The sequence below is a fragment of the Dermacentor albipictus genome, chromosome 7 (assembly GCF_038994185.2).
Source record: "Dermacentor albipictus isolate Rhodes 1998 colony chromosome 7, USDA_Dalb.pri_finalv2, whole genome shotgun sequence".
NCBI classification, from domain to species: domain Eukaryota; kingdom Metazoa; phylum Arthropoda; class Arachnida; order Ixodida; family Ixodidae; genus Dermacentor; species Dermacentor albipictus.
This window is the reverse complement of record NC_091827.1, coordinates 106644392-106788570: the sequence shown is the minus strand read 5'-3', so window position 1 is coordinate 106788570 and position 144179 is coordinate 106644392. Positions and strand designations below refer to the sequence as shown.

The window sequence follows — 144179 nt, the reverse complement described above, 5'->3', positions numbered from 1 at the left end:
GAAAACGACCATCCTGTTACGATGAACACCGTAGTGGGGGACTCCTCATTGATTTTGCCCACCAATGTCTCTTTAACGTGCATGAAAGTCTAAGTGAATGAGCGTATTTTACATTTCGCCACCGTAAAAATGTGGTTGCCGCGGCCAGTTTTGAGAATGTGACCTCTTCGATCTCAGTAGTGCAACACCATAGCGACTAAGCTGCCATGGCGCGCACCATCTGTTGCACTAACAGAGACCTCCCTCACCTAAATAGACTGCACACATGAGTGTGCAAGGAGGTACAGGGAGCTCTCCATGCAATTTTTACACTGTTTCCGAGCTTTGTTTTTACAATTATATTCACTGTTACTTTCAACAGAATGTAGCTTGCACATCAGTTCTGACAACAATGTATCGATGGCATTGTATACTTAAGAATTGGCCTTTCTATGCAACGACAGTCGTGTGGGATAAGGTTGCCATTTCTTGGGTTGAATTCACAAAGCTTTCAGTTGGTAATTTGTCTCTGTCAACAGCCTTCGCTAATGACATGTGCAGCATCACGATTCGCTAGAACTTTCTCTTACGGATACTTCCAGCACACGAGCATTTTGTGAGTACTGTCGCTAGTTTCGAATCGTTCAATGCTATGAAATATATTTTTTTTGTTTTACTGCTGTTGCTTGGAATATGCAGTAAGCCAGTTTTTATGACATGTTTTCAACAGGTTCGAAATAAATTGTAGTCTGCCAGAACCAAGTGTACCACGTTTCTTTCTTGTTTGTCCGTGTCTGCAACGCGCTACGCCTCCTGTTCTTACATGAATCACGAACATTACCAAATAGCGTCATTAGTGAAATGTAGTTAAGCACTTGTCCCCGTAATGTTTATTCGTCCTTGTATGGCCGTGCGCTGCAATGTTCTAGGGATCTGTAGTTTTCGGCATACTTAATACCAATCTGGCCTCGTTTTAATGAATACGCAAACCTTTCGTACAATAAACAAAGTTGGTGTATGCAATTCGTTAAGTATGTACGCCGCTTAAACACTTCAACCTTCGACCAATTTCTGGAGAGTGCGGATGCGGTGTGCTCACAAGTGCGTTCTGCGCCCGTCTATTGGGAATGTGCAGGCAAATGGTTCGATGACAATACGCTTTCGAGAACATGTTTCCAGATGGGCTAGTCTCCGCTAGCAGTGTTTCCCGCTGGGAAATTCACTTAAACTTCTCCGTATTCTCACCGATCCCTCCATATGCCAGCGGAGCCTAAGTCGTGGAGAGGGAAAAGCTAAGGAGGACTCTTTGCTCTTGCATTAGTTAGGACTCAATGGACCCTGCTACGCTCTCGACAAGTGTGCTGGAGGCTGCACACAGCTATGAGAAAAAAAGCTTGCTTATTTCCAGTGGCCTCATGCCATGCTCAACTACACAGGTCAGGGTTGTCATTGCTCATTAGGCATCCACACAGTCAAGTCTCAGTCATCTGATTTCCCGGTCACCTGGAACTGCCAGGAGGAAACGCAGCCGCTTACATGCATGCCCGAGCTCTTCTATACCAGGCGTCTCCTCCTGATGACCTTGAAGGGTGCTGCGACCTAACTGCGTTAGCAGTGTATGCTGAAAATCTCGCATCGTAAAGAACAGCCAGGAAGGACGACCCAACATCACATAAATCCCTCAATAATTTAGAAGAGAACACCCTTACGAGACTACAAACCAATACATACCCAACGCCAGCTAAGTTACACCAGTGGTACCCTACACTATGCTCTCCAATATGCCCAAACTGTGGAGAGGTAGCTAACCTCTAGCACATGGTGTAGGCATGCCAATTTAATCCCATAGTCGACCTCATACCAAACCCCTCACAGGAGCAGTGGGAGGCGATTCTGCTCAGCGATGATCCTGACCGTCAGCACTGGCGGGTGGGGAGGGCCAGCGCAGCAGCACTAACCAGTGGGCTACCGGACTAGGCGGCCCACTCACGAGTTCTATGAATATCCTGCAAATAAAGATTTTTCAATCAATGAATCAACTAGGCTTCATATTTATTGTAGATAATTTCTTTGGGCAAAGTCACTTTTGCTTGACGCAGCGCTGAAGGGATAGCTGTTCTATCTGGTGGATTGTCTAAACAGTTAGCATTTTAAGTGATGAACTTAAGGGGATGCGCAAGTAATAACGTATACAGCGTTTCTAATGAATCTTCTCGCTTTTCTTTTTTTTAGCTATCGGTTATTTGCGCGGACATAGTCTCGCACCTTGTCGCCGGCATCCACCACTCGACGGCACGGATATAGTACTAAATTATTTCAGTACGAGGAAATACGTAATTGTTGCACAATACTGCCTCACTATTAGGAAACATATTCACCTGGAAATATCAGGAGGCTTTGAAGATCGTCTCCTATAGTGCTTAATACGAACGAGCCTTCCATCATAGATTCTTTGTCTTGACACTTGTTGACAACTTCGTCCATTTCTGCTGTTGTTACACTTGTCACTAGCTCCGCCTGAACCAACCTGAATATTTGTTTAATTAGGGTTCTGTAAAAAAAAATGTTATCGATTAGCGCCATGCAAGGCTAGCTTACTCGTAGCTGTGGCAGGACACGCGAAGCAGATGTCACGTGTTTTTAGTAGCTGTGCTCCGAAATACTTATGAGCGAATGTGCACGGTTCAAAAAAATTTTTCCTAAATAAAATTTGACCAATGCGATGATCCTGCAAGCCCTTTACCTTCCTTCAACACGGCGGGCACTAGATGATCGAGTAGCCATTCCAGTCCGTTCGTCAATGAACTAAAATTGGCTACTAAACTTTTTAGTTTCTGGTTTAACCACATACGTTGCAATGGTATAGTACCCGAGAAGAGTGCCGAAAGAGCTAAAGCAAATTATGCTATTTTAAAGGCTTCACTCCTTCTGAAGATATTTGTCGATGAAAATTCACCTTTGCCCGCTTGGGTACCGTCACTTGGTACACAGACGGTGCCGGAATCAATGGCCATGTGACTCTTCGAGGCTCGTTTCATGTCAAACGGTTCACCACCTATACGTGCATCTATACGGGTCTGTTATCTCGCGAAGCTTACGTGTTGGCGACCTACAGTCGCTTGGGGGATGCAGGCACGTGATGGCTCATTGGGTGGCCCAGCAAGCCATCCCCGTGAGCCACTCACTGTACGTTATGAAGCGTCGAGAATAACATGGGCAGCAGTGCTTCCGGAGCAGCTTATGCGCGCTGTTGCCGAATCGGAACAAAATAAGAACATAAGCCATTCCACTCTGTGAAGGTGGACGGCCAGCGAAGCTGTTGAAAACCACGAGTACACCTGCTGAGGGTGGTATGCAATGCTTTGCGGCTTTAGAGTAGTGGTAGTGGTGTTAAGTTATAGTAATGGTAGTAATGTTAATTTTGACAGCACACCGGGGCCCAAAGCTGTGCTGCAATGACATTGAAATCATTTGCTAGGCTCCTTGTTTTATACAGAAAAGTCAAAGGACGTCACAACCAATGTAGAAAGCTGGTGTCACCGTGGCAGCTTGCGCAAGAGTAATCTTCACCGGGAAACATTTGCAGAGACAGCTACGGGCTTCTGATTGGTATCAAGAGCGTCTTATCAATTATGTGGCACGGATGCTTTTTTTAGCCTGTTTTATTTTTATTGAATCGCATGCTGTTCTTTATGTTGTGTGCGTCATTTTCTGTTTCTGTCCCCTCCTTTCTGAAAAGTAGGCAGGTGCTGTGCCCCTTCCCGTGGCAGTTGCCTGACTGCTTCTCGCTTTCCGTTTCCTGTCAAATCTCTCTCTCTCTCTCTCTCTCTCTCTCTATATATATATATATATATATATATATATATATATATATATATATATAGAGAGAGAGACAGAGAGAGAGAGAGAGAGAGAGAGAGGGAGTTAGATAGATAGATAGATAGATAGATAGATAGATAGATAGATAGATAGATAGATAGATAGATAGATAGATAGATAGATAGATAGATAGATAGATAGATAGATAGATAGATATGCATGTCTGTGTGGGCGTTTTCAAAAGAAAACAAAGAATGTGAGCACTATTCACTTCCTATTGTTCAGCGCTTACAGCCTCTGCCTTAAGGGGCTGTGAGCGATTACAGTATTGGCATGCTAACTGGGGCATGGGTCATTGATCATGATAGTTTTCGATGTGCTGTTGTGTATGTTGTATGCGTGATTCGAAAGAATATAAGCACTATTCGCTTCCTATTGCTGAGCGCTTGTAGCCCTTGTCTGGCTGAGCTATGAGCGATTAGTTTTTGGCATGCTTACGGCAGTATAAGCAATTCACGATGACAGTTTTTGTTGGCAGAGAACAAAAATACACCGAACCATATCGTTTCCAGCTTAACTGTGAAAAGGCAGATTTTTGTCGACGAATACAGTGGCAACGGATGGCGTCTATTACCTGAATCGACAAGTTGAACGCAAGCCAAGAAGTGAAAAAGTCGCAAACAATATCAGAGTCTGAAAAAAGAAAGAAAGAAAGAAAGAAAGAAAGAAAGAAAGAAAGAAAGAAAGAAAGAAAGAAAGAAAGAAAGAAAGAAAGAAAGAAAGAAAGAAACGAAAGAGAAATGGACAAGCGCATGCATTGAGCGAGGAGCGTTGAACTACACATCAGTGAAAAAGTTCGAAAAAAAAGATGACGGTGACGGACACGTACAATACGGAAACAGATGCAGTGGAGTGTGAAGAACCGAAGTGAATAAAATGTAGCCAGAGTGCTCATTGGCCCAGAAGCGTTCTGCTACGAAGCAGAAGTGAAGAAATTTCTGTACACACATCAACTAAAGCTCCGCTTACCATCGATCCCCACACATGCGTCAGATCCATCATTTCATTTTGTTTTTAATTTTTACAATGTGGCCATGCAATAGCGCTCATAAATGCATAACTCTTACATAAATAAAATAAATGCTCTTGTTTTTCTAACTTCTTCCTCGCGACAACAAACTTCATATGTTACTTGACAACACTATCACTTCTTTTTTATTCAGTGCGAGAAGTCAGCATAAGCTGCGTTACGTCAGAATATTTCTTGAATAGTACGCAAGTTGTGTGTAATTATGAGAGATAAATTGTCACGCAATGAATAATGTTTCATGGAGAGGATCGGCCTGTTCGCTTCAGTAAGCTTCCTCATTCGGTCACTCATTTAAGAAAACAGGTGGAATTGCCTATTCACGCGGGACACAATGTCTTATAAAATAATTTTTATGTTTTCTTTGCCCTGGCTGGCAGAGCGACTAGTTAAGACAATGCATTGTTACCATTGAGTCGACGGTCATCTACGCGGAAAGCGACATGAGCGATGCAGCACTGTTTAAATACCACTGGGCTCGGTGACAGACATCTTTTAACCAGTGAACCATTTGCGCATGCGCGCGCATCACTTCCCGTTCCTTCTCATTTCGTTTTGTTACCGCTTCGCCCTAGCCTCGTGTAGGGTAGCAAGAACATTGTAACCTGGTTAATCTACCTGCCCTACTTTTTCCTTTCTTTCTCGCTGAGTAGAGCTTTACCAATACTGACTTGTCGCCGATGAGGTTGCAGTTGACGGTAGCATTGGCGTTGTCTTCGAAAACCTCGGCGAGGCGGTGGCCTCAATCTTCTATGTCTGTGACGATGCGTTGGAGAGACTTCGACTGCAGCCTATAGGGAAGACGTCAGTTACTTCTCTGAAAATTCGAAACCAAACGCAATATTTCACTTTTTGATTAACCATAAGGTAGAGTGATGCCTCAAATCTGTTTTGTGAATGGTCGCCGATAGGCTAGCTTCATGGACATGATTGCCAAGAAGTTGGGGGTTTGAAGAACATATATTTTTCTATCGAAGCTTTCTTTGCCTTGCAAACATTGGCTTCGCGTCGCTCGGTTTGTCTGTTGGTGGGTCGGTAGTCGGTCGGCCAGCCAGCCAGTTCAGTTGGTCAAGTGATCGGTTGGTTGTTTGGTCTGCCTGTCTGTCTATATGTATGTATGTATGTATGTATGTATGTATGTATGTATGTATGTATGTATGTATGTATGTATGTATGTATGTATGTATGTATGTATGTATGTATGTATGTATGTATGTATGTATGTATGTATGTATGTATGTATGTATGTGTTTGTATGTATGTTTGTATGTATGTATGTATGTATGTATGTATGTATGTATTGACACGCGTACTTATCTTTATCGGGCGACCAGGGGTGCGATCTTGTACGAGTTCCAAAATAGAACGGAGGTGGTCCGTTCCATCGAGCCGCACACAGTTGGTCAGTTTGAACGGTGACGAACGCCATGACGTCAATTGTGAAATGATATCTGCTGTCAATCATTCCATGTTGTCTGCTATCGGACGAACGCAATGGAACGGACCGCCAATTTCGCGACGGAAAGAACGGACCGCCTCCGTTCGAGTTTGGAACGCGTACAAGATCGCACCCCAGGTTTCGCCGCCTAACAAGTGTTATCACACAGCGCGGTACACGCCAGCACGAATCCGAAGTTTCTGGAAAGTTATCGATGCTTCTATTCGGTTGCCTGTTGTCGCCGAACCTTGTGCTATCAGATTTCATCGCGTAACGCGTATGGTGTAGAACTTTGTGGAAGGCACGCGGGTCCCAACGATTAGTCTGGAACATTCGACGACTGTTGTATAAAAGCCGACGCGCTTCACCCGCTGATCAGATTTTCGACGATCGCCGACTGTGTTCGCCGCTATCGTTTTGCTATAAGTGTAGCCTGTTTTGTGGGCACAGGTTCGTCCAATAAAATTTAGTTTTGTCGTTCACAGTGGTGTTACTGTGTTCTTCAATGTCACCACCACGTGACATTTGGTGGAGGTGCTTGTGCGTTCCTGTACCGAACGCCCCGCAAAGCCGCGATCCAAGCCCGAAGCCCGAGGACAAAGCCAATATCGCCCAAGACCAGCGCGCTAGCCGCAGACTGCAAGGACTGCCCCCAGAGCACGGACTTCTACCTGAGTCGACAAAGGAGATCGTGGTCAAAACAACCGCAATGGCTGCCCCAGCGTCCCCCGTTATCCAACAACAACCTCGGGACCCACCGACCTTCCATGGAGCAGCGACTGAAGACCCAGAATCCTGGCTGGAGACCTACGAGCGAATCGCCAGTTTTAACAACTGGGACTCCGACGACAAGCTGCGCCATGTATACTTTGCCTTAGAAGATGCCGCCAGAACGTGGTTTGAGAACGGGGAGTCGACCTTGACGACACGGGACCTCTTCCGCAGCGGTTTCCTGCGCACCTTTACGAGGGTCGTGCGCAAGCAAAGGGCCGAAGCCATGCTGGACGCCCGAGTGCAGCTACCTAACGAGAACATGCCATCTTCATGGAAGAAATGAACCGTCTCTTCCGCCACGCCGACCCGGATATGCCCGAGGAGAAGCAAGTCCGCCTTCTCATGCGTGGTGTGAAGGAAGAACTTTTCGGCGCAATGGTACGAAGCCGACCGAAGACCGTAGAAGAGTTCCTTCGCGAGGCAACCAGCATCGAGAAGACACTCGAAATGCGGAACCGCCAAATCAACCGCCGTACAAGCTCTACCCACTACGCAGGAATTCAATCACTGGCCACAGAACATCTGCGCGAGACCATGGGGGCCAATATGCGCGAAGAACTGCGCAAGGTCTTGCCTTCGTCGCAGCCTCAAGTGGCCTCGATCGCCGACATCGTGAAAGAAGAGGTGCACCGATCCCTTGGAGTTCCTGAAGTGGAACCAGAATCACCGAAGCCGGAAGCAATGACCTACGCCGCCACCATCGCCTTCCGTCAAGGCTCCCCTGCACGACCGCGCCAGGGTCCTGCAACGCCGCCATTCCGTCGTCCGCCGCCACCGCCGCCAGCGCGCCAATACGTTGCCCACCGCACCTACGCGAGGAAGACGGACATTTGGCGGGCCCCCGACCACCACCCACTCTGCTATCACTGCAGAGAAACCGGCCATGTGTACCGCCGATGCCCATACCGCGACTTGGGACTGAGAGGGTTCGCCGTCAACGCGCCGCGTCCACAGCTTGGGGAACGCCCACGTGAAGTCGCCGATTACCTAGCCGCCAGTCAGTGGAACTCTCGACGACCGTCCCGTTCGCCGTCACCAGGCCGCTACCTGTCACCGCAGCGCCGACCATACACTGGTGCAGCTCGGGGCCGCTCTGCGAGCCCATATCCGGAAAACTAAAAGCACCAACCGATGGAGGTGCGGTTGCTGTTCGTCGAGCTGACGAAGATCCTCCGCCGCCGACGAAGTCGACGAAGAAACCATCTCGATGACCTAATGACGACACGCCGCCGTTACTACGAAGTCAGCAAGCCAAGACTACACCGACGAAAGGCGACTTGACGACGCGACATTCCAGCTTCAGTTCAACACGACGCAGCCGTGAGCCCACGCCAAGACCTAACTGCAACGCCAGACAAAGGACCACCGACCTCGACGTGCTTTTCGACGGCCACGCAGTTACCGCCTTAGTGGACACAGGTGGTGATTACTCCGTCATGAGCGGACACATCGCCGCCCAGTTGAAGACTGCATGGGAAGGCCCTCAAATTCGCACCGCTGGAGGACACCTGATTACGCCGACTGGAATCTGCACGGCAAGAATAACCACTAATGACCGGACTTACCCGGCCACCTTCGTTATCCTCCAACAGTGTTCACGAGACGTCATTCTCGGTATGGACTTCCTGAACCAACACGGCGCAATCATCGATCTGAAGTTGAAGTCAATAACGCTTGCGAAAGATAAAGCGATACCGCTGGAGAGCCTTCATAGTGACCACGCCTTCTGTGTGCTCGAAAATCAAGTAAGCATCCCGCCTCGCTCCAGCATTGTTATTTCGGTCGGCACCGAAAGACCCGCTGACGTAGAAGGCGTCATCGAAGGCGACCAACGTCTATTGCTCGACCGTGAAATCTGCGTCGCAAGAGGGATCGCTGGAGTGCACGGAGGAAACACGAAAGTGTTACTGACAAACTTCAGCCAGGAGTTCAAGCACATCAACAAGGGCACGACGATCGCATACATCGAGGAAATTCTGGAAACGAGCAATGCGTTTGTCCTCTCGGATTCTGTCGCATCCACCCCGACGACCGTAGTTCCCGAGCCAGACTTCGACATAAATCCAAGTATCCCCGTGATTAAGCAGCAACAGCTCAGAAGTCTGCTTCGACGATACAAAGACTGCTTTTCGACGTCATCGAAGATTCGACAGACACCAGTCGCAAAGCATCGCATAATAATCGAAGAGTGCGCTCGACCACTCCGCCAGAGCCCTTACCGAGTTTCGACGTGAGAACGCGAAGCTATAAGACAACAAGTCGACGAAATGCTGCGCGACGACATCATCCAACCGTCGAAAAGCCCGTGGGCGTCTCCAGTTGTTTTAGTGAAGAAAAAGGACGGAACCCTACGTTTCTGCGTCGATTATCATCGACTGAACAAAATCAAGGAGAATGACCTATGCCCTCTCCCACGGATATACGACGCATTGGATCGGCTCTGCAATACTACATACTTCTCATCGATGGACCTCAAGTGTGGTTACTGGCAAATAGAAGCCGATCGCGAAAAGACCGCCTTCATCACGGCAGACGGCCTCTATGAGTTCAAGGTAATGCCATTTGGACTGCGCTCGGCGCCTGCAACGTTCCAGCGCGTGATGGACACGGTTTTAGCAGGATTGAAGTGGCAGACCTGTCTCGTTTACTTGGATGACGTCGTTGTATTCGCCGGAAATTTCGACGATCACCTTAGGCGGCTTGCCACAGTACTAGAGGCCATCAAGTCATCAGGGCTCACTCTGAAGCCAGAAAAGTGCCGCTTCGTTTACGATGAGCTTCTGTTCCTAGGCCATGTCATCAGCAAGTCTGGAGTCCGCCCTGAGCCGCAGAAGACAGATGCCATTGCACAGTTCCCGCAGCCCACCGTCAAGAAGGCAGTGCGTAGATTTCTTGGCATGTGTGCCTACTACAGGCAATTTGTCAAGGACTTTTCGCGCATCGCTGAGCCGCTGACGCAGCTAACTAAATGTAAGGTCGAGTTCAAGTGGGAAGCGCCGCAGGACAACGCATTTCAAGAACTAAAATGACGTATGCAGTCGCCGTCCGTACTTGCGCACTTCGACGAGCACGGCGATACCGAAATCCACACTGACGCCAGTTGCCTAGGCCTCGGTGCCGTCCTCGTCCAGAGAAAAGATGGACATAAACACGTGATAGCTTACGCTAGCCGGTCGTTGTCAAAAGCGGAAGGCCATTATTCTACAACCGAAAAGGAATGCCTCGCCATCGTTTGGGCTACAGCGAAATTTCGCCCTTACCTATATGGCAGGCCATTCAAAGTGGTCAGCGACCATCAGGCGTTGTGTTGGCTAGCTAACTTAAAGGACCCCTCAGGATGGCTGGCACGGTGGAGCCTCAGACTGCAAGAATACGACATCACTGTAACATACAAATGTGGACGAAAACACTCAGATTCTGATTACCTATCATGTGCCCCTATTGACCCGCCGCCGCAAGACGACGAGGATGACGACGCCTTCCTTGGAATAATAAGCGCGGAAGACTTCGCTGAATAGCAACGAGGAGACCCGGAGCTAAAAGCCCTAGTCGAGTATTTGGAAGGGCACACCGACGTTGTCCCTAGGGCATTTAAGCGTGGATTGTCTTCGTTCGCGCTACAAAACAACCTGCTCGTGAAGAACTTCTCACAGTCCGCACCAGCTACCTTTTTGTTGTACCGTCAGCGCTGCGTCCAAAAATACTGCACGCCCTACACGACGATCCAACCGTTGGGCACCTCGGATTCTCCCGGATGCTGTCGAGAATACAGGAAAGGTACTACTGGCCGCGTCTGACCGCCGACGTCGCCCAATACGTCAAGACATGCCGAGAGTGTCAGCAAGGCACCACCGACAAGGCCAGCAGGATTACTACAGCCGATCGAACCTCCTCGCCGACCATTCCACCATATTGGGATGGATTTGTTGGGGCCGTTTCCGATGTCAATATCAGGGAATAAGTGGATCGTCGTGGCGACGGACTATCTCACCCGCTTTGCTGAAACTGAAGCTCTACCAAAAGGCAGCGCAGCTGAAGTGGCGAAATTTTTCGTCGAGAACATCCTGCTGCGACATGGTGCCCCAGAAGTCCTCATCACCGACAGAGGAACGGCTTTTACAGCAGAGCTCGTCCAAGCCATTCTGCAGTACAGCCAGACAAGCCACAGGAGGACAACTGCCTACCATCCGTAGACGAATGGTCTTACGGAACGCCTGAACAAGACCCTCGCCGACATGCTAGCAATGTACAGGCTCGTCCACTCATAGAGTGAACACGGCTCACCATGGCCGCGCTCCGCGGGGCGCCAGTGCGTCCGGCGCGGCGGCACATCGAAGCGAAGCGGCGCAGGCGCACACGGACCCGGGGGAGGTGCCTCGCGTCGTCTGCTACAGCTCTGGAGCGCACCGTCGCATGCTTTGCTGTACACTTCGCTAGACCCAGGAGACTGAGTACCCGAGGCGGCATTGCAGGAAGGCGCACTTCACTAACTTTAGCATTTTCCAGCTGGTTCCGTCAAAAGCTTGTGAACAGCCTGCTTAGTCAATATACATAAACAGAAGCAAGCTTCTCATCACATATGTCACTTAGCATGTTTTTCATATGTGATGAGGGTAAAAATTAATAATCATTTTTTCGCGCTCTTTATTAGGCTGGGGCCCTCTTATTTTACTCTCACAGCACTTGGTGTAGTGCATACCGAGAAACCTATTAGGCGCGCTCTTGGTTGGAGTCATCATGAGATGAGCCTAGCGCGCCGTTTCGCGCCTGTCTTGATGCTGGAGCGAATGTGCTTAATTGACTTAAAAAACGACCGAAACCCGCTATAAATTTCGCAGAAAGTTAGAGAGCGATTGCTCAATCACGCATCATCATGTTTGCCATGGATTTTACCGTTAAAGAGGGCAATACTATTACTTCGACAACAACTAAGAAGTGATATCCGCTGCTTCGCACTCTTTTATTGACGCGTTAATGTCGCTGGTAGGAGAGCATGGAGCGCTTTACGCGATGTAGGAAAGTGCTCTCCCCGGCATAGCAACTGATTTGGCGGCGATTTTACTCCCCCTTTTCATCTTTCTGCATCCTTTAAAAAAACTAAATTGATTTTCTGTCACAGCTTGTGTAAAATCACTGAAGCGGTGCCGGTCCTCTGACGGCTACCTGATGCGAGCTGTCGCATTCTCATTTTAAGGAATCGTCGGTCAATTATTTGATTACATTGACTACGTGAACTAAAACATATGGCGCCGACGTTTCTTTTTTGTTGTTTTTTTTTTCTCCTTGGAATCAATGCACGCCGCATGCGAATGCTGTTTCCGTCCGTTTCGAATAGGTAATTAAAGTGGAAAATCTATAATCTACATGTCTGTTTTCTAGTTTAAATTACGCCTTGCCGGGTAATTAAGTCGTTATTTGCTTCTATTTCATTTCAGTACTTCCTCAGAATGGGCCATATGCATATTCGCACTAGCATATAATAATTTGCTAATTGTGCGGTATACGTCCCGAAGCGGCACATGGAGTTACGCCATAGAGGTGGGCATCGGATAAATTTGGAGATTAGGAGGAATTTATTTCTTTTCCTTTGGGGGGGGGTAGGGGGGTGGACTGGGATGAGTGGGTAAAACCCAAATATGAACACGGCACAGGAACCCTTGCCGCGGACAAGCGATGCTGTTGCCGTCGTGGGGAAGTGGCCGGTCCGTGCGTTGGACGAAGGTGGCCACGACATTTAAACCGACGGTCATGAGGCCGGCATGGTGTCGTCTGCCCACAGCATGCCGGTGGTCGGCAAACGGACTCGCCGTTTGTAAACGCTAAGCCCGGACCAAGCCAGATTGCTGTGTTAAGGCCAGTCTACTTTTTAACTGACCATGGGCGTCAGCCCGATCAACCGCTGAGCACCCCCCCCCCTTTTTTTTGCGTAGGTCATGCTACCCCATCCTAGCTTAATATGATGATGCGGTGCAGCCAACGACTACTCAACTGGGTGACTGGCCACTCAGGAGTTACAGATTCTGGGATGACTCGCCAAATCGAAAGACACCAGAGGTGTTTCCATTAAACGCACTTCCGTCGACTTGCATGATGAATTGCATTTTGTTTGGTTGCTGGTTGCCATGGCATTTCGGCGATAAAAACGCTGTAAACGTGCAGGATAATTTCATTTCTCTGGTGTGCTTTGGAAACTAGTCATATCGCGGGTACTGGAAAAAGAACGACGACGCATTGTAGATGTGTGCCTACAAAACTATTCTCAACGCGTTATATCGGAGATGACAAAAAGGCCACTGAAAACTGTAAATAGAATCGTCCAGGCTATTACAAGAAGGATGGAAGAATTGCGGATGCTCCCCGTAAAGCCCGGCAAAGAGTGACCATTGTTGAGGCGGCTTCAGCAAACCCCACCTCCACCATTCAAGAAATTAAGTACAGCCTCAGGCTGGGTGACGTCCCTGACATGACTATCAAGCGTCGCCTCAAGGCCCCAGCCTAATTAAGAACGCGAAAAAAAAGACCGTATTTTTACCCTGATCACATATGAAAAACATGCTAAGTGACATATGTGATGAGAAGCTTGCTTCTGTTTATGTATATTGATTAAGCAGGCTGTTCACAAGCTGTAGACGGAACCAGCTGGAAAATGCTAAAGTTAGTGAAGTGCGTCTTCCTGCAATGCCGCCTCGGGCACTCAGTCACCTCGGTCTTGCGAAGTGTACAGCAAAGCAAGCGGCGGTGCGCTCCAGCGCTGTAGCAGACGACGCGAGGCACCTTCGCCGGGTCCGTGTGCGCCTGCACCGCTTCGCTTCGATGCGCCGCCGCGCCGGACGCACTGGCGCCCCGCGGAGCACTTTCACGGTGAGCCGTGTTCACCCTAAGAGTGGACGAGCCTATACAGGCACCCAAATCTTTAACTGGCGTGTGCGAGCGGCGACTTTTCGGTGTGTCAGCGCCGTGTGACGGGGCGAGGCTGGAAACAGTCTGAAGCTAAGCGCATGCGGACAAAGCCCGCTCAGCTGGGCCAATCGTCTGCTAGGCTGTTTCCAACCTCGCCCCGTCATACGGCGCTGACGGCCGGAAAAGTCCCCGCTCGCGCACGCCAGTTAAAGATTTCGGCGCCTGTACGTCGACGTCGAGCACAAGGCGTGGGACGCGGTCCTGCCGTATGTAACCTTCGCTTACAACACGGCGGTGCTAGAAACAACACAGATCATGCCGTTTAAGCTGGTTTACGGCAGGAACCCGATGTCGACGCTCGACGCCATGCTACCCCACGTCACTGCGCTACGTACTGCATACCACACTGTCCATCGAATAACTACTCCCTATCAGCCCCAGACAAACGGCATGACTGAACGATTCAATCGCACTTTGGGCGATATACTATCAATGTACAATGCGTCCGACCACAGCAACTGGGATCTCGTTTTATCAGATGTGACGTACGCACAGCACACCGCCTCAAAAGCCACGACAGGTTTTTTTTCGCATCCTTCCCCTAATATGACCGTGAACCTTCCTGCACCTTAGAAACAATTATTCCCTACCGACCTGGCCCATCCGCGTGCACGCCACTGTCTGAAGCTTCCACATACTCTGAGGAATGTCGCCAGCTAGCCCGCTCTTTTACTACTGACGATCAATGGCAAGAAAAGTTCCGCCGCGATGACGACCGACCCACCAGCTCATATCAGCCGGACCCTTTAGACTGGCGCTGGATACCTTCCACCAACCCCGCTCTTTCCTCTAGACTCCAAGCCAAGTACCACGCTCCCTACCACGTCGTGCTACAGACGTCCTCTGTGAATTGCCTCGTGGAGCCGCTCACGGTGACCGCTGACTTATGGCGGCGTGGAAGTGAGACGGTACACATGCAGTGACTCAAACCTTACTACGACCCAGTCGTCCCCTCCTCCCCTTGAATAGCCAGGATGACGCCCTCCTTTCCTGGCGAAACTTGTATCGAAGAAGACAGGCGTGTGTTTTAGAGGCATCTTGAGCGCCTTAAGAACACATCTCGCACGCTCGATGAATGACAGTCGGTCAACGGACCTATGGCTAGGGGGGCAGGGGAGGGGAGTATTGTGGAAGTGTCCACCTAGTGAACATAACCATTCCCTCGGCTGCTAAATGTCGATTGGTTGGGAGCACTTGTCTCCTTGTGATGCGTACCCCAGCACAGCCAATCTGAACTTCAGCAGCTAAATAAATGGAAATGTCTACTAAGCGGACACTTACAGAATACCCTCCTGCCGGTGTATCGATCTCGCTTTTTAATTAAACCGCTTTACAATAGTATTACGCCGTCCCCCTTAGCTCACGGTAGTGAGTGGCTCAATCTATATTGCAGCGAAACAAAAGGAAGGCGAAGAAATTACTTACACAGCTGCAGAAAAGTGCAGGCCATCTGGCTGCTCTAAGCCGTGGAAGACTGCCGCGTCCACGAACGACTCGTATCTCAGGCAGTGATATAAAACGGAAACAAATGAGAGAGCTACCGAGGCAGGCTTCATACCTGCAGTGCGACGCAGGTTCGCGAATCAGTGAAGTCGCTTAGAGAAGCAACTCCATTTCTCATGGGTACTATACTTTGAACTCAACTGCTTAGAATAGGCACTTCACTTTCTACGCAGATCATTGCCCAGCCGTTCGGCGTCAGTTGCTCGGAAAAAGGAACATTCGGATTGGCACCATCGCTCACCACACAATATTTTATTTCGTTCGCTTTGCAAACGATACATCATCTAGCATGCGCAAAACTTAGAGGTTGTTTGCTGAGTTCAGTGAGGCAAATTCATCACTTATTCGCAAAAAAATTTTGCGTCATCTCGTCTTGCGTTCAGAACAATAATCAAAAAGGTATATTGTGATATATTTTTTTGCTGAAGTAAGTGAAATTCTCATTACACTGAAACGTCAACCAGGGCTTGGATCATCTAAGGATTCTATTCAAATTAGTTCTTTTCCAAGCTTTACTAGTGGTTAGAACACCAAATGGTCTACCTTATCACATTCACTAGCCGGTAGAGAGTGGTACATGAGAAGGCAGGAATAAAACGGATCGATAAGTGATAAGCAAGAACTTTTCGCAGGACTTATTCGTAACCCGCCGAAGACCATAGCTGAGTTTTCTGCAGACGCATCCACGATCGAGAAAACTCTGGAGATGCGCACCCGGCAATATAACCGCCATGAGCTCACGCCGCAGTGCGCCATCCAAGGACTGGATTCCGAGACCTTCAGGAGACCATCAGGGCCATTGTGCGCGAAGAACTGCGCAAGGTCCTGCCTTCGTCGCAGCCCCAAGTGGCTTCGATCGCCGACATCGTGAAAGAAGAGGTGCACCGATCGCTTGAGGTTCCCGAGCTACAACCACAATTACCGCAGCCCCAGCCAGAAGCGATGATATACGCCGCCGTCGCACGCCTTCAAGATCCCCCTCCGCGACCACGCCAGGGCTCTTCAACGACGATATTCCGTCGTCCGCCGCCGCCACCGCCAGCACGCCCACCCGTCGCCCAGTGCACCTACGTGAGGAAGACGGACATTTGGCGAGCCCCCAACCACCGCCCGCTCTGCTTTCACTGCGGAGAAGACGGCCATGTATATCGCCGATGCCCATACCGGGAGATGGGACTGCGAGGTTTCGCAGTCAACGCTCCGCGCCCGCAGCGAGGTGAAGGACCCTCGCGATATCGCCGACTACACTGTAAAAAATTGCCGTAATTATATGAAGGATTTTTGTCATTATACGGAGAACTGCAGATAAAAATACGGAAAGTATGTCATATTTCAAAAATACGGCAAAATCTGCCGTTAATATACGGAAAGTGCTCTCCGTATTCAGCTTTACGGACATTTTCAGTGTAATAATAGAACAGCTATACACTGTTTTGGACGAAACAGACAGAATTCCGTATTTTTGTTGATCGAACATCCGTATTATTGTGAGAAAATTTAAGCTGTCTGAATGAGCGGTCGTACTAACAAAGTTTCAGCTAACAACATTTTATTGAACACGCAAACTGTACGGATTAAGAAGATGCGTACAAAGTGTGAGAACTAGCCTTTTACCAAAAGCCGCAATAACAGATTGTATAAATACGTATCTTCTATTGCGGTCGCAGTTTGCCGCGCATATGGGCCTTGTAACGCTGATCATATGCGCAAATATATGCGCGTTCTCGCAATGTTCTCAAATTAAGCGCTTTGCAGTTAATAATACAGCATATATGTTTAAGGGAACGAAGAGCCGCGGGAATACGTTCATACGTAAACAAGCTTGCGGCACTCAGGTGCTGGTGCACTGGGAATGACATTGGTGCTCGACACCAAAAATTGTACGCACTATAAATCAGTACCGAAACGCAGGGAGTGGTATAATGATCGTAACTGCGTTTACATTTAGCAACAAATGGTCTCGAAGGAGACTGGCGACCTATAGATCAAACTAGAACGGTCGGATGAAATTTTCTAATGCGGCAAGCATTTAACCCAAGTGTGAAAGGGCATTGCTGAACTGCAATGTAGTTGGTTTAACTCATTCCCATAATATTTACAAAATACCACGTCTCTGACAATAACCGCGCATTCATTGAGACAAATCGACTACGCACAATCTTCACTGTTCATGTGTTAATTCTTGCGGAAAGATGTAATCGCAAACATTTGGCGCTTCATCTTGAAACAAGACCGGTAAGCGCGCTCATTGTTGTACGGCAGACTAAAGAACACGAACATGCACCGACATGTGTGCAAACTACTGGAAGGTGAGTGAAGATGAAGGACCTATTACCGTGCTAGTACTGTGTGCAGTGTCCAAAAGAAGAATAAAAAAGACGGAAAAGAATGCCCAGTGCCGAGATGTAACGATTCAAGCTTTATTACTTTTCGACCTAGAATGTAACACCATTAGTTCCATGTGCTTTATACATGGGTAAATGTTATGACACAACTCATTACGTGCACCAACCAGCCCAAATTATCACTATACTAGAGCTTATGGACGCATCGCAGTGCACTGCTTTGCACTTCATTGCCGCACAGGAGTTTGCTATCCCCAGTAGAGAACGGTTTGGTTGACCTCCCTGCCTTTCTGCTTCTTGCATTCTATCTCCGTTTGTATAAAACGCACTAACTTACGGGACTGAAAGCGTTTTCCTATTTTAGAATTCAATTATTGTCAAGCAATTATTTTGCAGTACCAGTAACTAAAGCCCAAATGCGAAAACGAAACCGATTCTGTTTTGTTCTCCGCGCTCACAGAGTGCGGCACCAGGGGGCAGCGCGCGCTGCGAGGCCGTTCGGAGTGGCGGACGGAGCTGCACATGTGTAGTCTGCCGGAATTTTTCGTGTCGTGTGGTAAAAGTTGTTGATTCGCCATAAATATCTCTTGATTTGTACTCAAGAGTAGAGCAAGACCCCAAGGAAGAGAGATTGACGCATCGGGAGCGAAGAACAGAAACGATGGATGGTTACGCTGCTTGGGTCTCGGCACGTTCGAATTGGCAAAGTTCCGAATTTCTCGCTGTGTGGTGTACGCTTGTGCGCTCGTCATTTGCCGTCATCGCGCGGAGATATTTGCGCTGGATGTCTTTCGCTTCGTGTACAAAACTCGGCACGCTGCGGCATCGAAGAAGTTGTCCTGTGTTTGGGTGCACGTATGCGCTTGGACACGGATAGCCTGCTTGCTCTCAACGGGTGTTCAACTGTCTACGCGCGCTCGTAACTTGCTCGTGAGGTAAGCCCATTTTAATCTCATTTGGTTTGCATAACGTAGGTGTTAAAATGATGCGTGGTAAGCCGGTGTCGCGAACAGAAATATTGTTTCAAAAGACCACTATGCAACGTCTTAGGGCAAAAATGACGCATGAATGGGGAAAGGGATCACCCTATCTTTTCAGATCGATTCCAGTGGTAGCGCGATCGGCTCGATCGCAATTTCCGCGAGGTACTTCTAACCTTTTGCTCACTCAGGTTAAAAGCGTAGAAGAAAACTGCGTTCAGTTGCGCACTTGTATTGACGCTTGTAGTGGCTCGAGAGCATACTGTATCCGATACAAGAACTTCTGTTAGAATACGGAAATAAACGTTCGAGGCAATAGCAGTGGCTCACTACCTGTGATCGTTACTTTCTTGCTTGGGTGCACGTTTTAATTGTGACCAGAAAAAAAGTTATTTGCTCTGCTGTGTTTCCTTGGTGCAACTTTTTTCAGTGCTGCAAGACGTGTTGCTTCGAATGATGTCTGGGCAGTCACGGCATTCGTGTCAATAAGCAAGCAGTAAACGGGGTATCAGTGCGAAAAAATTTCGACATACAAGAGAAGCGAATGGTATCATTATATACTCTTTTATTTTACGAATAATGCAGTTGTGTAATTAAAGCGGAGAGTGGATATGCATGAAAGTCAAATTGTATTGATACTCAGCATAAACAAGGTAACTTGTCATTGCTAATCAATCCTTTTCTTTTACTGAAAGGCATGTTGCTGTTGTTCTGCTCGAGCTGGGAAGAGGTCTGCTGCCTGCAGTGGGTCCATCTCTCTCAAGTTATCGCAGTATTGTAGCTCTCAAAGTGAGTGGATTTTTTTTCTTTTGGCTATTTGCTACCTGAATCATGAACATCTACTTAGATGTGTAGATGATCACTGTCAGTGACATTGGAGTACTGGTGGACAAGCACTCCTTTATGATTGCAACGCATATGACTGAGTGCAGCTGTGGCAGTATGTGAAGGTGTTAATCTATAAGCCAAATTAGGTTCTTTAAGGTAATATGGTAATGTATTTGAGGCACAGACCATGTTCATAAAGAAAAACCTATACTTGCAAGGACTAACGCTTATCAAAATTCGACTCTAGTTTTATCTATTGCCGATTGGAAGTCGCTACCTGCAAACATTGTCTCGCTTACGGAATAATCATCATTTCATGCAGCACTGCTAACCTTTTTACATTGTGTCAACCTGTCCGAACCCACATTTCCTTGAATATTTACTTCAACAGTGTGTTCAAGTGCTTGGCATTGTATAAAATTCATTCCGTTTCATCTTATATGTATCTGTGTAGGCTGTTTACCTAAATCATTATTCGATTGTATCCTTAAACTCGTGTTCTGATGGGTACTGATTGTTTGCATCATATTTTAGGTTCTTATGATTGCTTCGCGCTACTAAACATTGTATAAACTCCATTACCCTTTTCTTTCTTTGTTTCTTTCTTTCTTTCTTTCTTTTGTTTGGTTCTGCTAGATGTTTTTTGTGGTTCCTAATGCCTTCATATATTTACATTGTACATATTTCACTCATGCTTGAACTTTTCCGTCCCCCCCATGTAATTCCCTAACGGGCCCTTAGGGTACTCAAATAAATAAATAAATAAATATATTGGTGACATTGGATTGTGGTCTAGCAGGCAAAATGCTAAACAAGGAGAAGTAATCTTAATTTGCACTTGGTAAGATGTGCAAGCAACTCAGGCTGTTATACATAAAATGGGACATTTCTAGATGTCTTCTACAATGCTGCAGTCATGAATAGCTTCAGAGTTAAGTGATACCACTATAATTTCTGTGTAAAGCATGCAGTGCAGTTTAGCATTGGGGGAGGCTGGCATCAACAGGCGTCTACTTACTGTGAAGTTCAAATGAGGTGTTACTGTTAGGGTGACTATATATAATTTATGGTTTAATTCTAATCTTGTGTGAGGCAGACATAGTTTACCCACTTGGTTAAACAATAGTGATAATATCTGTAACAATGGAATATCTATGTATACAAGTATTACCCATTCATTTATGCCATTTGGACAATGACACAAATGCATGGGTAATACTTGTATACATAGACATTACATCACTATTGTTTAACCAAGTGGTGCCCCTGCATGCTAAATTTTACAGGGCTATTATTAAGTAATGTCAAAATTTGTTGTAACATTAAGGCACCTTTTATATTATTACAGATTACCACCATTGTGTACCATCATAGTGTGATATTTACACTAAATGTATTTGACTTTGCTATAATACCCTGCACTGTGATGCATCATGAATTGTTTTTATAGTTTCTGGCCTCGGAATGCACTTCACGTTATATTCTTGTTTGCAACAAAACTATAATGCAGTTTTCGCTCCTTATATTTTGTGGCACTTGAAACTACGGTGAGCTAAACCACTGGACAGCAATACTAGAATCGCTACTGCGTGTGGAGCTGTCTTCAAACAAACACAAGGAATACATAATTGCTTTTTTAGCGCAAAACAACGGACAAAAGAAAGATGATAGAATAAGGCGCTACTCTCAACTGACATCACTTTATTGCATCCCTCCTTTGTAGACAGCAGAATCTAGAAGAACATGCGCTGTGAACACCATATGCAGGAACCACCAACAGTGATCACAAGAGCACACTCATGTGACAGAATCCGAAAAAAAAACATATTGAGCACTGTACAAGGTTAAAGAAAGCACAATATGTACTGTGACCCCAATGACTGCATGAAGAATGCTTCCGATAACTCTCTGGTGGTGGTATCCCGGCTCTTTTTCAAAGTCATAGTATCACGAAACATTGCGAACATAAGCGATCCATACCAACAGGCACAGGTTCCCATTTGGCTTAACATTGTAAAATATGGAAGTGCAAAGCCATGTTTCATGATACTACAATTTTGAAAAAATGCTGTGGTACCACCGCCCGAGAGTTATCGGAAGCTTTCTTCATACAGTCATTGGGTTAACAGTGCATTAGTGTGCCTTCCTTAGCCTTGTGCAGGGCTCAATATGGATTTTTGGATTCCGTCGCATGAGTGCGCTCTTCTGATCGGTTGTTGGTGGTTCCTGCACATGGTGCTCACTGCGCATGTTCTTCTAGAATCTGCCTTCTACAAAGGAGTGACGCAATAAAGTGATGTCAGTTGAGAGTAGCGCCTTGTGCGGGGGGGGGGGGGTCGTCTTTCTTGTGTCCAGTGTTTTGCGCTTAACAAAGTATTTATGGTTTCGCACCAACTAGCCCGCCAACACATTGTGTTGAACGCAAGGAAATGCGGCTTTGCCTTTTTTGACTGTGTTGCGGGCACTCTGAAGCACTGTCTGTCCAATAACCTTGGTGGCATGTAAGTGCCGTCCACTTCTATGCGTTGCTTTCTTTTTCATTGTGGCATCGCATCACATTATAATCATAATGTGTATGTACTTTTTCTAAGAGACCCATATTCTTATCCTTGTGTTATATTTGCTGTCGCATTATGTATGTGCAAATGAGCAGTGCTCCAAGTTCCATTTTATTGCAAAGTAAACTATTGGTACCTAAACCGTTCTGTATATCAGAAAACCAAAGCCGAACTGCTGAACAGTACCAAGCAGCAGCCTTAGTGCAGTGTCAAGTAGTCCGATTTTATTGGTCATGCACAGGCGCGCAGCGTACCTCTTTATTACTTGCTGAACAATTAAGCTGTGTGAAAACTGAGTATTTATGTTGCTTCAACCACATGGTTTTGGCCATTGCTCCTGCCCTCATCAAATGTGGAAGATTATCATGGCATTTCTTTTTCTAACTCTTTTTCCTTACTGCAGTGGGATTACTGCATGCGTAAGTAGGAAACGGATCACATAGGCAATCAAAAGCCAACAATGTGTAAACTTGTAACATTGGTTGTACAGTTTGATGACCCAGAATAAGTAGAAATACGCCATAAATGATTGACAAATAGCTCTTACTTGCATACAATAGCATACTATTTATGCATACTTGCATAAATAGCATACAGTAAGCATACCGTATGCTCATATGGTGTCGCATCAATTTAAATTTTAGTGTAGCTTTACAGTGTACGCTTCTATTGTTGCATTCTGTCAGAGGGATGGTAATGTTTCGCGTGTGTAGCAACTAGACTGTCTGTATACAGTAGTAAAAATGTGTGAACTGAATTTTTTAATCACTTGATAGAATGTGTAGAACAGTAAAGCCATACAATCAACGCACAGTGATGTGACTTTTTCTGCACATGTTGCAGGTTCAAAAAAGTGTGGCGGAAGCTGTTGCCAAGGTTCCGACGGGAAGAGAAAGCCAGTATAAAAGGGTCCACACCACTGATCTCTACTACAGGGGATGGACAGCACATCGAGCGCCCTCGACTAAAGAAAACCTTGTCCCGGAAGTTGGTGCTTCACAACTTTGCAGCAGCACTTTTTTTGCACGGGTGTGTGGCATTTCTTCCCTTAACATGCCGGCCTGATGTGCCATAAGCTACCCAAGCAGTGTTTCAAGGTGTCAAAAAATTTTTCATTGCAGTGTCTACAGTGTTGCTAACATAAGTGGCGTCCAATGGAAACACTGGTAAATGAGAAAAAACTTGATGTAATAGAACACTATCGTATACGGGTTCAGATTGTCATACAAACGCATAGCATACATGTAGAGACCTCCTAAAATGTGAAAAATTACAAAGAAAAGTTTTTCGGCAGCAGAATTATCTGATCGCACGCACTAGTTAGTCCACCATATACCCTGCTTCCAGGACAAGCGAATGCATGACACCGCATTTCCACTGGCTTCACCTGCATCACGTGCGGTTTGCTGCATCCAGCAAAACAATAGAAATCAGTGGTGCACAATGTTTACTGTCCCCTTTCTCGACGCCTACTGAACACATAGTAAACTGTTTCCAAAGCAGAAAAAGGGAAAGGCTCTGAACACATTGGATATTAAAGTGGCTTCTACTGGGTAACGCAAGTACTGTGGCATAGTAGATTTTCACCAGGCAACCTGGGAGCCCAAAAAGGCTGCTGTTTACTTGCAAATGACCAACATGTTGTGAGCATGTTGAAGTACTTTTTTTATTCTCATCGCTTATGTAGCTAGTGGAGACAGCTTTCACAACTAGAGTAGAAGCCTTGGAAGCATGAAACACATCACAAAACCAGCTTCAATATATGATGTGTCTGCATCACAATTTCATGGCTGCATAAGTGAACCCTCTGGTTAACATGTGAGAGTGTCCATGATGTTTGCCATGCATTATCCACTTTATTTACAGGTCAACCCTCTCTTGAGGTTTAAGCTGATGTTGCGTTTAGAGAAATTATGGCTGAGAGCCAGCTTTTGAGAATGCAGATTGAGCTCGACAGATTAAACGCCAGCACAAGTCGTTGAGGATTTCAGATCAAGAATCTTCAAAGGCCAGTTCATTTAGTGGTGTTAATATTCTGCTCAAAGTTGTTTAGTGTTACGTTCACATGGTGCCCAAGCATTGCGGTAACAACTTCACTTGAAGTACATAGCAAGGGTGTATTCGACGTAAGCTGGGGGCTTTTTTCTGCGTTTTCAAAAACTGGTTTCTTGTTCAGTTTAAATTTTCAAATTTCCTATTGTTTATTAGGTGTTGTGTCCTGTTTCCTTTTCCTGCAGCTTCTTAGTTAAACATCTGAATAGTGAACACAACATGACCTTTTGCTTGATTTTCTTGATTACACGCCCTCGATCCAAAATGATTTCAAAACTGCTTGTACCGTACTGAAAGAATAACTTGAAGCAGCCATAGCGACTAATAACACGCAAGAGATGATTATGAAAATTGTAATATTGTTTTATGATCTACAGGGTGTCTTAACTATCATGCACCAAGATTTAGAAATATGTAAATGCAATGTAACTAGACAGAATGACGGTAATGTTGTTTGCCATCGCTTGGAGATACTCAGATTATTTTTTGCATTCTGCCTAATTACATATTTCTTAATTAGTTAATAAATATCTCAAATAACAAAATGAAAAGTGTCAATGAAAAGTTGTAGAGCAATATGAAAGCCTCCCGGTACACTTCTCTTTTACTGTTACTCATTGTGTGCTACATAAAAGTGTATTTCCAAGGAACAAGCCTGTGAATACAGGTAAAGTGTCTTGAGTGGCCAGTCATGTGTCAATTTTGTGGTGCAAAGCCACGAATACAACTTAAATGGGTTCTTTTAAGAAAACGACTTAGTTCAAAAAATTATCCTTCTTTATGCAGCCTGTGGAGACAAGGTTTTTCAGACATGGCCATGGCCCTCAAGGAAGATGCCGAGGCCACAGGCAGTTCCTCCAGTGACCGTGAAAAGGTCCCCTGGGGCACAACTCTAATTTGGCACCCCTACCTTTCTCCTGCAGCCTTTCTGTCTACTTTGCTAACCAGGTGGGTCAACGATTGCAAAGAGAAAAAAGAATCAATAGCTTCAAATGTAGAACTTGCACAAGCTCAATGCATTTTTGGTGTGAAGTTTTTCCCTTATCATTTATCAAAAAATGGGTAATAAGTATATGATATGGTCTTCATACGGACACCTCTTTCCCATAGAGAATTGTCAGTAAGAAAAGCAGCTTATGAAGGCTTGTATATTAGGATGATGTGGCATAGATAGGATAATGATTGTGAATGTTTCTGGTGAAGGTAGTGGTAGTAGAGTGAATAATCAGTTTATATATAGATTAAAAGACGTTTCGTTCTAATGCCAGAATATTAAATCATCCCAAATAATTCTTGCATTTGATAGTCTGTGCACATTGAGCGGCAGTGCTTCTCGATGCTTGTTTCTTGCTGACATCATTCTTATGCTGCATAATTCACCTCTTTAATTTCCCTATTTCTCCCGTTCAAGCAACTTTACATTCATCATAACAAACCTTGTAGATGAGTTCCAGAAGCTTCCTGACGAGATTAGAGGGCGGCGTGCATCCCAGGCTTAGATATGCATTCAAGAGCCTCATATCTTGGAAATGTTAGAAATACTCCAGCTGAGCAAGTTCTTGGTGTCATACAAGGTCATTTGCGAATACGACTTTGCCTAAATTTAGAAAACAGTCACTATAAAACATGTCAAGCGATATCGCTGACAATACACACACATTCCAACTGAAGTAAATACAAATAAATATAGCACCAAATGCAGAATCATTGGCATGATGCCATTCTTTCAGTGGAATAAAATTGTCCTGCGATGTAAATCTGGAATCCTTTATAATCCAGGCTACTAAATACCTCATGAGGGTTGTGACGTGAAATGCGCATGTATTTATTCCTCGTTTTTTTAACTTTGCGACCCGATAATGCATAAACAGCAGTGAAAGAACTGAGATCACAGTACTTAATACTTTATATTGCTCCAAAAATCCGTTTCTCTGCCGATCGCAGCATTTGACACCAACAATTTTGTGACAAAAAATGCGAGAAGGCACATAACACTTGGGGTGGTGCTTTTTACTTTGATTGTTTGGGAACAAAACCTATACTGTACATGTTATGGCCCTACGTGTCGTTACCTTTGAACAACAAAAAGATAGGGAGTTTGCGTTTTGCAAAACTGCATGCAGGTTTTTACTGTGTGCAAATAAAATTAGAAACCTTCACAGCTGATATTAAATGCATTCTCCACAGCTTTAGGTTATACAGGTGCACTACTTTACACAGAACACACTCTTTTACCTCGTCACTGCCCACACTCTTAGGCAAAGTTACACCCTTTAGAGTGCCCCTTCTGCCACACAGCGATAATTGTCATCTGCCTTGATGCGTTTCCTTTCTTTAACGCTGCGAGCCCTGTACTTTCCAGTAACGAACGGCATGCGTGTTATCAGCATGATAGCATTCCCGACAGGAAACTAGCGGGCGTGGCGTTTTCAAGAAAGGAAACGCATCAAGGCAGATAACGATTATTGTTGTGTGGCAGAAGGGGCACTCCAAAGGGTGTAACTTTGCCTAAGAGTGCAGGTGGTGATTCAGATTCTTCAAAGGTGGTTCATTGTTTGGGATGGCACATCGCGCATCACTTATTTGTAGAATATTGCATTCCAGTTGTGTCATATGAGATAAATCCATTAGAGAGCTTTAAATTGCCCTAAATTTATTACAACTCTGTACTGGTAAACTGGCAGCAGCTTCCAGTGCGTGCGGAAAAACAATTATAACTGCCATATGTAACTGATAGTGCACAGGCATCGGCAGCAGCAATGGTCAGGGTACTCTTGTTTCTTCTTTTCTGGGGTATGCATCCTACACCAGAGAATAGCTTTTTTCGTCTTCCTCTCCTACCACATTCGAACGTGAAATGGGGCGTAATTTGTAGGGAATACTCTTGCATAAACTTCATGAGCATTTCTTCTTGTCTGTGCCACAGATCATTGTTCCTACGACTGTAAAAGCAATCTGTGAATCTTTAATGAACAGTAAGGATAATGAGTGATCGAATAATTTTTAGCAATCCTCAACAAATTTAGTACTCTGCTTTCCACTGTGGTGTTTTTCAAACTCTAATGTTTGCACAAGGTTTGACTGCAGATTGTCATTTTGTGTGAAAGAGTGCACTTCTGCGCATAACACCTCAACGGCAACATTCCGCTGCACAGAATGTCATTAGGTTTCGTATGCATTGGTCACTATCTCACAAACGGGCTGCTCCTTTGTTAGTTGGAATGTAGCATTTATGTAAAGTACATTTGACGTCATAACAATAAGAATTGCGCCCTCTTATCCCCTAATTCTCCTCACTTGATGTCTAGTGTTATAATAGCATGGTTGACACCATGAGAGTCAGTGTGGTGTATAATTATGTTTATGGTGGGTTGGGGGGTGTACAATAACTTAAGCAACTTTTCCAGACGACTTGAATCAGTATTGTGGAATGCGGTTTTTTTCACTCACTGTTGCCAAGTTTCACCTTGGTTGTGGCAACAGGTATAATGTAGATCGCTAGCGCTCCTGCCAACACACATAATGTGCAGGCATCTGTGTTGAAAGAAAGACCAGCTAATGGTTTGCCAGGAGCTAAGGTCCATTTAGATCATTAAATTTTGAGCTTACACCAGTGGAAATAACTGGTGATGAAAGCACACCCAGGAAAACTGCCCATATTTTCTTTCATTGTAATAATGCTGAAGCTTTGAACCGCATTTGAACTGACTTGTTTAAAAAAATGACCCATTCCCTTGTTCAAGTAAGACAAAGGTTCCACAGGAAGAGAGAAACTTGAAGCCGTCAACAGCAGCATGAATATAAACAGCGCTCGGTGTTTTGCAATCTTGCGCTTGGTTATCATATTGTCCATCCCATTTTTTTCTACAGGCTGTTCTTTACTGTTTTATGGTCATGCGCAGTTTAATTTTAATGTTCCTTTTTTATTATTTGGTTAATATATCTTCTCTTCATCTGCTTTCAACAAAATATATATTCATAATGTGCCTTCATTTACAATTTACAGTGATCTTAACCAGATGTATCTTGATACAAAATTTATTTTCCTTAATTCTTGGTTTCCCTTTTCCAAAAGTGCAAGCTGTATATCTTGATACCTATTTTCTCTTCTGGGAAGATTAGGTCTACTGGATTAATGCCTGCTTACATGTGTACATCGTTTTCTATTATGGTCACACCTACTTGTAGCAAGTACTGACAGCAGTACTTACCCACTCATACCCACTCCATCACAATTGCCACTGCTAAGCACACCCTTCCTTCCTGTATTTTAACACTTTGGCTTCTCTTGACCTATTATATACACCAATTTCTTTTCCCCCAATGAGGCTAGGGGCCAGTGAGCTATGCAAAATCCAAAACAACACAGCCAAGGAAAACATTTGCTACCCTAATGACAAGCACCTATGTCGAAATGTTGGCTACAGCAGCATCCCTTGTTCCAACAATGTTGCTCTACTTACATGTTTTTCTAACACTGAAGTTACTGCTTTGTCGTGTTCTGTGATTATACTTTTTTGACGCTTTCTTTAGGATGGATATTCACGAATACTATTTGTTTCTCCTAACAGCAGCAAGTTTATCCTTGCAAGCATTTTGGGTCAAGAACAACTTTCACCAGGAAGAAGGGCAAGACGACTGATTGAAGAAAATAAAGTTGCTTCTGTGATCTAAGAACTTGAGGACTGAAATGTTGCACATTTTTGTACATATGCTATGCAGTGCATTCATATCACAAAGTGCAAAATCTTTTATCTCTGCAGCCATGTCAGTGTGTTTACAAGAAAATTTTCTCAATGGTGACCTGCTGCTTTGGCTATGAGCTGCCTTCATTGCATTTGCATTAAAGGAGATGTACTATCGTGCACAAAAGTACTCTGGAAGTGCGCGCGTTGACCAAATTGCATTTCTGTTCAAGGCCGCTGAAAACAGTGGCTCACGTATACACATTCTGAACGCAAATGGTAGCACGGCTGATCCCAGCAAATAGTGCACCATAAAATTCGGTCGACTCTCGTACGTCCTAGGCAAATTTGTCCTCGATGGCACATTCTCCGAACAATAGATTTGCTCTGCAAGAGGAAATACAGGAAGCACCTGTACTTTAACGGATATAGTACAGATTTAGCATACGGAGTCTTTCGTTTTCTGAATACGGCAAGCACCTGTATTTTAACGGTTTTAGTACAAATTCAGCATACAGTGTGTTCCGTTTTCTGAATACGAGAAGCACCGTACTTTAACGGTTACAGTACAGACTCAGAATACAGAGTCTTCCGTTTTCTAGATACAGAAGCACTCGTATCTTGTATTACGGTCTCTCTTTTACAGTTGTCCGTTCTACGGAAATGACCGTTCTTAATTTACGGAAGAGTGTTCGGTCACAAATTACCAGCAAATTTTCTGTAAAGTAAGGCAAATTTTTTTTTACAGTGTACCTTGTCGCCACTCATTGGAGCTCTCGACGATCGTCGCGTTCGCCATCACCAGGCGGCTACCTCTCGCTGCAGCGCCGACCATGCACTGGCCCAACCCGGGGCTGGTCAGCGAGCCCATATCCGGAAAACTAAAAGCAAGAACTGATGGAGGTGCGGTTGCTGTTCGTCGAACTGACGAAGATCCTCCGCCGCCGAAGAAGACGACGAAGAGACTATATCGACGACCTAATGGCGACACGCTGCCGTCCCGAAGACGTCGGGAAGCGAAGACTACACCGACGAAAGACGGCTTGACGACGCGACGTTCCAGCTTCTGTTCAACGCGACGCAGCCGTGACCCGATGCCAACACCCAACTGCAGCGCCAGACAAAAAACCACCGACCTCGACGTGCTTTTCGACGGCCACACAATCACTGCCTTAGTCAACACAGGGGCCGATTACTCCGTAATGAGTGGACACATCGCCACCCTGTTGAAGAAGGTTAAGACTGCATGGGAGGGCCCCCAAATTCGCACCGCTAGAGGACACCTCATTCCGCCGACTGGAATCTGTACTGCAAGAATAACCATTCATGACCGGACTAAACCTGCGATCTTCGTTATCCTCCAACAGTCTTCACGAGACGTCATTCTCGGTATGGACTTCCTGAACCAACACGGCGCAATCATAGACCTGAAGTCAAAATCGATAACGCTGTCAGAAGATCAAGCGATACCACCAGAGAGCTTTCGTAGTCACCACGCCTTGAGTGTTCTCGAAGATCAAGTGAGCATCCCGCCTCGCTCGAGCAGTTATTTTGGTCGGCACCGAAACACCCGCTGACGTAGAAGGCGTCATCGAAGGCGACCAACGTCTACTACTGACCGTGAAATTTGCGTCGCAAGAGGGATCGCTCGACTGCATGGAGAGAAAACTGAAGTGCTGCTGACAAACTTCAGTGAAGAGTTCAAGCACATCAACAAGGGCACGACGATCGCGTACATCGTGGAAATTCTGGAAACCAGTAATGCGCTTGTCCTCTCGGATTCCGCCGCATCTACGCCGACGACGATGATTGAAGTGGCACAACTGTCTCGTTTATTTGGATGACGGCGTCGTCTTCGCCGGAAATTTCGACGATCACCTCAGGCGGCTTGCGACAGTACTAGAGGCCATCAAGTCGTCAGGGCTTACTCTGAAGCAGGAAAAATGCCGCTTCGCTAACGATGAGTTTCTGTTCCTAGGCCACGTAATTAGCAAATATGGTGTCCGTCCAGACCCGCAAAAGACAGCTGCCATCGCACAGTTCCCGCAACCCATCAACAAGAAGGCAGTGCGTAGATTCCTTGGCATCTGTGCCTACTACAGGAGCTTTGTCAAGGACTGTTCATGCATCGCACGTCTAACTAAATGTGATGTTGAGTTCAAGTGGAAAACGCCGCAGGCAGACGCAGTTGAAGAACTCAAACGCATGCAGTCACCGCCGGTACTTGCACACTTCGACGAGTACGCCGATATGGAAATCCATACTGACGCCAGTAGCCTAGGCCTCGGTGCCGTTCTAGTCCAGAGAAGGAACGGAGTCGAACAGGTGATGTCGATAGCTTACGCTAGCCGCTCGCTGTCAAAAGCGGAAGGCAACTATTCCACGACCGAAAAGGAATGTCTCACCATCGTTTGGGCTAAAGCTAAATTTTGCCCTTATCTTTATGGCAGGTCATTCAAAGTCGTCAGCGACCATCACGCGTTGTGTTGGCTAGCGAATTTAAAGGATCCTTCAGGACGACTGGCGCGGTAGAGCCTGAGACTACAAGAATACGACATCATTGTAACCTGCAAGTCCGGACGAAACCATTCCGATGCCGATTGCCTATCACGCGCACCCATTGACCCGCCAGCGCAAGATGACGAGAATGGCGATGCGTTCCTTGGAATGATAAGCGCGGAAGACTTCGCTGAACAGCAACGGGCAGACCCGGAGCTAAAAGTCCTCATCGAATATTTGGAAGGGCACACCGGCGTTGTCCCCAGGGCATTTAAGCGCGGATTATCTTCCTTCACGCTTCAAAACAATCTACTTGTGAAGAAGAACTTCTTACCAGTCCGCGCCAATTACCTTCTTGCTGTCCCATCAGGACTTCGTCCAGAAATATTGCACGCCCTACATGACGATCCGACCGCTGGACACCTCGGATTTTCCCGGACACTATCGACGATACAAGAAAAGTATTATTGGCCGCGCCTGACCGCCGACATCGCCCGTTATGCCAGAACATGCCGAGACGGTCAGCGACGCAAGACACCGCCGACAAGGGCAGCCGGCTTACTACAGCCAATCGAGCCTCCTTGCCGACCATTCCAGCAGATCGCGATGGACTTGCTTGGACCCTTTCCGACGTCAATAACTGGAAATAAGTGGATCGTCGTGGCGACGGACTACCTCACCCGCTTCGCTGAAACAAAAGCACTGCCGAAAGGTAGTGCAGCAGAAGTGGCGAAATTCTTTGTCTAAGACATCCTGCTGCGACATGGTGCCCCAGAAGTCCTCATCACCGACAGATGAACGGCCTTTACGGCGGAGCTCACCCAAGCCATCCTGAAATAAAGTCAGACAAGGCACAGGAGGACAACGGCCTACCACACGCAGACGAATGGTCTTAGGGAGCGGCTGAATAAGACCCTCGCGGACATGCTAGCGATGTACGTCGACGTCGAACACAAGACCTGGGATGCCGTCCTGCCGTACGTAACATTCGCCTACAACACGGCGGTGCAAGAAACAACACAGATCATGCCGTTGAAGCTGGTCTATGGCAGGGACCCGACGACGACGCTCGACGCCATGCTGCCGCACGTCACTGACGAGCAGAACCTTGACATCGGTACCTACCTCCAGCGCGCCGAAGAAGCCCGACAGCTCGCCCGCCTGCGGATCAAGAACCAGCAGAGGACCGACAGCCGGCGCTACAACCTCCGACGACGCTTCGTCGAGTACCAGGCCGGCGACCGTGTTAGGGTATGGACCCCGATACGCCGTCGAGGACTCAGTGAGAAAACTACTGCGACGCTATTTCGGACCCTACAAGGTCATCCGACGTATTGGCGCTCTGGACTATGAGGTCGTGCCCGACGGCATTTCGCATTCACAGCGGCACCGCGCGCGATCTGAAGTGGCCCACGTGGTGCGCCTTAAACCCTTTTGCGGACGCTCAGGAACTTCCTTTTTCTTTGTTTTCTGTGCTACAAGTGCTTTTGTTTGTTACTTTAGTTTGTTTCCAGCATCGCGTCGATGCTTTTTAAGAGGGGGGTATTGACACGTGTAATTATCTTTATCGGGCTAACACGTTTCGCCGCTTAACAAATGTAATCGCACAGCGCGGGACGCGCCTGCATGTATCCGAAGTTTGTGGAACGTTATCGATGCTTCTACCCCGCTGTCTGTTGCCGCCGAACCTTATATTATCTGATTTCATCGCGTGACGCGAATGGTGTAGAACTTTGTGGAGGGCACGCGGGCCCGAACGATTAGTCTGGAACATTCAACGACTGCTGTTTAAAAGTCGACGCGCTTGACCACCTCATCAGATTTTCGACGATCGCCGACCGTATTCGCCGCTATCGTTGTGCTATAAGTGTAGCCCGTTTTTGTGGGCACAGGTTCGCCCAATTAAAGATAGTTTTGTCTTTCACAGTATTTGCTACTGTGTTCTTCAACGTCACCACCACGTGACAATATAATATGACCTTCACATCCTAACTTCTATACTTCTAACTATCCTTCTAACTTCTATCCTTTACTTCTAAAAGTTTCTGTCATTACATATTACCTTATGAAGCGTTCCTTGTTAAAAGCACAAATGAATCATTAGTAGCTAACAAGCAGTTTCTTCGCATGCACAGTACTTTTCAGGTAGAGCGAATGATCAATGTATAGCCTGAAAAGTACGGCTAGCTAAGCGACGTAGCCTGCTCCACTATAGACAAGATGTCATGTTTTATGTCTGTACTATCCCTGCGGGAGTAACAATTTACCGTGCTTCTGCTCCAGTTTTATGTTTTTTGGGCGCAGTTGACGCTTTCATATATTCGAAGAGTATTCTCAAAATATTCGTATTTACGAGTACTCACTACTCGCTCCGAAGACCGAGTCGTATAGGACAGAATTCTATTCGTTATTCGCCAGGTTCGACTATTCGCACGCCCCTAGAATGAATGCACTATACCACCACGCTTTACGCAGGTTTGAGGGAAGGCACATGGAATTCACACACGGGGCAGCCCTCTTTCTCTAGCCGCTGCGCCATTTATGCGCTACAAATCTCGCATCCCACGATAAATGACCAACAAGTCCATATCGCCACTCTCATTGTACAGGGTCTGTACTTCTATAGAAGGTTAATACGTTATTATGCGAGGCATTGAAATTTTATCATTTCTTGACAACAGCGTAAACGCGCCTTAAGTGCAGATGCTAATTTTATTGGTTGCATTAAAGAAAACAAGCCAGTTAATTCTGTCGGACGGACTCGGCGCACAAAAAAAATTTTTGTTTTATTAGGTTTAATAAAAGCAAACGTTTTGGGACCATGCGTATCCTAAGTACGTTTGGCTGTCCCCAGTCGTTGGAGACAAAAAAAGCGTATTAAATTTTCATAAATATCAGACATGTTAGAGTAAAAATGCGAGTGAAAAAAAAAGCAACGAAGCCACAAATTAACTCACCGCAGCGACCACAGACAACTTCACCTTCGCGTCAATCAATTGCTTACGGCAGTCTTCGGAACTCTACCGGAGGATGTAAATAAGTATGTCAGCTTTTATAGACTCTAAAATTGTTAGGACACGTAGGAGGTAGAGGAGGCTTTGAGTTTCCAGAGAAAATATTTGCGATATTTATTCAAATTTACCGTGCGCCGCGGGATGCAGACTGCATGTGGTGAGCGCAGAAGGGTAGATGCCAATGACACTCATGACATCTGGCGTGCGAGTGTGGTGCAGTTCATAGAAGAACTGAAAACAATGATTTGGCAGGAAGGAGTGCATACGCGGCAAAGCAGTAAATACATTTTAGTGCTGGGTGCCTGCAACATACGCAACGCTGAGCCCTGCGACCGCACCTAACGCAGTGTGACATGGCGGTTCTATTGCTACGCTGCACAGCTTGTTTGTTGCTCCGAACAGAGTAACGTAAACACTTGCGCGGGAAAAAGATTTGGCTGCGACTTCCGTAAGCTAACTCTAGATATGCGAAGCGAAAGCTTTGTTTAGCCTGGTTAAGTGTTCGTTTCCCTTGGTTATCCTTTGGTTTAGCTGTAATTATTGTACTTAAGTAAACAGTCATTGTTAAGGCAGGTATGACGGCTGTGCCTAGGTCGACGGCGAGACATGACTGTGATTAGGCTTAGGTGGACATGCATCGTTCAACGGGTCCGACACCTGTTGTGCGACACGGAAAACGCAAGTGCTTGACATGCAAAGCGAGTCAGCGAACATGCGCAACGTCGAAGCACAAACGCACAGGGCGCGAACGGGGTCGCTGCATTGATCTCGACGGTGTGACGCCTGCTGCTTTGCAGACCCGCTCCCGTGAAGCAGCTCGCCGGGCGATATCCGGGCCTCGCTCTCATCCATGGCCAAAGTCGCACTGTCTAGGCGAGCGCGGCACTCCTCTTAAGCAGAACACACATGGTACGAGTCAGAGCCCAACACGTCGTGCTGTGATGCATGCACCGGCGTGCGGCATACGACCCCTCGGGGCACACGGTACGTACAGGGTCGTTCAAAATATGTGCGAACACGGCGAAGCGTGGCCGCGCTCCGCGGAGCGAAAGCGCATCCGGAGCGGTCGCGCATCGAAACAACGTGGCGCAGGCGCACAAGAGTCTGGAGGCGGTGCTTCGTGTCGTCTGCTTCAGCGCGGAAGCGCACCATGCTCGCTTTGCTGAGAAGCGCAGCTATGTGCTGGCAGCGCCCTGACGCGCCGAGATGGCATTGTCGCATTTTACTGACTGCAGCGAGTTGTTGTTGGTTCCGCATACGGCAACTCAGCAGCGTGTGTTTGCAGTGCAGCGTTCTCGGTTAAATGCAGGCGTTTCAAATTTCTCAGCTCTAGTGCGTATTAGTTTATGCTGTTAAATGCTCAAAAGCGACTCACGCTATGGGAGATGTCGACGTAGTAGAGGGATCTGGATCATTTCGACCCTCGGTGATTCTTACCATGCACGGATATAGCACATTAAATGACCATCTTTCCTTTCGCCTCCATCAAACCAGGGCTGCAGTGGCCGAGATCGAACTTGGTTCCCCCGGCTCCAAGTCAGGCGCTCCCCACAGAGCTGGCGCAGCGAAACATTCTCAGCACTTGGCCGCACTCAGCAGGTAACGGAGCACAGCTTTGTTTTCTGTGCGTTCGTCCTAATTTGAATTAGATGTTTTAAGCAAGAGCTGCTAAACTGTGTGCACGGAGTTGGGTTCAGCCTTGCTCTTCTTGGTCCATGTTCAGCCTAGGGCGGAAGAGCCAGCAGATTGCTTGATACTACTTGGAATTTTACTTTAGGAATGAAAGAAATCACCGAACCTTGTACGATATTTTGAAAAGGTATCAATGTAAATTTGTACAATCGTGTGACTTTTTCTTTCCTCCAGATATCCTTACTTGCACCATTAAGAAGGCTAAACAACAATGTATTTGGTTGTAAGCTCATGCCATAAGTCAAAGGACCCTGATCGTAGCACTGAAATGCCTTATTAGAATTATTTCTTCTCTGTTGCCGCGCCACTAACGTGTTTTTCATGTCTTAGCTGACGCTTTCTGCAAGCATCGCTTTCTTCGAACGTGGTGTGCCATAGCGTAACACCAAGGGAACAGCCGTATGTAACCGCGCGGAAGGGGCCTGATCAGGAACAAATATTTATTGCAGGAAGCACATTTGCTATAGGCTTCCGGTCGAAAAGTCTGTGGTGACGGCGGCAATAAATAGAACGCGGCGCTTGGGATATATGCCAGTTAAACGCTCCTTGCAGCAGGATACTTAGGGCCAGAGTCCTCATAATAAATGGCTCAAGGAATGAAAGCGACAAAATGAAGCGTTTGCCCCTAGGTTGATTGAAGGCTTTAGCTGGAATCACATTCAAGATCGGCACACATGATGCATTGACAGCAGAAAAATCTGAGACGAAATAATTAGCTTTAAAATTTCAATGCCTCTGCGGTCATTGGTGTTGTCTAACATAAAAAGCTTACTTCATTTACTGTTGTGATTGCTCATGGCAGACGACCCACTGATATATAATGCTAGCAGTTTTTTTTTTTGTACCGTTTCACAGTCAAGTTCATCGCGTCGAAAAGAAGTATTCTTTTAGTTCTCCATCACGAGATTGCTTCGTTTTGCGGATTAAAATACCAGGTGCTAATATTTTGCGGGGATGTGAAAAAGTACAAAATGCGAGAACACATAGAAATGGAACTCCCAAATGCCAAGAATTAAGTAAACAATCGAAAGAGAGTGAAATGAATTGCAATTTCAAAGAAGCGCATTACGCATCGTATTACAAAAGCGATGCTCTGTCTTACTTGGCTGAATATCGCTGCATCAAAATGTAAACGATGAAAAACCCTACTCACAACCCAACTCTGCATAGCGAACTGAGGCTCCCACTCGAGCATTGCACCAATTGCCTTTGACTTTCTACTGCCATCTTTCTTTTTCACTTAGCTTACCCTGAACCCTACGCAGTGTCTCCGGAAATATGATTTACTACTTTCGTCATAAGACAGAAAAACATTCTACGTGCCTCACGCTCCCAGAAAAATATGCGCATTCAGTTTGCACACAGTTGCGTTCATAGCGCGTCAAAAGTTTAGATTGTATCCTGCTATAGACGCCGAAGGTGCCGGTGCTCCTCATCGGACATTTTACACAAAGTAGGAATACAGTACGCATTTAAATATCGCCAACATGGCGAAACAAGCAACCATCTATCAGAACCGACAACTGGCGGGAGAACTACAACCCCGCACACCAGGTATCCTTTCATGGACAAAAAAAATTGACATCAAGATAAAGCATCTAATTGAGAACGCAAAACTGATTGTAGGAAATAAAATTCATTATCCACCCAGTCCGTTGAGAGTTTGCTCAGGCGTGGAGTTTTATTTTCTCGTATGTGCTGCTCTTTAACGAGTTCCATGACCAAGGTCAGTAGCAGGTCGGTTCGCCTCCTGCGTTTATGACGGCTTTCATACTGTTTTGGAGGGACTTGTATAGGGATCTACAAAGGCTCGCATTGGACCTCAGCCGCTCCCACTCCTCTTGAACAACAATTCATAGTGCGTCCGCTTAGAGGCCGTGCAGCTGTCGGCCGGTCATAGCACTCTTCATGATGCCCCAAACGTTCTCAATAACATTTAGGTCAGGAGACTGAGCAGGCCATTCTAGCACTGCGATATCGCGGAGCTCAAGAAATGCAGCAACTCTTTTCGATTTGTGTATTGGGGAGTTATCATGCTGCAGAACGAAGTCGCCGTCCGGAAATGGTCCTCCTAGTAGGTACGGGAAGAGCACATCGTCCAGGATTCAGCAGTAGGCCTCTCCATTGAAGCGGCTCTCAAGGCGAACCAGGAGTGCCAGGCCTTCGGCGGTCACAGTGCCGCAAACATTCACAGCGGACCGGCCGCTGGCAGCGACTTGCTGCATGTACTCAGGCATATACCTGCAGAAAACAAAAACAAAAGTTGTTAGCATTGGTAAAAAATGCAGGTGCAACCGGCAAGCTAGAAGGAAAAAAAATATCAATTACTATCTTTTAGGATTGTCTAAAGGTCATTACCGGGTAACCTAACACAATGATACAAAAATTTGCGAACGAGGTCATTCTTTTATGAATTCAATTCTTTTGAGGGATCATCAAATATTCCGAGACTGAGACAAAGCATGATTCCTACGTATGCCACAGTGTAAAAATTGGCTCTCTATCGGCACCTATTTCTTTATGAATGAATGAATGAATTCATATTCATAATGGGGCCTCATAATGGGGCCTCACTGTCGGGGGGCTGCAATTAGAAGGGGGTGCCTCCCAGCCGGCTCTCAGCCCCGGAGACCGCGGAGACAGTCTTGTAGTAAGCTGTCGCCGCCTGACCGATGATGAGTCTTTGCTGAAGCAGGTCCTGGCTCCGGATCAGCTCTTCCCAGCTGGCAAGGTCTGGGATGCTTTGTGATTGAGCCCCAGGAAAATCCGGACACTCCCAAATTAAGTGCTTTTGAGAAGTCATTCTGTGGGAGCTACTGCAGAGCTCAGGCTCCCCAGTGTCTTCATCGTGCAGTATAGAGTACGGAAAGAATCTGCTGACCTGAAGCCTCCTCCAGGCCCTGCACCCCTTTGGAGTGAGTGACCTATTCCGAAGTGAGGTTGTTCTCCTATCCAATCTAGGTGTTTCGGTTTTTTCTTCATACGTCATGAGAGCGTCTTTATTCCCACTCAGGGGCACTTCCAGATCAGCTCGGATGTATCATTCTCGCGCGAGGCTGTGAGCAGCCTCATCCCGCGGAATGCCCTCATGAGAGGGAACCCATATGACGGAGACCTCCCTCTTGAGGGGTATCTTCTTAGTATGTTGGCGGCTTGACTGGAGACCACCCCCTTACAAAAGTTGTGAACAGCTGCCTTACTCTCGGACAAGATGATCTTGGCTTTGGTACTGACGCACGCTAGGGCAATAGTAGCCTCCTTTCCCACTAACGTATTCCTAATATTGATCGATGCTACAGTCACTTTTTCCTCATTTCCATATTTCTTGTTGAACAATATGCTCTGCGCAATTTAAATGTTCGCGCCAGCATATAACATTCGATGTTAATAGATTTCAGCCGTACCTGACACAAACTCCAGTTATTATGGTTGCAGCGTTCGTCACTCATTATAGCTTTGCCGTTATTTTATAAAATTTCTTTATTTTTGTCGAAGTTTAACATGACATTTTGCTCAATGTACACGCTTTGCAAAGCTGCAGTTGTTAGGCCACTGCAAAAATTATTCTAGATACTTGTTAGAACAAGCATATAAACGTTTAAAGCTTAACACTAAATACTAGTGCCTAAAATGATTCTTCATCTTAGGATACAGTGGCTTAAATGATTACAATTACCGGAAGTTTTCAGGCCGCCAGACTCGCTGACGCTGGTCCCATCTGGTCGTGAAAGCATATTGGTCAGTAAAGACGACCTTTCCCCAGTGCTCCTCTGTCCATTTCTCATGATCTCGGGCAAATGGCAGGCGCGTCTCCTTGTTCTTCACGTTCACAAGTGGCTTCTGTGCAGCTATTCTTGACCTGAGGCCAGCCGCGCGCAGGCGACGCTTCACTGTTGCGTTCGACACACCCAGAAGCCCGACAGTGTTCTTAATTTCAGTCGCTCTGGCAGTGGGCTTGTCCACAGCGGCCGCAACGATGTTCATGTCGTCGTCTTCATTGGTGACTTTCGGACGGCCTGTGCGCGGATGATCCTTGGTTCTTCGCTCCTTTCGGTATGCCCGAACGATCCGGTTCACGGTCGAAAGTGGCCGATTTGTTAGCATTGATATCCTCCTCTGAGAGTATGCTTGGAGGCTTAGCGCTACAATTTGCCATCTTTCGCACTCCGAAACACGAGACATCACTTTCTCTACCAAGGTTCGGCGAAAAATGAACACTACTCGACTGTTACACCACTTTTATTACTGAGGCAGCGTAAGAAAAAAGCAAGAAAAGAAATAAGTGACATCACTACATTTATAACTTATAGGTTGACGTTCGTAAGCCGATGAACATAAAGAATGTGCTGTGGATCGTGCTTTCACAAATCATCCGAGAATCACTCACTAGTACAGAGCAGTCGCTTAGCTTGGCACTTATTTGCAGCAGCTTATCAGCCGCGCCAGCGGATAAGAGATTACCGTGCCCAAGCTAGCTCCCTCTGCCAGTTGATACCCTTCCATATTACTGAACAACGCGCTGCAATCAGTAAAATGCGACAGTACCATCTCGGCACGTCTGGGCGCTGCCAGCTCAGAGTTAGGTACGCTTCCCAGCAAAGCAAACACGGTGTGCTTCAGTACTGTAGCAGACGACACGAAGCACCGCCTCCAGACTCCTGTGCGCCTGCGCTACATTGTTTCGATGCGTGACCGCGCCGGGTGCGCTGACGCTCCGCGGAGCGCGGCCACGCTTCGCCGCGTTCGCACATATATTGAACGACCCTGTACATCCAAAAAATCTCAGGAGATACATCATTCTTCCAATTATCGCATATCAGCATGTTGTATGCCCGAACTGAAACCTTTATTAGGCTGCAAAAATTATCATATTTTTTTCATTATTCCAGAATAGCTCATAAAAGCAGTAATGAGTATCTCTACATTTGCACCGGTAGCAACGGAAAATTTAACCTCGTTTTCTGCATATAGTAAATATAGAATCATTAATTTCTGCCACATGTATATGTTATTCGAAAGCTCATGGAAGAGCAAGAAGTGCCAGATGTACATATAATGTGCATTTAATACTTCATGGCATTCGAAAACCTGTTTTTTGCGCCTTTCTTAAAAATTATTTACTATGAGCATTCTATTATCATCTGTTACTGGGAGGTTGATTAAAAATTAGGAAAACAGTGTAAAAAACTTTTTTCAACAAATTTCACTAAAAGGTCGAAGTCCATAGGATGTTACGAATCTTGATACAATGTTGGCAACAGATCTAAAGAAAGCAAAGAAATATTTTCCTACTGGTATGCCAAAAGGAGGATGCCGAGTTGCCGACAAACAACAACGTCTGTTATGTCCTCAAAGGGATTTCGGACGACGCCTTTGCCCTTCGAATCTGCAAAAATTTTTCTGCACTCGGCACCATTAAAAACACTGCCGGTGCTTTGACCAGCATAAAAGCCGGTGCATTGGTCACGCGTTTCTCGGCTTCCCAACATGGCTGCAGCTTGCTCTTGCGAAGGCTACATGACACCGCAGCCGTGAGTTCCGTCAGATAAGCCGATTCCTTACTGTACGCCGCGAAGCTGAGGCCATGACCTCTGACCCAGGTCCCGCCAGTGACTCGAGCTCAATAACGACTCGTCTTGTCCGACCCATTGTCATGGATGAGCATTGAGGATTAACACAAGACAAACTGCATGGTGTTCACTTTCATTCTGTCAAGAGCAGTGATTTCCTAAACGATATGCTGACCCCGCTGCGTGAAGAACCCTTGACTATTGGCCATTATCTCCCTGGTCCTCATTGCATGAAGCTTTGTGTACCTGTTACTGCCATCCGGACAACTTCTTCGCACATTCAACCCAGTTTTACTTCCCCAAACGCCGACGCTCCCACAGAGATAAATAGTAGCTTCCCGTCGCTGCATGGCCACTAGTCACGCTCACTTATTGGCCTTCACCTCACCTCTCATTCACCGCAGATTAGCCAATCGTCTTCGCTCTTTAGCCCTGCACATGCATATCACTCGTTCGCCCTGCGCATGCATATCAGAAAAATTAACAATGCAGCGCCCAGAGCTGTTGCTTCATTGGCTGCTTCCACCACAAGTTCTCATCTGAAGCTTCCGACCATAGAAAAGCATGTTAGACGTTGATGTCAATGGCATAACTATGCCTGCGGTCACCGATACTGGGGCGCATACCTCTGTAATCAGCGTACATCTTCGTCATCACCTGCATAAAGTGTTCACACCTGCTGCCTTCAGCATCATGCGCGTCGCATGATGGAGCGACTCCTGCCTTTATTGGGATGCGCACGACCCCTTTTTGTGTTGCTGGTCATCAAACATCCATCCAAAACATCGTGATTGAGAAACACCCCCGCGACCAAACACTGAGCTAAGATTTTTCGCCTACTCATCCTGCCTTCATTGATTGTCCTGCTGGTGCTCTTCTGCTCGAGCCGCTCTATTTTAGCGATAACTGAGCCGACGTATCAGCACGCTCATGCTCTAGCCATCACGTTCGCTTGGCGCCTCAAGCTGCTGCATGCGTTACTTTGACGACCTCACGCGAAATTCCCTTTGGCGAAAACATCATGTCTCCGCTTGTCGCCATCTTTTAGACCACGATGTCACCCTTGCACACACCCATTTCCTTTTCTTAAAATACAGCCTTCGTAATCCTTCTCACCACCAGCCTGTTGACAAAGGTTATCGCGTAAGACACGTCGCTGGCAATCATTTCCGTGTTTGACCCCCGGCATGATTGCTGCTTTAGATGAAGTTCTGGCCCAGGCAAAAGTTAAATCTATATCGCCTCTTCTATGCTAAATATATGTAGTATTGTACAATAAATGCTGGTGACCGCAATCCTTCATGCCGACATTCATGTCGCATATCTCAATACAACGTCATCCAGAACAAGGTCAACAAGATTACAAAGGACGCTATCAAGCCTTCGTCTAGCCTGTGGGCATTCCCTGTTATTGTCAGGAAAAAAAAGAATCGTCGAAGCTGATCATCGGAATTGAAACCAAGTAATTTCAAAAAGATTGCTTAACCTCTGCCTTGCATCGACGACACCCTCGACTGCCTTCGTTGACCCGAATACCTTTAGCCCACCGGCATTCGTTCGGGCTGCTGGCAGATTTAAGTTAACCTCATGGACCACCAAGAAACTCCCCTTATTACACTATGTGGCCTATACAAACTCAAAGTGATGCAGTTCGGACTGTGTATTGCCCCAGAAATATTCCAATGTATGGTGGACTCTCTAATGGAGGGATATAAGTGGGCAATCTCTCTTGTTATTTAAAAAAATAACATTTTCTACTGAACGACGTTGGACAACCTCCTCACCCTTTTATGAGACATTCTTGTCACTTTCCGTAGAGCCGCTCTTCAGCTGAACTCTGCCATGCACTGTTTCTGGTGACACCAGATAACTAAACTTGGCCATCTTGGAAGTGCTGCCGGTGCTCAACCAGACCCCAACAAGGCGCAAGCAATGTAACTATTTTCCGTTCCATGCTCAGCCAAAGATATCCGGAGATTTCTAGTATTATGTTCCTACTTCATCGCTTTCTTTAGATCTTCGCCGACATAGCTTCCCCTTTCATGAACTCTTGAAGAACGACGATCACTTCATGGGGAGTCCCGCAAAAGCCGCTTCATTTTCGGCCCTCACCATTCTACTTTTGTTTTCGTTGGCACAAAAAAAAAACAGTGCGGCAAGAAACTCGTAATCGCCTATGCCAGACACCTATGCCTTCTTCCACCTCAGCAAAGAAATGTTCCTTTTACTCAGCTGTGACTGTGGCTTTAGTATGGCCTTTCACCGAAATTAGACCCGAATTGTTCGGCCATACTGGTTACAGACCATCATGGTTATTCTTTTTGTGGTTGTGGTTACAGACCATCATGCCCTCTGCTGACTCTCGTCGCCCAAGGAGCCAACTGGACTTCTAGGTTACTGGCTATTAAGGCTCCCAGAAGACAAGTCTTCAACGATATGGTCGTTAAGCAACCCATATTTGAGGACTCTAGATTATCTGTAATCTGCAAGTCCAGACAATTAATTGCCTGAAGATGCAGATTGCTTGTCACGTACCTTATCAATGTTCCCGGCCATATTCGCCCTGAGTCAGGCACCTGCGCACTGTCCATCCTTGCTTTTGTGGCAAGGTTTATTGGACCCGTGGGCCGACAGCCACAAATACAATGGCACCAAGGACAGCTCAGCTGTATCGGCGGACTGGACGCATGACACACTACAAGGCGACAACACTTTCTAGCATGCCGATCTTCGCTTGGCTCCGATCCATGCGATGGTGACGGGACATTCTAGTGCTATTCTTTTTTCTTACAATGGCTCCCTGGCTTAAAAAAGAGCCATCCTTGCCATCTAGTGCCACGACGATACTGTGGGCTCATAATAATGCTGGAGCCTGTCTATATGAATAATTTTATGCCCCCAGCGACGGTGGTCACTTGAGGGCGTCAGTGGTTCGACGATGTAGCTGACTAGTGAAGAGTAGGCAAAATGACGCTTTAAGGACAATTAAATTTAGGAAGTAGCTTGGAAAAGAGGCCAGGACTCGCAGGTTGGACCCAGCGCCCTACAAGGGATTCAGGCAGGAAAATAGGACCAGGTCGGGTGTTGGCTCTTTCACTTTTTAGGGGACGTTTTTTTCCGCGCTGACGCCACTAATTTTGGATCTTAGCCATCGACAGCTTCCCTGGAAAAATGATGAAATAATCTCTAAGACACGGCGAGATCCGGCTACAGCCGGGTGGTGGCGAGGAGGCCCTCTCATCCGTCTCGGAGGGCACGGCCGTGGCGGCGGCGGTTCCCGGCGACCTCGGTTCCAGGAAGCGGGGCCGGCTGCAGGAGATCCTCGACGAGGCCGTTGCGTTCTGCAACCTGCCGGCCAACCGCGTGCCCGTGGAGGCGCGCGTCTTCTTCATGACGCGGCTCCTCGAGGTGGCCGGCCTATGCTCCGAATTGAAAATGGAGATGAAAGCGGAGGCGGCCACGGTGCGCGGCGCGGCCCTCGTATTGCGGGGCCAGCTCATCGAGGCGCGTCGCGAGGCCGCCGAGTTACAGCGGCGCCTGGCCGTCATCGAGGCCGGCCTAGGCGATCCTGTGATGGTGCCGGCTGGCACGGGATCCACCGGTCGTGGTGCCGCCGCGCCTGCGCGCGCGGTCGCTGCGCCCTCGGGCGCCGGCGGCCCGGCGGGCGCGCCCGCGGGCCGCTTGAACTACGCGGCCGCGCTGAGGGCGGGCCTAGCGCCCTCTGTCGGCGCGGTCCGCGCCGGACCCGGTGGTGTTGCGGCGGCGGGCGCCGAGGAGGCGGCGACCGACACGCGGCACAAGCACGTCGCCTTTCTGACGCCGGTGGCGTCGACGCAGACGCCGGCTCGGGACGTGCTCCGCCTTCTCAAAGCGAACGTGGACCCGACTGACAAGGACATCAGGGACGTCACCTTGCGCCACACAAGGTACGGGCTTACCGTCTTCACTGATAACGGGCAGTCAATTAAGAACTTAGAAAAGGCCATAGGCGGTAATTAGATCACTCGCGCACCAATTATCATGCGTGTCGCAGAGAGGCGCAAACCCCACGTGAAGTTTTCGGGAGTCGATCCCGACGTCGGCCCCGACGAGTTTATCAAGTTACTCAACGAACGAAATCAGGGGCTTGAGCTCAATCTTGAGCAGTGTAAGGTCCGCGTGGCGTTTCGCGAAAGGGCGGGCACGCGCGCGTACGTGGCGGAGGTTGACCCGGAGGGCTTCCGAAAGATCACGTCGAGACCGCGCCTGTCGGTCGGCTGGACGTCGGTTCGCGTGAGCGAGGACCTGCACGTCCCGACGTGCACCTACTGCGCGTCATACGGCCACGGGCGCATGACGTGCCCGCACCAGCAGGACCCGACCAAAGCGAAATGCATGAAGTGCGGTGGAAACCATCTGGCCGTCACCTGCAGGGTGAAGATGGGCGACGCTGCCGTATGCTGTTCGGAGTGCGGCAGGGCGGGCCGCAGTGACGGGAACCACCCCACCGGTTTTCCTGACTGCCCGATCCTCGCGGAAAGGGTGGCCCGTCTCCGAGCGCGCACAAATTACGGCGAACCGCAGTAACGAGAGCGCCGAGGGTTGGGGGGGGGGGGGGGTGCGCGCGGGGCGACGCGGCGGCGGACCGGCAAGCGTCGCGGACGCACCCGCTCGAGTGTTGACTCGTCACCGCCGGAAACAACGGTTTTCATGCAACTGAACCTAGACCATGCGAAGCGAGCGCTGGCGGCTGCGACGCGTCGAATGCAAGAACACGGCATATCAATCGCCGCTATTAACGACCCGCCTTGTACGAAGAAAATGAGGCCGCAACTGCCGCCGGACTTCACCTACTTCGGGGTTGAAGAGGAGCCGCTGAGTGCAGTCTCCCTCGCCAGCGAGCGAGGGAGACGCTTGACAAAGTGCGGCCGGCTCAACTTCGTTGCCGAACTGCGCGACCTCCGATGGTTCGCGCGGGCTAGCGGAGCAAACATCGGCTCGCCGCAGGCGCTCGACGCGACGATTAATAAGATGTATGAGGTCATCGACAAAACGCGTCGCAAGCATCTCAGGCCGATCCTCCCGCACAGGCCGGGAAAGAGTTGGTGGACGCCGGACCTGCAGATTGAAAAGAAACGAACGCGGGCCTTGCGACGCCGTTTCCAAAGGTGTCGGGACGACGGGTTGCGGCCGATCCACCGCCAACGTCACAGCGAGGCGCTCGCCAAGTTCCGTCGCAGGATTGAAAACGCGAAGGCGTCGGAGGCGCGCGAGCGGTGTGACGAGTGCAGCCGCAAGTCGCTGTTTTCGGCACCATTCCGGGCGGCCTTCGGCAGGGAAAAAGGACGACCGCCTCTGCCGCCGTTGACAACACCGGACGGCGGCCGGACGGAAAGCGTCCTACAGTCGGCCGCACTGCTCTTACATGCCCTGATAGCCAAAGATGACGCTCGCACGGACCTGCCAGAACACAAAGCGTTACGGGAGCAGAGCGTACGGCCCTGCGAATCACGTGTGCGAGACCGTCCATTCACCGCCGGAGAGCTGGCGGCGACGCTCGCCAAGCTTGTAAACAGCTCGGCCCCAGGTCCGGACGGACTGACGACTGACGTTGTGGTCGCTCTCTGCACGTACCACCAGCGTTTCGTATTAAACATTTTTAATACAGCACTCACCATGGGCTACTTCCCCAAGGCGTGGCGGAAAGGCCGAGGCATTTTCATTGCAAAACCCGGCAAACCCGTAGACTCGCCGCAGAGTTTTTTGCATGACCTCAATCTTTGGAAAGGTGCTGGAGCGCTTGTTGTATGGCCGACTGTATTACTTTCTACTCACGGGGAATTACGTCCACCAAAACCAATTCGGCTTCGTGCACGGTAAGAGTGCAGTCCAGGCACTCACATCTCTGTGCCACTATATCAGCGATTACAGAGCGCGGGGCACGCCGGTCACGCTGATCTCCCTGGATTTCCAGGGAGCATTCGACAGCGTTTGGCACCCCCTCGTTTTAAATTATTTTAAGGAGCGCCAGTGCCCCTGCACTGGCGTCCGAATCTGAAGCTAGTCTGAAGTGTTTTTAATGACGTATTAAAAATGAATAAAAAGAAACCCGAGTGATATTGGAAAAGTAATTTTACTATTCGAAGGGTAATGCCGTCAAGGCCTGGGGCCGAACCGGTCCTACCAATGTGAAGGGCATATTCTATCTCAGGCAAAGTGAACGGTTTATCGTCCCATCTTGCAACAGCCGGGGCGCCTGCAACTGCTCGTAACTCCCTGTACAGAGGTGTGTCCTGATCATAAGCATCGCAGGCGACCTGCGTGCGAAGCAGTAATGCTGCTGAATCCAGCCCGTCTTTCGTCATTGTACCCTCCGGCGTGCGTAGGGGCGGCAACACGATGGGGTGTCTGAGTTTATCAAATGCCGACTTAAACGCGACTCCGAACATGTTTTTCCGCGAACTTTCCGTACAAAAGTTCTTAATTGCATGAGGCTTGGCTACTTCAATTAGTCTTCGATAGGTCACTCGCGCTCTCACAAATGCTAAGCGGAGTTCATTGCGTAGGTACGGCTCTCTAGCCTTTTGATATCTTCTGCGCATTGCGCGAACACGGTTGCGCTCAATGGTTAGTAGGGGCGACCACCATGCGTTCGCCTTTTCGGCACTTGCAAGTTCTTATTGTAATGTTTGTCGTATATTAAATGAAACTTCCTTATGATGTGGCCTGATATGCACCGTTGCACCATTTCGAACCAGGGCTCGTTTATGAGCCAACGTGTTAAACGTAGGCGGCCCGCGAATGTTAACTTTTTTCTAAGCAGGATTGGCGTTCCCTCGAACGAAAATACGATGTGGCGATGCTCTGAAAGCGTCTCCTCTTCTGACACTTGCCACATGTAACCTCTGTTGACCATGTTGGCACTGGCCAAGGTGATGTCGATCCAACTCTCTGTATAATGATTTTCATATGTAGCTGCCGACTCGGGATCATTTAGGATATACAAATTATGTTCACAGGTCATCTGCATCACCGCTGCACCCCGGCTATCGCAGCCGCCACGACCCCAGTTGACATGTTTAGCATTAAAATCGCCCGCTATGATGACGTTGTCTTCCTGAGTGCGTGCTAAACAATCAGACACGGTATCCAAAAATGGGGCGATGACCACGTGCGGCGGCGCGTACAGTCCTATCAATAGAAATGCGATAGAGGGCGTTGACAGTCTCACCGCGACGACATTGGTGCTGGCCATGATGGGAAAGCAATCGAAACCCGACCCGTCCCCGAAAACGACTACGCGGGGACCGTCGGGCGATGTAAAGCGGAGATAGTGCTCCGGAATACCTGCAATCACACCTGCCCTGATGTAGGGATCACAAGCTACGGTAAATGTGATTCCCTGCGTCTGCATGGCCTGGATCAGCACCATAGTCGCCTCCTTGGCATGATCCAAATTGGTCTGAATGAATTTCACAACTTGAAATTCACAAGCTCACAAGCTCACAAAGCTCACAAGGTAATAAATGCTTGTGAGCATTTATTAGCTTCGCCGTGCTGGAATCAGATTATTGAAAGTATGGTTAATTAATCTATGTGCCCCCGTCAATGGCTCTCTCCCACCCTCACCACCCTTTAATCTGCACCCCTCCGCATGTGACTACGCCTCCTGCGCACACCCCACCATTGGACCCACTGCACCCATGTGCACTGCGGACCCTCTGCACTCCTGTGTTGGGTCCGCAGCGCCCCAACCCCAAGGGGGGAACGCTGCGGGCCCCGCCCCAATTAATTGCCATAGTCAGTGCGTGCTTGTAACCTTGCTATTCGCTCTGCCCGCGTCGGGGATCGAATATCGTCGGGTGTCCCGCAGATTTTCTCCCTACCCCTCTACACGCCGCACAGGCCACCTCCGCATCCCCCATGCGCACGTTACAATTTTGTGCCAAGTGGTTGCCGGCACATTCTCGCTCTAGACGATACGTCTTTAACAGGGAAAAGCGGCACGTGTGCCCATACGACGCGCAGAACGTGCACAAAGAGACGTAGAGGTCTTCGACTGCACGCGCTGCGGTCCACCCGACGCAGATTCTGCCCTTTTGCATTATTTCCCGAAAATCTGTCGGTTTCACCTCAATGATATGAGTCATATTGCCTCCTCGCTCATGAAACGATACTAGCACTTTCCTTTGGGCAGTTTCCAACTCTAACCCTGGATTGCGTGCATTAATCGCTTCAATGAGGTTTGTTGAGGAAACCTCAGGGTCTGCGCCTGTAAGCTTGACGTGTGGTTTCCTTTTCTCAGGAATTCGCATGGTCATTGCAGTACGTGTGATCGGGCTCGCAGTCACCGCTGTTTGTAAATGGTCGAGAGTTGTTTTCTCTTTAGCGATTACCGGGACACCTAGACGAGTCTCGCGAAGAGTCGATTCGCCTAGGCCTGCACTGCGAGGGCCTTGAGAAGTCTCATGATGTCTTTTGCGGGAGAATTAGTGGGACTCACCGGTGTCAGGAAGGCCACGTGTCCCTGCATTCATTGTCGTGTCGTCTCCGTGCTTGTCGTAGTCCCATGGACATCTGGAATCCCCGAAGCTTGCCTGGTCCCCGGTGTCCCCGCCGACGTTAGCGGGCAGTCGACTCGATCGGCCGCCGCCGCGGCGTACGAGCGGCCGGGCCCCGATATACCCGCAACGGCCCGGAGGTCCATGGCCTCCTGTCTGGCTTGGGCGGTGTCTGGGGTGTACCGCCCCGGCCGACTACTTCCCCGTTTATTCCTGAAAGCAAAGGCAAAAATAAAGGATGGGGAGAACCTGTCCCTGCAAAAGCATACCAGGCCAATGAAAAATAAATGAAGACGGGTTGGGAATTAATACCCAAAGCGCATGTTTTGTGGAGAAAAGCGAATTGGAAAAATAAAATTGTGGGCTAACGGTAACGCGTATGTGTCCCAAGGTGTCTCAGCGAGGGCAGAAGCCCCCGCACCGGGCATTTAATAAACGTAATTGATGAGGCGGAGTCGTGGTGGCATGGGCATGCCATAAATGAGAAAGTAAAAGAAAAGAAAGGTAAAAGGGTGAATGTACCGGCAGTCTATGTACAAGATGTTCGTCGAGGCCGTCGATCGCCTCCGGCCGCTGTCGGGCACGCCTTCACGGCCCCCGAGAGGGCGCGGGTCACACGGCGGCCCCCTAAAGTCCCTCAATCATTTAAAAGTACCGCCAGGCTTTGATCCAGCCGACAACGCCTGCGATAGGCTGATCGGTGACATGTGACCTTCCTCCGCCCCTTTGCCGCCATGAAAGTTCCTGCGCGCCGGGCGAAGAGCGCGCGTTTCGCCTGTTGTGCTTTGCACATCGCTGCGATAATTTCGTTCCGGGAGGTCCGAAATGCCTTGTTTCTGTGCGGTTGGGTGCCGAAACCGGGCGAAGGATGGCAAGAAGTTATTTTGCATCGCGCACGGCAACCAGAACCTAACCAGACGAAAAGTATGGTTACACAGAATTGCACGGGCGGACTTTGAACCGTCGGTAACAGCACGACTACAAGAGGCAAGTAACATACAACGATACAAAGGTGCCACAGAAAGTATACACGTGCGTGTGTCGAGCGGTGATAGTATTTCACTCGCGTGCATGAACGTTGAGTGCCGAAGTTTGTGGAGATTCGCTGTGAGCGCGCTGAATAGATGGGCATGACCTAGGATGCGAAGGACCGAAATGCCTTGTTGCTGTGCGGATGGGTGCCGAGATCAGACGGAGGACGACAAGAAGTTATTTTTCATCCCGCGCAGCAAACAAAACCTAACCTGGTAATTCTGGTTGCATAGAAATGGACGGAAAGACTGCACGACTATGCGAGGAAAGTAACGTAGAGCGATACGAAGGTGCGAGAGAAAGTACACACCTGTGTGTGCAGAGCTGCAGTATTATTTCATTCGCGCGCATGAATGTTGACAGCCGAAGTTTGTGGAGATTACTGATTTTAGTGCATTACGAGCCCGTTGACTTAGCAAGTGCAGTATGACCTAGCATGCCTCAAATGCGTTTCTGCCCCAAATAGTGGGGCAGAAACGCATTAACTCGCTGACAAATATCCGCATTGCGCTACGTGCGATAAAAAATAAAATTCAGCAGCGAATTCTACTTTTACACTTTCCTGTGTTTGTGCGCGCATTGTTAACTGCGCTTTACAACATGTGCAAAATGTAATTTCCAATATCCAAATCGTATTTTCTGCATTGCATATGTGAATAAATATATTGCTAAGTGCCTGCATTACTCTGTTTTTCAAAACGAATACTGCATACCCACAGCTACTGGCCGTCAAATAATAATACAGAATAATACAGAATGTCAAAGTACATTACATACACCTGCCAGCATGTTCCTTCCAAGTTTCCCTTACACTCGAAGATGTTTCAGTAATCGGCAATGCCATTTTACTGATGAAAAACACACAACTGCAAATGAACGTAAGAAAAACGCCACAAGCCATACGCGGATTGCCAGCAAAACACAGTGCAGCTGGGTCAATCCGTGTGCGTTTCGTATAAGGGCCCTCTAATTCTTACGGGGATTTAGCGGTGCACGGAGGCGAAAAGGGATAAACACAACAATGCGCGTCATGATTCGAGTTTACGCGGCGACGTCGCACGGTTCACGATAACAGTCAACCACATTCACACACGCGCACACACTACGCTCGATGTTCGTGTGCCGCGAGATCAGATCGCGCTGGCAGCCCGAACACGATCGAGGAGACACGCTGATGAAGAGGTGGTAACCTCTTCATCATGACCTCTTTATCCTCTTTATCACATAACCTCTTTATCATGTCACGACAGTTGCACTGGCTCGTAGCATTGAACCACAAGACACAGCAGCCGTCGTGTAATCGCTACACGACAGACACACTCAGCGACAAGAAGGCTGTTGGCGCACTCGTTTCCACAAACACACAGGATGTTGTTTAGTTGCCGTGAGGGTCGCGCGCTTTGAGAATCGCACGTTTGAGCGACGTTATGTCGAAAGTTTTCCGGTCCAAGCGACTGTCAGCCTTCATTTTTACACGACTTCTTCGTTCAATGCAACAGCTATGTGTACGCAGCACATGCAAAAGATTTCACAGAGCATACGGGATTAAGCGTAAGCAATCACCAAGGCTCGCGCGGCGATTGAGCGCAAACGAACGAAATGTAAACACGCGGAATCGAGGCGATCAAGCCCTCATTACGCTCTCTTGAGCTATTTTCTTGGAGCACTTATTTGAAATTAAAGGACTAAATTTAGCAGTTCGGGTCCTTCTTTCGTTTTTTGCCACAGTCAGGCACCAGAAGGTTTTATATCCGCGCGTATGCAGATATTTTTTCACCCCACGAATGCCGTGGCGCCGCGGTTTAGTGTGGGCGCCATCTGCTACAGGAACTTCCTAGGTGGCGCGCGCGGCAGATTGGAAATTATAGTGGGACCTTAGGCGGCCCGGCACTTCCGCTGCCGAGTGCCAGGAACAGCCCCGGCATCGTTGGTGCTCGTCTATGCGACGCGTCGCCGTACTTATGGGAGGATCTGTTCCGCTGGTCGGGGGGGGCGCCGCGGACTTCGGGGGTGTTTCCCGGCGCCACTCTCGACGCGGGGCGATCGCTCCAACGGCCAAGGTACGTCTCCTCGCAGACCGGGGCCTTCCGGACGACGCCTTCGCCACGCGGAAGCGACGGTTCGAGTCCGCCGCTCGGCGGAGTCGTCGCAGGTCCCGGTGGACGCGGCCCCGTGTCTCGCACACGCGAGGAGAGGCGACGGGCGTCCGGGACGCCCCCGACGTCGGTGCTCACGGTCCCTGCACTTCCGGCGGCACACCTACTAGCTGCGACTCGTCCGGCCAGGTTTCAGCGGTCTTCGGGGACGCCTCCCGGCGCAAACAATAAAGCAAAAATAAGAATAGGATAAAGAGGAAAACAAAACAAAGATGAAAGCGCGCCGTTGGGCGCGCATCTCTCGCCAGGGCGGTCCGAGTGGCGGGTACGCCTCCACGGCATGCCAAAGGGTACGCGTCTCTCGCAGACGCCAGTCCGGTGGATGGGAACGCCCGCCCGGTGCGGTGATGAGTGCACGACTTGCACGCGCGCTCGTGCAAGTGTCTGGCCGGCCGGTTCCATCGGGCTCTTGATTTTCGCTCCAAAAACAAGGTATTTCACATTCGGCACTTCAAATTTTAGCAGGGGTTGTTTTTTAAACGTGTAGGGACTCTATTCGGCGCATAAACCGGGCGGGGAGGGGTTTTATTTTCGTTTTTCGAGTGATTCCTTGTTCGGCCGGCCACCGGGCACAAAATGGCCAGGGCTCATACCCTTTGAGCCTGAGCCTGGCCATGCCGAGCTCGCGCAGGGGCAAGACCGCGTCGCCGCCCCGCTCCCCCCCGCGGCCCTCGGCCGCCGGGGGGTCGCCCCGCTCGCGGGGCTCTGATTTTTCAGAGGACGTTCCAAACAACCAGGCCAGCCTGGTTGTTTGGAACGCCTCCCCGCGCTCCCATTCGCTTGGGCAACGGGCCGTCGCCGCGAGAAACGCCCGGCACGCCAAGGGGCAAGAGAAAGGCAGGCAGCCGCAAGACACGCGAGGCGGGCCAAAGAGCGGGCATCTCTTGCCAGGGCAGTCCAAGTGTCGGGCACGCCTCCTCGGCAGGCCAATGGGCGCGCGTCAAATGCAGCCGAGGGGCGCGGAGCCTTCCTCGAAGCAGGTCCGGCCACAGCAGACGCCACACGGCCTCGCCGGCTGCCCTTCGCTCGCTACGGCACACCAGGCACAACCCGACGGCTCGCAACAAGGCCGCCGTGCACGTCGCGCCCTCCCCGGCACAAGGACCGCCGCTCGTTGTCCCGGCAGAGCCGGTAGGGCCCAGAGCCCCGCCCTACTCGGACAGGGGCCGGCTCGTCCAGAGGACAGTGTCACGACCGGTCCCCCGGCAGACGGCCACTCGCACGCGCGCGAAACAACCCGAAGGCGACTAAAAACATATAGCAGAAAGGGCGGCATGTCGCGAAAGTCGCATAGGCGGCCGCGAGCCGCCTCGTACGACGCACGGTGTCCCGCCCCGGCGCATGGCGCGGCCTACCATGCGTCCGGCGCCGTCCCGACCCCGCCTTGTGCGGGCATGCGATCGCTTATTACACCGACCATCTCCCCGAGCAGCGAGCACGCCGTCCGGTCTCTGAGGAGGCGCGGGTAATCTCGCGGCGCGAGAGCGCGCCCGGACGCCTGAAGCCTCTCCATAAGAGACGCCGTTAACGCGCAGCTTGTGAAAAAATGCTGCGCGTCCCGGCAGGTCGCCCCGCAGGGCCAGCGCATGTCCTGCGATATGCGGAAGCGGTGAAAATAATGAGGGAATCTGCCGTGGGGGGTAAGCAGACACGCCAATCGCCGAGGCGGCGGAAAGTCACTCGGTATGTGTGTTATGTCCGGCACCCACTTGTATAAAACTCGGTGTCCGAGTGCTCCCCGCGCCACTGCACGGCCCAGCGCGCTCGCACCGCAGCCGAGAACGCGGCTCTCACGACCCTGAAGGACCGGTGCGACCTTCGGTCCACTCACGAGGTCGCCGCAGTGCTCGCCGCCATGTCCGCAAGCTCATTGCCAAAGATGCCCCGGTGGGCGGGTACGTGCAACAATGACAAGGCGCCCCGTCAGGCAGGATTTTTTTTCGGGGGGCCCTCCATCATCATCGTCGTCGTCATCATCATCATCATCATCATCGCGATCATCATCATCATCACGATCACCACCATCACGATCACCATTATCATCATCACGATCACCATTATCATCATGATTATCATCATCATCACGATCACCATTATCATCATCAGTATCACCACTATCATCATGATCACGATCATCATCATTATCACCGTTATCATCATCACAATCACCATTATCATTATCGTACCATTATCATCATCACGATGGCATCATCATCATTATTATCATCATCGTCACGATCACCATTATCATCATTATCACCATTATCATCATCACGATCGCAATTATCATCATCACGATCACCATTATCATCATTACGATCACCATCATCATCACGATCATCATTATCATCATCATGATCACCATTAGCATCATCATTATCACCATTATCATCATGATTATCACCATTATCATCATCACGATCACAATTATCATCATCACGATCACCATTATCATCATCACGATCACAATTATCATCATCACGATCCCAATTATCATCATCACGAGCACCAATATCATCAGCACGATCACCATTATCATCATCATTATCACCATTATCATCATCACGACACCATTATCATCAGCAGCACCATTATCATCATCATTATCACAATTATCATCATCATCACGACCGTCATCATTATCATCATCACGATCACAATTATCATCATCACGCCCATCACCATTATCATCATCACGATCACAATTATCATCATCATTATCACAATTATCATCATCACGATCAGCATTATCATCATCAGTATCACCACTATCATCATCATCACGATAATCATCGTCATTATCACCACTATCATCATCACGATCACATCATCATCATCCTCACGATCATTGTCATCATCATTACCTTCATCATCATTATCATCATCATGATCATCTCCATTATCATCATCATTATCACCATTATCATCATCATTATCATCATTATCATCATCACGACTACAATTATCATCATCATTGGCACCACTATCATCATTATCGCCATTATCATCATCACGATCACAATTATCATCATCACGATCACCATTATCATCATCACGATCACCATTATCATCATCATAAGCATCATTATCATCATCATTATCACCATTATCATCATCACGACCGCATTATCATCATCAGAAGCACCATTATCATCATCATTATCACCATTATCATCATCATCACGACCGTCATCATTATCATCATCACGATCACCATTATCATCATCACGATTACCATTACCATCATCATTATCACCATTATCATCATCACGATCAGCATTATCATCATCAGTATCACCACTATCATCATCATCGTCATTATCACCATTATCATCATCACGTTCACCATTATTATCATCATTATCGTACCATTATCATCATCACGATCACATCATCATCATTATCATCATCATCACGATCATCGTTATAATCATTACCTTCATCATTATTATCATCATCACGATCATCAACATTATTATCATCATCATCATTATTTTCATCATTATCATCATCATCACGATCATCATTATCATCCTGTTTTATGTCCACTGCAGAACGAAGGCAATTTCCTAATTTCCGCGAATTTCCTAATTTCATCGCACCATATATAGTTTTCTGCCGCCTTCTACTGTGCTTCCCTTCTCTTAGTACCGATTCTGTAACCCTAATGGTCCAACGGTTTTCTAACCGACGCATTACATGACCTGCCCAGCTACATTTTTTCCTCTTGATGTCAATTAGAATATCGGCTATACCCGTTCGCTCTCTGATCCAAACCGCTCTCTTTCGCTCTCTTAACGTTATGCCTAGCAATCTTCGTTCGATCGCTCTTTGCGCGGTCCTTAACTTGCTCTCAAGTCTCTGCCCCATTTGTCAGCACTGGCAAAATGCACTGAGTGCAATCCTTACTTTTCAAAAATAATGGTAAGCTTCCAGTCAGGAGCTGGCAATGTCTGCCGTATGCGATCCAACCTATCTTTATTTTTCTGTGAATTTCATTCTCATGATCAGGGTTCCCTGTGATTAATTGTCCTAGGTAAACGAACTCCTTCACAGTCTCTAGTGGCCGACTGGAGATCCTGATGTCTTGTTCCTTTGCCCGACTATATTTAATTATCTTTGCATTCTGCATATTGATATTCAACCCCACTCTTACACTTTCTCAGTTAGGGTCTCCAATCATTTGTTGTAACTCGTCTGCATTGTTGTTGAATAGAACAATGTCATCGGCAAACCGAAGGTTGCTGAGATATTCAAGCACTGCGTAGAAGTATTAGAAGTAGAAGTAGAAGAAGTATTCAAGCACTGCGTGCTTGAATACTTCTTGCAAGCACGCAGTGAATAGCATTTCAGAAATTGTGTCGCCCTGTCTGACCCCTTTCTCTATAAATCGTTTCATCGGGTGAGGAGGATAGGGCGCGCGGATTGCCTTTCCTCCTCTCTGGCTTGGGCGATCCGGCGCGGCACTGCTTGAAAGTATTGCTGTCGCGTGCTGAGGAACGACTTTGAGATGTTTTAGATGGTACATCGGTAACTACAATAGGCGTAAATATCTTTTGGAGGCGCAAAAATGTGACGCGTTTTATCAGCCGCGGTGTACGCACATAATCAGTCGCGGTGTGTGTATGTGTTGTGAACTATTTTGCTTATATCGATTTTAATTCAACAAAGAAAACCGGTGTCTCTGTATTAGCAGCATGAAATGGTAAATCTGCTCAATATCTGATCGCTTGGGGTAGGGAGTAAAACAAAGCATAAGAGCGCATGCTCGTGCACGGCTAACCTAAGGATACCACGAAACATCTAAGCGGTAGGCGCAATCAAATATTTATGATGCACCGGCATCGTTCTCGCGCACTTCAAGTCTAGTAGGCTTAAAATTACCATATGTCTATGGTAGCCTTCCTGCATGAGGCCGACAGCGCTGCTCAACACAGCGATCACTGCGGTTGGTGAACCAGCACGGTACATATGTAAGCTGTCCGCTTCGGCGTTGCCTTTTTTGCCTGCATACAGCCATAATATATGAGGGATCGCACAAAAAGAATGCGATGCCTATTTTTGAGGACAAAATTTCCGTAATACGTGTGTGTGCGTCGTAGAGAACGGAACGAACACAACCGAAAAAGAAATTCGGTTGTCATCTTCTTTCTCGAAAAAAGAAGAGAAAACGGGGTAACGCCGCAATAGGGCCTCGCATGGTCACGCAGCACAACGTTTATAAATATATAACCACTGATGCGGTATGCTTGGACCATGCGGTATATATAGAACAAAGATATATATAATCCAGCACCTACCACTGCTTAGGATGCTCGCGCAGTTCGTAAACAGTCTCTTTGCTGGACAAGCGTAATTCAGACTAAGGTATGCTGCTATCACTTGCCAAAACTATTTTATTCAGGGGCGGAAACCTCATCCATCGAACCAAGTAGTCACGCAATGTAACCTGCAGCGAACAGTTTGAACGCTTGTCAAAGTATAACATCACAGCTCCTATCGTAGGAGAACGGTACCCACACTCACGCTGTTACGATCGTCGCGTATGTTTCATGGCTCCGAAACCGCAGCTCAGAAATTGAGAATAATACTGCAATAAGGTCACATTAGTGATTGGAACATTCAGAAATACACAAGAGATCTCCGAGGCTGATTGTAGGCACGAATATGCATGAGCGCACACATCGCGCTGCGTGCTCCGTCCACCTCAACGCCAGCAGAAATTCCGGCCATGACGCCTTAAACCACTTCAGCACGTCTCACAGAACCGTTTACCACGTAGAAGATGCACGTCATACTAAACAGACCGCACGACCGCGAAAACAAACGACAGAACCTGCCGCCGAGGGTGTACCTGCCATGCAAAAGACCGCTTTCACCCAAGCCAGTATGGCGCTGCTCATAGGCGGCGCCACTGCATTCACAATATGGCGGCGCCTACGAAAAAACGGTCTATAGGTATCTCCCTGCTTTTCTTGAGTAGAATTATCATAGCTGTAGAACCTCTGTAGATATTCTTACGCGAAGGACGAGTCAGTAAGACGAGAAACTATTTACAGATTATATTTACAACAACGGTTGCAGCGCTGACCGGTTTGATTCACAGCGCGAGCCCAGTTCGTTCTTCCTTTTTTCTGGAGTGATGGCGTCTACGCGCCTCGTTCAAACAAACAAATACGACACACGTGTAGCAATATTTTCCAAGCTATTTACGTACTCTGTACTCCTTGATTACGTAGTGCCTCTATGACTGCTGGTATCTCTACTGAATCAAATGCCTTTTCGTAATCTATATAAGCCACGTAGAGAGGCTTATTGTACTCTGCGGATTTCGCAATAACCAGAGTTATGACATGGATGTGATTCATTGTAAGGCGTCTCTTCCTGAAGCCAGCCTGTTCCCTTGGTTGACAAAATCCAGTGTTGCTCTTATTCTATTGCAGATTATTTTGGTAAATATTTTATATAATACTGGGAGCAAGCTAATGGTCCTATAATTTTTCAATTCTTTAACGTCTCCTTTTTTGTGGATTAGTATAATGTCTGCATTCTTCCAGTTTTCTGGGACCCTTGCACTCGATAGACAATTCGTATAAAGAGCCGCCAGTTTTCCAAGCATTATGTCTCCTCCATCTTTGATTAAGTCGACTGTTATTCCACCTTCTCCTCCCGCTCTTCATCGTTTCATTCCTTGCAGGGCCCTTCTGACCTCATCGCTAGTTATAGGAGAGTTGCTGTCCTCTTCATTACTGTTTCTAAGTGAGGTATCGTGTCTCCCCTGAGTACTGTCAGCTTAGAATTTTTCCGCTGCTTTTACTATATCTTCGAGATTGCTGATGATATCTTTTAGTGTATACATCGTGGTTTACCCCAAGCCAGGTTTCTTTTTTACTGATTTCAGGCTGCGTTCATTTTTTACAGCTTCTTCAGTATTTCTCATCTGTAAACGAAAATAAACCCACCTGGGAGTTTTTAAGAGGTGATGTGCCCTAAAACCTCCCCTCCTCAAATATTTACTCCGATGTATGGGAACAAAACAGCGCCATTCCCTCGTTTCACTCAGCTGGCTAGCTGCGGGAGTATTAAGGCGACATGACGCGATTTTACTCCGCTTCAAAGTCTTATTCTCCCGTGAAACTCCGACAAGGAGTTTTAGAAAACTCCCCTCCGCCGAAAAAAGTTGGTCACGTGGCACTTCCCATGAGGCTGTGCGCCTCGCCAGCGACCGGGCGCGTTCGGCGGAGCCGGCAGTGCTCATGGCTGACGGTTTGTTTACGCCTGTGAAATGTCGTTCCGTGACAGCGTTTCGTCAATTTGTTTCCCGTACCTTCCAGAAAGTGTTATCGGCATGCCTGAAGCTCACTGTATCTCAGCTTCAAGTACATTAGCTGTGATCGCTTTGCTGACAACGATGATTGCAAGAGCAACGTTTTCAAGTGCGGAAAAAGGCTTAGGTATACCTCGAAGCTGCTCACTGGCTCGTGATGTCGGTTCACGTTCTGACTGTGTTTTCGTGCTGCGTGACCCTGGCTTGTGTTCTTCAGTACGTGAAATGCGACTTCTATGTCCTTTTGTGTACATGCTGACAACGTCCAGTGTAGTGTTTGAAAGGACCGCGTAGCAATGGCAACAGCAGCCACTGTTCGAGTGACGACATCCGTGCTAGTCGCGTATGAATGGCGTACCCCAAGTTCGTTGCGGTGCTGTGTTGCCAGTGAGCAAGACCGGAGTGCAAGCAACTGTTTTTGTGTATCTGTGAACGGATATCCTTGCCCGAAGAAAAACGGTAGGACGTAAGTATGCGTACTGAAAATAAAGCTTCTTATTGAGCCATGTGAATCGAATTGTTATCGCGCATATAGGTTTTGGTCACGTCGTTGCTTCCGATATTGCATTAACATTACGCTCTATCCGAGACACTGATTTAGACGCATGCCTGCTGGCTTCGAGTTTAAGGATTCCCTCGACAGATCAGCGATGTAGCTCCTTTTCACAACCGAGAGAGATTGCTTGGACGCAGAGAAAGTAGTGCGGTGTATAAAATGTATGACTGCGCATTTTTCGGTGTTACGTCGGCTGCTGCGGGTCATGCTCACACGTAATAATTTCTTGCTACGCTACCACTAAATCGCAAAAATTTAATTTTGCTATGTAGCACACGCACTTACATTTTTCTTGCTTTCTGTAACTAACGCACTACCTTTTGGCCGCGAACGCCGGCAGTGTGCGAAGCCGCTTCAGCGCTCACAGAATGGCATGATAATTTTGAAAAATTACGTCATTAACTTTCTTTCTCTCACTATTCTGAATTAACAGTTTTGTGTTGATTAAGGTATTCTGTCATTTCAGAGAGGCAGATCTCGTATGAACGAGCATGTGAGTCGTAATTCTGAAAACAGCACAGCTGCTACCTAGGCCGTTTCGAGGCACACAGTATCGTGGCTATATATACTGGCACCGTTGCTTCCAGAGTATCGCGTGTACGTGGGATGGGTTCCGAATTTCTGCATTGAGCGTTTCTCAAATGTTTATGTATGAGATGATATATGTGCTTTCATTGACTTGTTTCGCCGAATTTGACGCAGTCTCGTGTGCATATTTCGAAATTTGACCAGCAGCCTCTACATGTAAACATGTTCGCGCAAACTCACGCGATGCCTCTTTTTACACTCCCGTTGCACCTCGAAAAAACTCCGTCAATCGCAAAGCAAAAAATAAAGAAAAGACCGAAAAAAACTCCCATAATTCCACGCAAGAATTCCGCTCGCACGGAGTAAAAATTCTACTCCGATCATACGGAGCATAATAAACTCCGAACCGGGGGGTCGCTTTCGGACAAGCAGTATACTCCCACCTCGGAGTTATTTCCGTTTACAGTGCATGTTATAGTTTCGAATATCAGTTATCAGGCCTTCTTGATCAGTTTTGACAGTTCCGCGAATTGCGTAACGCTGTGCGGCCGCCAGTCCCACTCAACCGCGTAGAGCGCAGGACTCTTCGATTCTAGATGTACTGCGCTCACCGCGAAAGGTTAAACACCCACATAAGCACAGCAGAGAATTGGCTATGCGAGGCGGTTCGACCGATAACTGTAGAAGCATCATTCAAAGCAAATAAATGTTCTCCACTTTCGGCAGCGTTTTCTCTACTTCCCTTTTAAGTAAAAAGATGTTGATCCATAAATATTCTCATAAACGGTTAACTTTTTTTTATTATTCGACTTTCCTTGCAGTTTGGTTGTTGCCTTGGCTCTCTCCCTTAGTAGGATCGTTTAATTTCTCAACTCCTTGCGATTTTTGTTTCGAGATGTTAATTTTGCACGAAAAGTGCTATACAATTAGGGAAAAACAGACGAGGTAACGGGCGACAGTCATCTTGCTTATGGGTTTAAGGGTTATTGCAGGATTTCATGATGGACGCGCTTTCACATTATTTTATTTCCCACCTTATCTAACCCATATCACGCGTATATGGTTGCGGGCATCTGCCAGCCTAGCGGCGAGCCGTAATTCAAGGAAATAATGAAACAAAGGGAAAAGTTAAGCGCAGTTGGCGTTTTCCCCGGCCGCAACTCGTTCCACGAGAGTACAGGCCAGCTCAGTAACAGCTGCATCCCTTCCCTGGTCCCAGGATCAGCCTAAACAAAGAAGGTTGAACTAACAAAAGCAACAGATATGCGCGTGATGGTTGAATAGATGGTGACAACTGAACGCATCTCGAGTTAATCGCACGGGTGCGGAATCTATGAGAAAACTGTCCTTCACATTACAAGAGATGCCGATAACTACCGCCATCTAAAAGGAGTGAAAAAGGCAGCATAATGCTGACCGATTAATAGCTGCCAAGTCTCAACATTGGCGGCGCTTAGGAATGTGTGAAGAGTGGTGGCGTGGGTGGGGAGGGAGGGGGGGTATGCCACTTGTTTTCGGGGGGGGGGGAGGGGCCGCCCCCCCCTGGGTACGTGCCTGCGCCTCGTCTTTGTAGATGGTATGGCGCGCTCTTCATGCTCGCGATTCGCGTGTCCCTGGTTGTTACGTGGCACATCGCGGCGAGCAGCGACAGGTTGTCCGCGTATATATGCGCCGGAGGCACCCACGCGTGTGTTTCTAGGTAATTCAGTGCCTCCGTCAACGCAACCACCTCGGCGCAGTACGCGCTCGAGGTGACCGTGAGGCGATATTTCCGCACGGCGACAATCGATCCCCGCGGCTTCAAGACCACCACCGCCGCGCCCGCGGACCTTGACGTGTGGGAGCCGTCCGTGTACACATGCGTGCCTGGTTCGGATGACCACGCCCTAGTCGCTGACACTTCGAGCCGCTCAAAGGGGAACCCTCGTGCCTCCGATGGGTGGGCGCCCCAGGAATCATGCGGATACAACGTCTCGTCCGACGCGAAGGTGTGCGCGCCGAACGTGACCGTTCGTCGCATGCGGAACAGTTCGAACTCCGCATTGAGTCTATCGAGCTCCAGCCCGATGGGCGGCTGGTTTGCGAGCACCTGCAGCGCGGCAGTCCGTGTCGTACGATACGCGCCCGTGACCGCCAGCGGCATGGTGCGTTGTACCGTGATCATGCGGGCCTTGAGCCTACAGTCAGGTGACGGCGACCACCATATAGGGGACGCGTATGCCACCGCCGGCAGAAATACCTGTCGGTACAGGCGGCGCCGCATGGTGGAGTCCACGGTCGTGTGCATTCTCATGAAAGTCAGAGACTTGGTGGCAAGCGTCTCTGCCTTCCGCTGCAGGTGCTCCGCGTGCTCGAAGAAAGACAGGCGCCTGTCAACCACCACGCCCAGCAGTTTGACAGACAAACGAAACGGGAGCCCCCTCGTACTGCCCTTCAGCCGGATGGTCGGGCGGCTCTTCTCCACGCCCCCCTTTCCGAAAGAGAAGAGGACGCAGAAGGTTTTATCATTGTTGAGGGCGAGTTTACAATCAGCCGTCCACGCCTAAATGCGACGCATCGCCATCACTCGCGCCCTGTTCTTTCCCGGCACGAGTACTATCGTGTCGTCGGCGTACGCCTGCACCCGCACCCCAGCCGGCATCGGCAACCGAAGCAGCCCGTCCACCACCACGTTCCACAGGAGCGGGGAGATGGGCGACCCCTGTGGACTGCCGAGCGACGTCTCCGCCGAGACCGAACCGGCGTGCGACGCGTATTCGACAGTGCGGCCCTCGAGAAAGGAACCGAGCAGGCCGCCCTTATGAAAATGAACCATGAGTTTCTGTAGAGGACGTGATGTGTTCCTAAGGTGACATCAGACATTCATAAGAAATGCATCGTCTAATGTTTTTTGGCATCACAAGTTCATCAGAGACTCAAATGACAATGCACCTTAGGATTTCTGATGAGAGAAGTGTACAGCTTTTTTGTGTTATTGCTAATGTCAAAGTACATCACATATGAATGTGTACGATGCGAAGTCGTGAAAAATTCTTTGTAATGCGATAGCATTAAATGGCTCATGAGCCGCAAAATCCGGCATTGTCGGCGTGAGCACTCGATGTACAAAGAGGTTACAAACTCTCGACCTTTCATGGGAGTCGAACACACTACCTTTGGCGGCAATTAAGGCTACGAACCCACGACCTTTGGCATTGATTAAGGCACCGTTAATTAAGACAGTTATTGAAGATATGGTTAATTAATGCACTCGAACGCACGTACGACTCTTAGTGGAAGTGGAAGCCTGTTAATTAATATGTTAATTAAAGCTCAGCTGATTATTATGTTGTTAATTAAGACACTCGTATCCACGACCTCTGGTACTTATGAAGGCGCTGTTATTAACGCGCATTTAAGATGCAGTTATTTGAGGCACTCGAACCCACGACTTTTGTTAATGATGACGATGCTAATTAAGGTACAGTTAATTACGATTTAGGAATTAAGTCACTCGAACACATTACCTTGTGTGGAAATCGAACCCGCGACCATTGTTGTTAATGAAGGCGATGGTAATTAAGGTAACGTTAATTAAGATATAGGCAATTAACACCATCGAACCCACGATCCTATGTGTTAATGAAGGCGGTGTTAATTAAGGCACAGTTATGATACAGTTATTTGAGTCACTCGAACCCACGGCCTTTGTTAATGAAGATGGTGCTAATTAAGGTACAGTTAATTAAGATCTAGCAATTAAGTCACTCGCACCCAGTACCTTGGGTGCGAATACAGCCCACGATCTTTGTTTTTAATGAAGGCGATGTTAATTAGGGTACTGTTAATTAATATAGTCAGTTAAGGCACTGGATCCCACGGCGTTTGTTGTTAAAGGTTATGTTAATTAGGCATATTCAATTAATATATAGTTACTGAAAGCACTCGAACCCATGATCTTGTGTAGGAGTTGTGCCCACGAACTTTGTCGTTAATGAAGGCGATGCTAATTAATCTACTGTTAATTAAGATATAGTTGATCAAATCACTCGGACACATGACTATTGGTGGGAGTCGAACCCGTGACCATTGGTGTTAATGATGACGATGTTAAGTAAGGAACCGTTAATTAGGATAGAGTTAATTAAGACACTCGGACCATTGGTCTTTGGTGGAAGTGGTTCCGATTCATCGTTAGGGACAGTCTAAGAGACAAAAATGATGAAAACGATATAACACAGCGTGAGCGCCGAGTACTCAGGAAACGCTTCCGATATATCAGGGCTAGACACAAAACAACGACGTCATTTTCTTTCCTTTTTAAAGAGCACTGTAAGATGGTGTTACCCCGTTATCACATTTGGTAAACAGTGCAATCCTATAGCGTATGCCTTCCTCTAAGCAGTTTGATTTCTCGGATGTGTTACTAGTCTTTAAGTGGCAAACCGACAATTGTGCAGATTGACATGATCATGACATGGAAAACTGCGCGTAAATAATTATGGGGTTTTACGTGCGAAAATCACTTTCTGATTATGAGGCACGCCGTAGTGGAGGACTCTGGAAATTTCGACCACCTGGGGTTCTTTAACGTGCACCTAAATCTAAGTACACGGGTGTTTTCGCATGTCGCCCCCATTGAAATGCGGCCGCCGAGGCCGGGATTCGATCGCGCGACCTCGTGCTCAGCAGCCAAACACCATAGACGACCGCACGCCAAGTTTCATCCTAGACGCCAGCGCTCGTTTCTCCCCTGGCGGCACGATTTCATCTCCAACGGTGGTTTCCGTCGCCGCTTCCCTTCGCGGTCGCGCCCGCGTTCAGTTCGCGCTGCGCGCGAAACGTCTCATGTTTGCGACGGCGCCTCTTCGGATGACCGGAAATTATTATTGTGTTGTTAACTGTCACGACAGCAATGTAAACATGAAAAGGTTGATGCCACCAGTGAAATTCTGCCGATTCACAAGAAAATGGTACGAAAGAAGCAGACGACACACATGATTATGCGCCGAGCGAAGTAAACATCTGGCAAACGAAGCGAGCTCGTTTATTGATCACTCCTGAGTGTATGACGGTTTCTATATGTAACCCACGTGAAATTAATAATTACTCGGTACATAATACTTTTATTCATATAAAAACTTTAAGTTAAACGAGCGCTTGTCCTGTCTTCTTTCTCGTGTTTCGTTTGTGTGTGCGCTGTCTAAGAATGGAAACCACGTCTGTTGTATGCGCTAGCAGTGGCCGAAGTTCACGCGTGCCGAGAAATTGAATATGTGCATGATGCATTGAACATGACCGGAGTTCATTCCCGCTTCACCACCGCACCGATCGATCGGGTTACTGGACGATACACACCCGCGTCTTGGTCGCGCCGGCATTGCTGAAGCAGGAATGATTAATAATACTTTCAACTTCCGTCTCTTGAGTACTGTTAAAAAATGACCAAGCTGTCTACATTGCTGCCTGTATTCCATATTGTAGGGGACGTACTAGTTAAAGTTGTGTGCGCATGTCGTACTTGTGCTATGCAGCGATATATCTTGTTTATTTCCGCACAGTGTCGATAGAAGTCCGTTGTCGCCATCAGAGACAACACGGATTTGTAGCAAACATAATGTGAGAAACTGCAAAAATGACTTTAGCTCGTAGGTGCCGTATGTATGTGCCGCATCGTATGTGCTGACGATTTTTCCGGCGGCACATACGATGTCGTTTCCAATTACCTGCTCAGCGTCCCTTACATGGTTAAGCAGACGCTGCCCTTTCGCCGCATTGCAGCCATAAAAATAATCGTCAAGCGTACCGATCTTCTTAAAGGCAAATATAGCGTGTGCAGTTTGTTTCACACTAGGGGGAAAACTCGGAACGTACTGCGTCGCGATGCGGCAAGCAATGGAGTCGTGCGGCGGCAGCAGCTCGAGCAGGCGCACACGCTTGAGGGGCAGTGTCGTGATCTGCGTCGTCTGCTACGGCGGCGCGCGCTGGCCGCATTTTCGGGAAGCGTGGTACTGTCAGGGGCAGTGCATCGATTTCATCGGTACTGCGGGAACTGAGCTGATATTCTTTACTAAACGTTGTGCGTCGCCACACTCTGATCCTTCATTGGCGATAATGGAGTTCCACAAACTTCCTTTGACAACATGGTTCATTTGTTCTTTCGAAAGGCCGGAGTACTGAGCGTGTGCACGTATATTTCTTCACTGTGTGTGCTACCGTAATGAGCAGCGACAAAACGCACCAAGATGTTCGCGCAACGTGATCAGTCTTTGTTTGACTCGAAAGGAAAACAAAGCGCTCAACAATGGGAGTCGAACACGGTGAAACAAACGGACACGATTAAATGAACGTTTTAGGTTCAGACAATGAGCTGGAAGTGATTTTTCTCGATAATCTTTCGCTACACCAGACAGACCCTGCCCGCCGGTGGGGAATTGGACACGTCACGCTCGGAACTTCAGTTAGTGTCTCGTCATGTCCCCAGCGGCAGCGATGACAGCGCTCATCCTGGAAGGCAGTGAAGTGTAGAATGACTTGATCAGGGATGTGTTCATTCGCTGCACGTCTCAGTCACTGACGATGGTGGATCGAAGCCTCTCCTCGGGCGACTGATAGAGGGGATGTTGCGCCAGCGATACTTTCAACGAGCCCCAGACATTTTAAATGATGTTGGCGCCCGGGGATTGAGGCGGCCGCTCCAAGAGAGTGACTGTGCGCTCTTCTAGCAGTTCTTGCACAGCACGAGCAGTGTGGATCGGCGTCCTATCGCGTTAGAATATATAGTCGCCTTCCAGAAACGGGCCGTCAAGAATGTATGGAATCAGTACGTCGTCTATGACTGCCATGCAGCGATGAACTTACATTCGAGGCGTATCAGTGGGCGTCGCGCAACGCTTAGCAAAGAATACCGGCTCCTTTCACGCAGTAACGATGTGATCAGCGCCCTGCACCTGACAGTAGAACGTTTCTCGACAATGCGGCCAGCGTGCGTCGCCGTAGCAGACGACGCCGTTCAAGATCCCGCCCCTCGAGCATCTGCGCGAGCTGCTGCCGCCGCCTGACTCAAGCGCTCGCCGCATCGCGATGCAATGCGCTTCGAGTTTTCCCCTAAATGTGAGAGAGACTATACACCGCCCTTCGAAAGAAATGTCCACGCGCACACACCGCGCGCGGCGCGAAACGTGCCCAAACACGCGCAGTGCAGGAGGCAATCAAGGCGGCGCGAACGAGAGATGGGAGAGGGGTACCACCGGCTAATAGAATTTTGCTCCGCATGCGGCGCTCTCAACGCCGGCGCAGCAGCGCCGCTCTCGGTGCCGTTCTTGTCTATAGCCACTGACCAACCACGACGGGTAAAAAGAAAAAAAAAGAAAAAAAAAACTGCGCGTAAGCGTCTATTTGCTGGAACGCACTGTAGTACTTGCTTGAAAGCACATCGTACGCCAGCGCACATTTCTGGCATATACCACATAGGACAAATGCACGCTACCGAGACATGTGGGTTTTTCGAGGAATCTTCGTGGATAGCACGATCAACACAGTAGGCACGAGCGACGGGAGTGCAACCCGCGCACATTAAACGCACTAACACGAAAGCAAGATATGGACGACAGGGGCGTAAGCTGCGCCACACGAGCAGTTTTGACGCTTTCCGACTGACACTGTTGCAACTGGCACTAAAACATCGCACACTGCACACATGTGTCCCTCGGAGATCACGTCAACGATGTCTGAGGCCATATAGTTGATGTTAACGACAACAGGAAGTTATTTAAATTGAAGTGACGGCGCAGGTAGCACGGGGAGCAGCGAAATGCGTAATTCACGGGTTTTATGAGAGGTAACCGAAGCGAAAATTGTTCGAATAACGTCACCGCAACGGCTTTCTATAGGGTTAACATTTACAGAACTCGAAGGCCATGCTTTTGCTTTCTGCAGATAGCAGAAGCGATTCAAATCGAAAATGCGTTATAGAATTTCTTTCTATGCCAAACTATAGCGCACAATATAGACTTATCTGCGGTTCTCCTTGTCTTGCGACAGCTATGCGCAATTAGGCAGCCGCACAAATCCTCAGATTATGCTAGCCGAGGCATTGGCCGGCCCCAGCCGACCTGTTGGTGGTGCCACCCACCAATCCTATCCAATTTCCTATCCAATCCAATCCAATAAGCCTGTCGCTCTGTTTACGAGTCGGTCGGGCGTGCGAGCTGCAACGATGTGTTTGTTTGATCGTGTGTTTTTGTGTTTGCTGTAACGTAATATGACTTAGTTCGCGTGCGCATAAGTGCCACAGACAGCTTGTGACTCACTGCAAACTCGCCGTGTACGTGGCGCGCCAGCCAAATGTGGACCAACGATGTTCATTCCGTGGAGTGCGTTCCCTTTGTCTCTGGTTGTCGTGGAAAGTTGGGTGGACGTCATGAAGAAATAATGCGTGTTGATAGCGTGCCACTGCTCCTCCACTATGCACCGGTGTGTCTGCTGGGAGTAACATCGAAGCATCGGCAACTTGGAGGGCGCTTTTCGACCGCGTCGTGCCATTAAAAAGGTGAGTAACCGTGCTTGCTAACTACACACGTGTTGTGTGCGCTTCTCGGTGTGGGCATAGGTTGCCTTGCGAACGTAGGAAAGAGAACTCCCACGACAACAGTGAAACCTATGCCGATGCTTGCTGGGTGTCAGAGTTTAGTTGCGCGAATTTATTGCCTTAATGCGGAATTGAAAATCTTGATAAGCGTTTTCTTCTGATGAGAAAGATTAAGTTCGGAAATAATCGTGTTCATCATGCGCGCTTGTGCGTGAGCTCCCGCATTTCTGCTGAAGTCGCATAATAACGACTCATCTAACTCTTGATCGATTCTCACTGCAATGACGTTTCCTCGCTTATAAATGATTCGACGTTGTAGATAATATCTGCTTACAAAGTTTTCGATTTAGGAGTAGTATTACGAGAAAAAAAATGTAAGCAATCACAGCGTGCTACTGGTACAGGTTTGTTTTGAAGGGGCGTTGCCATAACTTTGACGTAACTAAAGATTACAAGGGATAGTCACTTAAAGTCTATAAAGAAACTCTAGAATCGTTATGTAAACAAACATTCTTGTAATGCGCTGCTGCTGCGTGTAAAATTTTGCCTTGTTGAAGGGGTCCCCGTTATCGTGACATTCATCAGTGACTTCGACTTTGTGCTCTGTTGCCACCCTGCACCAGTGCAGGCATTGTTTTCGTGACTGTTTTTACATGCTCCTTGCATGTGTTCACGATGTGATGGTCTTATTCTGCCACAGCTATAAGTTAACACAGAATTCGCTTTGTAGTGGTTAAGCCGTGACCCACAACAGTGTCCACATAACCCGTGGCCATGGCTGCAGCAGCATGGCATGTAATCTGGATGGACATGTCAGATATGCTTTAAGTGTACGTGTTCACAAAAGTGGGCTTCGGTATCATTAGTGGATAAGTGTATCGACATATTACTTAATGAATCTTGCTAGATAGGCTAAATATTTATGCAAGTTTATTCCACTTGCTGCTTATTTGTGTTTGTAGACATTATGCACACATAATCTTGTTCTGTTAAAACTACACCTCGCATGTCCTGACGTTTAGTATTGTTCTCGCATCAATTGCTTGGCTGCAAGTCCATTTTATTTTGCGCATTACGCAATATGTTTCATTTTTATTTTGGTTTTATTTGTTTCGAACTGTTTATGCGGTAGCATATACTTCCCTGTTTTCCTTTCGGCTGATGATACACACATGTGCTGTTTTTGTCCATGTAAGAATTGGAAGTGTAGTGTGCCATATATGTCACAGGTCTAAGCACGCAGTGTGCATACCATTGTTTAACATTGATATTTACAATTATGTCTGTTTTGTTCTCAGAATAACTGTCACTGGCAAATACACCATTGATGAACTCGAATTTCTTGAAATGAAATAGGAAAGCCAGTATTCATTGTGCTGCAGTTACTTAAGTAGTGAGGTCTTTTCTGGTAGGCTTTCTATTTTTCTCTCCCTTTCTTCGTATTCTTTTCTTTGCAAGCTGCCCCTATTTATGCTGGTAGGCATTGTAGCAGTTGTGAGTGTGTCTACTGCAGCAATGTCACAGCTAGGTTGCACACACTACAGGATACCAACAGATACCCATCACTGTTTTTGTGCATTTCTGAGAACCATCTGTGTCCACTCGGCAAAACTTGTAGTGTCTATTTGAATTTGCCAATCAGTTCATGTAACTTTTCAGCACAAAATTTACGCAGCGAGGGAAGGGAGACCACGCAACATGACCTTGGCTAACAACTGACTGTTTAAGTAGTTGGAAGGGCTAACAAAAATAGCACTCGTTGTGCACTTGTGTTGTGCACCAGTTAATTTGAGGGATGGCAGAAGTTGTAATACAAAGGCATAAAATCATGATAAATGGTGTTTGCATAAAAAGAAGTAAGTGAATCGGCACAAACTAGTTTCTATCCCTTGTAATCTACAAAGGATGCCTTTCTTCATGCATTGATAATGGGGGCTGCCTGACACTTATTGTTATTTATGTGGTGTGCCTGACTGATTTCTCTTGCCAATTTTCATCCATGGGTGAAAACAGATTAACAATCCTAATGCGGCCTGAAGCCCCATTGCGGATATGTGTGGCCAAGTCGGACGAGCATACTGGTCTTCTGAGTGAAATATTTTATTTATTTATTTATTTATTTATAACAGAACCCACAGCGCCAGTGTGGCATTACAGTGGGGGGAGGGGGGGTCATATAGTATATACAACAAACAGTACAAGTCATTTCATAATAAATGCAAAAATAATTTACAGCACAACATATACATCCCGAGAAACACAACTTCAGTCAATAACAGAATATATCTTAATGAAGAAAAAGAAAGATACATCTTCAGACAGCATTGGTCTTTACAGCACAACTTCATTCATCAAAAGAACATGTTAGGACAAGGAAGAAAAAAATGCATCGTTAGACAGAATTGTTACAGATTCCTGCGGTAACCTGTTCCAGTTCGAAATCGTCCTGGGGAAAAAAGACATTCTTAGCATTTCGGTTTTGCATTTTATTTCTCTTACCTTATTCACATGATCTAGACGTAAAGATACATAATCAGGCCTAAGTATGTACTTATCGCGTTCAATACCAGTTCTAGAATGAAATATGTTATGAAAGAACTTTAACCTGAGTGATTTTCTTCGTTCCTCTAATAGTTCCCAGCCAAGATTCTCTTTCGCACGTGATACGCTGAAATGCCTAGAGTAATTACGGAACACAAAACCAGCCGCTAAATTTTGCACTCGTTCTAACTTTTGTATGTCACCCTTTAGCCAAGGGTCCCATACAGTGCAAGCATAATCGAGGACCGATCTAACATTCGTATGGTACAGGAGTTGCTTAGTTTCCGTAGGAAAATGTTTTGCATTTCGTCGCAAGAAACCTAGTACCCTACACGCCTTGGCTGAAGCGTATTCAATATGTCGGTGCCATGACAGATTGGAGGTAAAAAAAACACCAAGATATTTGAACTCGGATACAGATGACAGCTGTTGAGTGCTTATTTTGTATTTATATTGATGAGGAATACGTTTTCTTGTAAAAGACAGGTGAACAGTTTTCTGCAAATTTATACGCATGCCCCAATTTTTGCTCCAATCTGTAACGTTGTTCAGGTCCTCTTGTAAGGCAAGACAATCATTTTCATTATGAATAACTCTATACAACACACAATCATCTGCGAATAAACGTATAGAAGATGAAATATCAACACATATGTCATTCATGTAGATTAAAAATAGGAGAGGGCCCAGGACGGATCCCTGTGGCACTCCTGATGTTACCTCAATGTCATCCGAGTGTTGGCTGTCTAAAACTACTTTCTGGTGCCTTGAGCTTAAATATTCCTTAATCCACGCAATAACTGATGTGTTTAAATTATACCATGATAACTTCTCTATTAATAAATCGTGGGGAACAACATCAAAAGCTTTCTCAAAATCGAGAAAAACTGAATCAACAGAGCAGCCGTTATCTAATGCACTTGCTATATCATGTGTTAGTTCTGTTAGTTGGGTAACGCAGGAAAAACCTGTACGAAATCCGTGTTGCTGAGGACTTAGAAGGGAGTATCTGTTTAAGTGGTTTATAATGCTAGTAAAAAGGATATGTTCGAACACTTTGCAAACAATATATGTCAAAGATATGGGCCGATAATTGAATACACCGTTACGGGGTCCAGACTTGTGCACAGGGACAACATTTGCAGATTTCCAATCATCAGGTAAGTCACTTTCTCGTATTGATTTATCAAAAATAACGCGAAGATATTTTGAGACAGAGTGAGCACACGAGGATAGTAAGGCAACAGGTAAGCCATCAGGACCGCAAGCCTTACCAACGTCCAGCCGCTTTAGTACCAGTTCAATTCCCCTCTGATCAATCAAAATGTCTTCCATTGGTTCACCACCCCTTTTGCCAAAATTCGTATTCATTTTGCTGCTGTTTCCACGTGCAGAGAACACCGACGCAAAGAATGAGTTGAAGCATTTTGCTTTAGCCAGATGTTCGTGAACAACGATGCCAGCATCGTCTAAGGGGGGAATTGATAAGTCGTCCTTTCTATTCATTTTGATAAGCTTCCAGAATACTTTAGGCTGGTTTTTAATTCGCGAGGGGAAAGAGCCGAAAAACTTTTCCTTGGCCTGTTTCACTGCAATTTTCATTTCTTTTGTAAGGTGATGCAATTTAACTTTTCTTGTGGCCGACTGGTTCATTTTGAAGCTAGCGTAAGCATTCTGCCTTCGCTTGGCGATTTTGCGTACTTCCTTCGTATACCATGGCTTACTTTTGCCACGCCGTGATGTCATCAACCACGATGGAACGTATCGTTCCCGCAATTCAAAGATTTTGCTTTTAAATATGCGCCACAGTTCATGCACGTCATTAGATTCTGATAAGGTTTCAAAGACATCGAAATATGCGTCTAGTGCTCGACATATGTCAAGTGTACGGGCTTTTTTGTAAGCATATATGCGTCGCTGGCCGCAGTTAACAATTTTGGCGTATGTGAGGTGCATGTTACAAACGACAGCGTTATGATCCCCTATTCCAGGTACTATTATTGTAGAGTCCACTACCGTGGGAAGGTTAGTGAATAGCAAATCTAATATATTATTTCCTCGAGTAGGCTCTAGCACCATTTGAGATAATGCGAAGGAGTGGCATATCCTTATTATTTCTTTACTCGACGCATTTCCTAAGTTACCTGTAATGCTTTGTCGGGACCAATCAATTTCAGGTAAGTTAAAGTCACCACCTACGAATAAGACATCGGCGTCTATTGTCTCCATGGTATCAGACAGGTCACTCAGTACTTTAACCGGGCTTCCAGGTGGGCGATAAAACGAACACAATGCAAGAGATTTCCCGTTCTGTAACCTAAGTTGAACCCATACTGACTCATTTTGGCCAACATCAACGTCCAGCTTCCGGGAGTCGACTGCCTCATGAATTAATATAAAAACGCCTCCTCCACGACGACCGCGATCCTTCCTATAACAGACGTAGCCTTCGGGAAATACTTCGGTATCACCTATATCGCCGTCCAGCCACGACTCGGTTCCAATTACTGCAGTTGGCTTCGCAATTTCCAGAAGGCTGAAAAAGTCGTCGGTTTTGTTGCGAATACTTCTGCAGTTTACTACAAGTATTGTGAAAGCAGAGTACTGTGGCCGTGCCTGTCAAGCAGACCGTACAACCTGCTTGAGCGACTCATCATATACATACTTCGTCTTGTTTAAGTAAAGTGTGTCGTACTTTAGGTTTACCTTATCGCCTTCTGTTCGGTGCTCCTTCGCGTACTCCCACAGCTGTTTCCTTTTTTTCCGCACACCTTCCGAAAAATCTTCCGATATGCTAATTTTTGTTGCCTTCAACTTTTTTGCATTTGCCATTACAGCTTGCTTGTCTTTGAACGTGGTAAATTTGACGATTATTGGTCGGTTTTTTCCGGACTGGTACCTTCCAAGGCGGTGGGCTCTTTCAATGTTTACAGCGTCACATTCCAATGTAGACCGACAGATTTCCAAAACGCGTTTTTTCAGAAACTTGATACTTTTCATGTTCTTCGTTGTCTTCGACCCCATAGAAAAGCAAGTTGTTCCTTCTGCTCCGGTTCTCGAGATCATCTACCTTGTTAACAAGGGATTCCAGCTTGGCTTCTTGCAGTTCACTAATTTCTTTGCAATCCCTGACAGTATTCTGCAGTTCCTCTAGCTTAGTTATTTGCGATTCGAGTTTAGTCATGCGCGCGGTGAGGTCACACATTGCCTTTTTATTATCAGCTTGATATTGTTCAATAGCGTTTAGCTTACTCTTTATCTCTTTCTGTCCATTCAAAAGCTGCTTTAGAATGTCGTCTCCGGGACCTGGGTTTCTTTCAACGTCGCCGCATAAGAGCAATAACAAAAGATAAAATGCGCACCGCCGTAAAATAGAGAAACGGTGACGCCTACGGAAAAATTTTCTTTGTACATTCGAGTTTGAACTGACACTTGCAAAAAGTACAGGGGGTGAAACCGGCAGCGCAAGATTGGGATGAGTGCAACATACATCATCGTAACTAACCTGCACGAAGAACAAGAAGTTCGTGAGCGACGCAGTCATGGCCGCGCCGGTTTCACGCCCCGAAGGCGAACTGAAGAACAGCTGCTCATATAGGCAGTAGTCGTCCTCGATGTTGGACCATGGTTGTCTAACTGGCAGCGGGCAACGACCAAAAGAGGCGACGGTACATCTCATAGGTACATATTTAGGCACCAGCCAGTCTTCGCTATATACATTTGACCACATGTGAAAGGAATACAGTACAGTGCCTCTGACATGTACTGGCCAAATTTGGTGCCACCTTTAACTAAGCAACCCTCGCTTGCCTCCTTCCCTTTCTCGATTCAATTTTCAATTCAATCAGTTCATGTAACTTTTCAGGACAAAATTTGCGCAGCGAGGGATGGGAGACCACACAACATGACTGTTGTGCATATGCTGCCTAATTTATTTTTGCTGGAAATATATGTGCATTGCAGTCCACAAGTGAATTGACAAAGGCACCCAGGTATTGGAGGCTTGCTTAGCTAAAGATACCCAAAATTTGTTTCGTATTTCTGAGGGGCAATGTAGGCTATTCTTTTGATCACGTGTATATTTGGTCCAATGTACATTGGGCACGCTGAGTAGCCGGTGCGTCAGCATGCGCCTAGGAGAGCACCATAATTCACTCAAAGGACCAGTGTGCTCCACCCATTTGACTATGCATTGACACGACAAGCTGTGCACGAGATTTAGATTGTTTATCTGTTTCGTTCGCCTATGGCAACCGATTGATACAACAAAATCAGTGAGGAATACCACATCCAAAAATGGGACGTGTGTCAGTCAACGCTCATTATGATTGCATGACAAAGAATACTCAATAATGACGTGGGATAGCAACCACCATGCTTAATTATTACATTATTTTTATGCAAGCTTTATCATGCTTCTACGCATTTGTTTTTCAACTTGTGCCCTCCCTCTGAAAGCAGCGCTCAGGTTTAAATGATAAAAAACACCAGACATGGTGGGGTGTATTTCTTGAATGGGATGTATGCCGTCATTCAGGAGGCCAACACATGCATGCCATAGTAGGCTTGGAATGTATGAGAACTGTGCCCGTAGCTGATGCAAATATTCTGTAACGACTGGCACTTGGATGTCTCTGGGATGCATTGGGTTGCCCGTGCACAAACACTCCTACGCTCATTTCCAAGCCAAGTAATTAGTGAGATTTTCTCATTCACGCTAGCAATCCACAGACACTGCTGTCCTTTGTCAAGTGGAAACCGATATAGCTGAAGTAGTTCACGAAATATACACACGCCACAGCTGATCCACGTTGCACATTTTTAAAGCCAAGAGCAATTTCTGCTTACTGTAGTTACTGCTCCACCCATAGGCCACACAGTGGTTCCTCAACAACTTTGTGTGAACCGACCCCACATAAATTTTTCGCAGAACTAACTATAACATCTCCAGATCGTTCAGCAGCAAGTGATATAGCGCGTATTTCTGTGGTTGATTGCCAAGTTTTGTTAATTTTCTGTCCTTTCTACCATGCAGGGTACACGTGCACTTACTTCAAGATGACGACACTCCACCTCAAGAACAGCCTCTCCTCAGTGATAAGTAGCGAGATTAAATGAAAGGAAAATATCACATCCGTAACCAGACTGATACTGTGTTTTCCTTCCATTTAACCTCCTTCTGCATTTAAGGAAGCATTGATATGCCCAATAAATGTTTTTGTTAAATATATTTCTTTGAGTAATGTCTAACATGCAGCATATGTAAGGCCCATGTACATGTCAAAAGTGCTGCATCTTCGCTGGACATACATACATGCATACAGGCTGCATATATCAAGCACCAAAGACAGTCACGCACAGGTAACATATTTAAATAAGGTCTGACTGCCATTGGGACACATGAGAAAATGTTACCACACGTGGTGGCCAATTTTGTTATAGGAGTAATATGAGCACCAGCAGTCTAATGTATAAGCTCATTAGAGATTCATTAGGAAGACGTGAGAAAGTCACAAGAAAACTGCTTTGGAGCGCACATTAGGAACACATTTCATGCTCACAAGAAAAACACTCGTCAAGAATTCTACAGAAAGGCGATGGCCAATATGTTTTAGAATGGAATTAGGAATACATCAGAAAATTCCAAAGAAACTCATCAGAAAGTCTAATGGCTTTGATGTCAAAACTCGGATGACTTTCTTGTGAAACTCATCTCATATTTTCATAAGGGGACACCGCATCTAATGAGTGCTCTACAGAATTATTTTCAGGTATTTACCATACCGGCCACATGGGTTCAAACAGCCAATCAAGGGACAAGGAGATCCTTTCACTATCATCATCATCTCCTTCCCAGACATCCAAGGACATTTTGCAACTCGATCTTCACTATTCACTTTCCTTTTCACTTGAAGACCTAATAAACGCTCTACGCGAGGACCTTGTGCCCTCGCAGATCACGTCTTGGGATACTAACGGTTACTGTGCCCACACTTTATTTTTCCAATTGGCTATTTATAGGCTCAAAATTGCGCTTTGGATCTTTTCTGAACCCTTTTCATTTATTTTAGATTGGTTTAAGCCTGTTATTGCATTAGTAGGAACGGGCTCTTCCCTCTATTTCTTTAGTTTCTTTTATGTCATATGAGGGAGCAGACTTCGAAAAGGGGCGGTACACCCGCCACATGATAACTCGATAGCGCCAAGGCAAGCTCGGCGCAACAAACGAGGCGGAAACTTAAGTCCTGGATATTTTTCTTGTTTGAAGGGGCAGAGGTCAACGCGAGGATGGGTTCCAAAAAGGATTTTTATATGGCGTTTTATTAGAGTGCGTGACCGGACTGAGGTTGAAAAGTACTGCCGCGTCCAGTTCGCCGTATATAGCTCACGAGAGGCCAGCAGAAATAAAGTTTATTGGGGCCAGCTGGCCGCGTGTCGAGCCGAATTAATTTGTGTGGGCGGGCAGCGGGCATGCCGGCGTGTCCACGCCGCGCGCTTGCCCGGCGGACTTCACACGGAATCCGGAACAACAACTAGACACTCAACTGCATCATTACGCAACGAGTCCGTTCTTGTACGTTTTGCGTAGCCTAGCCTAAGTCCTTACCTTCAGCAGCCGGTTCTAACCAGCCTGATGCGCGTCCCGCGGGGGCGGCTCTTCGCACTATTCGCGGTGCCGCAGGACTATGTAGCGGCCTCCCGGTCCTCCTTGAATAGCGTGCCGGTTTCGATGCATCGCACAAAGTCTGATCCGTATTAGCTACCTCCTCAGCCCACAGTAGGCACGCGCCTCATGCACTTGGATCACTTAACCATGTGTCACCCTAGAGGTACTTTGCTTCTTTCCCTTATTCTTTTTTTTTTATTCTATCGTCAAACAACCGTTGGATGCCGCGGGTTTCTGTCCCCCTTTAGTAGGCTGTGGATGGGAAGGGCAGCTGCTGTTCCCCCGGCACACACATAGGCGGGGTTTACAGCAGCTCCCTAGCTCGATGTCTACCATGACTAAGCTAATCGACACCTAACATTCTTTCGGGAAACAAACCAGAAACGGCGCAAATCGGTACAGTTCCTGCACCCTGCTTCCTAGACGGTACATGTGGGGATGGGAGGGGCAGTCATCCGCACCGAAAGGGACGCCCATAACCCAGTGGCCCAGTGAAATTGTATCTATTGTCGACAACAAACTGTTTCGTAAGGCTTTAGCTAACATTGTATAATTAGGAATTATTAACATGTTATTTCATTTACTTGCCGTACTTACAGGCGACTAAGGACGACACTGGTTAACATTGTACTAACAGGAATGACCAAGTTGCTACTTTGTTTACATTGTCTGTCGTACTTACAAATATTGTGCAAGATATTACATAGTATTGTATAATTAGTAATTACTAACACACTGCATTGTTTATTTTCCGCACTTTATTGTTATACTTCCCGTTTTCCCACTCCCCTCTGTAATGCCTTCGGGCCTTGAGGGTACCATAAATAAATAAATAAATAAATAAATAAATAAATAAATAAATAAATAAATAAATAAATAAATAAATAAATAAATAAATTCGGGGCGGTACACTCGCCACATGGTAATTCATGGTAATTCAATAGCGCCAGCGCAAGCTCAGCCCAACAAACTAGGCGGAAACTTCAGTCCTGGGTATTTTTCTTGTTTGAAGGGGCAGAGCTAAACGCGAGGACGGGTTCCAAAAAGGATTGTTGTATGGCATTTTATAAGAGTGCGTGACCCGACTAAGGCGTCAAAAGCGCTGCCACGTCCAGTTCACCGTATATGACTCACTAGAGGCCAACAGAAATAAATATTACTGGGGCGGTACACGCGCTACATGATAACTCGATAGCGCCAGGGCAAGCTCAGCGCAACGAGGCGGAAAATTCAGTCCAGGATATTTTTCTTGTGGGAAGGGGCAGAGGTAAACGCGAGCACGGGTTCCACAAAGGACTTTCGTATGACGTTTTATTAGAGTGCGTGACCGCACTGAGGTATGAAAAGCGCTGCCGCGTCCAGTTCGCCGTATATGGCTAACTAGAGACCAACAGAAATAAATCTTACTGGGGCGGTACTACCGCCATATGATAATGGAATAGTGCCAGTGCAAGCTCAGACCAACAAACACAGTGGAAATTTAGTGCTGGATATTTTTCTTGCTTGAAGTGGCAGAGGTAAACGCGAAGGCGGGTTCCAAAAAGGATTTTTGTATGGCGTTTTATTAGAGTGCATGACCGGACTAAGGTCTCAAAAGCGCTGCCGCAGGGACAGGTCGGTGTGCTCTGCAATCCAAATCGTGCACAGTAGTACGGGAACCTCCGTGCGCTGTTAATAGAGCGGTCAATTGGCGCGACGGCGGAAAAAAGCGCGGGATGCAGAACGTCGCGGGGACCCACTTGTATAGCTCGGTATCCTTGTGGTCAGTCGACCAACGAGCGTTCCAATGCGCCGTCGTCTCCTTGTGGAACGAGGCACGCATGACGCGAAACGTGAACTGCGTGCTTCTTACAACGCCTCTTGATGCCGCGGCATTCGCCGCCATATCTGCCAGTGCATTTCCATACACGCCCTTGTGGGCGGGAACGTGATGAATAATAAAAGGGGCGCTTTTCTCCAGTCATTGTAGCTGCTGTTTAATGGCTTGAATTCTGGAGTCGTTGGTGGTAGGGCGCTCGAGTGCCGTGAACAGTGACAGGCTGTCGGAATAAATGCGGAACGGTGGCGCGAGATCGTGCAAGAGGATATAGTTGAGCGCCTCCTGAAAGGCGAGCACTTCTGCACAATATGCGCTTGACGCGACGCTCAGGCGGTACTGCCGCACTGCGACTATCCGCTCTCGCGGCGTCAGCACTACCAACGCGGCTCCGGCCGACCGAGACGTAAACGAACCGTCTGTGTAGATCTGAGTGCCCGGGCGTCTGGCGGCGCGCGCCGCCTCGTGTACTTGTAAGCGCTCGAAGCCGAAGCTTCCTCGCGCCTCCGACGGGTGTTCGCGCCAACAATCTCGCGGGAACAAGACTTCGGCCGCTGCGTAGCTTGAACGCCCAAAAGTAACGGATCGTCGCCGTTGGAATAGGTCAAACTCGGCGTTGAGGCGATCAAGTTCGAGCTCCAGTGGTGGTTGATCGAGTAGAACCTGCAGCGCCTCCGTGCGCGTGGTGCGGTACGCCCCGGTGAGCGCCAGCAGGAGCGTGCGCTGCACCGTCTTTATGCGCGCTCGAAGTCGACAGTCGCGTTGCGCACTCCACCACACGGGCGAAGCATACGCGATGGCCGGCAGCAGGACCTGGCGATAGAGTTGCCTGCGGATCTTAACATCGAGGGTCGCGTGCATGCGGACGAAAGTGATGGACTTCATAGCGAGCGTCACGGCCTTTCGTTGTAGATGTTCCGCGTGGTCAAAGAACGATAATCTTCTGTCGATCATAACGCCGAGAATTTTGACGGAATTCTTGAATGTAAGGCCCTTCTTACTGTCATCGATCTTGATGTTCGGTTTACTTTTTTCCATGCCCCCCCTGCTGAATGAGAAAAGAACGCATTCAGTTTGTCATGGTTAAGGCGGACCTTGGTGGTGGTAGTCCATGCCTTCATTGTGGTCAGGGCGGCCGTGGCTCTCGCCATGGTGTCCAGGCGGTTTTTCCCCGGGATCAGTACCACGGTGTCGTCCACGTATGCTTGAATGCGGACTCCCTCCGGCGTTTCCAAGCGCAGCAGGCCATCAACAACAACATTCCAAAGCAGGGGGGACAGAGGCGACCCCTGGGGACTGCCTAATGTCGCGTCCGTCACGACGACTCCCGAGTCGCAGTGGAATTCGACCGTGCGGTCGCCGAGGAATGTCCGCAGTAGGGCCACCAGATTGCTGGGGCACTGGCGCTCCCTAAATTAATTTAAGATGAGGGGGTGCCACACGCTGTCAAATGCCCCCTGGAAATCCAGGGAGATCAGCGTGACTGGCGTGCCCCGCGCTCTGTAATCGCCGATGTAGTGGCACAGAGATGTTATAGCGCCTGGACTGCACTTCTACCGTGCGTGAAGCCGAATTGGTTTGGGTGCACGTAATTCCCCCTGAGAAGAAAGTAATATAGTCGTCCGTACAGCAAGCGCTCCAGCACCTTTCCGAGGATTGAAGTCATGCAGATGGGGCGGTAAGCCTGCGGCGAGTCTAGTGGTTTGCCGGGTTGTGCGATGAATATGCCCCTGCCTTTCCGCCACATCTTGTGGAAGTAGCCCAGGGTAAGTGCTCTATTAAAAATGTTTAATACAAAACGCTGGTGGGACATGCAGAGGGAGACCACCACGTCAGTCGTCAAGCCGTCCGGACCCGGGGCCGAGCTGTTTACAAGCTTGGCGAGCGTCGCTGAAAGCTCTCCGGCGGTGAATTGACGTTCTCGCACGCGTGATTCGCAGGGCCGCGCGCTCTGCTCGCGTATCGCTTTGTGTGCTGGCAGGTCCGTGCGAGCGTCATCTTTGGCTATCAGGGCAGTGCGGCCGACTGTAGGACGCTTTCCGTACGGCCGCCGTCAGGTGTTGTCAACGGCGGTAAATGCAGTCGTCCTTTGCCCTTGCCGAAGGCCGCCCGGAACGGTGCCGAAAACAGCGACTTGCGGCTGCAGTCGTCGCACCTCTCGCGCGCGCCCGACGCCTTCGCGTTTTCAATCCTGCGACGGAACTTGGCGAGCGCCTCGCAGTAACGGTGGACGCCGAGACGCGCTCGCCGAGTCAGCACGGATCCACATCTGCTCCTCGAAGTTTTCACCCTATCAACGGAACCTTCTTCGATAGGACTCCAAACTTGTGCTAGGAAGACGTCTCAAGGTACCCACCTTCCGGTGAGACGAACTTTTCAACGTTTCTCCGCAATTAATGGAAGAACATGGCAGGCTTAGCCGGCCGCCGGCCACTAAGCCTAGTCCTTGGCTGGACTAGACTTGGCTGGACGCCACCTCGTCACCACCGACGCCACGCGCGTTCGTGGGCTTCTGAAGCATGGAAATCGAGCAAGCAGCGGCGTCCGCTTCGACACTCGGCCACTGGCGCACCGTAGGGACAACGCCGCGTCAGCAACAAGCCACCACTGTGATTGTTAAATTCACAGCATGCCTGAACCTTGCTGCAATCGATGTCGGTACTCTCGGCAACGCTATCCGCTCGGCGGCAGGACTCAACACAGTGGCACGCAGCGACACGTACTTCAAAATCCGCACCACACATAACCTGGTGGCCGTTGACACCTATCGTCGATCTGCTGCCGACAAGCTCGCGGAACTCAAGAGCATCACTATCAAAGATGCAGCTTACGAGACAAACACCTACGTGGCCGCTGATCCTATGAACGCACGCGGCGTCATACATGGAATACCCACCTCGGTCTCCGACGGAGACCTGCAGAGTATTGTGGAAGTGGAACAAGCGAAACTCCTGACCATCCGCCGAATAGGCACGTCCAACACCGTGATGGTGATGGTGGAAGGCCCACGTTTACCCAGATTTGCCCTTATTAATCGCGTTGTCCAGCGCCTCTACCCATTTCGACACAGAAGTTCGCTGTGCTCGCACTGCTTCACGCTCGGTCACGCCACCGACGTATGCCCAAATCGTTCGACGTATTGCATGTGCCATCAATGCAGTAGAACATTTCCCAGTGCGCAAAGCATACCTCCCCATGATTGCTTCCCCTACTGCCATAATTGCGGCGGTGAACATTCGCCGACTTCGAAAGACTGCCCAGCAAGAAAAGAAGCGGACCGCGCGGCGCGTTCGCGGGCATCCAAGCACCGTCACCGACGGATACGCAACACGAAGCCCTTCCAGTATACATCAGATTTCCCTGCATTGCCACCGGGGACACACCATCCCCGTCAACAGGACACAAGAGTCACTGTAAGTGACAAGACCCCAGACACCCCCATCGCTACTTCCAACCGGTTTTCCGTGCTTGGCCAGACCAGTCGCAGCCGGAGTCGCAGTCGCAGCCGCAGCCGCGACCGCAGTCGCAGCCACAGTCGCGGCCGCAACTGCAGTCGAAGTCGCAGTGCCAACCAAACCATCCCAAAAAAACCTCCAAATGGAAGCCCGCCGTCTAAGGCCGCCAAGCGATCTACCACTCCGGAGCCGAAACGTCCCAGAAATGACAAGAGCCAACCAGCCACTGATAACGGTGAGCCAGTCCGTCCAAACCTACCTACTAATTCCTCACAATCCTCACCTAACACTTCACAGTCAACCCGTTCTATTTTACGGACTCCAGTCCTTCATTACTCGTACTCTCAAGCTCTTCAGCGCCCTGTGACACCATCTACAACACCATCGCACATGCCGGACCAAACAAGCATGCAGCGCCTTGAATGAGTGGTCCAGGTTTTAACGACTAAACTAGACGGCCTCGCGAATGAAGTTGCAGTGATTCGCACGGTACAGGCTGAAATGCAATATCTAAAACAAGAAATTGCACGCACTGATGTCATCGTTCAACAGCTAGTAGCCAACGCGCAAATATTCGCGCGTGCACAGACATCCACGCAGTCCAAGGTCGATGAGCCCTCCGGATCGGCAAATCTGTAATATGGCAGGCCCTAATTGACCTTTATTAATATGGCAATGGAATTGCAGGAGCCTTCGAAGGAAGAAGGCTCTCTTACAACAATTCATCTGCCGAGAAGTGCAGAAACCAGACATAATTTTAATTCAAGAAGCTTGCGGACTTATATCATTACCGGGATATGAACACTTTACCCAAGGAAGTATTACTAAACGAGACAAAAGAGCTCCACAGGGTGTGACCGTTCCCATTACCACTGTAACATACGTGGCCAAACATATTCCAGCTATACAAATCGATACTGATTCCATAAACAATTCGACTCAGGAGCACGTTACTGTCCAATGTCGCTTCGGCAGCCGTGACGTTCTAATTATGAATGCATACTGGGTCCCAAGGCTCGACTGTCCTTCTCTGAAATGGTTGGACACGTACACAAAGCTACACAAGAAGAAAGATATCATTATAGCTGGGGATTTCAATACACATAACATATCATGGGGCTACCAGCGCACAACTAAAGCAGGGCGCCGCCTCGAAAGAAAAATGCAAGATAACAAGTATACGTTTCTTAATGACACAACCGAGCCCACGCGCCAAGGAAACAGTGTCGAACGTGACTCTAACCCCGACTTAAGCTGGTACCGCGGAATCGGGAATGTAACTTAGGCGAATCTTCACGAAAGCCTTGGAAGTGACCATTACATCATTGAAGTTACTCTAAGCATTCCTCGCTCTAAGGCTCCCCTTGCTAACGCAGCTTCTAGAACACAACTTACTGACTGGCACCGATTCCGATCAGACCTAGACAGTGCCGACGAACAGCCGGACCTACATTCATGGGTGAAGTATATTAGCGAGACGAGGAAAAAATACACCAAAATGATTGCGCGTACTGCTGAAAACCCACACATAGACTCTCATCTGCTTAACTTATGGGATAAAAGACACAGGATAGTGCAGAATTGGAAGAAACATAAACAGAATCATAGCCTTCGCAAACTTATTGAGCAAATTACAGTAGAACCACAAGAATACGCGCAAAAACTTTGCACCGAGAACTGGCTAGAAACATGTGACAAGCTCAACGGCCGCCTACATGCTGCGAGAGTGTGGAATATCTTAAGATCGCTTTTGGGCCAAGGAAAACCACGACACACCATGGACACGATAATGATGAGCTCTGGCCAGACACGCGAAGAAATAACTGATGAAATTCGTGAGACGTTCTATCCCTTGGACCAAAATGCAGAACAACTTCCGGATTACCCAACTGAGTCACTGGAAGAGAGTACAACAGGCATAAACAGCCTGTTTACTTTAGCTGAGCTACATACGGCTCTATCTTCGCTGAAACAAAACACAACGCCTGGCAAAGATGGGATTACTTATAGTACACTTCGTAACTTACCCTCTTCTCAGTTAGAACAACTTTTAGAATACATCAACAATATTTGGGAATCCGGAATCCTTCCAAAGGAATGGAAAACGGCAATAATAATACCAATCCCGAAACCCGGCAAACCGGCCAACTGTATCACAAACCTACGTCCTATATCTTTAACGTCGTGTGTAAGCAAACTGATGGAACGCATGGCCCTTAACCGGCTCAACTGGCACTTAGAAAACAGCAGTGCTTTTCCTTACACAATGACAGGCTTTAGATCACATGTTAGCACTCAGGATACCATGCTTCGTATCTCAGAAGATGTGTATCAAAGTCACAGTCTCGTACAAACCAGAGTAATCGCAGGTGTAGATATACACAAGGCGTTCGACCACGTGAAACACTCCGCTATCCTCAAGAACCTCTTGACCTTACGAACCGGCGCCCGCCTCTACAATTATATTAAAGATTTTCTTACCGGTCGCTCTATACAAATTCAAATCAATGGAGAGCTGTCAGCGCCATACCCTCTTAGTATAGGAGTCCCTCAAGGCTCAATCCTATCACCCACCCTCTTCAATATTGCTTTGCTCGATCTGCCTGCCCGGCTCTCTTCCATCGCACTACTCGAACACAATATTTATGCAGACGATATTACTATATGGTGTTGCAAGGGGTCCCTAGGTGAACAGGAGCACACCATCCAGTCAGGCTTAGATACCATTCACGAATACGTTAACGGTATTGGGCTTAAGTGTTCTCCAACAAAATCTGAGTACATAGTAGTAACTAATCAAATAGGCCGCCGCGCCGAAGAGCAGCGCCAAAGCATCAGCCTCCATATCGAACACAATGAAATACCGCGCCGATCTAACATCAAAATACTGGGCTTCATCCTTCAGGATGACGTAGAGCTGAAGTATGGTTGGAAAAAACGATCCGACAACTAAACCAGATATACCACATGTTATCTAGAGTAACACGTAAACACAGAGGACTAAAGGAGCAAGAACTTCGAAGGATTATTGAAACGCTTGTCTACTCCCGTGCGCTCTACCAACTTCCATATCAATCTCTCACTAAGACCCAGCACTCCAAATTAGAAACAGCGCTCCGCAAATATACGAGATTAGCATTAGGAGTACCCCGATTCGCCGCAAACGACCTTGTGGCCGCCACTGGGCTTTTCAACACACTTGATGAACGCATTACAATTTGCAGACAAGCGCAAATTCAAAGGCTTCAAACATCCCCACAAGGGCGCAAACTGCTCGAACATCAAGGATACCAGACAGGTGCCCTACCGCCTTTTCCACCGTTGTATTCACCACCATGGGACTCACTACCCAGATTCACGGTCCTACCCATACCACAACATATGCAGCCGCACAAACACGAAGCTCGCCGCTCCCAGTTAGTCAAACGAATAAATAGGGAAAACCCACTACCAGACACTACGTATTATTATACGGACTTATACGGACGCTAGTCACTCGGAGGGTAGATGTCTAACTGCAGTAGTCGGCCCTGACTACGAGCATGTTAACGCACACATTGGAGTCCCCGACCCATCCGACGCAGAGGCTCTTGCTATTCTCGAAGCAGTCACCCGGCCTCATCATCCTACCCAACGCATCTTAATTCGCACCGATAGCCAAGATGCATGCCGCATGTTTCGCGACAACTTGCTACCTGAGCATATACCCAGCCTACTTCAATGTCACTTGGATGCACACCCTTTGCTCTGTGTTACCTTGCAGTGGATACCTGGACACCAAGGCATGGGGGGGAACTCCCGAGCTCATGAGCTCACCCGCGTAGTTAGTTTTCCGGGTCCCCCGTGCCTATGGCCATCCGAATTTAACCCAAGGGAACACAGAAAGACTTTGCACAAGGAGCGCACATCACTTTTAAAGCAACTTCGCGCGAATTCTGTCACCTTTATTACTCCCCCTGCTAACCTCTCGCGAGAGGACAGCGCTATTCTCCGAAGACTTCAAACAAACTCAATAGTGACTTCTCTTTTCCGTCACTATATTCAAGGCCTACCTGGGCCACCGAAATGCCCGAACTGCATGGAATATCCGTCCCTAGAGCATTGTCTATGGCATTGCCCTCACACTCAACCCAAACTGCAGTCAGCCCTCTACATCATTCCCACTAACATCAAGCCACGGTCATGGACGGACTGGCTCACTCCACCACCCCATGCAACGAACATTCTCCTGCCGGTGCTTATCCAGCACGTCAGAGACGTGTTGGGTGAGGACTGGTAGCTGACCGACCAGGGCTGAGCGCCGGACGCTGGCGTAAAAATAAACGTTTTCTCTATCTCTCGCAGTAACGTTGGCGGTGGATCGTCCGCAACGCGTCGGCCCGACACCTTTGGAAACGGCGTCACAGGGCCCGCGTTCGGTTCTTTTCAATCTGCAGGTCCGGCGTCCACCAGCTCTTTCCCGGCTTGTGCGGGAGGAGCGGCCTGAGATGTTTGCGGCGCGTTTTGTTGATGACCTCATACATTTTGCTGAGCGTCGCGTCGAGCCCCTGCGGCGAGCTGAAGTTCGCTCCGCTAGCCCGCTCGAACCACCGGAGGGCTTGCAATTCGGCAACAAAGTTGAGCCGGCCGCACTTTGTTAAGCGTCTCCCTCGCACGCTGTCGCTGTGCAGCACGAAATCGATTGATCGGTGCTCGGAAAAGGTGACGTCCGAACCGACAACCGCGAGAACCGCGGTTGTCGTTGGCTCGTGGGCCCCACATGGCGTGCTTTGCATAGAGGTCGCCCATGACCAGGATCTCTTGCGTTTTGTGTTTGTCCAAGCACGCCGAAATTTCGTCGAGGGTAGGCTCGATGGAGCAGTGCGGCGGCGCGTACGCCTCGACGACGAACCACTCGCGCTGTGCTGTAGTGCAGCGCACCGCGACCACCCGCCGGCAGACGTACGCCGGGAAGACGTCGAAGCGCAGGCGGCGGACGAAGACGGCGCTGAGCGGCTCCTCTTCAACTCCAAAATAAGTGAAGTCCGGCGGCAGATGCGGCCTCACTTTTCTGGTACAAGGCGGGTCGTTAATTTCCGCGATTGAGATGTCGAGTTCTTGGATCCGACGCGTCGCGGCCGCCAGTGCGCGCTTCGCGTGGTCCAAATTAAGTTGCATCAAAACCGTCGTTTCCGGTGGTGACATGTCGACGCTCGAGCAGGTGGGTCCGCGACGCTCGCCAGTCCGCCACCGCGTCGCTCCGCTCGCACGCGCCCCCCCCCACCCCTCGGCGCTCACGTTACTGGGGTTCGCCATACTGGGTGCGCGCTCGGAGGCGGGCCAACCTCTCTACAAGGACCGGGCAGTCAGGAAAACCTGCGGGGTGGCTCTTGTCACTGCGGCCCGCCCTGCCGCACTCCGAACAACATACCCCGACGTCGCCCATCTTCACCTTGCAGGTGACGGCCAGATGATTGCCACCGCACTTCATGCATTGTGCTTTGGCCGGGTCCGCCTGGTGAGGCACGTCGTGCGCCCGTGGTCGTATGACGCGCAGTAAGTGCACGTCGGGACGTCCAGATCCTCTCTCGCGCGAACCGACGTCCAGCCGACCACGCGGACCTTACATTGCCACGCGGACCTTACATTGCTCGAGATCGAGCTCAAGCCCCTTGTTGCGTTCATTTGGTAGCTTGAGAAACTCGTCGGGGCCGACGTCGGGATCGACTCCCGAAAATTTAACGTGGGGTTTGCGCCTTTCTGCGACACGCATGATATATAATGGCCGCGCGCGTGACCGCATTGCCGCCTATGGCCTTTTCTAAATTCTTAATCGACTGCCCGTTGTCGGTGAACACGGTCAACCCGTACCTTGTGTGACGCAAGGTAACGTCCCGGATGTCCTTGTCTGTCGGGTCCACGTTGGCTTTTAGAAGTCGGAGCACGTCCCAAGCCGGCGTCTGGGTCGTCGCCACCGGTGTCAAAAAGGCGACGTGCTTGTGCTGCGTGCCGGGCCCCGCCACCTCGGCGCCCGCCGCCGCAGCACCACCGGGTCCGGCGCGGACCGCGCCGGCAGAGGGCGCAAGGCCCGCCTTCAACGCGGCCGCGTAATCCATGCGGCCGCGACTGGCGAGCCCCGGGCCAGTCGTCACGACCGCAGGTCCGCCCAGGGCGGCCTCGATGACTGCCAGGCGTCTCTGCAACTCGGCGGCCTCGCGACGCGCCTCGATAAGCTGGCCCTGCAACGCGGCGGCCGCGCCGCGCTCCGTGGCCGCCTCCGTTCTCAATTCGGAGCATAGGCCGGCCATCTCGAAAAGCCTCGTCATAAAGAAGGTGCGCGCCTCCACGGAGACGCGGTTGGCCGGCAGGTTGCAGTACGCGAGGGCCTCACTCACGATCTCCTGCAGCCGCCCCTGCGTCTTGGTACCGAGGTCGCCGGGAAGCGCCGCCGCCACGGCCGTGCCCTCTGAGACGAAGGAGAGGGCTTCCTCCTCCTCGGCACCGCCAGCCGGTGGCCGGGTCTCTGCCTCTGCAACCGGGAACTGGTCGACGAGATCGCAAAAGCGCGCAATAACCGCGTCGCCGTCCTCCGAAAAGTCGGATCCCCGCGAGAGGGGCGACTCCCCGGCGGCCGGGGGCCGCGGGGGGGGGGGGGGGGGGGAGCGGGACGGCGACGCGTCCTTTCCCTTGCGCGTGTCGGGCATAGCCGGGGCTCAGCGGGTATGAGCCCAGGCAATCTTGGGCCCAACGGCCGGCAGCAGAGAAATCGCGAATAAATACAAAATAAACCCCTTTTAGCGTCGGTTTTTTGCGCCGAATGCGTTCCCTACGCGTTTAAAAGCAACCCCAGCTAAAATTTATGAAAGCCAAATCAGAAATACCTAGATTTTGAGAATAATTGCAGGAGCCCGATGCAGCCGGCCAGCCAAGCACTTGCACGAGCGCTCAAGCACTTGCACGAGCGCACGTGCAAGTGCTTGGCTGGCCGGCTGCATCGGGCTCCTGCAATTCTCCTAAAAAACCAGGTATTTCTGATTCGGCTCTTCCAAATTTTAGCTGGGGTGTTTTTGAAACGCATAGGAACCACATTCGTTGCGAAAATCGGGCGGGAAAGGGTTTTATTTTCGTTAATCGGGTGCTTTTTGTTCGGCCAGCCATCGGGCCCAAGATGGCCATGGCTCATACCCCCTGAGCCTGGCCATGCCCAACACTCACAGAGACCATAAGGTCTCGCCGTCTCCGCCTGAGACTGCGAGCGCGGGTGCGTCGCCGAGGTCCGATTTTTCCGATGCCGGCGACGACATCCTCGCGGCAATCGCGCTCCAGGAGGAGGCCACGGACCGGACCGCGCCGGCTGCGGCGGGCGACGACGATGACCTGATGTCCTCGGTCTCCCAGGCGACCGCGGTGGCGTCTCCCGCGCTCGCGGGGGACCCCGGCGGGAGGGCGCAGGCTCGCCTATGTGAGATCGAGAAGGAAACCTACCTGTTCTGTTCGAACGCGGCGAACAAGGTGCCCGTCGCAGCCCGCACCTACACTCTTAAAAAAAAGAGAGTCAAAAGAGGGTCACGACTACCTCGACTCTCTTTTTTCAGTCGCTGACTACCTTTTTTTCTAAGGGTAGTCACAAAACGAAGTCGGGAATGACGCATGAAATGGATGACTCCCATGCTGCTTGAAGGGAGTCAGTGAAAGGCACATATGATGTTATAGGTTGCAGTGAATGTGGATTCATTGGTTCACTCAATTAAATAACTGATTGACTATACCAAAGAAAACAGCACGATATGTAACTACCCGAGTCCAACTCTATAGCCGCAAAAAGTAAAATGCGTTTCATGCAGTGCTGTATTATTGCATAATCAGGATTGCAGGAAAGGCAAATTGTTTTTTTTTACTTTTCAGTAAGAAATAATTGAAGCAGGGTGGTACAATGCCAAACTCCAAAAGTAATAACACTGGTTGGTATATTTATGCAACACACTGTACTTGAATGTGTATTTTGTATATAAAGATACCTTAAGGGGGGGGGGGGAGTGCATGAATATTGATTGACCATGCACAAAATGGAAAAAAACAAGAAAAAAATACAACACGAATATACACACAATGTCAGCAGAACACAAACTGTGAAGTACACCCACTTAGAGTTCATAACATAAAGCTAAGCAAATATTACTATTTTTAATGAAACCACTAATTCACATCTGGGTAACACTTTCCCTGCCAGATAAAGGTCGAGGAACTCTGATAATACCTCATCTTCTGGCTGTGCCGCACAGACTACATTGCGTATAGATACCTTACGTGCTTATCGATGTCTCCTGAATTCAACAAGTCCCATCTTGTCTAACAAGAACGGAACCTCATCCTGAGCCGCAAAATTACGTGCAATCTGTGCAAATTGTGGGTCGTCTGCCTTAGCCGTCGTGGTTGCTCAGCGGCTATGGTGTTGGGCTGCTGAGCACGAGGTCGCGGGAGCGAATCCCGGCCACGGCTGCCGCATTTCGATGGCGGCGGTATGCGAAAGCACCCGTGTACTTAGATTTAGGTGCACTATAAAGAACCCCAGGTGGTCGAAATTCCCAGAGTCCTCCACTACAAGTGCCTCATAATCGGAAAGTGGTTTTGGCACGTAAAACCCCATAAGTCAATTTCGTCTCCCTTGGCCATTAAAGGCACATCTCCCACATGATATGCCATTTGCGGCATAGTGACTGACTTCGCCTGCCATGAGGAGCGCCTGCAGGCAGACGCTCCTCAATGCACGTATTTAAAGCAGATCTTCGCACAGGTTTCAGGCCTGACATGGTTTCGCGTTGCTTGAAGACAATCTCACGGAATGCATTGCTTTGAGAAAGTTGGTGAAGCTCTGCAAGTGTTTTACATATGTTTTTGAAGTTTTTCATCTTTGATGCCTTGAACCTCATACGCCAGATTTGTTTGAGTGGTCCGAAAAGAGAGATCATGCGTGGGTAGTGCACAAGGTAATGTAATTTAGGGATTATGCGGGCTTCTGCGTAGCGGGTAACGAATGAACGGAGAAATTCTTGAATCTTCACCTCCATATGAACAAGAGACTTCGAGGGAAGCTCATCAGACAAAAGCATGCCTACAACTTCTCTGAATAGGAGGTAAACCTCCCAGCCTTTGTTTCCCTCTAGAATTTTCGAAGCGAAAATCTGAGGTAACAGTCCGAAAAGGCACCACTTCTGTGAAACAGTGCCCTTTATAGGGGTATTGCCCCGTACGAATGCTTCTGTGGGGCGTAGTGGTCTGTCAACGCTTTAGATTTAGAATCTAAAAACGTTGTGCTCTGTTTGTACCATCATTGCGGCCACAATTGAATGTGCAAACTTCGTGCACTGTTCAGCAAACCCCTGTGCAAAAAACGTGCAAACCGCTGCTCTGTTCTTGCTCAAATTTTGTAGAGCGATCGCATTTTGACGTCGACTTTACACTTGGCACAGTTAAGTGCCTTGTTTGTAAGAAAAAAAAACGCAAATTTGCCTGTGCCCTTGAGGCTGCAAACAGCTGCCGTAACGGCGTAAGCATAAACCAGTGTCGCCGCCTCCCGTCAGCTTTACACAGCAGCGTCTTACGGAGGACGGTCGCCTGTTCCAGGAGCAGGCAACACGCGGCAGCGCTCCCTGATATGCTGCTGACGACAGGCGGCGCTACAAGTTTATGCGTGCACCGTGGCGGCAGCAGCTCGCAGTTTCATGAGCGCCGGTAAGTTTGTATTAAAACAAAGATCAGGCAATTAACTGTGCTAAATGTTATACTAAACGAAGTAGACACCAAAATGTAGTCGTTCTGCCAAATCTGAGCAAGGATAGTGCAGCGGTGAGCGAAAACTGTTTTGCGAATGCACGCAGCGAAATATTCAGGACCCAGCACATGACTTACGGCTTTCGTATTTACTTCTGCTTTGGATTCGCAACTATGAGAAGCACGGCTATGGCTCTGACGGCACCTTGCTATCTACGGCGGTGAACGAGTATCTAAACGCGAGTGGCATTCCTCTCTTGCTTGTGTTGTGCCTGTGAAATCTGACAGCGGTGGCAGCATGTCGTCCGATCCGGCTTCAACTGAACGCTCGCCGACTGGTGCGGAAGAAGCGGCTTGCCTCGTTTCGCTGGGGCCATCAAAGAAAATCGTAAAGCTCACAGGCGCCCGGAAACTCGCCGACCTCCACGAAAGCCTGCGGACGGGAGGGTTCGTGTACCTGATGACAGGCAATGATCTTCTAATACAGGTGAGCGTAAATGTACTGCGCGTTATGGAGCGCAAAGAGGATTTGGTCATTGTTTGGTTCATTTTATTTTATTTTGTATATGATGTTTTTTGCCATGTCGTTTGCCTTCCTTCCTTATTTTGTGATTTGCCTCTGTATTTACTTTGCCTCCCCTCCCCTCTGCAATGTAAAACCGTACCTTGAGGGTATGATAAATAAATAAATAAATATGGGCAAAGTAGCTACAGTATGCGTAGCGGAAATGTCGAGCACGATTAATAACTTCGGTTGCCGCGCTTTGAACTGACAGATCGAGTGTTACGAAATTGCTCTGTGTCACTTCACTGTGCTACCAACTACTAATATTTTTGTTTCGTCGCAGCCAATGCACTTCATCTTAAATTGAGTAGTGCAGCGCATACTTGCCCGTACGAACACAATGTTGCTCAACTATAATTATCGCCGTGTCGAGAAGCCGCAAAGAAACTAGCCTTTTCAGGACTTCCATCTTCTGAAAACTTGTGCAGTTGGTTTACTACTGATATTGGGGTCAGGTGTGCAATCGCTTCCCTATCTGGTAGGAGAGGGAGTAGTAACAGCTTCAGTCAATGTAATGGTCCTTTAGTTAGCATAACTGGTCGCAGTATGCCATATTCTGCAAATTTCTGCAGCGTTTAACTAATAAAACAGGCAAGGCGACGAAAACGAACTTGTTGTTTGCCTGTTCAATCTTCGTCGTCATTTGTGCGCTGCAACATTCACGCAGCAATGAAGTTAATTTTAACCAACTGAGGAAAAAAAATTGCTGGCATTTTCAGCAATAGGACTATGAAAACCTTGGGCAATCAGCAATATGGTTCTATCTTTGTGAAATCATCTGTTCTTATGCACTGATGGTTGCTGACATTGCATAAATAAGCTTAGCCTTGTTAGCTAAATGCGTCCTGTACTTAGCTCACCTATGGGCAGCAGGATTAGTGCTGTGCTGTGCTGTGATGGCTCTAAATATCAAACCTGTTTGGGACAGTACAGCAACCATAAAAAAGGCTGTTTAATTAATCAATGCCTGTTCAGTATCCACAGCTTCACTTCTAATGTGCAAAACTATTCATAAACCATCTGGGTGTGCTTTCAGATCTTCCAATGACCGGTTCCAGTGCTACGTCGACATGGGTGAAAGCACGACGGTGTGTGATGGAGCATTGATAAACTTGGTTGTCTCCCCAAGCCACGCCGAAGCATCAGAGGCACCAAAAAAGCCATATGCACCCGATCCTATTTAATCTGTACTCATGCATTAACTCTGTATAACATTAAAACCTGTCGTATGCTGGAAAGCTATAATATCGGTATTAGCAGTACTTTAAAGAGCCCCTCACCAGGCCACATAGCTAATTATACGCTGGAAGTTGTTAGGTGCCTCTTGGGAGCATTCTACTGCAAAATTTTTCAAATTGGCTCATTATTAGCTGAGATAGAAATATTGCAGTTCCGCGAACCCATGATTTAAGGAGGTGAGCGTCACAGGCAAAAAGAACGCTTGGATACCCCTTGCCAAGCCACTAGTGGAGAAAAGGCTGCATGTTGTTCCATACATGCATGAAGTGGCCCACGATTTAAAGAAAGTGGCCAGCAGGTACAAAGTACCTATTATTTTCTTGGCTCCACGCAAGCTTACTCGCCTGTGCCCACGCATTTCAGACCCACAGAAGCCAGGGGCGTAGCCAGGGGGGGGTAGGTCTTATGGGGCTTCAGCCCCCCCCCCCCCCGAAATTTTTTCGTGCTGTCCATGCACCGCCGACCAAAGCGACCCCCGGCGCCGGAAATCACTCTGGATTTTGTCTAGAATGTCTTTTTGACGCTCGAAAAGATATTTAACCACGAAGATTGCAAACTCGGGCTGGATTTCGTGGCAACGCCCATACACCGGGAGTCACATAACGCCAAGCAGTCCCATCCGAGCACAGTTTCAAGGGCGCTTTGATGGTGAGCGGGCTCGCCGCGGCATCTCACTGAGGCGACAGAAGAGAGAGAAAGAAGTTTAATGACACGAAATGCCGAGAGGTCGGCCTGAGGTATATTCCTCTAGCCAGCTACTCGGCATTGGGGGAAGGGGAAGTGGGAAAGAAAGAGGTGCATGATGGGTGACGATGACGATAGAAGGAAGATGTAGAAAATATGGCAAGCAATTGGGCATGCTCAAAGTCTGCAGTCCAGGCCTGTAATTTTTAAAAAGTTCAGTAATGCCTTGATGGCCTTAAAACTCGACTGAGCGTCTGGCCAAGAGCCTAAAATAATATCCTCCGACAACGGTGCACTGTCGAGACGCGTAAGGTCCTTGACCAACCTATCACGCTCTTCCACGAACTTAGGGCAGTCACAAAGCACATGACCTATAGTTTCAGTCACATTGCACACCTCACAGTGTGGAGACTCGGTGCGTCGCATGAGGTGCACGTATCCGCGCGTAAACGCTACCCCCAGCCTTAGTCTGTGCAGAAGACTGGCATCGCTTCGTTGAATTTTCGGTGGTAGCCTAAAATTCATGGTGGGGTCCAATCTCTGGAGTCGTCTGTGGCGATTATCTGGATTGTCCCAGTGCTTTGCTGTCAATTTGCGGATGACACTGGAGAGGAGACAGTTGGCGTCCGCTCTTGAAAAGGGAATTGAAAGCAGGGACTCTCGTTCTTCGAGTGCTTTCTTCGCTTCGGCGTCGGCCAGTTCGTTGCCCTGTATACCACAGTGACTAGGGATCCACTGAAATGTGATGTGGTGGCCGTTTTCTTGCGCTAAAGTGTAGAGCTCGGCAGTTTGAAGAGCCAACACTCTATAAGCGCTTTCTTTCAACGCCACTCTAAGTAGTTGAAGAGCCGATTTTGCGTCACTGAAAACTGTCCATATTTGAGGAGGCTGTCGCACAATATATTTAACGGCCTCTCTTATTGCCACTAATTCCGTAGATGTTGAAGTCGTCTTGTTATGCAGACGAAACCGTCGAATGACTTGATGCGCAGGCACGACGAAAGCCGCACCAGACGCATACGACGAGACCGAGCCGTCTGTATACACGCTCACCGCGGAGTCATATTCTTTCGACATATATTCAAGTGAGAAATGTCTGAGGCCGACGGTAGGTATTCGCGATTTTTTAGAGATTCCGGGAATAGATAGACGTACCGGTATTTTGGACATTATCCATGGGGGCATATGTGGAAGGTCAGCCGGGGCAAAGTATGCTGGTATGGCAGATGCTTGGCATTTAACGGCTCTTGAAAAAGTGGAGTCCGGCCGTGTATCGAGTAGTTTCGATAAGGGATGACGTCCGTGACGGCAAAGCAGTCGCAGGAATACTCTAAGAGGTTCGCATCGTAGATAGACAGGTAAAGGGGTGACGCGAGCCTCCTCAATTGTTCCGTAGGTTGAGGTGCAACGTGGAACACCGAGACATGTTTTCAGCATCTGCGCCTGGGCACTTTCCAGCGTACGCAAACATGACGGGCTCATACTTGATAAAACTGGCAGGCTATACCGAATGTATCCGACGTAGAGAGCCTGGTACAGCCGGAGTAGCGAATGCTCAGATGGACCCCATTTCATACCGGCCAGAAAGCGAAAAACTTGAGCAAGCCCAGTTAATTTTTTCTTCAACATTGCCACATGTTTCGACCATGAAACACCGCGGTCAATGACAACGCCGAGGTATTTGTGGTGGGTGACATATGGGATGGCATTTCCATTGATCATAATTGGATACGAACACATAAGCTTCCGTGTGAACGCTATCGCAGCGCACTTGTCTGGGGCCAGTTGCAGTCCTTGGCACTGCAGGTACTGAGACGTTAAAGAAACAGCTCGCTGCAATCTGGCACGAATTTGTGGTCGCGTGACTGCGGATGCCCATATGCATATGTCGTCTGCGTAGGTACTGATGCGTACTGTATCAGGAATTATTTCTGCAAGGCCAATAAGGGCAACATTGAAAAGGGTCGGGCTGAGAACTCCTCCTTGAGGCACTCCACAGGCCACAGCGTGTCTTGTCGTTTCGCCAGCATTCGTGGACATGAAGACTGTACGACCATCTAGGCAATTTGCAATCCACATGTAGAGACGGCCGCCGATGCCTAGATTACTGAGGGCATCAAGAATGGCTTCGTGCAGTACATTGTCATAAGCTCCTTTTATGTCTAAGAAAACTGCTCCTACAAGTCGGTGGCGCTTTTTTTCCTGTTCGATCGTGGACACGAGATCAATGACCCCATCTATTGCAGACCGGCCACGTCTAAATCCGGTCATCATTTCAGGATAAAGCTCATTCTTTTCCATGAACCATTCTAGTCTAGTGAGTACCATCCGTTCCATCAACTTACCGACACAGCTAGCTAAAGCTACTGGCCGGTAAGATGACATTTCGTAAGGCGATTTTCCTGGCTTTAGGTGGGCCACCAAACGGCTGGTTTTCCACTGCTTCGGGACTGTACTGGTTGACCACGTGGCGTTATAGTATGACAGCAGGACTTTCCGACCTTCCATCCCAAGGTGGCACAGAGCAGTATACGAAATACCGTCAGGTCCAGGGGCAGAAGATCGTCTAGACGCAGCTAGTGCAGCTTCCAATTCCGGCATCGTGAAAGGAAGGTCAAGACGGTCATCTTTAGGAGGTAGCACGGGTCGATCCAATGTTGGACATGCTGTAACATCAGTACGGGTGACTCTCTTACAGAAGTCTTCGGCAACCTGCACTTCCGTCAGACATTGGTGAAGTGCTAGAGCACGGAAAGGATGTTTTTGCTGAGGAGGGGCACGAAGGCTTCGTACTACCTGCCAGATCCTAGAAAGTGGCTTTCGAGGATCCAGAGACGAACAGAAGGTCCTCCACCGTTGTTTTCCCATTTTTTGAAGGTGACGCCGTATTTTTCGTTGAGCTCGTCGACATAAGACAAGGTCTAATGACGATTGAGTTCGCCTAACCTTCCTTTCCGCTCTACGACGGATCGCTCGGAGTCGTTCATATTAAATATCAATCGCCGTTCTGGATGTAGGTGCACAGATGAGCTTAGTTGTCTTCTGCATTGATGATACAATAATGTCTTCTATATCAGATGGTGAAGTGATGTCTCCGCAGTACTCTTCGACAGATGTAGAGAATGTGGACCAATCAGTGCAGCGTACAGCAGGTGGAGTTGATTGCACAAACCACTTCATCTGTACATATGTTGGTATATGATCGCTCCCATGCGTTTCTATGTCCAAGCACCAGTTGACTAAGGGCAGGAGGCTCCGAGATACAATAGTGAGGTCTAAGCAGCTTCCGTAGGTAGTGCCGCGGATGTAAGTTGGAGATCCATCGTTGATGACAGCCAGACCTTCACTGTCTATGAAGTCCATCAAGTTCCTACCCCGACAGTTCATTGCGGCACTTCCCCAGTAAGGATGATGAGCATTGAAGTCTCCAATAACAACATGAGGGCCTGGGGAGCTTTGTAATACAGTGGATAGATAAGATAGTTCAAGTCCTTGTCTAGGAGGTATGTAGGCGCCGATGATCGAAAACACATGTAGTTTATGTTTTTGTGTCACACACACATATTCATTGCTGTCATGTGGAGAGATCGCGTTCCGCACAAACGTCATGTCACTGCGTATACACATTAACACTTTGCTCTTGGGTCCATCTTCACGTGACCAGAGCTTAACGTATCCGGAAAGGCGAAATTCCGACGTGAGATTTGGCTCGCATATCACGATCACTGGGAAGCGGTATTTGAATACTCGTTGCCTAAAGTCAGACATGCGGCCGCATAGACCTCGATCATTCCATTGCATTATAACAGAATGATGCATCTTCTGTTCCAATGTCCAGTGTTTTATCGTGAGAGCCATGATTAATACCCTTATTTTAGAGCCGCTAATAGCGGCTCCATAGCATCTAACGCCTTCACGACCGACAGTGCAGTTGGCGTTGCCAATCCGGAGAGTAATATACGCATAGTGTTTACTAGCTGTTTAAGCATGTCTATCACCTTTTCATTTCCAAGCCTTTCAGTACTCTCCCGGCACTTGGGGAGCGCCGAAGGAGTATCTCCTCCGGAAGCCCTCAGTGGTAGCGAAGGCCACTCAATAGCCGAAGAGGTTGGACGCACGTTGGATGACGCCTCATTCCTTGACGGGCACGGAGATACTGGGGGAGGCGCATCTTGTGTGTGCCGGCCTTGCTCTCTCTGTGGCACGGTTTGCATCCAAGTACTCAAAGGAAGTGCCTCTTTACCCCGAGGCTTGCTCTGGGAGCGGCGACGCCTTTGCCGCAACCGGCGCCTTTTCTTGCGGACGGAATCGGCAGCCTCCTTGTGCGTGGAGTTCTCTCTCACCATTTTTCTCAGAATTTGCCTCTCCTCTACCATTTTGGGGCAGTCCTTGGATGTCGATTCATGGTCTCCGGAGCAATTTGCACATTTCATGGCGTCAGTCTCACAGGAGTCTACCTGATGAGCACCACCACATCTTCGGCACGACGTAGGATTCTTACACACAGCACTCACGTGGCCCAGTTTGAAACACTTGTGACACTGTAACGGTCGTGGTACATATGGACGCACTGAGTGCCTCACATAACCTACTTTGACCGATGCTGGCAAAGAGTCTGACTCGAACACCAACTTGATGCACCGGGAGCGGCCGAATCGGTGGATGTCGAGGATTCGCACTGTCGACGATAATAGAGATCGCAGGTCGTCATCCTTTATGTCAATGTCCACATCCGATATCACACCAGTGCAGGTATCTTTGCCGTACGCTAGGAATGAGCGAACTGGGATGTTGCCAACCACTTGAATGCCTTTCAAAGCCTCCAATACTGCCTGAGAATTCACGTCCACCGTCAGAATGTTCTTCCGAGCATTAATGCGGATCTCTCTCACATGTCCTGAGGCTATTCGATCGAAGTATTTGGTCAGTGATTGTCTATTCAACGAATTCATATTCGTACCTTCCGTAGTTGGGGTGTAGCCCACGGAGAAGACCCGTTCGTCACATCTGCTGTTATGAGTAGAATCACTGCCTGCTGACGTCCGGCGAAGCTTGCGCTTCAAGTGGCGCGATTGGACTAGCGTGTAATCACTGTCCGAGTCCATCTCTGCCGCTGTTGAGCTGTCAGATGAATCGGGAAGCCTACAGTCGGTGATGTCGCGGTTTCCCACGGACAGGGCTACCGCCGCGGGACTCGCCTTGCCATGAGGGCGCGGAGGTCCTCCGTCCTCCATTCTGGAGGACGACGTCTTCGGGGAAGCTCCTGATATGTAGAAGGCGCACAACTTTGAAGAACCACAGAACAAGATCGACCGTTCCGCACTGAGGCGACGGAATCTATGGAGCGCATGGATATCAATTGCGAAACTTTATGGTGTGAAGAAGAAGACGCGCCTCGCGGCACAGCCGCATCGCCAACGCGCGGCTCGTCTCGGCTCGCGCTGTTGATTGCTGGCGTCCGTTTGGACAGTGCTTCGGGCTGCTTCGCCGTTCCCGGTTGCTGTGCCGTTACATTAGGAGCCACCAATAAACCCTTTCTCAATTGGTGGAGGTGCGGGGACTAAAACCCCGTCGCTTGAAACCCTGGAGCTGAGATCACGAACGCTACCACCCGCCATGACCGACAGCTCCTCCCAAACGGCACCGACGCCACTGTCCGTCACCTGCACCGGCGTTCCACGACAACGGGACCCCAAGGTCTTCAGCGGTGCAGACGACGAAGACGTAGAAGACTGGTTTGCGTCGTATGAACGGGTGAGCGCACACAACAAGTGGGATGATCCCGCAAAGTTAACTCATGTCTTCTTTTATCTGGCTGGTGTTGCCCAACTGTGGTTTCACAACCACGAAAGTGACGTGCCCACATGGTCAGTCTTCAAGACAACCTTTACGGAAGTGTTCGGCCAACCCGCTGTTCGCAAGCTCCGTGCCGAACAGCGCTTGCGCGCCCGAGCACAGCAGACGGCGGAAACGTTCACAAGCTACATAGAAGACGTCGTGGACCTTTGTAAACGAGTCAACGCCGCAATGCCCGAAGCTGAGCGAATTCGCCATATACTGAAAGACATCGATGACGGCGCATTCCAGATGCTCCTAGCCAGGAATCCGCGCACTGTGTCTGAAGTTGTCAGCCTGTGCCAAAGTTACGATGAGTTAAGGAAGCAACGCGCTTCGACTCGGCGTCCTTTGCGAAGCGACGACTTGTTGGCGCGCCTTGACAACATGTACGACCCATCCTCATTCTTTCAGCGGGTCAAGGACTTTGTGCGTGAGGAAGTATCCCGCCAACTTTCTTTAGTCCCCTTCACTCAGGAGCCCACCTCCCGTCTTCCAAACACGCTCCGCACCCTCATTTCCGAAGAGGTCGCCCAAGTTGTCCCTTCCGCACCACATCAGCCGCCTGCAGCCGTGAATTTCAACTCTACGCGGGCAGTGCAGCCTGTCGCCACGCCTCTCACCTATGCGCAGCCAGTCCTGCCTGTGGCCGCGCCTCTTACGTACGCCCAGGCAGTACGCAGGCCTCCACCGGCGTCTTTCACGACCCAGTCCCAACCGCTGCCACCGGAAGCCCATGCTACATCTTGGACCGCACCGCGAGCTAATCCTTGGCGGACACCGGACAATTGCCCCATCTGTTATTCTTGCTGCACTCCCGGACACGTCGCCCGATATTGCCGCCGTCGTCCTCAAGCGTTCGGCGACGCCTCGCGGCCCTTCCAGTACAGCAGCCAGCCATTTCGCCAATACGCCGCTCCTTCCCCCCAACCGTATGCTCGTGCTGACATCCCAGAATTTCCTTCGCGTCGCTCGCCATCCCCTCGCCGACGCCCGCTCTCCCCAATGCGTCGGCGACCCGCACCACCTGACCAGGAAAACTGAAAGTCGCAGTTCAAGAGGCAAGAACTGCGCCCCATTCGAACTGTCAAAGTCCTCGCGCCTCTCCTGCTAACGTGGTCGAAATTTGTGTCGAAGGTGTTCCTGCATTCGCTCTTGTGGATACCGGCGCAGCCGTTTCTGTGATCGCCGCCAAACTGTGCCGTTCGCTGCGCAAGGTGACCACGCCGCTTTCTGGACTGTCGCTTCGTACGGCAAGCGCGCAGCCCGTCACTCCGCACGCAGCCTGTACTGTGCGTGTGCTTATTCACGGCATTGTTTACATCGTCGAGTGTATTGTTCTTCCCACCTGCTCGCATGACGTCATCCTCGGATGGGACTTCTTATCCAGTCATAAAGCCGTGATCGACTGCGCACGCGCCGAAGTTGAATTTTCCCTTTGTGACGCACCCTTGGACAAAGATTGCGACCGCCCTTCTAAACTTACCGTGCGCGAGGACACAGATATTCCACCTGGCTCCTTCGCCCTCGTCCCCGTCTTTTGCGATGCCATCGCTGATGCAACGGTCCTCTTCACGCCGTCCGACGTCTTCATGAGCCGTAAATCTCTCCCACTACCCTTCGCGACGCTTGACATGGCTGGCGGCTGCAGCAATATCTACTTTTACAATCCCCTCTGTGCGCCTATTACGTTGCTCGTTGGTAAATGCCTTGGCTTCGTGGAACTCTTCGACTCTTCGTCTTTGGTTGACGTCCCTAGAGACTCTTTTGACGTCGACCCCGGCCAAGCATCTTCGATGTCCGCGCTTGAGGAAACGTCCAGGGTTGCGTTCTCGCATGCCATCGCCGATACCCTCACACCTGCCGAACGCGCCGACCTTCTTGATCTCCTGCACAAATTTAGAAGTTCATTCGACGTTTCACAACCTCACCTGGGCCGCACGTCGGAAGTGCAGCACTACATTGACACCGGTTCACATCATCCGTTACGTCAACGACCATATCGCGTCTCTGCCGAACAGCGTCGTGTCATTACCACCCAAGTCGAAGATATGCTGCGCCGTGATGTTATTCAACCTTCGCACAGTCCCTGGGCATCTCCTGTCGTTCTCGTTCGCAAGAAGGACGGGTCTATTCGCTTTTGCGTCGACTACCCTCGGTTAAATAAGGTAACGCGCAAAGACGTCTATCCTTTGCGGCGCATCGATGACGCCCTCGACAGTCTTCAGGGCACAGAATTTTTATCGTCCCTTGACTTGCGTTCAGGGTACTGGCAGGTCCCCATGGCTGCGGCCGATCGCCAGAAAACCGCGTTCATTACGCCTGACGGTTTATATGAATTTAAGGTGATGCCTTTCGGGCTTTGTAACGCCCCTGCCACCTTTGAACGACTCATGGACAACACGCTGCGTGGCCTCAAGTGGTCTATATGTCTGTGTTACCTCGACGATGTGGTGGTTTTCTCGCCTGATTTTCCTACTCACCTGCTCCGCCTTAGACAAGTTTTGACCTGTCTAACGAACGCTGGCCTTCAACTCAACCTCAAGAAGTGCCGCTTCGCCGCGCGAGAGCTCACCATTTTAGGCCACGTTGTGTCCAAGCATGGCGTTCTACCCGATCCTGCAAAACTTCGAGCAGTCGCTGAGTTTCCGAAGCCTCAGACCATCAAAGAACTTCGAAGCTTCGTGGGCCTATGCTCATATTTCCGGCGCTTTGTTCGAAATTTCGCATCGATCATGGCGCCATTGACTCAGCTTCTACGCGGTGACGCCGCTCTCTCCTGCTGGTCCCCTGCATGTGACTCCGCCTTTGCTACGCTGCGTCGTCTTCTCATCTCCCCACCTATTCTTCGCCATTTCGACCCGTCAGCTGCAACTGAAGTACATAGAGATGCCAGCGGGGTCGGTCTCGGCGCCGTACTCGCCCAACGAAAGGCGGGCTACCCCGAATATGTAGTCGCCTATGCGAGTCGCACACTGACGAAGCCTGAGGCCAATTACAGCATGACCGAAAAAGATTGCTTGGCTTTAGTATGGGCACTCGGCAAGTTCTGACCATATCTGTACGGGCGCCCATTCGACTTGGTCACAGATCACCATGCGCTTTGTTGGCTCGCCAACTTGAAAGATCCAACTGGCCGCCTAGCCTGTTGGGCACTACGCATCCAGGAGTACGATATTCGCGTCGTCTATCGCAGTGGACGCACACACTCCGACGCAGATGCCTTGTCTCGTTCACCTTTACCTTCAGACTCGGCCTGCGCAACAACTTCCGCACATTCCGTGTCATCTCTCGACATGGACTCCTTTGCAACCGCACAACGTCGTGACCTGTGGGTCGTTTCTCTTTTCGACTATCTTTCTGGATCGTCGACCATCCCTGTATCCCGAACCCTCCGACGCCAAGCAGTTCATTTTGCCATTCGTGACCAGCTGCTGCACCGACGCAATTACACCCCTGAAGGTCGTCGGTGGCTTCTGGTGGTTCCCCGCAGCTTAAGGTCTCAAATATGTGCCGCTTTCCACAACGATCCGCAGTGTGGCCATGCCGGAGTCTTCAAGACGTACGAACGAATTCGCCACCGGTACTACTGGCGCGGCATGTACAAATCTGTACACAAGTTTTTTCGGTGCTGTCTTGACTGTCAACGCCGCAAATCGCCGCCTTTACGCCCATCTGGTGCCTTGCAGCCGCTCCCGTGCCCTGCCACACCCTTCGATCGCGTCGGCATCGACCTATACGGCCCGCTTCCCTATGACACCAGACGGCAATCGGTGGATCGTCGTTGCTATTGATCATTTGACACGCTACGCCGAAACTGCTGCTTTTCCAAGTGCTACAGCGCGGGATGTAGCCTCTTTCGTCCTACATCGCTTCGTGCTTCGACACGGCGCACCTCGGGAACTCCTCAGCGATCGAGGTCGCGCCTTCCTCTCCGAAGTCGTCGAAAGTTTGCTTTCGGAATGCCATATTATTCATCGGACAAGCACGGCATACCATTCACAGACTAACGGGCTCACAGAGCGATTTAACCGCACACTTGGTGATATGCTCTCTATGTACGTGGCATCTGATCATGGTAACTGGGACCGCATCCTTCCATTCATCAAGTTCGCGTACAACACCGCGATCCAGGCCACTACGGGATTTTCACCTTTCTTCCTCCTGCATGGCCGCGAGCCTATGCACACCATCGACACGCTCCTTCCATACCGTCCTGACGCCTCCGTGTGTCTACCTGTTTCCGACGTCGCCCGACAAGCCGAAGAATGCCGCCAGCTAGCGCGCTCCTTTACGGCAGAGCAACAGCAGCGCCAGAATGAAAACCGCCTCGACACGCATCCAAGCACGACCTACGCTCCAGGCGTTCTTGTGTGGTTGTCGGTCCCTTTCCAAACGCCGCGGCTTTCCTCGAAACTCGTCCCAAAATTCGAAGGGCCTTACCTAGTCTTGGAGCAAACATCCCCGGTGAATTTTCTCATTGAGCCCCTGTGACCACCTGAAGACTTGCGCCGGCGTGGACGTGACATTGTCCACGTCTCGCGTCTCAAGCCCTACCACGTCCCTCTGCCTCCCGATTCTTAAGGCGCCAGGATGGCTCTTTTTGTCCGGGGGTAGATTGTGAAGAAGACGCGCCTCGCGGCGCAGCCGCATCGCCAACGCGCGGCCCGTCTCGGCTCGCGCTGTTGATTGTTGGCGTCCGTTTGGACAGTGCTTCGGGCTGCTTCGCCGTTCCCGGTTGCTGTGCCGTTACATTAGGAGCCGCCAATAAACCCTTTCTCAATGGGTATAAATCTCATAAGCTCTTGATGTGAAAGGTGCATTGACATTTCCAATGTTGTGCTTTAGATTTTCAATTGCGGAACTTTGTGGGTTTAATGTTGTTATAAACATTTGACGCCAAAGGTCTATTGACTTTTCTAAAGTCTTACATCGGAACATACAACGAGACAAGCCAAATCAATACACTAGCAGACGAGTTGACAAAGCAGGCAGCGAGGTCCAATGAGACGAAGCGTCGGGGTGGTTCATTTGTGCCGTCATGTCACATAAAAAAATATCAACATTTTTTTTAACCTACGCCAGAACATCCATGTCAAGATACTAAAGCCAGCCAAAGTAACTACGTTCTTCGTTATTTTTTCTACTTTGACTTTTATTCACGAGGACACATTGAGCCTCTTCAATTTTTTTTGTTCTCGCTACCCTACCCGCGGGCTGCCAGAGCCAACGAGAGCGCATACGTTTTCCTCGTATGGCCCCGACCATGGTGCGGTGCACTTCGGTGCGCGTTCGGTTTGCTCTGGCCGAGTGGATTTTCACAGGACAGAGTTTTGGACGCTTTCTGGCTAGTAGACGAGAAAAAAAAACAATGGTCGCTCGCCGCCATCACTGTGGGGACTCGAAGGATTGCACCGCATTCCTTGAGCGGAACCTCTCCGGAAAGTCTTGTTTCGCCACTGTAGGATACTGAGCAGTTTGCGTATGGTTCTCAGTGGATCAAGCGTCTCGTGCTTTCTTCGGTATTCCTTGCGTAGCCCCATTAGGTGCCCGAAGTAGGCATTAGATTCTGGCCAACATACTTTCCTATGCGTTTTTTTTTTCATTTCGGTGCCTCCGCCTCACAGAAAAAAATACATTGTTGCGGCGCAGCGAATTGTCGCATGGTGAAAGTTTGATTTTGATACTTCTTTTGCGGAAAGTAATGGGCGACGGGACGCTTCAGTTGGCGGATACGTTTATTATATTATTGCGAAAGCAATTTTATGGACACTCCAGGCGCATTCCTGCCATCGCCCTCATGTTTCGTATAAAGTCCAAGGGTGATAACATCGTGACCACGCGCTGCATGCTATATGTGCGAGTGAAAGCGTAGGAGGGGAGGGGGAATGGGTGAGCCGACGATGGTGGCTCAGTCTTGTGTGCGCAAAGGAGAAAAGCGAGGAGCGAGCACGCCGCCTTCCGTCGCGCGCAATACATCGGGGAGAGTGGATGGAATGGGGGCGGAATCTAGGATTCTGTGAATCTAGGATTGTGCAACATGTCTATTTGCCTTGGTTGACGCATTATATACAGTTACTTCTTCTTACATACATAGACTCATTGGAGACTTATACGTATACTTAAATATCTTGTTGCGAGGTTTTGTGTATACATGCAGTGAACTTTATTTCCAGTGACACTTTTTTGTCCTTTATCAAGCCGTATTTTCGCATTTGCATATCCCATTGTATCTTTGCATTGCTAATGTACGCGGGCGAGTCAAATGAAAGTGAGCCTACCCTAACCGCGCAATAATGGTTCGGTTCATTATCTGCGAGGCATGCGCGTAGGACAGCGGCATGTCTCATTTGCAAAAGTGACACTCAGGTGTGAAGATAAATGTTCTTTAATGCTCTGATACACACTGGGTTGAATGTGGTTGCGTCACATAATTGGCACTTCAAAAGTTGAACAGCTCGGTGTCGCGAACTTTTTGACAGCTGAAGGTGTTTCCAAAACAAAAATTAATCCCTATATGACTGCCGTGCACGTTGAACACTGCATTTCATTGACCACTGTGAAGCGTTGGAGCAAACGGTTCAAAGGACGTTGCAAAGACATTCCAAGACCGGGCCAAAACCATCGTGCAATCACCCCCCACACAATTTCAAAGGTTCATGAGCTGCTGAAACAAGAACGGAGGATAAGCATCGATGAACTGGCAGACCGCCTGAACATCAGTCACGGTTCGGTTCACGCCATAATTCATGAGCTTCTCGGTTAGCGGCTCTTTGGTGCGCAATGGATCCCCAAGAATTTTATCAATCGCGTGAAGACGGAGAAGTTTCGCGCTGCCTTGACTCATCTGATCGGGTATCACAATGAGCATGATGACTTCTTGTTCGCAACTGTGATCGGGGACGAACCTTGGTGCCACTACTACGAGCCTGAAACACGACGGCAAAGCTTACAGTGGAAACATTCGAATTTACCACGCCCAAAGAACGTAAAGGCCATCATTTCCGCTGGAAAGGTGTTGTTGACTTTTTTTTTCGATCGACAGGGTCCATTACTGATAGAATTTGCTAAGTCTTGAGAGGCTATCAATTGTTTCCGATATTGTGAAACGCCAGAACGGCCGCGTGTCGCAATCAAGAACGAACAACGTGGAAAATTGACGAATGGGGTCATCTTGTTCCACGACAATGCCTGTCCCCACGTCGCTTATGTGGTTAATACAAAACTGGCAAAGTTCAAGTGGGAAACGCTGCAACATCCGCCATACAGCTCAGACCTGTCACCTTGCGACTTCTACATTTTGGGGCAACCGAAAAAACAGCTCAAGGGAACCAGATACAGACTTTTTGAACCAGCAACCCAAGGAGTTTTATAAGACGGGAATCACGCAACTCGTTAGTCAATAAGACAAATGTCTAAATTCTCATGAAGACTACTTCTAAATAAAGTACCCCGTTGTTGGCTCATTCATTTGACTTGCCCTCATATATCTTGCAGAACTCCTGCTTTTTATACGTGCTCTCTATCGCGACTATAACTTCGGTGCAATTACTCACGATACACGACAAGGGACAGCTACTCCTGCGTAATACATTGGAACAAACGACAGCGTCATTGAGATTTTTCACTGGCCATTGCATATATACAAGAATGTAAGCACGGTTCTTGAATAACAAAGTTTCATTAACATATTTGTCCTCAACTTGTTCAGTTCATTGCCTTTTAATTTTTCATATCAGCGGCATGCACTGCTTTGCTGGTTTCGAACTGATATAGTTCTAAAGTTCGTGTGATATTTTCGTTACTTAATAAATAGACAAAAAACATGGAAGCATTGACGTCAGTTATGCTGGGCACAATTTTTGGCACATACGAGTATATTTTATGAAAAAATACGTATTTTACTTGTATTTACAGAGCGTAGCTTTCAAGAATTCCTTTGCAGCATCTTTGACAATGACAATGCAGTTATTATTCATGTATTTGATCCCTCGATAAATTGTTTAAGACGAAGCTTTAGCTCCCGCCCAATCCGACGCGGCCTATTCAAATATTTGTAAAACGCAGAAACGCTTTTTTGAGATAATCCTGCTAATCACTTTTATTGAAATTGGTTGCATTTGAGAAAGAAAGTTAAATCCTAGTGTCTGTTGGAAACAGAACTTCGATTTGGGGCCTGAATTTTGTTTAAAATATTTTGGAAAATTCCAAAGTTTGAAAAAATAGAAGCACGGCGTTTAAAAACTAATAGCTATGCATGAAGAACATATATTGTGGTTCTGTAAATGGCATTTATTATAACAGTCAAAGCGGACGAGTTTGCTGTGTCAATTTGTATCTTACGTGAATTGGTTACGTTGTCTACAAGGGTTCTGCAAAAGCCGTATTTCCACAATACTAAATATTTTTGAGATTCATGTGTAACATATCTATTTTGTCCGCTGTAGATGTACTATTAGATGCAATTCACAGAATTGTGATATCATTTTTCATTGTTGAGTCGCAGAGTTTTTAAAACTTGATAGTTTCGTTTTCTGAAAATCTTCAATTTTGGCCAATTTTTAATAAATAATTGACCACCTAAATGAAAAATTTGAAGCGAGTAGTCACTAGAATTAAACGTTTTCTTTTAAATGCAACAAACCTCCTCAAATTTGGTGAAGTGGTTGCAGGGAAAAACGAATTCCCCTTCTACATGTGCATAAATAGGAGCACTCGAGCTAATTAAAGCTTCCTCTTAAGGAGGAGGCTGAGCTGCAACGTCAGCTACACACACCCATATATATATATATATATATATATATATATATATATATTGGGCCAGTGGATTAGCCCCCCCCCCCCGAACAACATTTCTGGCTACGCCACTGACGGAAGCTGACCCTTTGTGGTAAAAATCATACAAGTAACTTGCGCGGTCGGTATGGTGTACGAAATTTCACTTAATTGCGGCAAGGTGCATATCAGCCAGACAGGCTGTTGCACCAACGATTTGGCAAGGGAACATGAGCTGTCTGCCAGGAATAAGATTAATGCACATTTGCCTATGCACTGCAATTACCGCACGTGTGAGCCATATCTTTTCCACATCCGCATTCTTGGTAAAAGCAAAGATTGTCTGCATGGGAATTAATGGAGGCCTGTTTCATCAACATGAAATGTGACGTCTATGTCAGTGATACATCTGTGGCTTGAACTGAATTGAATGACAGTTTCTGCACTGTATTACTGAATAAGAATGGGCAAACTTGTTTGAGTATGGCGTGCAAACATAGTTGCGCACATGGCCACATTCACCTATAAATATGAACCTGTTTGCTTTCAGTAAAGTAGTAGCAAGTGACACTCATTCCTGTCCTAAAGCTTTTTTCTGCCCCTGGTTGTATCTTAACTTTGGGGAATAAGCTCATGGGAATTTAGTAAACAAATAAATGCATGCCACAACGGCAATTCCACTATGTAAAAATAAAACGTTTTCCCCCCCCCCCTAATATTTTTATGTATCTATATAGTCCTAGTTCCACTTTTATAGCATACCACTGTCCTTGTTAAATATTGGAATGCTCTGCTACTAATAGATATGACAAATAAGGTGTATTTATGAAAACATAAAAACAAGAAGCTGCAAAATATATATTTTTTAATTTTGTGCAGTCTAGACAGCCCAAATATAACTGATGATATATAAAGAGCTTAAGAAGCACAATCATGTTTGCGACTCCTCAACCCTTCCGTATCACCTTTCAAAGTCTTATCCGACCTTGGCATTTGTATCTATCTCAGTAGCTCAGATTTATGATATGCTGGGGGAAAATTTGACTTCCTGTTTGAAATAATAGCCATGTTTCACCAAAAAAGCTTATAAGCAAAGGCACCAAGAACTTATCAGAAAAAATACGTTCATTGAAATATTAATTCATTAGCCACCAGAAATGTGATAGGGAGTTAATAATGTTTGGATAAACACAAGCGGTCTAGTTCGTGTATTTGAGAACCAGAATGTTCTAGTATATTTTTGCTCTATCAAATCATCCTTGGCCTTTATGTGACCTGCTTTTGTTCTCTGTTTCTAGTCCCAAGACAATGCTAGTCTGGACTTGACACTTTATGACCCAGTGTTTGTCCTTCACAAAGCAATACCTCTGTAGACGATTTAGCTAGCAACAAGTTTTCCTCAGAAGGAATGTTTGCAGGTGCGTCACCATGGTTGCTTATTTCACCTTGGAGGGGGAGCTTCTTGCACGTGGTACCAATGTCTGTGAAGGGACCAATAATGCGCCTTCCTTGTGCATGGTACCAATGCGAAAAGTGAGACAGGGATCATGGTGTGTTGGTAAGGAGGTATCTGTATAGGGGATGATAAAATTCCTCTTTAAATTTTGTTTTAACAGCCCATTCATGCTGTAACGAGTCAGTTGTCTCAGTCAGTGATTTTTGCTGTTCGTACATCATTATCCTTGAAAATCAATGGGCTCCATTTGCCATGGCAAATGCGCCCATACTTATCAAGAGCCCTTCCTGTATTCTTAGCTCGTCACTAACTATATAGTAGGTAAATTTGAGCATGTGGAGTGATAGTCTGTGATACCACATCTTATGTTTTTCCAGCAATAGATTTTGTTGATTTCAGTGAATACTTCTCTTTTTAAGGCTATCTGGTAGTCCAGTTGGACATGCGGAGAATGCAGTCAAAGGACAATACAAGGAATCGTCAACGTACACGCTGCCTCCGATGCCCATTGACGTTGCTGCACACCTCTGAAATATTACAGCAGGAGGCGTGCCTGACAATCTTCAAAAGAAAATTGAATGGATTGCCTACAATTCGTCATCTCAGACAATGTAAGTCACAACAATTACCTGGATGCATTGGTCAGCAAAATAATGGGAACTCACACTCACCAAAATTCTATTCAGCCGGATTAATTCGGGCTAAGACCTACAGAAATTCGACTCAGTCGGACTCACTGAGACTCACTTTCGAAATCAGTCTGTGAGTCGACTCATGCATCAGTTTGCCAACCTATGCCAGATGTAAATAAAGTTGGGATAGAATGTACTTAATGAGAATTCATTCCACAGTAAATGTCTCAATTATGTTCAGTCGTGCATTTTTCCCAACCTTGTATTGCAGTATAAATGGTAAGCACAATGTTAATTAGAAAGCGTATTAGGCTCCATTCTCATGCGGTTATGTCACTAAGGCAAGTGGGAGGTGTCTATAATCAAAACAAGTTCTTGTTGTCTAATTCATGATTATAACTTAGTTGCTGCGTAGTTCCCCTTGAAAACGCTCGATAACCGAGGGGAAAAAAATTGTTTTCTAAAGCTTTGCGTTGGGGCAGTGAACAATGTCCAAATTGTGTAGTGCGTTTTTAAGTGTTTAGCAGTGTATATGGCATTGTTGCTTCGAAATGTTTTTATCACTGATACATCGTTGACTAGGTCTGAATTACAGTTCACTCATAACCTCGAAATTTAAATATTCAATAGCAATGTCGGCATTGCAGCCCTGAGCCCATTTTCTTTATTCTGGCTAACAACATGAACCCTGACACTAGCAGCGCTACATTTTATGCGGGTATACAAATACCAACTGAATTGGATGGAAAGACAGTTGTGGCTAGATGGATTCGTACAGTGCTGCGTGTTTCGTGTGAAATATGGGGGTTTGGCTACCAGGAGGGGAAGACAGTCATGGCTAGATGAATTGGTGCAGCGCTGCATGCGTCATGTCAAATTTGTGGGTTCGATTACCACCAGCAGCATTTCTTCTACTTCCATTCCTTTTCCTTCTCAAAAACAGTCATGAAAGCTACAGAAACGTTAACACTAAGTCATAATTTATGTCATGCTTCATTGGAGCAATATCCTCCGTGGTTTCCTTGCCATGAGTCTTGGGTTAATGAGTGGGTGAGGGCGCTAGAATGACGCGTTGAATAAAGCTTCTTTAGCTGCTGGTTACAGTTCTTATAGGTAGTGTACACCACAAAGGTAAACGGTACATAGACAGAAGTGCCGACTGTCAACAGTGATGTTATTATTCAATGTGCCGAATTTACACAAGCAAGTCAAAGAGCTATCTGAAAAACATTAACTTCTGAAGATAGAACAAGAAAAGCAGAAGAGTGGGCAAAAAATGAACTATGCTGGAAATCGATATACAAAAAAATATAATATTGCATCACAAATACAGGCCGTTCACGTGACTTCCAGAATAACTTTAGCTCTTTTTCTGATAGGGCAGTCAGAAAGGCATCTGCAAGGCCAAGCGCAAGATTTGACATGTTGAATCCACATAAAGCGTTGTGTACGAAATTTCTCTTTCATGCGGCGCTTGTCATATGGGGCAGACTGCCAGATGCCTTCATGAGAGGTTGTGCAAACATGCATATAATGTGTGCAATGGCAGAGAAAGCTTTTTGGCACATCATACTAGCATGCGTGGCTGCACTCCTTGGTTTGAAAGAATGTCAGTTATTCACAAACACAGGTATGGTCTTACCCATATCATAGTTGAAGTGGCACAATTGGTATGGGAGCAGAGTGCATGCGTCAGCAAGCCATCCATTGCCTTATCAGAAAGAGAGCTCAAGTTTCTGGGAAGTCAAACCTACGGCCAGCATGTCTACGACTGTGCCGCACAACGACTGTGTCGTTGTTCTCGACAAACCCTCCATGCGAAGCAGACAAATCGTTTGCACGTGTCATTTTATTTATTTATTTTGTTTTTTATCGGGTGTTGTCACCCATATGGGTCCGGGCAGGGTACTCAACGGTGCTCGGTACTCTTCGTTCGCAGCACATGTTGCAGTTTTTTTCTTGTTTGTGACTCCGGCCTAGTGCGTTCGAATAGGTTGACTTTTTCTTCAAAGGGTCACGTAGCCCGAGCAGAACACGGGCCGTCGCCTTCCTCCTGGAATGCCCATAGGCGAAAAGGGACGCGCGAGCTCCCTCAGAAACCGACCGTATGCCTCGTCTCGGCCTCTTGTATCCGGTTGCCGGCCCAGACGGCGCATGAACGCCTTGCGGCAATCGAGAACAAAACCCGTTTAAAGACCACCATACGAACCAACCATTTCGTTCGCTTCTCTACGGCAACAAACATGCAACAAGACCTCTGAGTTAAAGATAAACTAAAACCAAAATAAATGTGACGATAAAATTGATTTGCACTCAAATACACTGTCGCCTAAAAGTGTAGCGGCGACTTGAAAAGATGGTGAAACCTGCAACTCAAAAAGTGCGCCAAAACACCGAAATTGAAGGCCACTTAAATCCGCCGGGAACGCGCGCTTTCCACAAGCAACACTGCCGATCGCAGCGGCGGACGTAGCCAGATAGAATAAGTTTACGCAAACTATACTTCAGCACTTATGCCCTGGTGGAAATTTGAAAAGATACACACTTTTTTGCTGTAGAACGTGCCTTACGCTAATAAATTTATTGTTAACCTCGAACACAGACGAGCAACCTGCTTTTGTATTGAAGCACAGTCTTGACTTGACGAAGCAAATCAGCTTGAGCGTCTATGAAAGGCGAAAGCCGACTTGGGCGTTTTGAAGTCCGCCTTTTGCTTCGGGCCGACTTCGTCAAGTCCAAGCCCGATCCAAGTTAGATCTCTGCATTCGGGGATTAGTGTCTCTTTAATATCCTGGTCAGATGGGCAAACTTAGGGCACCTTGAGTGAATTTATTTTACTTCGTTGAGTGTCACTTCAGCAGCAGGGTGCTAGGTGGCAAACCAAAGTGCCATTCAGGAGAACTGAAAATGATGCTACAGTGAAATCTTAATATAATAAACTTCAGGCTACTACAATAAATTATTCGTTAATATGAAAGGTCATTATAGCAAAAGCCCCAGAATTAACAATTCCGTGCATAAAGCCCTAAGTGTGTAAGTTTTGACTGTGTGGGCCATCCATAAAAACTTTACAGTTGGCCACCAAAGCACCGCGGCGCACATGAAAGAGACGCTGTCGACAAAACCACAGACAAGCTCCCAGACGCCTCCAAAGCACAATGTCCTTTTTTCTTCTTTTCTTTTTTGTCACTTTCATTGCCGCATGCGGTCACAAAACCTATTATGTCGTCACCTCCAGAAAGAACAAAAGAAGAACAATTTGTGGTCTCCTCGCTACGCTCACGGCGCGCACGCTCCGATTCCGCGCGTGCCGGACGACCACCGAGGGTTCGAGCACTCCGAGGCGCCATGCGTGCAGGGCACCGCGTCCGCGCCTGCTCCGGCCTGCTCCGTGTGCCGACGCGCAGCTGCGCGCGTACGCGCCCCGCCGGCCACAGCTTAGGGTGAAGGCGAGACCGCGCGCGCAGCGAGGGAAACCCTAGGCAAAGTTCTCGAGAAGCCAGAAAGTACATTTATTAAACTCGGAGTCAATAGAAACATCAATTTTAACGTCCCGTCCGAATCTGAAGCTAGTTACACAAAACATGGCCGAATGGTCGCCGGTGGCTACTAACGGCGCACCGCGACAGAGAGAGAACAAAGAAACGAGGAACAAAGAAAAAAGAACCCAAGGAGTAAGAAGTTGCCTATCCTTCGGTCAGCGCCTGCCATCGCGCGCCCCACAGCAGAGACAAGGGAAATAGAAAGAAAGGACAGATGAACAGACGGGGGCACGATCGGCAGACGCTGCCTCAGGACATCGAGACGACGGAAGAGTGAGCGCGCGCCCGCCGAGGCCGGGACCCCGACGAGCCGAAGTAACCATCGGCCGGCGGCGGACAAAGGGGGCCGCCGCCGGCAGAGAGGAACACGTACGCACCTTCAGACGCCCCGATGTGGTCTCCCCAGGACCCGCCTTGCGCGCGCTTACCCGGAGTGCAAGCAAGCAGGGCCCGAATCCCGCCAAACATTTCGACACGCCCGCACACCCACAACCCCGGTTCGCGGCGCCCCGACTATGGCGGTTCGCCGTAATTGGTGCGCGCGCGGAGGCGCGCCACCTTTTCAACGAGCACGGGACACTCTGGGAAGCCGGTCGGGTGGGACATGTCGCCGAGGCCCGCCCTATCGCACTCCGAGCAGCGCACCTCGGCGTCCCCTAACTTCACTCTGCACGTGGCGGCTAGGTGGTTGCAGCCGCACTTCATGCAGCGCGCCTTAGTCGGGTCCGCCTTGTGAGGACACGTCGTGCGCCCGTGCCCATACGTCGCGCAAAACGCACAGGTGGGCACGTGCAGGTCTTCGCTCACGCGCACCGACGTCCACCCCACCGTCAGCCGCGGTCGCGCCATGACTTTCCTAAACCCGTCTGGGTCAAGTTCCGCCACGTACGACCGCGCGCCCGCCCTTTCCCCGAACGTTACGCGGACCTTGCATTTGTCGAGGTCGAGATCTAGCCCCTCGTTGCGCTCGTTGAGCGTGCGCAAGAAATCGTCCGGGCCGATGTCGGGGTCAACACCCGTGAACATGACGCAGGGGTTACGAGGCTGCGCGACGCGCATGAGGATGGACGCGCGCGCGACCGGATTGGCGGCTATAGCCTGTTCTAGGTTGGCTAATGATTGATCGTTATCCGTAAATACGGTCAGCCCGTACCTACTGTGATGCAGCGTCAAGTCCCGGATGTTCTTGGCTCGCGGGTCAACGTTCGATTTGAGAAGGCGGAGCACATCCCTCGCCGGCGTCGCGGTCGTCGAAAGAGGTGTCAGGAAGGCGACGTGCCTGTGCAGTGCGCCGGGTCTCCCCGCCTCGGCGGCCGCCACCGCAACACCACCGGGTCCGCCGCGGGCCGCGCCGGCAGAGGGTGCAAGGCCCGCCCTCAGAGCGGCCGCGTAATCCATGCGGCCGGCGGGCGACCCCGCCGAGCCGCCAGCGCCCGAGGGCGCAGGAACGCCACCCGCGCGCGCGGCAGGACCGCGGCCGGCATGCGCCCCGGGCCGTCCACCGAGACCGCGAGTCCGTCCAGCCGGGCCTCGGCGACCGCCAGGCGCCTCCGCAACTCGGCCGCTTCCCGCCGCGCCTCGGCGAGCTGCTCCTGCAGTAAGTAGGCCATTCCGGCCTGCCTGGACGCCTCCAACGCCACGCGTGAGCAAACGGCGGCCGACTGCAAGAGCTTGGCCACGAAGAAGGTGCGCGCCTCCATGGAGACTCGGTTAGCCGGCAGATTCGCGAACTCGAGGACCGCGTATTCGATCTCCTCTTGGTGCTTCACCGACTGGACCAGGGCCGCGTAAGGAGCCGCTGCCTCCACGGCCGTGACAGCGGTTTTCGCCGAGGCCTCGGACATCACCTCGTCCCTGTCGTCATCGGCGGCCGGGGGTTGATCTCCAGTGGACTGCAGCTGATCAACGAGAGCAGAAAAGCGAGCGACGGCCGCGTCGCCGTCCTCCGAAAAGTCGGGTCCCCGCGAGCGGGGCGACTTCCCAGCGGCCGAAGGCCGCGGGGGGGAGCGAGACGGCGACGCGTTCGTACCCTTGCGCGTTTTGGGCATGGCCGGCGCTCAGCGGGTATGAGCCCACGCCATATTGGGTCCAATACCCGGCAACAAGGCAATCGCGGAAAAATCACAATTAAACCCCTTTTTGCCCCGGGTTTTGCGTCGAATACGGTCCCTATGCACTAAAGAACAACCCCAGCTACAATTTAGACATGGCGAATCGGAAATACCTGGTTTTTCCTGTAAAATCGCGGAGCCCGACGCAGCCGGCCAGCCGCCACTTGCACGAGCGTGCGTGCAAGTGACGGATAGTCTTTACACCCGTCAAGATCCACTGAAAGACATGACGCGTGCGCGGCTCTCCCGTAAGGCACCCGACAAGCAGACGCGAGCTAACGGAAAGTTAGCTCGCGTCTACATCGGTCTGATCGGTCTACATCATCAGTTACTGACATGTTGCAGCGACTGAATCTGGAACCCCTCTGTGTACGCCGAAAGATTGCGAGACTAAAGATGCTTTATTTGATATATCAAAACAAAATCGGTCTCCCGCGCGAAACTTATCTTTCCCGCTCACAACACAGATCTTCTAGAATTAATCACTCGAATGTTATCCGCCCGTACTTTCCGAGGACAAAAATGTTTCAGAAGTCTTTTTTTCCGCTCACAATTGAAGAGTGGAATTATCTGCCAGCGTCTGTTGTTGATTGTGCAAATGTATATTCCTTTGTGAAATCTTTGTCATTGCACTTGATGTAACCCTCTCCTGCTAGGGCAGCATTGCTGCCTGCAGTATTTTGAAATAAATAAATAAATAAATAAATAAATAAATAAATAAATAAATAAATAAATAAAAGGAAATGAAATAAAAGAAAGAGAAGCGGAAGGAGAGATTAAAATAAATGTCGCAGGCGACACTGTGTCCTCAAGCGCCTCGGGTAAATGAAGGCTATCTCGACTTGATGAGCGGCCGCAGGATGCACGACCGGGCCGGGAGCCGCGTACATCTGCTGGTGAGACAGTCCGCAGGGTTCTAGTAGACGGCCTGGCAAAGTCTCGCATCCATGAGGCCGAGGGGAAGCAGACATGTGATGGGTGGAACAGAAAAAACAGAAGGAAAGAGAGAAGCGTAAAAGAAAACACAGGGAGTACAGTAAACACTGACAAGAAATAAAAATGAAAAGGAATCGAAATAGCAAGAAATAGAGATAAGAAATAAAAGGAAACACAGTTCTACGAGACGCAGTGTGCTTGCAGAGCGTTCTCGCATAAGTCTCACATATGTCCTTGAGGCGTGTGGATTGTTCGGCGTTATGCACCGCACACACGTCACAGTCGATGCCTTGGTCGACGGTCGTCATCTTCGGTCATGTCCACAGTCAGGGGAGTCTGTCGCCGCACGCATCCCCTGCAGCTGCAGAGGACAGGGCCTGGAAAAATGATGAAATAATCTCTAAGACTCACGTGTCAAACAAGTATATGTTTGTTAGGCAAGACATAGTGAAGGACTGTAGATTATTTTGACCAGCTGGGGTTCCCTTATTTGAACCCAGTCAATGGTACATGATTTTCTTATATTTAGCCCCAACGAAATGCGGCCGCCACGTCCTGCCATTGATTGCGGGCCCCCTAATAATGCCGACTACATGCATGTACTGTGTTACGGTATTATCTGGCACTGTGAATTTGAACGATATTGCCACTACCCCTGTATTCGGTCGCAATACCATGTGTTTCTACAGTGCCTAAAAATACTTATGACATAAGTGTCGGCATTACGCATGGAAAGGGTTCTGTCAGAATTTCATCCAAAACGCAGCCGTCCCTCGGATATGTGAGCTTTAGGTACAGGCTCTAACCCTTTGCCTGTAGATATATGCCTCAAAGCAGACGTCGGTGTAGAAGCATAAACGTAAATTATTCTATGCGCAGAATTGCATTTAAACCGGGTGTGAAATATCAAGTGCTCTCACTAAATTCTTTTAAAAGATAGGTCACCGCTACTCCATGTGCTCCTTTCATAGATAATGACAAAACAGAGCTGGCAAAGAGGCGGGTGAAACAGGCCACACATTTGTCAATTTTCACCCTATCCGTCGTCTCTGCCGTTTCGCCATTGTGTACGTAAGCCAACTAGCCCAGATCAGAGCGATTGTTTCATCATAGGTGAAGGAATTTGACATAAGTAGACAGAAATATCTAATTGTATATGACCGAAGGACACGAACGTTGTGACAGGACCGTGTTGCTCAAAGTTGCACGAGGAGACAACACACAAGGAAGTAAATGAACCAAAACAGAAAAATGGAACAGAAGAGTGTTTTATTTGCCAATCTGCAGTGTCAATTCTTCCATGACTGCAACATTTCAGTCATACCGCTTACGGTCACCACTGGTTGGCCTTACGCTGGTAAGATTTCCTCAAAGGCACACCTGAAATGTGCAGGTCCATTGGGTGTGAAAGTGAGCATGGGGTATGAATGCACAATAAATGTTTGCACATACTGACGTTTGACAATGTGGTGTTTTGCTGTCGAAATTGCGATTATGTGGTATTTTGTGGCGCAAGGTACAGATGTCGGAAAAGCCCGCCATGCAACAGGCGGTGTGGTATTGGTTAATACAGAGATGAATAACAGGGAATATGCAACATGACGTTAAAGACGCTTCGAAACAATCCCTGTAAAGCGTTCAATATATATCTGTATTAAAAGCATGACAGTGATAAGAGGCTTATTCTACGAACACGAAATATATTAGGAAGCAATCATACTGTAAAATGTCTTATTGAAAACAGTTTTAAAGAAGCGATACAGCCTGAACAAAAGCTCTCAATGTCAAGGGCCTGTAGGAATATGCTAACAAAACTCTAGCAGCAGAAGCCTCTGGTCAGGGTATGAGCTTGCTGGGAGCTCGGTTTAGCAGAGGCAGTTAACACACATTTTGAGAGGTTGAGAACAACGAGTAGACTGGCGTTATTCCTACAGTAAAACAGGTTTGTCAAGTGGCAGTGGTGGCGTCTCCGTCGGGCAGCCACCTGACGTCCCGGGAAAGAGCAGGGGGCAATGACCACCGCGTGGAGGCCAGGCGAGGTAACTGTATTTCACCGAAGCGAAGACAAACCACACTAACAGGTGGTCGCAAGACACTATGAATCTTTTTGGTTGATAACTTGCACTGAATCAACAACATAAAAAAGTTGAACCAATCCACGATTTAAAACCGAAGAACATCTTTGAAAAAAATATCTTCAATGAATGTGCGATGTAAAAACTGGGGGTGCAGGGATCATTGCCGGAGGAAAAAGAATATCCTGTCAGTATGCTAAAAAAGTACAATTTCCTTGGAGGTTCGCACTTCTTGATACAATTACGAGACGTGAAGGAAGGTTACTATTTAGCCACATTTACTACACTTTAAAGATTCAGCACACGTGCAGCAATAATTGTGTATGGTCTATGTGGGACCTACTTTTAGTTACAGAAGATGCCTTCAGCTAGTGTTATTTTTGTTATTGATGACAAATCTCCTTAGTTTGGCCAAATAAGATGCAGCGTATTGTAGACTTATACGCACCACATGTCACATTCTACGAGCTGCCTCTGCCATGGTATTAAACACGTTCCCGAAGCCATAAAGGTATTATTGAAGAGTTGACACCATTTTTTTACAATGCTAGCATAAACTCCGTGAATAACATCCTCCCACTAGGCGGTTGAACTATACTTTCCTGACATATCTTAATAGTGCGTATGTTTTGTGCGGGTGCAGTGACCACTGACGTCATTCTGAGTATAGGCTTTGTACAGGACTCGTTTTGAAACAAATAACCTACGGCATCATAGTGTAAGCGCAAACGTACAACACTTTTGTACATCTGAATGAGAGACTTTCTCTCACTGACGAGCGTTTTGTTCGGTACAACCTTTCGTATGTTCAATGTTTTGAGGCATTTTACCTTTAGAATGTTGTCATGTATTGAATCAAAGTTAATTTTCAAATAACTATAGGGCCTGAAAAACAGTGCTCTTTGTTCATTGTAAGTGCTGTACATGAAGTTCCATAAAGCGGACTTCTACATTCTTGTGGACATAACACGCAAACTTTTACAAGTGTAATATCGCAAGTGTTTTCGGTTTCACGCTTAGAGTGCATATTCAGGCTAAGCTGGAGTTGTCGCTCGTAGACTGCAGTTAAGCATGCCAGCCATGTGTGCGCCATATATATATATATATATATATATATATATATATATATATATATATATATATATATATATATATATATATATATATAAATGTGTATATATATATATATATATATATATATATATTTTACATTACTATAGCTACCGTTAGGGGGGAAGTGTGTCTGAACAATCATATTTCCCTAAAACTAACTTTGTTTCCCCTCATACTCTATGCGGACAACTCTCGCACCATTTCTATTTATTCCTCGAATCAATAAATATGGACATGAATATTTGTTTGAGGCCACATGCGTTTTGAATGACACCCTTGATGCGCACAGTGTTGTCGGTTGTTGATAGACCTTTCTGGGAACGACATTGATTAGACAAGCAATTTGTTATAAATAAAACAACACTGACAAACTGTTTGATATATCAACTGCGGTGCACCTCTTACGAAGAGCCATGACGTGTTCTGCTCACTTCAAATAACACTCACTTGGCACAGCTATAACATAATTGAAATATTACATCTAATAACGGTAATTTTCTTTTTACAAATGCTGGCTGTGTTGTTAACAAGCGTGATGACCTTTCTGACCTAATTGACACGTGTTGTGCAGATGTGGTCAAACGGAGGCATGGTAATTGTCGAAAGTGCGTGATAGCGAAATATTTTACTACAGAAGGGGTCAAGATTTATCGTTTTGAACGTGGCTCTATATCTGGAGGAGGCTCTTTGATGCCCCCCTTTCCGATCACATTTTCTCTTATTACGTTCCCATTGAGTTATATTGAGAAGTTGTTTTCGGATTCATGCGGATTATTCATTGAGACATTTTTTTGTTCGCCATCGGCCACCTAAGGCAGGGTATAATGTTTCTTGAATTTGCATCATTCTGTGCACGCTACAATCGTTAGGTTCGCACACGCACACATTTTTGTTTTAGGTGATGTTAATTTATCTAACGCCGATTGGTTAAGTTCTTTTCCTGTTCTAATGAATCATCCAGTGAAAATACCACATTTGTAAACTTACGTTACCATTTCAATTTCACTCAGTAAGTTACTAATCTTAAGAGACCCACTTAATCCATCGCTAACGTACTTCCTCTTATTTTAACAGCCCTTGACCTTCTGCATTCGCTAGCTTTCTTACCAGGGCTGAATGTTCCGTGTTAGCACAGCAGTGATTTGCTTTTAAATTAAAGCCGCTGGTGAACGATCCGTCAGTCAACCAAATTTCATCAGAGATTATAAGATGGCGAAATTTTCAGTTATTAGTAGGGAGCTTGCAACCTTTCTGGAAAACTCCATGCCAAGTTTTGAGGAGCACACTGAGGAACTGATGAATGTTAATTGGTCAGGGTGACTAGGCTTCGTATCAACAGGCCGCCCACAAATACAAAAATGCACTTAAGGACGACAAGGACACTTTCTTTTGGAATACTCTAGACGCTTTGCTAAAAGATGAGCCCTAAATGTTCTGTAGTGTTGCTAAGCATCCAAGCAAAAAGGTATTATGAATAACTAATCACCGTTGTGTTACCACTTCTCGTTTGCAGTGTTGTTAACTGTTCAACGATGTATTTGCAAAACATTTTTAGATTGGCGTGTTGAGTGCCTGCCGGAATTTGGTGACGTGAGTTTCCCAACAATGGTTCCACTACTAAAAGATTACGGTTATTCATTAGCCTCACTAACAATTTAAAGGTTTCGTTATGTGGTGTTGATATATAAACGCTACATTTTTGAAAAGTAGGGTTACTTATTCGTCGATTTTTGTATGGACTATTTGCCCCGACATTGAATTCAGGTACATTGCCTTGCGATTGAAACGTAGGCAAAGTAATGACGTTACATAAATATGGTGATACTCATTCTGCGATAAATTACAGGCCCTTGTGAATTCCTTGAGCGTGACATTTATTCTTATTTTGTTCACTCTATTGAAGCTCATTCCTCTCCCTCATCTCGTCAACATGGTTTCTGTAAGACATTCCCCTGGGAAAGGCATTAATTTAATTTGCTAAGGAACTTTGAGAAGCTCTACACTCGGTGTTTTATATCACTTGTGCGTTGTTAGATATCTCTGTAGCTTTAGAACTTGTCTTCTATGGCCTAATTTATCTTAAATCCAGGGAACTAAATCTTGACCCTAACATACTTGTATTCATAAAAACATTCTGTTTACCCTACAACAATTTGTAACTGCTACTGGCCACGATTCTTCTCACCTGTCTGTTCAGGAATTCCCCAAGGTTCTGCCCTTGGGCTCCTTCTGTTTCTAATTTAGGTAAACGATTTACCTGATTGTGTTGCCTCTTTTATTGGCCTATTTGCAGACGACTTTGTTTTATATCACATAATTTATCGTGGTATTGATTTCTTCGTGCAGTCTGATGTTAGCAATTTTTGTGGTTGTTGTAACAGATGGAAAATGAAACTGAGTGCCACGAAATACAAATTAATGAGAATTTCTCGTGAACATTACACCAGCGCTTGGTGTAATGGTTCCGTTTTCAAAGAAGTGACCACTTGAAAGTGCTCAAGAGTGAACATTAGCTGTAACCTGTCTTAGCAACCACATAATAATTATGTTGTTAGTAATGATATCAGCATCGATGGCTATCGTAACTCTTGAAAGGTCGCTTCTTCCAATAAACAGCGGCCTCGTCACCCCGTTTACCTCGCATCATCTTCCATACAACATCAGGCTCATTAAATTGAACTGCTACGATATTTTCATAGCGTATAAACAGTCCACGCGCAAAGTCAACCAATGAGTTATAGTCCTACGGCCTTGCTTAAGGAGTGTTGTACACTGTTCCTACAATCATTTCTTGTGATGAAAGAGTCAACGTCCTATATCAGTAGGCATTTTAAAAGCACTACAATGCAATTTGTTATCAATAAAGATTGCCACTCCGCCACGCTGCCTACAATGATTTATTTATATTAACAATGCAACTGCGGGTTCAGTGGACATAACAAAAAAACGTTAAAGTGCTGTCCTTATGTTTCAAAAAGTTACAATTAGAGGTGTCCTAAAAGCGTGCGATGATGCTACAAACCAACGGTATCATGTACATGACCAGGTGTTTTACAACACCACTCCTGTGTTGTATCGTATCTGGCGCAGCGCTGGCTTCGCATCTATGGCACGTGTGACGTGACAGATATCGGTATCGCCCATGACACATTGTGGTGAGGGAACACACCCTCTCCCACTTAGTGTATATATACACGGCTGTTGAATAAACGGGGACGCTTTCCGCTCCCCTTGCTTGGAGCCTCTGGTCATGTCTTGCCTGCGGCACCGCCCGATACATGGTGTCAGAAGTGGGATCAACGCCGACGTCCAGTCTTGGTGAACCGAAGATTATACTACAAGACCAGCCCCATGGACTTCCTGAAGCCACCAGGCCCGCTGAGCTCGGCTGGTGAAATTGCCAAGAACTGGCAGGCATTCAAGCAAAGGTTCGAATTTTTCCTCGCCGCGTCAGAACAGCCAACCGGCAAGCCTCGAACGGAATCATGCAAGACAGCACTTCTGCTGAGCGTTGCAGGCGAGGAAGCCATCGAGATCTTCAACACGTTCAGCTTTGGTGAAGACGAGAGCAGGAATGACTACGCCACTGTCATTGCGAAGTTCGATGCATATTGTGCGGCTCAGCAGAACGAAGTCCATGAGCGCTACGTTTTCCGTACGCGAGTCCAGGCCCTTGGTGAGCTTTTCGAACCTTTCTTGCGAGACTTAAAGAACCAGGCACGAGCATGTAACTTTGGCTCCCAAATGGACGCAATGATTAGGGACCAAATTGTTTATGAAACTAACGACGAGAAACTTAGAGAAAGGTTGCTGCGGGACACTACGCTGAATTTAGTGAAGGCTGAGCAGGCTGCTAAAGCAGCTGAAGCGACGGCAGCGCAACAAAAAGTTTGGGCACGAGACGAAAGCCACATTGACGCGATGCGTAAGGAACACCCAGGTAAACAAAGTGAGTTGCCCAGGCATTACAAGTGTCCTAAGTGCGCACGTATGCACCCGCCACGAAGGTGTCCTGCATTCGGGAAAACATGTCGCAAATGTCAACGCCCCAACCATTTCGCTATCTGCTGCAGACGATTTGCCGATATAGGCGAACTTCAGGGCGGTGAAGATAACTTTGACATTCTGGACGTGTCAAGCTGCGCACCAAAGCAACACGACTGGACAGTTGTCGGCCAAATCAAGAACGTACCACTTGAATTCAAGGTCGACACAGGAGCGCAAGCAAATCTACTACCTTTCGGTTGCTACCGCAAAATTCGCCCGAAACCGCCCCTGAAACCAAGCAGCGCGGTGTTGCGTTCGTATGGCGGAGGGGTTATCAAGCATGATGGCGTCATTCGTGCAGAATTAGCACTAGGTGACCGTTGCGCCGTCCTCGACTTCTTCGTGGTGTCCAAGGGGCATCAGGCCATCCTGGGCTTACAGGCTAGCGAAAATCTTGGACTTGTGTCACGCATACACGCAGTATCTCGAAACAGTTCCGAGGAATTCGCAAGAAACTTTCGCCACTTGTTCACAGGAACCGGGTGCGTTGAAAGGGTCTATCGAATGGTTCTACGTGACGACGCCACGCCAATCGTCCAAGCAGCCCGACGAGTGCCGCTGGCCCTACAGGAACCCTTGCGAGAAGAACTGGGACGTATGGAGCGCGCGGGCATCATAACCAAAGTCACCGAGCCCACAGACTGGGTAAGCCCATTGGTCATTGTTAGAAAGAAGGACGGGAAAATTCGAGTATGTATCGACCCCAGGAGGATTAATCAATGCATCAAGAGAGAACATTACACAATGCCGCGAAGAGAAGACATAGAGGCAGAGTTAGCGGGCGCTACAGTTTTCACCCGTCTTGACGCGAACTCTGGTTTTCACCAAATTCCGTTGGACAACGAAACCTCCCGAATTTGCACCTTTGCAACGCCATTCGGGCGCTACAGATTTCTGCGCTTACCGTTTGGTATAGCATCGGCGCCTGAGGTATTTCAGAAAACGCTAAATGAAATTGTTGAAGGCCTTCCTGGGGTCAGAGTATACGTTGATGACGTACTGGTGTGGGGGCCGTCGAGACAGGAGCATGACAGGAGCCTGGAGTCGGTACTGCAAGCAGCAGAACGCGGCGGTCTGACATTTAATCCGAACAAGTGTTCCATTGGTGTCGGTAAAATCGAGTTTCTTGGTGACGTCATTGACCAGGAAGGCATCAAACCAAGCCCGTCACTGACAAAATCAATGATTCAAATTCCACCGCCCACCGACAAGCTCGCAGTACAGAGGATGCTAGGAACCGTGAATTATTTCAGCAAGTTTATGCCGTCACTGGCCCAAAGGACGACGCTCCTCAGAAATCTTATAAAGCAGAATACTGCGTTTGACTGGACGCCTAATCACGCTGAAGAGTGGAAGCAGCTTTGCGAAAGTATAAGTAGAGCGCCTTTACTAGCCGTGTTCGATCGAACAAAAGCAACAAAGGTGTCATGTGATGCATCGCAAAACGGAATCGGCGCAGCGCTATTGCAGTGCCACCAGGATACATGGAAGCCAGCGCTGCGCCAGATACGATACAATGACGTCGCGTATGCCTCGCGGGCACTTACAGAGTGCGAACAACGTTACTCGCAAATTGAAAAGGAGGCCCTGGCGTTGGCATATGAATGCGAGAAGTTTAACCATTTTGTCTACGGTCGGCCGTTTATTCTAGAAACTGATCACCATCCCTTGATCGCCATCTCGCAGAAGGCCATTGGCGACATGCCCCCGAGGTTGCAGCGTTTTTTCCTGCGCCTTCTTCGCTATGACGTAAAACTTCAGTTCACACCAGGGAAGCAACTGCTTCTCGCTGACATGCTGTCACGTGCAACAACCGGACCCATCACGGGAAACGACGTCATCAACGACGACACTGAAGTGCACGCAGTAAGTGTTGTTTCTTCACTTGTCACCGATAACACCTGGAAGAGGTTGGCTACGGAAACTAGTCGGGATGAAGAATTAAAGCAAGTTCTTGTGGACTTGGCGGCAGGAAAAGCACTCCAAGGCTACTGGAAATCTTTTGAAGGAGAGCTTTCTCACGTGAACGGAGTCCTCTTAAAAGGGTGCAAAGTTGTAATTCCGGCTACGATGAGGAAAGAAACCTTGGAACGCGTTCATCAAGGTCATCTGGGCATCAATAAATGCAAATCACGGGCCAGGCATCTTGTCTTCTGGCCAGGAATAAACCGTGACATAGAAACTTTCGCACAGGCGTGTTCTGCATGCAAAACGTACGCGTACAGACAGCCCCAAGAGCCGTTACAGTTGCGCCCAGTACCTGATAAACCGTGGCATCGTGTCGGCATGGATATTTTTGAGCATGGTGGACGGTCATACCTGTGCGTCTACGACGCATTATCAAACTTTCCTGAAGTAGAGCTGCTAAAAGATACTACCGCGAAGACGGTCATTGAAGCAACAAGTGCAATTTTTGCTAGATACGGCATACCAGTTGAAGTTTGTTCGGATAATGGCCCACAATTTTCTAGCCACGCTTTTGCTGCGTTTGCCCGAAGGTACGACTTCATCCACACCACGTCCAGCCCTCGGTACCCCCAGTCCAACGGTCTGGCGGAAAAAGGCGTGCAAGTAGTTAAGAGGATTTTAAAGAAAAGCACTGAAATGAATCACGATTTTTGGCTTGGTCTTCTTGCCTACAGATCTACTCCAATGGAATCCGGACCATCACCTGGCGAAGTACTTCAAGGAAGACGACTACGGACAACGTTGCCCGACGTCCGGCCCTGCCCAGGTCGCAGCGTACAGAAGCATCGTCAGACCGACCGTTGCAGCCGACGACTACCACCACTCAACCCCCGAGACACGGTACGCATCAGAGAAGGGGAGTGGGCCACCAAAGGTCAAGTCGTTCAAGCTGCGACATATCCCCGGTCGTATAACATAATCACTGAGGATGGCAAATTCCTGCGGCGCAATCGGCGACATCTGCTGCCTACAAGAGAAGCTTTTCGACAAAGAGGCCTTTGTGACTCTGAGGAAGACCTCCGCCAAGGGGCTGCCGGAAGACCTTCACCATGCAGCAGCAACACTGTCGCCGAGTCACCGGCCACAACTGGCCACATTACCGCCTCATCCAACGCTCCTGCATGCTTGCAGCAGAACCAAGAACCTGCATTCAGAAGGTCAACCCGAGAGCGAAGGCCCCCACAGAGGCTTACTTATAATCGAAGCTTTGTGCAAGTTCCCTAAATCGCGTTCTCAATATTCATTTCTACTAATGTTCTTTCCTGTGTTTTTTTTTGCTCCTTTGAAAGAAAAGGGGATGTATCGTATCTGGCGCAGCGCTGGCTTCGCATCTATGGCACGTGTGACGTGACAGATATCGGTATCGCCCATGACACATTGTGGTGAGGGAACACACCCTCTCCCACTTAGTGTATATATACACGGCTGTTGAATAAACGGGGACGCTTTCCGCTCCCCTTGCTTGGAGCCTCTGGTCATGTCTTGCCTGCGGCACCGCCCGATACATGTGTCACCGAGTAAAATATTCAGCAGCGCCGACACGCCTATCTTGCAACAGATTTGGTGTGCCCAACTAATGTGCCATCTGCAAGAGGCACCCAGTATTTCCCTGACTTGTCTACCTCCGCTCAATTCCTTTCCTTGTTCGTGGCTTTAGACTGAACTCTCCTGCCTTTTATCCTCTCTTAGCTGCTGGCGTCAAATGTATCCGCCATACGGCGGTCATGTCTAGAGACAAACGTGGTCAGAACCCTTTCAGCTAACAAACTATAAAATGGATGGATGACAGGCTTTCGCTGTTTTCGTTGCTGCAATTGGTATATCATCAGGCCCGTTTTTCGACTGCGACTGCAGCGAGTAAAGGTACAATCAGCCAATTTTCAGCACTGACAAAATATTGTGTGCCTAAATTAGCCGTCGTTTTAATACTAGCGGTGATAAAGCCGCAAACAAAGCGTTGTGTGAACGTAGCCGTAGCGGCATATTGGCTTCTTATTGAGTTTTCGGGGACTATAACGATCTAAGTAAAAAATGAATTGTAATGTCGAGCTCTTTTGCGCATCTTTCTGGTACCACATTCGCGACCGTCACTGCAATAGCGCTGCATTTTTAAAGCAGAACTGCCGAATAAAACAAAAGTGTGCTAATGTTTTTAGGGCTCGCGGTACGCTCTAAGTTCAGAGCACTGCTACCACCCGCTACTTAATTACGTGGTGTACTGGGTGGTAAAGACGCACGAAAGTTTTATTGTAGCTAGAGACGAAAGCCTTACATGACGTACATGACTTACATGACGTATAGCCTGTCGGCTGAAGCATGCCACAGTAGAGGCCGAAGGGTGCCGTAAATTTTTCATGCACACAAACAAGGTACGAAAACACTCAAGTTAAGCAAAGCTACAGGCCTTAAAAGTTCCGGAGGACAGAGTTCCTGCGCCCCTTTTGAAGCGCCCCCAATGTTACAAAGCATATTTCTGCGGTCACGTCGCTGCGCTCAATGAGTTCTGTGTTTGAGGGAGCGCGCGCGCTCTTCTCAAATTTCCTTTAGTGATAATTCGAGCTGCGTGTGCTGTCTCCATCTCTCGTTGCACGTGCGCTTGTTCTCCCTCTCTCTATGCTGGCAGCTGTCACTCTGCCTTTGGTCTTCACTTGTATGCGACGCTCATTCGCACAGCGCGTGCTACTTTGCACGTGGTCCTCACACTGCGTTTGCTCTTTCTCTCATTGCTCACGGCGCTCGCGGCGTGTTAGCTCCTCTCTCGCGCAAAGCAATCAGTCGCGCTACGCGTGCTTTCTTTGCTCGCCGCTGTCGCATTGACCGTGTCCCCTCTCCGATCGCTCGCGGTGCTCGCCGTCTCTCGTTATACTAGGCGCTCTGTCGAGCTGAGCGTTTTCTCTTAGCTCGTGGCTCTCGCAATGGGCATGCACTCTTTCCATTACTCAGCGCATTCGCGCTGAATTTGCTCTTCTTTTTGTACACGCTGCGCTCAGTCGAGCTACGTGTTCTCTCTATGCTCGTGGCTCTCGTCCTCGGCGTGTAGTCTCTCTCATGGCTCGCTGCGCCAGCGGGGCATTTTTTCCTAGCATTGTAAACGGGGCGCTCATTCTGGCTACACGTGGCCTCTTTGCTTTTGACAAGTCACGCTGGACGTGCCCTCTCGCATTGTTCGCGGCGCTCGCGCTGAATTTGCTCCTCGCTTGTACACGCGGCTCTCAGCCGCGCTGTGCGTGCTCTTTTTGCTCAGGGCGCTCGCGCTTCCAGAACTGTCACGCTGCACGTGCTCTTATAGCTCGTGGCAATCGTACGGCTCGTGCCTTCTGTCTCGTTGCTCGCGGCGTTGGCGCTGCATTTGCTCCTCTGCGGCACTGCGCGTGCCCTTCAGCTCGTCCGTCGGAGCACTCGCCCTGCGTTAGCTGTTGTCTCGCACGGGCTGCTCTGTCGCGCTGCTCGCGCTTTCTTTGTTCATTAGGCTCGAACTGCGCGTGTCCTCTGTCGTTTTGCTCGTGTCCCTCGCGCTGCATTTGCTCCTCTCTCGTCGTACACGAGATGTTCATTTGCCCTACGCGTGCTCTTTTTGCTCGTGTCAATCGCACTGCGGGTACAGCCGCTCTCGTTTCTCAGGGCGCTCAGCTGCTATCTCCTAAGGGGCGCTTAGTCTCGCTGCTCGTGCTGTCTTTGCTCGTGGCTCTCGCAGTGGGCGTGCCTTCTGATTTTTGCTCGTTGCACAAGCGGTGTATTTGACTCCTTCTCTCTGTACACACGAAGCTCGGTCGCGCTGCGCATGCTCTCTTTGCTCGTGCCACTCGCGCTGCACGTGTTCACTGTCTCCTTGCCAAAGGCGCTCGCGTTGCATCCACCGCAACTTTCTCGAAAGTGGCACCCTGTTGCGCTTCGCCTGCTCCTTGCGCGTGACTCTGGCACTGCGCGTCGTCCCTGTCGCGTTCTTTATGACCCACACACTGCGTTTACTCATTTCCCAGGCCTGGTATTCAGTCGCGCTGCGCGTCCTCTTTACTCGTGCTGCTCGTACTGCGCGTACTCGCTGGCTTGCTGCTTGCAACGCTCGTGCTGCATTTTCTCCCCTCTCGCTTACACGTGACGCTGTAGTGCGCTGCGCTTTACAGTGTTTAGGTGTATCGCTCTTGCTCATATAATGTGCTCCATGTCCAAACAACGGATGGATATTTGTTGATACAGATGAATTGGGAATAAAAAAACAGGGGAGCCTGCTTACACGTAAATTCAGACGGGCATGGAGCACGGAAGCAGTAAACCTTCCTGCAAACGCAGTATCTTCCTATTGCACAGAACACCGCCTGCAATAAATAATAAACGTGTCCCTTCATAAAACGCAGATGTTGGCATTGGCAGCATGCGCAATAACCCAATTCATACAGTGCATTCACTCATTGCATGCTCAGAATCCGTTTTAAGATTAAGCAGAGAACCTCCTTTACTGTGTTACAGTATTCATAAAGTATCAATATACGCTCACTGCGCAACAGCTCCGGTCAGTTCTTGGCCCAATGACCCAATTGCCTCCAATTTTGGGATGGTTAAAGGAAAACGGCAAGTGATAGCTGCCATGGTCATGCGTATACCATCCTTGAGGATTGTAGGCGTTCCAGTAGGCGTACTCGTTCTGCTGATACGGACTAGTGTTCAGCGACTGGTACTTGCGAATTGAGTTTGTCAGAGATGCTGAAAAAAATTCGCCTTTTCAGATACGGCATCGTGACTGTATCACAAAGCTCGCAAATCAATCTACTATGAAGAAGTTCTCACTGCTATAAAAAAACTACCAGCCTGTCGCAAAAAGGGTATAACTACTTTACTTAAATAATTTTAATTACCTGCTTTCCTTGTTGTAGTACGTACTACAAAATATTCAATGCATTTAAATTGCCTTCAATAGAGTGACAATCAGTAAGTAGTGCTGTCTCCAAATGTGAGATGATTGAAGAGAATAAGCACATCTTTCGGCCCCATGGAATTCCGCTACCTACGGACAAATGACAGAAAACTGTATATATATATATATATATATATATATATATATATATATATATATATATATATATATATATATATATATATATATATATGTGTGTGTGTGTGTGTGTGTGTGTGTGTGTGTGTTCATGAACGTAAAATTACTGTCAGTGGGAGTTTCTGGACAGTTACCGTCATCTAATAGGCGACATTTGAGAACACCAGCACATCATAATCATCAGCCTATTTTATGTCCACTGCAGGACGAAAGACATTCCCGTGATTTGAATTTATACCTGTCCAGCGTCAACCGATTCCAACTAGCGCCTGCGAATTTCTGAATTTCATCACTCCACCTAGCCCTTTGCCGTCCTCGGCTGCGCTTCCCTTCTCTTTGCAGCCATTGTGTAACCGTAATGATCCACCGGTTATCTTACCTACGCATCACATGACCTGCCCATCTCACTTTTTCCTCTTTTCTCCGTTTGCTCTCTGATATACACCGCTTTCTTCCTTATTCTTAACGTTACGTCTGACGTTCTTCTTTCCATCGCTCATTGCGCGGCCCTTAAGTTCTTTTTAGCTTCTTCGCAAGTCTCCAAGTTTAAACCCCATACGTTAACAGCGGTAGAATGCACTTATTGTACAACTTTCTTTTCAGTAATAATGGTAAGCTAGCAGTCAGAATCTGACAATGCCTCCCTATGCGCTCTAACCCATTCTTATTGGTCTGTAAATTTCCTTCTCATGATCAGGGTCCCCTGTGAGTAATTGACCTAGGTAAACGTACTCTTTCCGGCTCTAGAGGCTGATTGGGGATCCTGAACTCTTCTTCCCTTGCCCTGCTACGGATCATTATCTTGGTCCTTCTGCATATTACACTCAACCCCGCTCTTACACACTCTCTGTTAAATTCCTCACTCGTTTGTTGTAACTCGTCCCCAGTGTTGCTCAACAGGGCACTATCACCTACAAGCCACAGGTTGCTGAGATATTCACCCTTGATCCTTCCTCCTAAGCCTTGCTAGTTTATTAGCTTGAGTACTTCTTCCAAAGACGCAATGAATATCATTAGAGAGATTGTGCTTGCTTGTCTGACGCCTTCCTTTATAGGTATGTGCCTACTTTTGGGGGGGAGAATTAAGGTAGCTGTGAACTTGCTGTAAATATTTTCGAAGATATCTATGTAAGCGTCATCTATACTCCTGGATTACGTAACGTCTCTTTGACTGCTGGTATCTGAACTGAATCAAATGCCACAAGTACATTGTTCCCTAATGTCGGTAATAATTACGCAGACGATGTATGCCTGCACTCAGGAAACTCTTGTTTCATTACTCTGCATGGCAATATTACTTTTGCACTGACTATTCATTGATAACGATTATCGTGCCTTCTTGCGTGCTCTACAGCATGAGCTCTTGTGCTCGCTATTATACTCTTCCACTCGTAGCAGAGGGCTATTGTTTGCGAAAAGTAGAGAATTATTTGACAACTATGAACACTGCTTATCCTTTCGCAAGATATATAAACCAACTACAAATCATTGTTTTTTAAGAATTTCACACGCACTGTATAAAGGCCCGCACGTGCGCACTTAAGTAAGCACAACTTAAACACGAATAAGTTCAACTAGTTGGTTATGCTATAAATGGGGCTCGTATATTTTTTTCGTTCACATGTAAGGGGTTAGTGCAATAATTTTGGGGCCAGCTAGAATGTTTTTGGCGACTGGAAGCTATCAATACCCACATATTTTTTTCTGAACAGTTGTAATCCATATTATACTGCTGACACGTGATTTCTTGAGCAAATGTACTGGAACACAAATTATTTCTCGAAAAGATTTTGCACGCGCTTACGTCAATTGAACGAGTCCATTGCATGATAATTTTTTGCATTTTATTCAAATTAAAATACTTGCCACGGAAGGCCTCGACTGTGCAAAAAGAGTTTTTAGGCGCTATGATCGAGCACTTCCTGAAAAAAATGTATCCAATATGAGCATAGATCACAACGTTGGCTTGACGTTCGAGGTCCCGACACAAGACAGCAATTAGTGCCGCTTCCTGCTTGACTGAATGAGAGGAAAAAGCTTTTACTTACGCAGGCACTCCACAGAATTTCTCGCTCTAGCATGCACAATCTGACTGAACTTACTACAGACAATGTGTTTCCCTCTTTGTTTATCTGTCAAAAATATCTAAAGGTATTTCTCACGAAAAATCAGAAAGTGGTGATAAAATATTATGTTTTGGCCCATCCCATAAAATCTTGCGAACACTGTGAGTTAAAAGTAGGATTAACTGAAGCAATGCACGGAGTAGGAGAAAATCTCCATATTTTAAAAACGACACCATCCAGAAGCATGCCAGTAAAGATCAACTAAATTCTTAAACAAGCAACAATACGAAGGTCAGATAGTGCATCATTTCTGTAGGATCACTCATAAGGGTTGCTTTTCACTCCAGAACAAGCACCGAAAAGAAGGAGAATGGTGCACAATATGAGGATTCAGCAGTTGTAGCCGGATAGAAATTCACGCATCAAACGCCCAAGAGCTTCATACATATGGGCAAAATATTCTAAATTACATCTATATCAGAAATGCATTCCAATTTATACCTACCTACAGACATCAGAAATATAGCAGTGGCCAAAGGTTGGATGCCCATCGTCTAACGTGGGCCGCTCTAGGTCTGTTCTATTGTAAACTACTCTCTGCAAGACTACTGTGCTCCCACAGCGAGAAGATATACTGACCCGCAGATGGCAGATTTCATGCTGAATTGTTTTTTCTAGATTATAATGGAAGAATTCACATTGAATAAAAGAAAAACCCTTTGTGTGTTAACAGTGCTATGTCGTAAGTGCAACGCGTCTGTCTTGCCAAGGACATGCTGCCTTAAACACTAAAGGGGCTCATTGCGTTGGAAGGATTATCCCGCCGGCGTAGAGAACAGGCGCTCGCATATCTCCCGCTTTAATTTGCTTCACGGTGTCAAAAAAGTCTCATAAAATCTATACAGCAATGTTTATTTTGCACGCTACATAGATAACTGCGTATATAGGATCTACTACGCGCATATTTTTCAATTTATATTCAGCCTATAAGATCGCAAATGATACCACGATTTATGGCCTGAAAACTTTCATTTTGTTACACGTTCAATTATTAGGTCATGAACAACGGCGACCGAAGAAGCTGTCGCCGGCTGCCGTGTAAATGCAACGGAGTCTTTCTCGCGTGCTATTGAGCGGGCAGAAGTGGTGCGTGTCTGACACAACGATACGAGCACCGATACAACGAGTTCACCTAACAGAAATAAGGGTACCCGTGTTCTCCTTTTACCTTGATTTGAAGTGCTTCTGGCAACATTTGGAGGCCACGACCCATAACAACCGTGAACTGTCCGACACAAAAAAAAGTTTTCACATTTGAAATCATACATAACCGGAACTGATAAGCGTGCAATCGAAGGTGTGCGACTGGCAGCAGCGAACTATGAAGTAGTGGTAAGAATGCTCCGAGAGAGGTTTGGTCGTCCTACCGCGCTTGGGGACGACCATATCGACAGTTTGCTTGACACCACACCTGCCAACCGCTCTTCTCAGTCATCGGAGCTGCGGGAACTTGACGCAGAGGAGCACTTTCCTAGAAGCTGCCTCGATACTCTCGGGGTTCGAGCGTCCCAATTCGCTGTCGTTCACCGAGTCGTTATGCAGTCACTCCTAGGTGATATCACCACTTGAGGATATTAACACGGATACTTGTCTTTATCGGGCGATAAGTTTTGCCGCCGAACAAATGTTATCGCACAGCGCGGGACGCGCCTGCATGTATCCGAAGTTTCTGGAAAGTTATCGATGCTCCTATCCGCTGTCTGTTGTCGCCGAACGTTGTGTTATCTGATTTCATCGCTTCACACGAATGGTGTTGAACATTTTAGAAGGCATGCGGGTCCCAACGTTTAATCTGGAACATGCGATGATTGCTGTATAAAAGCCGACGCGCTTGACCCGCTGATCAGATTTTCGACGATCGCCGAGCGTGTTCGCCGCTATCGTTGTGCTATAAGTGTAGCCTGTTTTTGCTTCACGGTGTCAAAAAAGTCTCATAAAATCTATACAGCAATGTTTATTTTGCACGTTACATAAATAACTGCGCATCTAGGATCTACTACGTGCATATTCTTCAATTTAATTTCAGCCTATAAAATCGGAAATGAGACCACTATTTATGTCCTAAAAACTTTCATTTTGTTACACGTTCAATTATTAGGTCATGAACGACGGCGACTGAAGCAGCTGTCGCCCGCTGTCATGTAAATGCGGCGGAGTCCTTCTCGCGTGCTATTGAGCGGGCAGAAGTGGCGTGTGTCTGACACAACGATACGACCACCGATACGGGTTCACCTAACAAAACCAAGGGTACCCGTGTTCTCCTTTTACATTGAGTGGGAGTGCTTCTGGCAACATTTCGAGGCCACGACCCATAACAACGACGAGCTGTCCGACACAAAAAACATTTTCAGCGTAAGTTACAAGGGGCTCTCACCATAGTTGAGTTTCATGCGGCAGTTAACTGTCCTCCGCTCACCTAGTCGGAGGACGACGTCACATCTGTAGCGGTTTCGACGCGCTCGCACTTCTTAGTCGGAAAGCATCTCGTCGCTTTGCCATGAGAAATAGAAAACCCTTCTCTTAGTACAGGTATCCGTCACCTTCGATGATGGGCTCGGTATCGAGAACAGCTGCTTTGGAGGCTTTGGAAAGCTGTGGAAGGAGTATTACCTTCTTTTCCTGCGCGGAAGCCACCACAGCAAGCATATGCTGTCATCGAACTTAAAGCCTGAGGATGTACTTATTGCTGCGTAGCACCCTCGGCGACGCAGCAGAGGGTGCTAAGAATCCCAAGCTCGGGACAGGCCTCCATTAGAATATGAATCTGGCAACATTTAATGCTAGAACGTTATCTAGTGAGGCGAGTCGAGCAGTGCTATTGGAGGAATTAGAGGGCAGTAAATTGGATATAATAGGGCTCAGTGAAGCTAGGACGCCGAAAGAAGTATATGCAGTGCTAAAAAGCGGGCACGTCCTGTGCTACCGGGGCTTAGTGAAGAGACGAGAACTAGGAGTCTGATTCCTGGTTGATAAGAATATAGCTGGTAACATACAGGAATTCTATAGCATTAACGAGAGGGTGGCAGGTCTTGTTGTTAAACCTAATAAGAGGTACAAAATGAAGGTTGTACAGGTCTACGCCCCTACATCCAGTCATGATGACCAGGAAATCGAAAGCTTCTATGAGGACGTGGAATCGGCGATGGGTAAATTAAAAACAAAATACGCTATACTTAGCAGGATGCGTTGTTGGGCAAGTTGGTTCATTGTAATAGGAAGCATTGGTTGCGGTTTCTAGACAATCACATGTAAGAAGACAGGACATGTGCTGTGTTTTCCTGTCCTGCCTTCTTACATGTGATTGTCTAGAAAGAGCAATCAATGTTTCCTAATACACTATACTGATGGGCGACTTCAATGCCAAGGTAGGCAAGAAGCAGGCTGGAGACAATGCAGTGGAGGAATATGGCATAGGCACTAGGAATAGCAGGGGAGAGTTATTAGTAGAGTTTGAGAAACAGAATAATATGCGGGTAATGAATACCTTCTTCCGCAAGCGGGATAGCCGAAAGTCGACGTGGAGCAGCCCGAACGGTGAGACTAGAAATGAAATAGATTTCATACTCTGCGCTAACCCTGACATCATACAAGATGTGGACGTGCTCAGAAAGGGGCGCTGCAGCGACCATAGGATGGTAAGAAGTCGAATTAGCCTAGACCTGAGGAGGGAACCGAAAAAACTGGTGCATAAGCAGTCGATCAATGAGTTAGCGGTAAGAGGGAAAAGAGAAGAATTCCAGATCAAGCTACAGAATAGGTATTCGGCTTTAACTCAAAAAGAGGACTTTAGTGTTGAAGCAATGAACGACAATCTTGTGGGCATCATTAAGGAGTGTGCAATAGAAGTCAGTGGTAAATCCGTTAGACAGAATACCAGTAAGCTATCGCAGCAGACGAAAGATTCGATCAAGAAACGCCAATGTGTGAAAGCATCTATCCCTACAGCTAGAATAGAACTGGCAGAACTTTCCAAGTTAATCAACAAGCGTAAGACAGCTGACATAAGGAAGTATATTATGGATAGAATTGAACATGCTTTCAGGAACGGAAGAAGCCTAAAAGCAGTGAAGAAGAAACTAGGAATTGGCAAGAATCATATGTATGCGTTAAGAGACAAAGCCGGCAATATCATTACTAATATGGATTAGATAGTTCAAGTGGCTGAGGAGTTCTATAGAGATGCATACAGAACCAGTGGCACCCGCGACGATAATGGAAGAGAGAATAGTGTACAGGAATTCGAAATCCCACAGGTAACGCCGGAAAAATTAAGGAAAGCATTGGGTGCTATGCAAAGGCAGAAGGCCGCTTGGGAGGATCAGGTAACAGCAGATTTGTAAAAGGATGGTGGGCAGATTGTTCTAAAGAAACTGGCCACCCTGTATACGCAATGCCTCATTACTTCGAGCGTACCGGAATCTTGGAAAAACGCTAACATAATCCTAATCCATAAGAAAGGGAATGCCAAAGACTTGAAAAATTATAGACCGATCAGCTTACTGTCCATTGCCTACAAAGTATTTACTAAGGTATTTGCAAATAGAATCAGGAACACCTTAGACTTCCGTCAACCAAAGGACCAGACAGGATTCCGTAAAGGCTACTCAACAATAGACCATATTCACACTATCAATCAGGTGATAGAAAAATGTGCTGAATATAACCAACCTTTATATATAGCTTTCATTGATTACGGAAAAGCGTTTGATTCAGTCGAAAGATCAGCAGTCACAGAGGCATTGCGGAATCAGGGTGTAGACGAGCCGTATGTAAAATGCTGAAAGATATCTATAGCGGCTCTACAGCCACCGTAGTCCTCCACAAGAAAGCAGCAAAATGCCAATAAAGAAAGGCGTCAGGCAGGGACATACGATCTCTCCAGTGCTGTTCACCGCCAGTTTACAGGAGGTATTCAGAGACCTGGAGTGGGAAGAATGGGGGATAAAATTTGATGGAGAATACCTTAGCAACTTGCGATTCGCTGATGATATTGCCTTGCTTAGTAACTCAGGGGACCAACTGCAATGCATGCTCACTGACCTGGAGAGCCAAAGCCGAAGGGTGGATTTAAAAATTAATCTGCAGAAAGCTAAAGTGATGTTTAACAGCCTCGGAAGAGAACAGCAGTTTACGATTGGTAGTGAGCAACGTTACTAGATTACCTCTTTCAGTTTGCAAACTCCGGCGCCGCAGGTGTCACCCTTCGATGTTCCGCCGAGCGAGGGCGCCCTCGTCTCTGTTTGACCGGTCTCGTTGGGTCTGACGGTGGCGACGGCTGCTTCGGCGAGTGTCGGCGGCGCGTCTGTCTTTTTGAAACTTCTCTGGCGAAGTCATCGCAGGCTTGGCCCCGTGCCGAGTGTTTCTTCGTTGCCTTTAACTGTGTTGTGGAGTGATCACTATCCCTGTGAGTGCGAACGAGATCTATCGACGCAGCTCGTATGGCGTGTGCTCCCGCTGCAAGTTGTCACATTCGCGACCACGTGCGGGTTCCTTGCGCCCGAGCTGGGCGTCTTGCGGATCGTGCGACGTAGTTTCACTTGCTTACTTCAAATCAAGGCAAAAACAGCTTCACAACGTAATGTGCGACTACGGTTGATCGCCGTTGATTATCGCAAGTGCATATATATCGTGTCTGGCTGTGACGTGTCCTGAATCTGATAAAACATGCATCGTTGCTTTGTTACTAGTTGCCGAAGTGCCTACGATTCGACGAAATCCACGGCTGAAAAAAAAAATTTTTTTAAGCCACCCGCTGACACGGTCCGCTTTCAACGTACAGTGGCGACGGGCTATACCCAGATCGGATAAGGAGCTATCCAGCTCATGCGCCGTTTGCGACTTCCACTTTCACGAGGAAGATATTGCGAAGGACTTCATTCACAAAATTCATGGTGACGTAGTTGTCATACCGCGTGACAAGTGGGCTCTTAAGGAAGATGCCGTGCCGCGCATATTTCCCCCAGGCGGCACGTCAGGTTGGGCCAACGTTGGAAACATATTGGCACTTCTTGGCCCAATGATGGCCTAAGATTAACAGCGTGGTTCCAATATTGGCAGTGCCATTCTGGTTCCTGGCCCAATGTTGGCCTAAGGTTAACAACGTGGCGCCAATATTGGCTGTGCCATTCTGATAGACATCCAACGTTGGCCCACTTTACACAGTCAGTAAACAATATTGGCTTTGCCATTCTGATAGAGATCCAATGTTGGCCCACTTTACACAGTCAGTAAACAATATTGGCTGTGCCATTCTGATAGAGATCCAATGTTGGCCCACTTTACACAGTCAGTAAACAATATTGGCTGTGCCATTCTGATAGAGTTCCAATGTTGGCCCACTTTACACAGTCAGTAAACAATATTTGCACTGCCGTTCGACAAGGTGGGAATTATTGGACCAACTTTCGTACGGATTTGCCAATATGGATTGCTAGTTGGCTTTCATTGGAGGACATTGGCCCGTAATAAGCCAATTTTCGCCTTGTCGGTTTTTAGTGCTCTACGACTTGCTGAAATTGAACAACATGTCTTGAAAACTAACGCACTTCGTGATCACAGGCACACTGTGCAGGAACCAGAAATATGTTTGCAAGCTGCGACCCCTTCAACAGAGCTGGCACCACGTTTATTAATTCGCTTGACACGGGATATAAGCAATACCATTTTTGTTGAGGTTTAATAACAGCTCACTTATATGCTTATCTGCCATGGGAGACGGGCTCACTTCGGCGACAGACAGGGTTGTTCACAGCAGGGTAGGGGTTCTAACGCCTTCCGCTTAAGTGTGCTCCACACGTACGTGATAACCGATGGTGTATTAATTACTGAATGGTGAAAACCAATTACGGCGAACACATACGTTTGCATTACGGGCTCTGGCAGCATGTCAGATATTTGCGTAGTATGGTATTCGCAAGTGGTCAACTGATCCATTTGTGGGCGGTTGCCCAGTGCTTGAAGCTTCTACATTAGCTCTCGCTAATTTATTTCCTGTCACCTTGGGCAGAAGTAAACAAAGTACTGCAATCTTGTAATGTTTGCTATCAGGTTGTGCTAGGAGATGTGCTTCGAAGTCGAAGTCTGCGCCCCAGCCGCAGACCTGGGGCGCAATCTACAGCTTGCCTTCTTTCTCGGCGCCGTCGGCGCAAAAAGGCCTTCGACTCGGTCATCGGTGTCGACGGCATGTCGACAGTTTGTCCTTCAAATCTGATCAAACCTTACACACACATTTACACGTGAATAATTCTGGAAAGCCAGATAAAAAAGATTAAACATGAAAATCTTGTTTAATGAACAACTCGCTGT

At 48.1% G+C, this 144179-nt stretch overlaps 4 long non-coding RNA genes across 6 annotated transcripts; 1 reads left to right on the top strand and 3 right to left on the bottom strand.

Annotated features, from left to right (window-relative positions):
• Positions 1-2362: 2362 nt before the first annotated feature.
• LOC135901843 (uncharacterized) lies at positions 2363-5677 on the bottom strand. Its single transcript, XR_010564285.1, has 3 exons — positions 5557-5677; positions 4433-4491; positions 2363-2530 (listed from the first exon to the last, which is right to left on the bottom strand). It is a non-coding gene; the product is annotated as an uncharacterized lncRNA (long non-coding RNA).
• A 12921-nt stretch (positions 5678-18598) lies between these two features.
• LOC135901844 (uncharacterized) lies at positions 18599-23282 on the top strand. The gene is made up of 3 exons (XR_010564286.2): positions 18599-18840; positions 19581-19674; positions 23115-23282. It is a non-coding gene; the product is annotated as an uncharacterized lncRNA (long non-coding RNA).
• Positions 23283-37833: 14551 nt separating this feature from the next.
• LOC135901845 (uncharacterized) lies at positions 37834-91051 on the bottom strand. Of its 2 annotated transcripts, none has more exons than XR_010564287.1 (3): positions 90821-91051; positions 50266-50536; positions 37834-38454 (listed from the first exon to the last, which is right to left on the bottom strand). It is a non-coding gene; the product is annotated as an uncharacterized lncRNA (long non-coding RNA). The 2 variants fall into 2 exon arrangements; XR_011507229.1 differs by lacking the exon at positions 37834-38454 and adding an exon at positions 45015-45200.
• Positions 91052-121745: 30694 nt separating this feature from the next.
• On the bottom strand, positions 121746-137440 carry LOC135901846 (uncharacterized). Of its 2 annotated transcripts, XR_011507228.1 has the most exons (4): positions 137320-137440; positions 134194-134399; positions 133933-134014; positions 121746-121875 (listed from the first exon to the last, which is right to left on the bottom strand). It is a non-coding gene; the product is annotated as an uncharacterized lncRNA (long non-coding RNA). The 2 variants fall into 2 exon arrangements; XR_010564288.1 differs by lacking the exon at positions 133933-134014.
• Positions 137441-144179: the final 6739 nt, after the last annotated feature.